Raw genomic sequence first — 144,179 nt, 5'->3', positions numbered from 1 at the left:
TAAAAAAATATAAAATATATAAATAAATCTACCTCATCTTATTAGCTTAAACTTTTGAGACAAATTATGATTTTAACATTGTATCACTTTTTAACCTCATTATTAAAAAATTTCACATGTTTGGCTAAAATATATAAATAAATCTATCTCATTCTATCAGCATAAGCTTTTGGGACAAGCGGTGATTTTAACACGTCCGTAGAATTAGACAGTATACTTTTTGTTTGATCTCCATCTTGTCTTAGGAAGAGAATCTCCACAGGAAAATTTCTACTGCGGCGACCCCCGGCCAAGCACTAGTGCAATCGTACACGTGGCCTCGACCTCTTCAAAGCGTTTCGGCTTGTGGAATTTGGCTCCCGCATCTGAGATGCTCCGCTGTACCTTATCCTGTCTAAATTAGACTGCCATCTCCAAGACTTCGACCAGCTCCAAAGCCGGTCAAATCGTTATTAGACCAGATGAAGATTGCCAGCTGTGCAAACTAGCCAAGTGAAAAAAAATCTTCAGCGGCAAACGAGAGAAGTAAAAAATCTTCAAAATCAACTTTAATTGCAATGTTCAAAATAAAAAGGAAGTTTGATGGAGCTAGTTTTGCTACTAAAAGCGATGAAGGTGCACCGGTGGTAGCTTGTGGTGTCGAACCATTTGATACTATAGTTCCAATAACAGAGTTTATATAAGAAGGGCTGGCATATGCTACAAAATAGTTGAGGGCATCTGGTATTATTCTTAAGAAGGATTCCTTGATAATGGTTAGGTGGCTATGAAATTCATAAGTACAGTCACTAGTTGTCATCTCCTGATACATAATTACTGGAGAATGACAAATTCTCTATATTCGTACAAGATAACACGTGTATAGAGAAACTAATAGTGCTGCAAAATGGATAGCAACATATATGGCAAATCATATAAGGATTATATTACAGATTGTTGTGACAAATATTCTTTTTGATTTTTTTGCATATTTTATTCTCTAATTTCCATGGATATACTTATACTAGATTGGTACAATATAAACCAAAATTTGTTAAAAAAATATCTTCAGTGGCTGCAGGCAAAAAGTTAGTCAACCTTCACCAAGAAACCAACTCTAATTAGAAGCTAGTATAGTACTAGATTTTGGATTTACTACAACAAAAATCATAATTGCCGACTCTATATTGCCGATGCTAGATAGAAGTGTCGGCAATTTTTTTTTTTTTTTTTTTTTGCGACAAAGAATGCCAACGCTTTTTAAAAGCGTCGAAAAAAAATAGTTTCCACCGACGCTTTACTTAGCGTCACCGTAAGCCACCCATTACCGACGTTTATAAGTGTCGGAAGGGTTAATGACCGACGCTTATAAGCATCGGTAGAAGCTAAAATCTGACGATGCTTACAAGCGTCGTCGGACACCATTCCTCCCCCCAAACAAAATCCGACCCCTCCATCAGCCCCAAATTCCTAACCCACGCCGACCGACCCCCTCCTCAGTCCCTTTCACCGATCTTAGCCCTTCTTCTCCACCAACCAACCCTAAATCGCTCTCCTCTACCACATCTCTTTCTCCTTCTCCCTCTCTCTATTGGCCTACTCTCCTTAGCCAACTTCCTCCTTCCATTCTCCTCGTCCTCCTCCTAAACTTCTTACTCTGCACTCACACGGTGTTTGAATTTTGAAGCTAGCAAGGACAAAGATAAGGCCAAGTTTGGAATCTTCTTTTCTTGCTTCGATCTTTAAATTCTGGATTTTTTGGGATTTTCTTTTGATTTTATAATCGGATTATTTAGGAATTTTGTTCTAATTCTTTTGTTTCACAATTTGATTGCATAATCAGATAAAAATTAACGATAAAAATGAATTTAAAGATCCGATTATTGTTTTAGTAATAGAAATATGAGTTTTATCGATGAAATCGTCGAGTATTGTTAATTGGTATTGTTTGTTGAGAAAGATCCATGCATTTCTCTCCTTCCAACAAGCCCAAATCATGGCCAAAAAAAGCATAGGAATAATAAGCTGGAAAGCTTTAGGAAAGTTTCTGAATCTCCAATCCATATATATGTATTCAAAGGATGTATAGGGGTGAAGCACTCCAAGGGAACAACAAATCCTTTTCCAAATAGTAGAGAAAAATGGGTAAGTAGAAAATAAATGATCTACTGATTCCTAAGCATGATGACATAAAACACAACCTCCAGCAGTCTTTTGAATCTTATTTTCAAGAATGTTCCTGGTGTTTAATTTCTTCTTCCAACATAATCAGAGAAGACATTTGATTTTTAGAAGTACATTTAGGCTCCAGATGGACGAAGCAAACTGACATGCATCTCATGAATTTATTTATTTATTTTTTGATCAAACAGGAGATCAAAGATCACCCAGGATTTATTAAAAAATGAAGATCTCATAGGTCTAAATAATCTTTTTTTTGAAGTAAAATCATTAGTACTACCGTGTGCTCACATTACCAGAACTCCTTTCTTCATGAACACCCCTAATCATAAATGCTGAGGACCTCGCATGGTCCACTGTGACAGGTCTATACCACATGTCCAATTTAAGGGGCATCAGTGCTGGTGTGTCTGAAGGAAATCTGGTGTGTTGGATTTCTTTTTCCCCATGTTAATCTAGTTTTTGTTAGGCTTTGAATGCAGTTTGGGTTGGAATTGCTTTAAGCTTGTCTACAGTTTGTAACTTTTTCATGTTATGCACATTTATGTTGTTATTTTTCTCTTTATTTAAACATTAGAGCCAGCATTTTCACTGTTGTTCAATTGGTCATGCTGGATTACCATTTTTGCCATTTTGATTGAAGTAACTAAAGTCGTAGAGTGTGTGTTGGCAGCCATTTTGTTTGCCAATGGTCAAGGCCATTTTCTCCCTTCTTTGAACAGATGCTAACTAATAAGTTTAATGTAATCTTCAAGTACATTTTTCTTATACATCATGTCTCCTTCTCATGAATATGTCTTCATATAATATGAACAGTTGTGGAACAAAATTAAAAAAAATGAACGTCATCTCCTGCATGATTTCTTGAGGATCAATATATATACTAGCCGCTTTCTAATAAATATTTATGAGCTGGATTATTATGAAAATTTTAAGGTAGTATTATTTCGATGTAATTGAGTGGATATAAACTCATCTATAAGTTTGAGGCAAGAGATAAATGGCTTCACACTTATAAATTTTTCAAGGTTGATATATATACTGGTGTGCTATTGAAAGATAACTCATTTATTTTTTTCATTTGAAGCTCGACAAACATTTTTTTTACAAGACTCAACAGATAAAGATTGGTCTGTTGTCATTAAAACTAAACCTAGGAACTTGTATGATATGAAAAAAGAATTGGAAAAGGAGAATAATGAGACTTATACCCTTACTTAGTTGACTGTAGTGGAAAGGTATACTCAAGATGCTAGACAGAGTAGTAGCACTGCAGAGCTTAATATTCTGAAGGCAGAGATACAGAAGATAAAGCAGAGATACAGAAGATAAAGCAGAGCCATCAGACAGAGATACAATCTTTGAGGGCTCAGCTTGACTATATTACATCTTTATTGCATAAGTTTGTCCGTTCTCAAGTAAATAACCGCATTTACTTAAAAATTTTATATAAGTATCATATTTTTTTTAATGAGCTTAATGATTTTCATATTCTTAACTTCTTAAAATTTTTTTTTATAGGTTCTTGATACTTCATCTGCTCATAGAAATGATGTGCCATTGACCCCCGATAGCTTTTATTTAGGAGTTTTATATGTATGTTTTCTATGTTTTTCGAAGTACATTGTAAATGTAAATTGACAATATGAATGTAATCATATTTGACAATATGAATATTTTGAAATATATGTTTAATTGTGACATGTGTATATGGATTTTGTTGTGTATGTGATTGGATTTGTATATAGAGTTTTAAATTTTTTTTATTTTTTTAACAAAATTATTTAAAAAAATTATTATAACGACGCTTAAAGCGTGTTTAAAATCAGGATTCGGTCCAATTAGCGAAGCTTTGAAGCATCGCTAAATCGTAATTAAGGACGCTTTAAAGCGTCGCTAATTCGCCTCTAATTAGAGGCGATTTAAAGCGTAGTTAATTACCGATGGTAATAAGCATCGCTAATTAGCGGCCCTTAAAAGCGTCTCTAATTACTGGCGCTTTTAAATAGCATTTGCAATTATATTTTCTATTCTTGCATAGGCGACGCTTTGGCAATATTTAGAAAGCATCGGGACGCTTTTTACCGGTGCTTATAAGCATCGGTAAAGAACTTAAAATGCGTCGCTAATGCCTCGTCTTCTTATAATAATTGTGTTCTGACAAAGAGTTTGGATTGCTTGGTTTGACATGATTGGCAGAGACCTTAACATCATATTTATAATCTAATAAATATTTTCCTAGTCAATACACTGGATGCAATTAGCACAATCATGCTTATCAAAATATGAATAGAATTTGAGCTGATTCAAGGATAAAGTGCTCCTCGATCATGTAAATAAACCAAAGACCTATATGGGTAGAGTATATGCTGATCCATGGATGAACAAACTATATATTATATCTTTATTAAAATTTAATGGGAACATGTTTACTATCATGACCAACACATGCCTGGTGAGCGAGCAATTTGGGCATAGCAACATGCACTACTGATACTCATGCTGCACCAGGAAATTTGTCGAGGAAACATATTTACTCAGACTCAGTTAGAAGAAATAAATGAATTTTCTTTCACTACTGGCAGCCAACTTCGCTGTAATATCGTGGATATTTCTATTCCTTCCCGTAGTGTCCAACGCCAGCTTTCTTATTCAAGTGTCCCATATCAGCGTCCCAAACCGAGAGAGCAGACTGGGGCGTTGGGTTGGGCTCGGTCAACCAAGCTTAAACCGGGCCAAGATTTGGAGACCGAGTCCAACGTCAAACGCTGACCACCGGCCAATTCCAACCCATAGCCATCACTAGCAGTGGTCCTTCCACGTATCTCATCCATCAGACAGCTAAGAAACTAAACCAAAACATCCAGCTTCAGACTAACTTGCTCCCAAAGTTAACCGACGTTCTCGGCCCCTAGATGGCAACATTTGACTCCAGCCACCTTTCCTTCATTCCTCGCAGCCATCTAACGTGGAATATATTCCTCTCCTCCACGCCTCTTTCCTTAGCACCCTGGCAACTTCTCGAAGCCGAGTAACTTCTTATTGGTACCAACTAGACCTTTCCACCTCGCTTTCTTATATAAGCCACAAACGTAGCTTGCACTTCCTCTGATATCACTCAAACAAAAGCTCGTTCATACTTGTCTTCGGGCGCTCACCAATCATGGCTGTTAAGAACTCTCGATTCCTTGGTCGCCTAAGAAGGATAATCCAGAAGGTGAAGTTCTTGTTGTCCTTGAACACTAACAGATGGTTCGTGTCTTCTCTCATGGGATTCTCTCCCGGGCGTCGCCAGCTAAGCTTTAAGGCCCAGCAAGGGCTTCTCGAGTGCACCACCGGGGCCGCTGAGGACTACCACCTAGTGGGCTCTCCGATTGGTCTCTCAAGGACAAGAAGCTCAGCCTCAGGGGTGTCCAGGACTACTAGCTTGGCGTCAGAGATCTCGAGGACTACCAGTGACGCATCGTCAGGCGACGATATCGATAGGAGGGCGGAGATTTTTATCGCCAGCTTCTATCGGCACATCCAGATGGAAAGGCAGGTCTCGCTCGAGCTTCGGTACTGTAAAGAGAGAACCTTGGAGAGGACCGGGTCAGATTGATGGAAGTTGGAGCACTGATTCAATGGAACTGGGACCGATATGCGAATGGTTATTTCATGTGACACAGAATTCTTTCCATTCCTTTTTTCTTTTTTTTTTTTGGTTTCTATGTGATTGCGTGCATGTTTCTTGTCTTGGCTTCTCTCACAAATACCAGGGTGGTGGTGGTGAGGGCATGCATGAAGTGTAATGCCTACCCCACATGCTTGTATCTTTTGAACAAAAAACTTCATTTTTTGTACATTTCTCAATATAATTTGATAATATGAACATACGGAGTATCTCATCTAAGCTACTTCTCCTATGATTTGATCTCTGTTTGATGTATATTGGGAGCATAGCTAGTTATGGACCAGGCTTGAGCACAAAACATATCAAATTTTATAAAGGCCCGTCTTAAAGCCCGATTAAAAATAAATAGAATTTAGGCTCAAGGCCTGACCCAAGAAAAGCAATAATTTGGCGAAAGAGGGACTGAGGTTAAGATTTGGGCAAGCTGGATAGATCAAGGTTATGACTGCCATCAGCTAGGCAGGCCCAAGATAGGCCCATGTTCATAAGTATCTAATGGGCCGTAAGCATCAACAAAACTTTCCTTCCATACAGATCATTGTGGCATGAACTAGATTCTGCATTTCCCCACCCCCACTGCTGCCTGAAATCCTGCTTGGATGGCCTTCCCTCAAGGTGACACGGAAGGCCTACATCGTTTTGTGCAACCCTCACCTCCGCCATGAGGCTGATCCACTGAATTCATCGCAACACCATGAACAATGGGGCATCTGCCTAACCACCAACTTTGATATGCTTTTCTAAGTTTACACGCACCATGGTCCGGATTCGAAACTATGCCAATAGTAGTTCAACATTAAGAATCTATGAGCCTTTTAACACCTGAGGTAGTGCAACGACATATTGTGGGGCTGGCTCCTTAATTATTTTAGCATAAGTTCTTGTGGCTCAAGCCAACTTTACGCCTTCACCTAAATGACATTCAATATCATATGCCCATGTTCCCATACGTATATCAGCTAATGGTATGCAATTTCCGACTAAACAATTTAGATTAATTATTCCGTACCTATAAGTAGGGGTGTGGCCAAGAAGCAGCCAGCTAACTATCTTCTTCAAATTGATCTATATTCGTTGTGCGAATAAGATCTTGAAACCGAAGATATGTAAGGGTATTCTAGGCTGGTCCCAAGAAGTTGCTTCTAGAAGGTTTGGACCAATCGCAATACATCACCATCTTACCCGCTTTGAGCCACTCCTAGTTGCCCAAGATTTTTTGCCCTGGATGGCGATGGAAGGCCAGGATTCAGGCCAGGATGGCAAATAATTCTGGACACCAAAAGGTTTAGTTGGAGCTAGACCTTCGTGACTCCCCGAAGGCAGTGAGAAGGCAGCATAGCAATGTCACAAATGGGGATTTTGTTGAGATCAGACCCATAGCTTAGCTACCATACAGACATAAGTGGGATCCCAGCCCGAACCAAATAGTTTGTACCATAGCTCATTTTCTACACATTGACATCATGAGAGGATAAAGGGGACCCGACACACAGCGATGGCATAGCTGCCCCGTATTCGGGACCGCCTACAATATATTCAAATATTCTAGTACATGAGCGGCAGGCCTTATCCACAATCTGGCATTGGAATTATTGTCCTCGTTCTCTCCTAGGTTCCAATCCAAAGCCAAAGTAGTACGATCTAACTTATAAATTATAAGTCCATTTTTGGGCCGAGCGTTAATTTTTAGTCCCTGTTGACTAGTTTTATAGCAACCGATCCAATGACAGTATTTATTTTTTTTTTTTATGAGACAAAAATACTTTTTATTTTTCTGCTTTTTTATCTTTCATGAATAATAATATTTAAATAATGATGAGAAAGGAAAGGGGTCGGATCGGCCCAAATTCAAATGCGGTGGTAGCAGGAGTTTTCAAATTTTTGATACTTCGATTTTGGTAGCAAAGCTGGGGGCAGCTTGGATGGGCCTGTTCTATTTAAAAACAGCTTACTTGGCATATGTTTTGTCTATACAAAGAGAAATGGCAGGCTCTATTTATAGGTCTAAGAAAAATAATTATTTCTTTTGTTTTACGAATAGAAAAACAATGATTTACCAATGTTTATGCATCACGTAACATCAAATATGTTAACCCGTTATTGTGTGATACATGAACGCTGGGAAAACCCAACCTGATGGCGTGTGATTGAGCGGATTAAATGGACTACGGTCACTGGTTTCCATGTTTTACGTGGTTCACCAAAAACTATGTCCATGGTCCAAATGCTAACACCTATATTATTTGATCCCTTGACTTCCTTGAAGGAATCTCAGTGTGAGCTGCCGGTGTAGCAAAAAAAAAAAAAATCTCTGATCTTTGATAACTACTGTAAGACCGACACAATAGAATAGCGAGCTCTACTACATTTACTAGGATTTCAAATGAGAATCACACGGATGAAAAAAAATAAGAACACAACTAAGTGCCATAGTGTGCTATGGGATTTTAACTATGTGCCATGGTGTGCCAAGGATTGATTAATTGGGTGTCAATTTATATTCAGTGTGTATTATGTATTATTAAGTGTTTTCAAATCTTTTATAAGCGGGTGCAAAGAAGGCTTACATGTGTTCCATGCTTAGTTAGCTGTGTGCAGAAAAGACTTAACTATGTTCCGGATAAATTAAGTGTGTTTCAAATTTTTTTAATTTTATACCATAGTAGATTAAGTGTTCACACGTAGATTAACCATGTGCCAAGCTATATTAAGTGTGTACCACGTTTTATTACCCGCTTTCAAATTTTTTGCAACATTGAACCATCTTAACTTAACTGTGTGCAGATAACATTTAACTATGTGCTAGAGAAGACTAATTAACTATGTACATAGAAGATTTAACTATGTGCATAGAAGACTTAAGTGTATTTTGGCCTAAATTAAGTATGTTTCAAGATTTCTTAACTTTGTGCCATGCTAGATTAAGTATTCACACATAAATTAACCATATGCCAAGCTATATAAAGTGCATACCACGTTTTATTAACTGACTTCAAACCTTTTGCAACATTGAGTCATCTTAATTTAACTGTGTATAGAAAAAATTTAACTGTATACAGGAAAGACTTAACTATATACAGAGAAGACTTAACTATGTGTAGAAAAGATTTTAAATATGTTTTGAGCTAAATTAATTATGTTCAAAGATTTTTTAACTTTGTGCCATGCTAGATTAAGTGTTCACACATAGATTAACCTTGTGCCAAGCTATATTAAGTGCGTACGACATTTTATTAACTGATTTCAAACCTTTTGTAATATTGAGCCATCTTAACTTAACTCTATGCAAAAAAAAATTATTTATGTACAGAGAAGACCTAACTGTATACAGAGAAGGCTTAACTGTATGTAGCGAAGATTTAAGTGTGTTCCGAGCTAAATTAAATATGTTCCAAAATTTTTAACTTTGTGATATGCTAAATTAAATGTTCACATATAGATTAACTATGTGCCAAGCTATATTAAGTGTGTACCATATTTTATTAACTAATTTCAAACCTTTTGGATATTGTGCCATCTTAACTTAACTATATACAGAAAAAATTTATCTGTGTGCAAAAAGGACTTAACTCTATGCAAAGAAGACTTAACTATGTTCCGAGATGATTTAACTGCGTGTCAGGCTAGATTAAGTGTGTTCCAAGCTTACATAATTGTGTGCCAAGAAGACTTAACTGTGTGCCAGGCTAGATTAATTGTTTAAACATTGACTAACTATGTACCAAACTTACTTAAATTTATGCCATGCTATATTGCCTTTATACCAGCTTACTAATCTTATTGCAATGGTGAGTTAACTAATTGCAATGGTGACTTAACTGTGCCTAAAATCGGATCCCTTTTCAATGTCACCTGCATGAAATAATTGGCCAAGCTTGGTTTTCTCGTGCATATATAAGTGTATTATGCTGCCAAATGTTTTCCGTCCACAAATAATATATCTCTCGTACATATCATAGCCTGCCATCATTTGAAAGAAGCTCATAAGTTTCGCTGGAAGAAAGAGAGCTAGATATAAATTGTCCACAAATCAATTTCATAAGTTAACTTTAATATTAATTGTGATTTTTGAGATCTGGACCAGATCCGAATACTTCACGGATCAACCAAACCTCGAGATATAAACCTCTACCCTCCAAACCAATCCTACCTCTCCAAGGAGAGGGGCGTCCGGGTGGGAGTAGGGATCTGACCCCCAGGTCACCATGTTCTAATATCTATTCAATATCTATCCTTTTGCTACATTATATTGTTCTACCCCATTACAAAAGTCTCCCATCAAACTTGCCCACAGTTACACTTAATAAAAACACTAGCTCACGGAGTGCCTCTATCAGCTCCCCCTCTCCTGACCAGAAGGTGTACCTTGAGTGGTGGGCCATATAGGCAGCCACCTAGTCGGCCGCTCCTTTGGCTTCTCTGAATACATGCTTGGTCTAGAAAGCCACTCCATCCCTATGTCCTAGATCAGGGGTGGTCCGTGCTCTCACCCCTCGGCCCCTCCCGAATCCACTCAATAACCATGGGCAAATCGTCCTCCAGAATGATCGAACTGGCCTGCAGCACCTGCCGCACATGTCGAAGACCAGCCCAGGCAGCTCGCAACTCTGCCCCAGGAATCGACGTATCAAACAACTGGAAGCCATCCGTTGCCACCACCTTGGAGTGTGGGCCCCGTATAATAAAGCCTGCATTGCCCCGCATACCTCCATCTAGCACTGATCTGTCGAAATTGACCTTGAGGAAGCTCAGGGGTGGGGGCTCCCATGTGAAAAACATCGTCTGAGGAGCTACCTAAGCAGAGTAGGAACCCCAAATGTCTCGAGCTGTCAAAGGTCTATCTGAAGAGAGGGTGGGTCTAATCTTTGTCGCCTGTACTCGAGCGAACTCCGCAACAAATCTCGGTGACACCCTGCGCTCGTCGAAAGTACGAGCGTTCCTGGACTTGGTTTCCTTCCCTAGCATGAACCACATCGTTGCCTTCCAACCATCCTCTACTAAAAAGGGCATCTCTATCCTTTCATCATTGGATTTCTCCTAGCCATCCAATTCAACGCGGACGGCATTGATTTTAACCGGGGACGTGTGTAGCTGGTGCGGTAAATAAGTCGAAATATGTGGGTGATTTGAAATCAAAACAGATGGCAGGTTAAGTAAATAATTTAAAGGTCAGGTTTTTTTTTTAAGAAAAACGGTCTTAGGGACCTTACCGTGGGGTCGGGCGGCATCTTCGGCATTTTTTTAAAAAAAAATGCTCTTAGGGACTAGGAATTAAAATTAGTGAAGTTGTTGGATCGAAGATTTCAGTTATGGTCAACAGGGATTCTCTGTTATACCGGAGTCCTTAGGAAGGTGGAGAATTAATTTCCCCTTATTAATTTTGGCAGTTAAGGCTTGGCACCAAGCTTCATGCTGACCCAAAGATTGATTTTGATGATCACAAAATTTTGAAGTATAATTACTAATGTTTGTGTTGCAAGAAGAAAGATAATTTATTTTGCAAGGAACATAGCAAGTTGGAAAAATACAAGAAGGCCTCAAAAGCTCTCAAGAAAAATTGGAAGAAAGCCACACTTCATTGGCCCAAGATTCAAGTTCAAAGGATTCAAGTTGGAAGAGCAAACTCCAAGAAAAAATCAAAAAAACAGTCCTCGAGTCGACTCCTGAAAGTTTCGAGTCGACTCTGGCACTCTAGAGTTTCAAGGAACAGTGCTCGAGTCGACTCCTACTGTTCACAAGCCGACTCCCGCAGAAAAAGATAGAGAGTTGATTTTCAACGCTACAGTGCTCGAGCCGACTCCTACTATTCACGAGTCGACTCTAGCTACAGTGCCGAGTCGACTCCTACTTCATTCGAGTCATCTCTCTCAGTCAGGACAGAAAGTAATTTTCAGCGCTATAATTCTCGAGTCGACTCCAGCTACAGTTGAGTCGACTTCCAGCTGCAATGCCGGGCAGACTCCTATTCACGAGTCGACTCCTGCTTCAGCCGAGTCGACTCGAGCACGCTGGAAGACATAACGGCTAGTTTTTTCTCAACTCCAACGGCTCTATTTTTGTCTCTAACGGCTAGATCTTTGTTCCCACGCCACCAAAGCTATAAAATCAAGGGGAGAGCTAGGGGAGAAGTTAAGGAAGTGAGAGAGAACACATATGGAAGAGATTTCAAAGAGATTTCAAGAGAAATCTCCCAAAAGCACAAAAGGGCCATTCAAAGCAAAAGAGAGAGAAGAAGCGCATCCGAGTGAAGAGGATCAAGTAAAGAAGAAGCCTCATTGATCCTCTACCTCGTGCGAAATCAGAAGAGGATCAAGTAAAGAAGAAGCCGAGTTCCTTCATCTACAAAACTTGTTCGAGGGCTTCTTCTCTTTACTCTATTTGTTTATATTTGTTATATCTACTTGTTTGAGAAGCTTGTATTTGTTTTAAACTCCTATTCTGACATCTTGTAACTTGATTCAATCAAGGAATTGAATCAAGGGGTTAAGGGTTGTTGGTGAGCCAGTAAAAACCAACGTTGTAGGTTGTAGTTGGTAATCCGGAAAAAAACCAATTGGGTTGGATTGTGAGCCCGTGAAAACAGTCGGATTGGTTCTAGTCGGTGAGCCTGTAAAAATCGACCGAGTTCGTTGTGATCTCGTGAAAACAACAAGTTAGGTTATAAGATTGTAAAACAACTGGCTGTAATCTTAGGAATTATAGTAAAATTCCCAAGAGGTCTTGGAGAGTGGATGTAGGTGCTAGGGTGCACCAAACCACTATACATCTTTGTGTTTGTGATGCCTTATCTCTTGTGTTTCATGCCTTACATTTATACTTGACTGTGTAATATCTCTAGTTTTGTTTCTATTGATTTATAAGTGATTGTTTAGAACTTGCTTAGCTTCCACTCCATTCTTATCATTCACATAGATTAAAATTGATCATACAACTATAAGTTAATTTTAGATCAATTACACCCTAAAGCCATAGTATAATTGCTCTAGCTTAATTTTCCACTGCTTGACTTATAATTGCCTAGAGTTTAAGTAAATAACATCTTATCATTCCGCTGCATTCAATTCAAAGTTAATTAGAAAACATAATTTTTAGAAAACCTAATTCACCCCCCCTCTTGGGTTGTCACCTTGGGCAACAAGTGGTATCAGAGCAGGTGCTCTAAGGTTAATTGTTGATCTCACGATCAAGAGCCAAAGATCATGATAACTCAAATAGATAGTTTTTTAAGAGAGGGACTGTAATAACCCCAAAAAAAAAAATTATATAAAAAGGAATAGAATAGTCCTTTAAAATTGATATAAGGGGTAAAATTGGAAAGAATTAAAAGATAATGGCATAGTTGTAGATGCGTTGAAGTGGTAAGAGTAAAATTGGAAAGGAATCAAAAGTTAATGGCATAACAGTAGATATGTTGAAGTGTTAGGGGCAAAATGGAAAATTAATAATATTAAAAAAAGGATGAATAGTATTTTGATGTGACTTAATTGGGAGGGTTGTGCTGTCGGTGGAATGAAACCGAGAGAGAGAGTCACAGAGGGGGGAGTCTCAGGCGTGAAACAGAGAGGAAAGAAAGAAAGAAAAAGAGAAGAAGAAGAAGAAGAAAGAAGAAGAGGAAGGGGATTCGAGGTGCAAGAAAGCTCCGGTTGCACTACGAGCTGAAGGGAAAAGTGTAGATCTCCTTCTTCTCTACGCAAGGATCTCGATTTCCAAAACAAAAAGGTAAATATCCGTCCCTATCTAGTCTTTTGATGAAATTAGGCTATACAAAGGGTGGATGTAGTCTAGAGGGGTCGGATAAGGGTTGTAGAGGTGGTTAAAAGAGAAAGAATCGGATTTCGACAAATTTTTCCGGTATTACGAAAAAAATATGTCGAAGTTCCAACTTCGGTGAATTGTTTAGAGGGTCAAACGGCCTCCGATGATGATGCATGTTATCTCTTTGAAATCCTCTATGAGTGTAGAATGTTAGGTAAAAATTTCATCAAATTTGGAGTCCTGAAAGTGGATCAAAACTGGGATGAAGTAACCCACTGTCAGTCCAGGTTACTGTTCATCCGGGTGGAAAATAAGGGATTTCATGCCATAATAGGGTATTAAGCCCAGATTAAGCTAAGGGGACCTTGTACTCATGCAAGGGAGTCCCTAATACACATAAATGGTGAGTTAATTAATAAAAAAAGAAAAAAAAGAAAGAAAAGAAAAGATTTAGGAAACGGGGGAGTTGAATCAATTAAAGTCCCCTATATTATAATTGGCACGTAGATTATAGCCCTTGATACAAGACTAAATGTATTGTAAATGCATGTCACAGTTGGGCAAGAAGCTAGAAAACAAGAGGAAGAAGTTCCCCACTGCCTGCTGTAGATTTTTGGAGGCGTATCAGGGCTGTGCCGGATTGACAGGTGAGTGGGAGTTTGTACTTTGCACCATGAGCACATTCCTTATTTATTTTCTTGAATGTTGCCAAGTGTGACTTGATTCCGCCTAAGCTTATTGATTAATTGTTGTAGTAGATTCCTCTATAATTTTGATTCTCCATGCTTGATTATTCTGTACATGCATTTGAGGGAATATTGAGAGGAATTACGAGGGATTGATGAGTAATCAAATTGATTCTGAATTGTGAAATGATTTCTTTTGTAAATTGATTTCATTTCCTCTATTTCAAAGATTTGTAGAGCCTTTTTAGTGGTATATTGAGTTGTATTGCACTTCCTTGACCCTCACTCCCAACCCTGATGTTAGTTTATGATTGGGTCGGAGTCGAGTGAGTGGTAGTCTTGATCATACTCCTTTTTAGTAGAGTATTGGGAGGGTGCATTATGGCATTTATGCATGGCTTGGCAGTATCTGCAGGACACCTATAGTCGATGGGGGTTGAACATCGGCCTTTGTGCATATAGTAGCCTTCTGGGTGGGCGGAGCCCAGTCCCTTCCTAGGGGGGACACGGCCCTAGGCATAGGATCGGCCGGTCCTACGACTTATATTCTGCTTGCCGTCGGGCATAGTAAGACCCCACGAGGTGCAGTATGGCTTTCCGCGGATGTAGAATTCCCGCGAGGTGCCGTTTAGTATGTAAATGTGAGATGGATTTCTGTTCTGGATACTGGCCAGCATTTACATGATCAGTGTGGTGTCTTATCCTGCATATGCATGTGACAGTAGGGAGTTGTTGCTGATTCGCCTGGGGCATAAAACCCACCTTCCGACAGCTGTTTAGCATTTACATTATCGATATGGTGACTTATCCTGCATATGCATGTGACAGTAGGGAGTTGTTGCTGGTTCGCCTGGGGCGTAAAACCCACCTCCCGACAGCTGTCTAGCATTTACATTATCGATATAGTGTCTTATCCTGTATATGCACGTGACAGTAGGAAGTTGTTGCTGGTTCGCTTGGGGCGTAAAACCCACCTCCCGATAGCTGTCTAGTGATGATTTCAGCATATTGACACCTGATTTGTATGTTCCAGCATTATGATCTGTTGAGCATATTCATGAGTAGCATATATATTTACTTGATTATTCCATATATGCTTCAGATGAGTTGATATTGATTGTGGTGATATTGATGATTTACTCCATATTCTCTATGTTGAGATCATGTTCATCTTGTTATTGATCTTGAGATTTCACCTCGAGCCATGATTATATCTTGTCTCATGTGCATAGTACTCTCTACTCCACTCACTGAGTATTCATATACTCACTCCCCAGTTTGATATTTTTGATTGCAGGGCAGATATTGTATAGAGAGGAGCAGGATTAGTGGTTGCCTGCTAGCTGTGCCGCTCCATAGTATAGTATAATATAGATAGAGGTTTATCCCCTTTTGGTGTATTATAAACCTTCTGTTGTATTTAGTGTATAGTTACAGTCATAGATCCTGTTGTGGATATGGGTCTGACCATGGATGGATTGGAAAGCAGGTATATATATATGTGTGCAGATCAGTGGTGTGCCTGTGATAATGTATTACTATATATTGTCCATGTTCGTTATGTGACAAGTTATGTAATTGCTGCTCTGACAGGTAGCATTGTTGTATGTAATGAGATAATCCTGACAGGTCACCATAGGAAAGGTGATCATTTTGTGCATGCATCATGCCAAAATTTTCAGAATTTATTGATGATTGATAGGTAGTAGGGTTCTACGTGGTGGCTGGTGGCCTTATGCCTACCCGCACCCTAGGACCGTCGCGGCGGCCCGCCGGAAACGGGGCGGGGGTCGTGACAGGGACAATTAATTGATAAACCTTCACTATTTAATGGCATTAACTACACACATTGGAAAGCACGCATGCGCATTTTCATTCAAGCACATGATTATGATTTATGGAGTATCATAGTCAATGGTCCACACACAAAAGTGTAATATCTCTAGCTTTGTTTCCTATTGATTCATAAGTGATTGTTTAGAACTTGCTTAGCTTCCACTCCATTCTTACCATTCACATAGATTAAAATTGATCATACAACTATAAGTTAATTTTAGATCAATTACACCCTAAAGCCATAGTATAATTGCTCTACTTGTAATTGCCTAGAGCTTAAGTAAATAACATCTTATCATTCCGCTGCATTCAATTCAAAGTTAATTAGGAAATATAATTTTTAGAAAACCCAATTCACCTCCCCTCTTGGGTTGTCACCTTGGGCAACACTTCACTTCAATCAGGCAGCCATTTGTTAATGAGATATGATCTTGCCAGAATCCAGCATGCCCTAAAAGTATCTTTCGATGAAAATCGGGAAGAAGAGACAGACTCCCATCAGAAGTCCTCTTTTTCTATCTCATGTGCAATTCACGTGAGCTCTTTTGTTTTGTTTTTTTTTTTTGAGTTTGGGCCATCTCAAACTCAGGCCGATCAATGGACCAGATAGTTGTTGCAAGTGTGTGCCAAATTTTTGACATCTCTATTCATGGGGCAGAGCCGAGGACTGCTTGGGCCCGGCATATTCTGCAGGCCAACGTAGTTCTGCTCAAGGATGACTAAGCTACAGTGATTGGCTGGATCCAGAAGTGCACCAACATGGTGGTTGTGACCATTGCTCCAGGATATTCGGGCCATGGTAGGTGAAGATATTGCCTTTCAGGCCAAGCACATCTATAGAGAGGCCAATAGAGCTGCAGATTAGATGGCCTTGTATGTGGTTGACCACTTTAGAGGAGCTTTCTTGGTTGGTGAGAGAGAGCTACCTAGAGCGCATCAAAACTTATTATCTTTTGACTTTTTTTGATGTATTCATACGAAAAGTGTCTAAGTCATCCATTGTGGCAAAAAAAAGGACCAGATCTAGCTTGGGTATCAGGCCGGTTGAAGGGTTGGGTCTCATATTCTCTCCCCTTTACAATAATTTTATTCTTGAAATTAACTTATTTGAAGCTAAACCTTTAAAAGCACTCAATCTCTTGTATGTTCTATAAGGCCAAATCTTTTATATGTGTTACAATCAATAGGATAGCAGTCATGGTGGGCTAATTTGTGGATTAACTCCAGGCTAGGCCCATCTTAGGTTGAACTTGCTCAATGGTAACAGATGAGGACGCTAAAATCTAAGTTGAGATTCAACACATCGAAGATGACATGATTGACAATCCATATTGAATAAAAGAATCTTATTGGTCCAAAGTCTCCTTGTGACAAATTAATGGGACTCCTAGGGGTGCCAAATGGACTTGGTTGCATCAATGTTTTTTTTCTTTAATCTGTTCCTACTTCAGCATATCTTTTCTATGTTTCAAACATGGAAACCCTACCTAGGTGCATGCACCTTAGAGGGTGCCAACTTAGCCCTTTTTTTGAAAGTGAATCCTAGGTTCTTCAGTGTTAAGCATGCTGAATTTTTTTTTTTTAAAACCATGGCTGAACCTGATCGGGTTGCCTACGTACCCCTTCATAAGGAGGATCAAGCCATACGTAGTTCTTTTTAAGTTTCAAAAACACAGCAGAAAAATTGAATCAAACAATTTAATTCATGCATGCTTACAAGATCAAATCTAGAAATCAGCACCTTAAGAATACATAGGATTATGCCGGAATCGTTTGAACAATTATGCTAAAACTTTCATGCATGATTAACTATCAGATCTGAAAAGAAAACACTCTATTCCGATTAATCTCCGAATATCCATCGAATAGATTCTGGAGATAACTCCATGAGGAGCCCCAAAGGAGGGTAAAACCTCGGGGAATCGGACCTAGACCCTGACTCCAAAATAAAATATTGATGTGGGATTAACACCTTTTATAATGGAAGAAACTTGTGGATCTGATCCTTGACTTCGCAGCCACGCACACAAATGGCCTCTATGAGAAGTACACGCGAAGCCCTAGGTAGATCGTCTTCCGCGGGAGTGCTAGCTCGCGCAAGAACGCTGCAATGGCTGAAGCTTTCTCCTTCTAAACACTCAACCTTTGATTGTTCTTCAAGGAGATGGAGGATGGACATGAGGAAGAAGGAGAAGAAGGGATGGAGGCCCTCAGAGAAATTTTTCAGAATTTTTTGAAACCTCTAAATATGGTATATTTTGAACCCAAGGCATGGGGATCTTTTATAGCCAAAAGACCACCCCACACCTCACACCTAATTTAGCCAACTAATTTGGCTGATAAAATTAACAAAAAATTCTGATGGTTTGGCAGCTAAGAGGAGATAAACATATCCAAATTTCGTGCATTTTGGATCCCTAAAAGATAGGAATTCATGCATCCAAAGTTCAGCCGCAGACCACCCTATTTCATGCGCCATGCAATCTCTACAAATTAGGAAATTTATATAAATCTTTGTAGAAAAATTTAAGGCTCCATTTTTATAGAAAATATAGCCCCATGCCTTCTCTCTTCTCACGCCAATTTTTGGCCAAAAATAATGAGGATAGGCATAGAAAATATTGGGGATAAATTAAGGTGTCATTCTTCTCCAAGAAGATAAGGATGGGTTCCTAAAATTTAGGGATTCTTCTCCTTATCCAATTCTAATTATTTGGACTCATAATCCTCATCAAATAAGGTCTTCTAATTGATTTGGATCAAGCCCAATCCAATTGGGTCAAGTCCCATCAATTGGGTCAAGCTCAATCTACTTGGGTTGAACCCAATCCAATTAGGTCAAACCCTGATGCAGCCCAAATTAAATCCTATTCAATTAAGCCCAATTACTCAATCAAATTGAGTTCATTAGAAATCTAATTGCTAATTAATCCTCCAATAATTCTATAATTATTTTAATGCAACTTTTGCTTAGGATAATTTGTCAATCGAATCGACCAAATTATCCCTGAATGATCTTAATCATCAATCAGCCATTTGATCAACCTAGAAACTTCTATACGTGTGACCTCATAGGTTCGAACCTAAGCCAGTAGTATAGGAACGTCTTCCTATACTAATCGATGTGACCATCTAGCAATGGTACCCAACGTCCGGATAGGCCGAATATATACGAAGCAAATATTCTGGAACCCTGGACTATGGTTACTGTATAATTCAATCCCTTTGACTCCTAATGCCACGATGACTTAGAGCTCACTGTCAACCCTATAATTAGTACATCTATTATGTGATTAACTTTAGATATCCCGTGACTCCTCACTGGGATTACCCTGGCCAAGGTTTTGCTAAATTAATCACAAGACATTATCTCCTGTTTCCAGAAGGGGTCAATTCCATCTCGACTCACAACTGACTACGCAAGTACTTGACTACACCCAGTGACCTTCCGTCACTAAATTAGAAATTCAGGTAGTCTGGTATCAAAGCACAGTGAGTTGCTTACTAGTCACAAGTTGTGATCTCAGGTCAGAGGGCCAAACTTATACCCATATCCACTCGGAACATCTCTTGACAGTAGAGCGTTCCGGAATTGGTCACGTTCAGTGAAATGTACTCCTACTCTTCACCTGTGTGGCATACCAGTGTCTCCACACTCCTTGGTTAAGAGGACAACCAACGTATATGTCACACAACGACCTAATCTCGATAATGCTGTCGTCTCAGTAACAATATATCATTCGGTCGTGAACCAGTTTAAGGACTCAAAGATAAATCCTCCTTTATCATAACATAAGTCCTAAGGACTTCATCATATAGGAGTTCATTTGAAGATGAAATGATGAATAATGCCAAATAACACTTTATTAATTTGTCAATTCATTTACAAAATTCAATCATCAATATGCTGACGATTGACATTTAGGATGCAAATCCCAACAACTCCCACTTAGCCTAATGGCAATCGGCACAGTATCTAATACCCATCTTCGACTTGTGTTCGTCGAACTCTTTGATGCCGAGGACTTTGGTAAATGGGTTAGCCATATTTTCTTTTGTATCAATTTTCTGTAGAATCCGCCACTGTGTGCTGCTTGGAACTCTTCCAGCAGATAGCACCACCCTTAAGAGTAAAGATATAACCCGACACGCTCTTGCTATCATCTCGATCTGACTGGAAATTGGAATCAGTATAACCCTCAAGTTTCAAATCAGAATCACCATAGACAAGCCACTGGTCCTTAGTATTTCTCAAATACTTAAGGATGGTTTTTACAATCTTCCAGTGGTTGCTACCTGGATCAGACTGGTATCTGCTCACTACTCCTAGCGAGTATGCCACGTCTGGTCTAGTACTTATCATGGCATATATTATAGATCCCACTGCCGAAGCATATAAAATTCTATCCATACTCTCTCTTTCTTGAGGGGTTGTCGGACAATCCCTCCATGGCCCATTGGAAGATAGCCATTCTTGGAATTAATCATACTGAACCTCTTCAGTATAGTATCAATGTTTGTGGATTGGGATAATCCAAGCAATCTTTTAGATCTATCTCTATAGATCTTCATCCCTAGGATGTAAGATGCTTCTCCCAAATCCTTCATGGCAAATTAAGATGATAGCCATACCTTTATTCCTTGTAATGCAGGAATATCATTTCCGATTAAAAGAATGTCATCCACATACAAAATAAGAAATATAATAACTGAACCATTTGCCCATTTATAAATGCAAGGTTCCTCTTCATTCTTAATGAAGCCATATGTTTTGATTACCTTATCAAAACGTATATTCCAACTCCATGAAGCTTGCTTTAATCCATAAATGGACCTTTGTAGCTTGCACATCTTAGACTCATCTGTAGATGTAAAACCTTCAGGTTGTATCATATATACCTCCTCTTCTAAATCTCCATTTAGAAATGCGGTCTTTACATCCATTTGCCAGATTTCATAGTCTAAATGTGCTGCTATCGCAAGCACAATCCGAATGCACTCGAGCATTGCCATGGAAGAAAATATCTCATCATAGTCAATACCATAATGTTGACGATATCCTTTGGCAACCATATGGGCTTTATAGGTCTCTACCTTTTCGTCTGCACCCCATTTTCTTTTGAATATCCACTTACATCCTATAGGTTTAATCCCTTCGGGTGGGTCAACTAATGTCCATACATCATTGACCTTCATGGATTCCATTTCGGATTGCATGGCTCCAAGCCATGCATCAGAGTCATACCTCTGCATCGCATCCATGTAGGTGATCAGATCCACATCGTTTTCATCAAGTTCGACAGGATCCCCGTCTCGGACCAAGAAACCGTAGTATCTATCCGGCTGACATGGTACTCTACCTGATCGCCTTAATGGTGCATCTAAGATGGGTTCTGGATCTGATCTAATCAAATCCAACTCAACTGGTTCAGTGGATGGTATCGGATCTTCTACATGTTGAACTTTCCTAAGCTCAACATTAGAGCTTTTAGAATCCTTCACTAAGGAATTCTTTCTCTAGGAAAACAGCTCTATTGCTTACGAACAACTTTTGTTCTTCAGCAAAGTAAAAGTAATATCCTTTAGTTTCTTTAGAATAACCAACAAAGAAATATTTGTCAGACTTGGGTTCAAGTTTGTCTGTCTTCAAACGTTTGACGTACGCTGGACACCCCCAAACCCTAAGGTGAGAGAGCATCGGCTTACGTCCAGTCCACATCTTATGTGGTGTTTTATTTACAGACTTACTTGGAACCTTATTTAGAATGTAGCAGGCTGACTCAAGAGCATATCCCCAAAAGGATATGGGCAGATCAGCAAACCCCATCATGGATCGAACCATGTCTAACAAAGTTCGATTTCTCCTTTCTGATACACCGTTATACTGTGGTGTACCAGGAGGAGTCCATTGAGAAAGAATCCCATTTTCTCCTAGATATGTCAAAAACTCACTGGTGAGGTATTCACCTTCTCGATCTGATCGAAGAGTTTTAATACTCTTTCCAGTTTGTTTTTCTACTTCGTTACGATATAATTTGAACATTTCAAATGATTCAGATTTATGTCTCATTAAATAGACATAACCATACCTAGAAAGGTTGTCTGTAAACATAATAAAATATGAATACCCACCTCTAGCATTTATGCTCATTGGCCCACATACATCAGAATATACAAGGGTCAATAAGTCACTGGCTCGTTCACCTTTTCCGATAAAAGGTGATTTGGTCATTTTACCAAAAAGGCATAATTCACAGGTTGTCAATGATTCACAATCATTAACATCGAGGATTCCCTATTTACTTAACCTGTTCAACCTGTTCTTGTTAATATGACCTAGCCTATGATGCCAAAGGTAGACATCCGTGACATTATCTATTCCAGGGTGCTTACTTGACGTGTACATTACATTAACAGGTTGTGATAACAAGTAGATGCCATTGCTCAATCGTCCATTCATTACAGTAACACCATTCATAATGATATCACAAGAATATTTCTTTATTGAAATTTTATAACCATTCATGGCCAAAAGGCCTACGAAAATTACATTCAATAAGAACGTAGGACAATAGTGACAATCACTCAAGACAACTACATGAGAATTGAAAACAAGTTTGAGATTTCCTAAAGCTAGAGCTGAAACAGATCTTCCATCTCCAACATTCAGGAATCTCTCACTGTTTTCAAATCTCTCATTGACCTGAAGTCCTTGCAATGAATTGCATATATTAAACGGACTTCCAGTATCTAATACCCAGGTCGAATTATCACATATAGAGAAATTACAAGATGTTATCATATAAATACCTTAATCAGCAATTGATTGCCTTTTTCTCTTGCTTGGCCTGTTCGGGTCAAGTGAGGCAAGGTACTGAGGATAATTCCTCTTCTAATGCCCCTGCTTCTTAAAATAGAAGCATACTGCCAGATTGTGGTCAGCCTTAATCTTTTTGGTCTGACTTGGCTTAGCACGTTGCACCCTTTTCTTTTGATTCTTATTTTTCTTCTTTCCTTTCTTAAAGGTACCATGACCCCTAGACGAACCTCCCACTAAATTCACCGACCCTTTTAGGAGTTGGTGATCCTTTTCAAAAGTTTGTAGTAAACCCAACAATTGGTGATAATTTACTATCAGTTTCGTCATATGAAAGTTGGTGAGAAATGGGCAGTACGAACCAGGAAGAGAATTCAGTATAGCATCCTTCCCCAATTGATCATGTAGGGGAGATCCGAAAGTGCCTAGGCGCTCGATTAACTCAATCATGTACAATACATGATCGGTCACCGAAGCCCCATCCTTCATACGTGCGCTGAAAATAGCACAACTAGTCTTGTGCTTTTCAACATCATCAGGAATACCGAAAGATTCATTCAACACTTGAATGATGTCTTCCGGCTGCGCATTCTCAAAATGCCTACTAAACTCATCATTCATTGCAACGAGCATAATGCAACGGATAGTGATATGATCACTGAGCCACTTCTGATAAGTGTCTCTGACTGTACCCCGTGCATTAGCAGCGGGCTGCTCAGGTGCTGGATCTGTTATCACATAAAGGATCCATTCATGCTCTAGCACAATTTTCAGTTTTCTATACCAATTATTGAATTTGGGACCAGTCAACTTGTCATTATCCAATAATGAGCGAAGTGACAAATTAGTGGCCATTTCTGTATAAAAGAAAATTTGGCTATTAGTATATGAATTGACTAAACTCAATATACTTGGACTTTAGTCTAAAGGTACTCCCACTATTTTATACAAATTGGTAGCCTCTACCTTCAATTCGAAAAATTACTCTTAATTCTTTAGTGGGCACTAGAACCCAATAGATCGCATATAGGCCCGAGTGTGGCTCGGCCAACCCATATGCACCTATTGGTAGGTTCTAAACCAGTTGCTTCACCAAGCAACTTCTAGTAATAATTTTGCCCTAGGTTCTTCGGCAGGCGTGTGGCACCTCCACCGAATACCCTAGTCAGGTCCAACCATTAAATGATAGGGTTAAGTCTAATCAACTAATAGACGACCAAGCCCGAGTATGGCTCGGCTCACCTGACCGCCTATTGAAGGTATACTTAACTCATCATATATTGAATGACAATTTCAATGCTTGATAAGTACCAAGCGTATGGCGCCTCCAATAATTATCAAAACATTGGACCCATTATCACCCAACTTAATGGGAGGCTATGACCTAGTTATCCCCATAACCATTTCATTTTAAAGACCTAATAATTTTAGAGAATTTCTTAATTAGGATAGATAAAAAGATCCGGTTAGTCTAATTTCTCCCACTGACTTCACCAAATCAGATTAGACTCAAATCAGTTAAGGAGGCGCCTAAATCAGTCAAACTGATTTTTCTTATAGGCATGGGCTAACTCGAATCATTAAGTGATCCAATCAAAATATGATTGACCATATCGGCCAGGTAAGTGAGATCGGTGGAAGGGATATGCCATTAACTCGACAAAGACGAATCAGTGCGAGTAGCTCCCAATTAAAAATCACCGGTCAAAACTGCCAAACTTACCTTAGACACCGACTGGTTAATCAATTGGATTTGATTACTCAAATGACTCGGACTACACCTGTGAGCCTAAATCCAGTTCCACCTTGGTATAATCAAAGACATGGACTTGATCCATCTACAACTATTGTAAATTCACCTAGAATTTTCTTGACCTAATCTAGTTACTACTTAATTAGATTTGATCAATTAATTTTATTTGTCCATATATGATTCTAACCTTAGGTCTAACCCAATCTTAGGAACTTGATTCAAGCTAACCCATATGCCCAAAGAATTATGCAATGTCAATTAATTGAGTTACAATTCTATTTCATAACACTTAATTCTCAATTAAGTTTAGACTTATGAAAGTTTTGATCATTGCATATTTCTTTTTAATTACATATTAATTACAATCTTTCAGTTCTTAAAATATATTTTTAGATCTGAGTTTTTGTAATTAATCACATGTAATCAGATTTAATTCATGTTTAAGTCATTATATTTAATGTCCATGCATCACATATACATAACAATATGAATTAATACAAACAACATACATCTTATGTATTTGTTTTTTCACTTTTATTTTCAGATCTGATTTTGAGGATGATAGTGTTATTTTGATGATTAACAAGCAATTATCTAGAGTATGTTATAAGTTAAATTGATACTTCATTTATAAGACTATTATCCTCAGGATATTTGTATAAAGTGATATAGATACATTTCATTGTTTATTTGAATGAATCTAACCTTGAGATGCAGCAAAGTGTGGATTGAGTCGACCCAAAGGATGATTGGGTCGACCCCGGCACATCAAGAAATCATTTGGCACACTTCTGCAAAAATGGCACAGATGAACAGTGAGTTGGATCGACCCAAGGAAAGCATGAGTCGACCCAAACATCAAGATCCTCAAAACAAGACAGAACAATGGTTCTCTGGATTCACTGAGAGGGTCGACCCAAGAAGTAGTTGAGTCGACCCAAGCTTGAGTCGACCCAAACCCTGAGAGGGTCGACCCAAAGGCAAGACAGAAAAGAAGACAGAAAATAGTTCTCTGGAATTACTGAGAGGGTCGACCCAAGAAGAAGTTGAGTCGACCCAAGTGAACTTTGAGTCGACCCAAAGAATGGTTGGGTCGACCCAAGGGAAGGAAGGCTGAATTTCAAGTTTCTGTGTTTTCTGAGAGAGTCGACCCAAGGAATGTTTGAGTCGACCCAAGTGAAAGTTGGGTCGACCCAAGGACAGGTTGAGCCGACCCAAACACGGGCTGAAGCATAACGGCTAGTTCTGCAGATGTACTTTTTGTCCTTCTCAAAGTCAGTAACGGCTAGTTTTTGAATTCTAACCATTGGGGCTTGTCCAATGGATGTAGGAGACTATTTAAAGTGGCACTATTCATCAGATAGAACAACTTTTGAAAGGAATATCAAAGAGTACACAAGAAAACAAAAGTGCCCTAATCTTCTTCATCCAAGTGCTTCATTCAAGAATCAAAGAAAGGGGTTGAGCAGATTCAAAGAGTCATCAAGAGCTCCATCCTCCCTTATAGAGTGAAGCATCCTTGACAAAGAAGAGAGACGCCACTTCAAAGCGATAAATATTTTCTATACTCTTCTTTGTAGTTTATATTGTTTCATTTGCTCATTTAGGGGTTTAAATCTTCTTTCTTTATTTGTTAAACAACTTGTAAAGGTTGGTTGGTGAGCCCGGAAAACCAACGGAGTAGGTTGATTGGTGAACCCGGAAAACCAATTGTAAAGGTTCGTTGGTGAGCCCGTAAAACCAACAAAGGTTTTTGGTGAACCCGGAAAACCAAAGTATAAAGGTTCGTTGGTGAGCCCGTAAAACCAACAAAGGTTTTTGGATTGTGAGCCCGGAAAACAATCCAACTGTAATCCGCGAGATTATAGTGAATTTCCAAGGGGTCGCTTGAGGAGTGGACGTAGGTGCTAAGGAGAGCACCGACCCACTATACTTTGTGTTGTTTGTGTTGTGATTTGCTTTAGCTTACTAACCATCCATTTGACTTGAGTAAGATAGTTTAAATTTAAAAGAAACCAATTCACCCCCCCTCTTGGCTTGTCACCTTGGGCAACAAGTGGTATCAGAGCAAGGTGCTCTAATAGTACTCATTGATCTCACAATCAAGAGTTAAAGATCATGACAACCCAAGTGGAATGTTCTATGAGTGAGGGGCAATCCACAAATAGACCACCTCTATTTAATGGCACAAACTACACATATTGGAAAGCTAGAATGAGGATATTCATTCAAGCTTCAGACTATGAACTATGGCAAATCATTACTAGAGGACCTCACACACCCACACTCAACATAGAGGGCACTATCATACCCAAACCAGAAATGGATTGGAATGAAAGTGATAGAAGATTAGCACAGTTAAATGCAAAAGCTATAAATGTACTTTACTGCTCATTAGATGTAAATGAATTTAATAGAATATCTACTTGCACTACTGCCAAAGAAATTTGGGACAGACTTGAGGTCACACATGAAGGGACCAATCAAGTTAAGGAGTCAAAGATAAACATATTAGTACATAAGTATGAATTGTTTAAAATGGAATCTACTGAGTCCATAACCGATATGTTTTTACTCGTTTTACTGACATTATAAATGGGCTTAAGAGTTTAGGAAAGTCTTACTCTAACTCTGATTTGGTGCGAAAAATTCTCAGGTCTCTACCAAGAAATTGGGAGGCCAAGGTAACCGCTATTCAAGAAGCAAAGGACCTCAACACACTGCAGTTAGAGGAGCTTCTAGGATCACTCATGACCCATGAGTTGATAATGAGGCAAAATTCAGAAGATGAGGTCAAGAGAAGAAAGCCCATTGCCCTAAAGACTACCACCCCTAAACAACTAACTGAATCAGAAGATTCAGATGATGATAAAGAAATCGATGAAGAAGGGATGGCTGTGCTTGGGAGAAAATTCAGAAAATTTATGAGAGGTAAGAATAGGTTCCATAAAAAGAAACCCTTCCTTAAAGGTAACTCAAGCAAAGAAAAGGGTAAGGACAAAGAAAAGGAAAAAGAAACTCCCATTTGCTATGAGTGTAACAAACCCGGGCATTATAAGATAGATGCCCAGATTTGAAGTGGATGGCAAGAAAATTGAAAAAGAAGAATTTCATGGCTGAATGGAGTGAAAGTGAGGAATCAAGTTCGGAGGAGGAAGATCATCAAGAGACGGCCCAAATGTGTCATATGGCCAATGACGATGAGGTGTGTCTTACAGCTGATAAAGTGGAAAAACGATGGTATCTAGATAGCGGCTGTTCAAGACACATGACCGGTGACGTAGATCAATTTGTCACCTTGGAATCAAAGAAAGGTGGAGTAGTAACCTATGGAGACAATGGTAAAGGGCATATCATTGGAAAGGGTAAAATTTTCATTGCTCCATCTATTTTTATAGAAAATGTCTTATTAGTTAAGGGTTTGAAACATAACCTTCTTAGTATAAGTCAATTTTGTGATAAAGGGTTTAAAGTTACATTTGAAGCATCTGTATGCATAATCACTAATCCTAAAGATAATAGCATTGTACTTGTAGGACAAAGACAAAGAAATATTTACTTAGTAGATCTTCATGAGTTAGGCAGGAAAAATGGTTTATGCTTAATTACTAATGAAGAAAAGAAAAATAAAACTAGTTGGCTTTGGCATCGAAGATTAGGACATGCTAGTATGGAATTAATATCAAAACTAGTTAAGAAGGAATTAATAAAAGATGTGCCAAAATTGATCTTTGAAAAGGACAAAATATGTGGACCATGTTCATTGGGAAAACAAACTAAATCATCTTTCAAATCGAAGAATGTAGTATCAACAACTAGACCATTTGAACTCATACACATGGATTTATTTAGACCTACTAGAACTACAAGTCTAGAAGGGAAGAAATATGGACTAGTTATTGTTGATGATTTTTCAAGGTATACATAAGTTTCATTTTTAGCACATAAGAATGAAGCATTTTCAGAATTTTTGAAACTATATAATAATATCATAAATGAAAAGAAACTCACCTTAGTAGCAATTCGAAGTGATCATGGTACGAAATTTGAAAATCAACACTTTGAAGAATTTTGCACTAAAAATGGAATATCACATCAATTTTCAGCACCTAGAACGCCTCAACAAAATGGGGTTGTTGAAAGAAAAAATAGGACATTGGCAGAAATGGCACGTACAATGTTGTGTGAGTCAAATCTTCCAAAGTACTTTTGGGCTGAAGCTATAAACACTGCTTGCCATATTCTAAATCGAGTTTTAATACGACCTATAACCAAGAAAACTCCTTATGAACTCTGGAAGAATAAGAAACCAACTGCTAAATATCTTAAAGTTTTTGGATGTAGATGTTTCATCTTAAACAATGGCAAAGAGGATCTAAGTAAATTTGATGCCAAGTCAGATGAAGGTATCTTCTTAGGATACTCCACATCTAGCAGGGCATACAGAGTATTCAATAAAAGAACCTTAGTAGTGGAAGAGTCAGTCAATATTATATTTGATGAGTCTGATAGTGAGTCTGCTAGGAAAAAAAATATTGTTGATGATGATACAGGAATTATCGACTTTGAAAAGTTGAATATTGATGACGTGCCAAATTAAGATAAGGGAGATGATAGCGTGCCACCACAATCCCAAAACTTGCCAAAGGAATGGAGGTATGCATATGGACATCCTAAAGACTTAATCATTAGTGATCCATCTCAAGGGGTAAGAACTCGATCATCTCTTAGGAATTTAAATGATTATCTTGCTTTCATTTCACAATTAGAACCTAAGACTTATGTAGAAGCTGAAAAAGATACTAACTGGATAAATGCCATGCAAGAAGAACTAAATCAATTCAAAAGAAGTAATGTATGGACATTAACTGAAAGACCAAAGTATAAATCAGTAATTGGAATAAAATGGATATTTAGAAATAAATTAGATGAAAATGGATTAGTTATAAGAAATAAGGCTAGACTTATAGCTAAGGGATACAATCAAGAAGAAGGAATAGATTTTGATGAGACATTTGCTCCTGTAGCTAGATTAGAGGCTATTAGATTACTTCTAGCATTTGCATGTTTTATGGATTTCAAATTATATCAAATGGATGTGAAGAGTGCATTCTTAAATGGTTTTATTGAGGAGGAAGTATATGTAGAACAACCTCCAGGTTTTGAGAATCATGAATTGCCAAATCATGTCTTTAAACTACATAAGGCATTATATGGATTAAAGCAAGCACCTAGGGCTTGGTATGATCGATTAAGCAAATTTCTGCTTAATAATGACTTTAGTAGAGGAAATGTAGATAAAACTCTATTTCTCAAAAGAAAGGACAAAAATCTATTAGTGGTACAAATATATGTAGATGACATAATCTTTGGTGCCACAAATGATACTCTTTGCAAAGAATTTGCTGATTTAATGTATGTAGAATTTGAAATGAGTTTGATGGGAGAACTAAGCTTCTTTCTAGGATTACAAATCAAACAAACTAAAGAAGGCATTTTCATTCATCAAACTAAGTATACAAAGGAAATACTAAAGAAGTTTGGGAATGAAAATCATAAGGGAGTAGGCACTCCAATGAATCCTACTAGCAAGCTAGACAAGGATGAAAAAGGGAAGAGTATTGATATCAAGCTCTATAGAGAACTAATTGGATCCTTGCTCTATCTTACTGCTAGTAGACCCGACATCGTATTTAGTGTAGGAATATGTGCTAGATACCAATCGGATCCTAAGGAGTCACATTTAAGTGCTGTTAAGAGAATCCTTAGATATTTAAGAGGAACTACCAATATAGGGCTATGGTACTCAAGGGACTCCTGTCTAAATTTGCTTGCGTATTCAGATGCTGATTTTGCCGGATGCAAATTAGATAGGAAGAGCACAAGTGGCACATGTCAATTCTTAGGAAATAACTTAGTATCATGGTTTAGCAAAAAGCAGAATTCAGTGGCACTGTCCACAGCTGAAGCTGAATATATAGCTGTTGGTAGTTGTTGTGCTCAAGTATTATGGCTTAAGCAACAACTAGAGGACTATGGAGTTAAACTAGATAATATTCCTATTAAGTGTGATAATACTAGTGCCATCAATCTTACTAAAAATCCAGTTCAGCACTCTAAAGCCAAACACATAGAAATAAGGTACCATTTTATTAGGGATCATGTGCAAAATGGAAATATATGTATTGAGCATATATGCACTGAAAAACAATTAGCCGACATATTTACGAAACCATTGAGTGAAGATAGATTCTGCATGCTAAGGAGGAAATTAGGCATATGTGATCCTTTTTATTGAAGAAATATAAAAGGGAGCTAGTAGTCTCATGATACATTCTTCCAATTTCTAAAATCCCATGAAACATGAGTCAAATTTGTTATCTAGAGATTCCTTACTCATGTATCATTGTCCCATAAAGAGTTTACAAGGATTGAAAGCAAGGAAAATTCTTAGAAGCAAAAAGGAAGAGAAAAAAAAAAAAATTCTGCACGTGGGTCGACCCAACCCAGAATAGGGTCGACCCAACGTTGAGTCGACCCAAGAAAAATCTTGAGTCGACCCAACGTCGGGACCCCACTGTTAAAAGGGGACCCGAGAGCATTGTTAGGGCACTGTTTGCCCTTGTCCTCTTCTGAATACTCTAATCCCCACTCTCCAAACTCCTCCAAACTCCTCCAAACAGTAGATTACCTTGAGATCTTAGAGAAATGGGACCCAAAAGAGCCGTAGCCAAGAGATCCGGAAGAGTCACACGGATCCAACGGGAGGAAAGGCAACCTACGGAGCCATCTACCGTGTCTCCACGACGTGAGGCACGTGTGGAGGCCCCTCCTCCTCCTTCCCCCTCAGTGATACTTGCAAGATTTGCGGGGAGACCGGTTACAACGGAGAGAAGGATCCATTCCGAGTTCTTTGATCAAGAAGGGTTTCGGTTGAGGGAATGGATCCAAAGGCAAGGTTGGGAGTATCTTTGCTCCCTAGACGTGATGATCTACCCCGGATTGGTTCAGGAGTTCTATGCCTTCCTCAAAACTGGTATGGGAGGGCTTGTTTCGCAAGTTCGAGGGGTTCGAGTTCGAGTTTCCGATGAGAGCTTGAGTGAGCTACTTCATCTACCCTGCGTAGGAGCCACTCCGGAAAAGCCTGAAAACAAAATGAGAGCTCTACAGTTGATCATGGAAAATGAGAACTTCGACTTTTCCGCGAAGGTAATAGCTAGTTCTCTTACTGCTGAAATGAGATTACTGCTCAGTATAATAAATAGAATCTTATTTCCAAAGACCGGGAGATTCGATCTCATCACAAAGCGAGATCTAGCAGTGATGGAGTGTATGATTCAGGGGATTCCCCTAAATCTTCCGGCCATGATACTGAGACAGATGAGGAAGGTGATGTGCAACTCCAGGGTATCACTACCTTATGGTATGATACTCACCTTGATTTTTCGACAGCACGGTTTAGCTCTCGAGGAGGAGGCATCCAAGAGTCTGCATCATACTGACACATACACTGCACGGACACTTATACGCATGGGATATGAGAAAGTGAACGGGCAGTGGATTCACACTGGAACAGGCATTCAGGGTGAGGCACCAGAGGGAGATGCACCAGAGGATGAGGATGAGGAGCATATGGATCATCCTACTGCACCTTCAGAGGCTGGACCATCATCATCCGTTCCTCCGAGAGATACGGATGAGTTCTGGAGCAGGATGACTGAGCTCATGTCAGCTCAGGCGAGGACTATCACTGACGGGCTGACGAGCCAATTGGACGCCCGATTGGACGTCATGTCTGCTGAGATCAGTAATCTGAGGGAGCAGATAGGAGCACTCCGGAGAGAGAGAGACCCATGGACCATCTGTGCCACAGGCTGCTGAGTCAGAGATTTCGGCACAGAGTCATCCAGCTCGTCGTGCTCCACGCCAGACACAGTCTCACCAGGCTCGACCTCCCCTCGCCACGTACACTAGGAGGATGAGGACTAGATCCCAGCCGTTAGAGTCTCCCTAGGCTGATCTTAGCATCTATGTTTAGAGCCTAGGCTAGATATCTAGTTCTCATATGTATTTTGCTTTTATCATGTATCTTTAAACTTTGATTCAGGAACATTGTATCTGTTTTTGTTTTTGGCATGAATGTATGAAAATGTTCCCATTTTGATCAATGAAGTTTGAAGTTTGGTATTTATTGCATCTTTCCCATGTATCTTTTTGATAATAACAAAAAGGGGGAGAAGTAAAGAAAGAGTATTTATTTTAGGAGAAGTAAAGATCTTAGGGGAGAACTAAAGATATCTTTAGACTAAGTAAAGAAAGAATAATAAGAGCAAAAGTAAAGAAAGTTAAAGAAAGGAGAAGTAAAGAAAAAGAAATAAGAAGTTATGTAAAGAAAGAGAAATAAGAACTTATGCAAGAAAAGAAAAATAATTGGGCAAACAAATTGAAAATCATATAAGAAAGCTTATATATCTAAGGGGGAGTAATTTGTAACAATGAAAATCATCAAATCAAAAATTTCTATCAAATTTCAGAATTTGGCACATATAATTTCAGAATTTGGCACGCACCTCTCGCACCCCGATACATAACCTGAAACTCATATTTTATCTCAATTTTTTGAAGTTTCATCGTTAATGAATTATAAATGAAAGGGGGAGCAATTCAAAAAGTCAAATTGGCAACATTTAAATGAAATAGGGGGAGATTTCATTCTTATATATGAAAAGCTGAAATTCAGCAAGTTAAGCCCTTTCAAAAACTGATCTTAAAGACAAGTATCAATAGGCTCATACTCTTTATTTTGTAATCATCAAAAAGGGGGAGATTGAGGATGATAGTGTTATTTTGATGATTAACAAGCAATTATCTAGAGTATGTTATAAGTTAAATTGATACTTCATTTATAAGACTATTATTCTCAGGATATTTGTATAAAGTGATATAGATACATTTCATTGTTTATTTGAATGAATCTAACCTTGAGATGCAGCAAAGTGTGGATTGAGTTGACCCAAAGGATGATTGGGTCGACCCCGGCACATCAAGAAATCATTTGGCACACTTCTGCAAAAATGGCACAGATGAACAGTGAGTTGGGTCGACCCAAGGAAAGTATGAGTCGACCCAAACATCAAGATCCTCAAAACAAGATAGAACAATGGTTCTCTGGATTCACTGAGAGGGTCGACCCAAGAAGTAGTTGAGTCGACCCAAGCTTGAGTCGACCCAAACCCTGAGAGGGTCGACCCAAAGGCAAGACAGAAAAGAAGACAGAAAATGGTTCTCTGGAATTACTGAGAGGGTCAACCCAAGAAGAAGTTGAGTCGACCCAAGTGAACTTTGAGTCGACCCAAAGAATGGTTGGGTCGACCCAAGGGAAGGAAGGCTGAATTTCAAGTTTCTGTGTTTTCTGAGAGAGTCGACCCAAGGAATGTTTGAGTCGACCCAAGTGAAAGTTGGGTCGACCCAAGGACAGGTTGAGCCGACCCAAACACGGGCTGAAGCATAACGGCTAGTTCTGCAGATATACTTTTTGTCCTTCCCAAAGTCAGTAACGGCTAGTTTTTGAATTCTAACCATTGGGGCTTGTCCAATGGATGTAGGAGACTATTTAAAGTGGCACTATTCATCAGATAGAACAACTTTTGAAAGGAATATCAAAGAGTACACAAGAAAACAAAAGTGCCCTAATCTTCTTCATCCAAGTGCTTCATTCAAGAATCAAAGAAAGGGGTTGAGCAGATTCAAAGAGTCATCAAGAGCTCCATCCTCCCTTGTAGAGTGAAGCATCCTTGACAAAGAAGAGAGAAGCCACTTCAAAGCGATAAATATTTTCTATACTCTTCTTTGTAGTTTATATTGTTTCATTTGCTCATTTAGGGGTTTAAATCTTCTTTCTTTATTTGTTAAACAACTTGTAAAGGTTGGTTGGTGAGCCCGGAAAACCAACGGAGTAGGTTGATTGGTGAACCCGGAAAACCAATTGTAAAGGTTCGTTGGTGAGCCCGTAAAACCAACAAAGGTTTTTGGTGAACCCGGAAAACCAAAGTGTAAAGGTTCGTTGGTGAGCCCGTAAAACCAACAAAGGTTTTTGGATTGTGAGCCCGGAAAACAATCCAACTGTAATCCGCGAGATTATAGTGAATTCCCAAGGGGTTGCTTGGGGAGTGGACGTAGGTGCTAAGGAGAGCACCGAACCACTATACTTTGTGTTGTTTGTGTTGTGATTTGCTTTAGCTTACTAACCATCCATTTGACTTGAGTAAGATAGTTTAAATTTAAAAGAAACCAATTCACCCCCCCCCCCCTCTTGGCTTGTCACCTTGGGCAACAGATTTGTTCATTAAAATTAGAGATCATATGAATCATAAATTTCATTTAGATCTAATCTAAACAATATTATGATTTCAGATTTATTTATGTTACAAATTTTAACACAAACATGCATCATATGCATCCAAAATTTCAGATCTAGTTAATCATGCATAATCAGCAATTAAATCAATTATAAAAATACTTTAGATCTAATCCAAACATGTTCATGATTTCAGATTTAATTACAAAAATTAAAACATAAAAGTTTAAACATGAACCTGGCTCTGATACCACTGAAAGTGAATCCTAGGTTCTTCGATGTTAAACATGCTGATTTTTTTTTTCAAAAACTATGGCTGAACCTGATCGGGTTACCTACGTACCCCTTCATAAGGGGGATCAAGCCATACGTAGTTCTTTTTAAGTTTCAAAAATACAGCAGAAAAATCGAATCAAATAATTTAATTCATGCATGCTTACAAGATCAAATCTAAAAATCAGCACCTTAAGAATACATAGGATTATGCCGGAATCGTTTGAACAATTATGCTTAAACTTTCATGCATGATTAACTATCAGATCTGAAAGGTAAACACTCTATTCTGATTAATCTCCGAATATCCATCGAATAGATTCTGGAGATAACTCCATGAGGAGCCCCAAAGGAGGATAAAACTTTGGAGAATCGGACCTAGACCCTGACTCCAAAATAAAATATTGATGTAGGATTAATATCTTTTATGATGGAAGAAACTTGTGGATCTGATCCTTGAATTCGCAGCCACGCACACGAATGGCCTCTACGAGAAGTACACGCGAAGCCCTAGGTAGATCGTCTTCCGCGGGAGTGTTAGCTCGCGCAAGAACGCTACAATGGCTGAAGCTTTCTCCTTCTAAATACTCAACCTTTAATTGTTCTTCAAGGAGATGGAGGATGGACGTGAGGAAGAAGGAGAAGAAGGGATGGAGGCCCTCAGAGAATTTTTTTAGAATTTTTTGAAACCTCTAAATATGGTATATTTTGAACCCAAGGCATGGGGATCTTTTATAGCCAAAAGACCACCCCACGCCTCACACCTAATTTAGCCAACTAATTTGGCTGATAAAATTAACAAAAAAATCTGATGGTTTGGCAGCTAAGAGGAGATAAATATCCAAATTTTGTACATTTTGGATCCCTAAAAGATATAAATTCATGCATCCAAAGTTCAGCCGCAGACCACCCTATTTCATGCGCCATGCAATCTCTACAAATTAGGAAATTCATCTAAATTTTTCTAGAAAGATTTAAGGTGCCATTTTTATAGAAAATATAGCCCCATGCCTCCTCTCTTCTCATGCCAATTTTTGGCCAAAAATAAAGAGGATAGGCGTAGAAAATATTAGGGATAAATTAAGGTGTCATTCTTCTCTAAGAAGATAAGGATGGGTTCCTAAAATTTAGAAATTCTTCTCCTTATCCAATTCTGATTATTTCGACTCATAATCCTCATCAAATAAGGTCTTATAATTGATTTGGATCAAGCCCAATCCAATTGGATCAAGTTCCATCAATTGGGTCAAGCTCAATCTACTTGGATTGAACCCAATCCAATTAGGTCAAACCCTGATGCAGCCCAAATTGAATCCTATTCAATTTGGCTCAACCTAAGCCCAATTACTCAATCAAATTGAGTTCATTAGCAATCTAATTGCTAATTAATCCTCCAATAATGCAATAATTATTTTAATGCAACTTTTGCTTAGGATAATTTGTCAATCGAATTGACCAAATTACCCCAGAATGATTCTTAATCATCAATCAGCCATTTGATCAACCTAGAAACTTCTATACGTGTGACCTCATAGGTTCGAACCTAAGCCAGTAGTATAGGAACGTCTTCCTATACTAATCGATGTGACCATCTAGCAATGGTACCCGACGTCCGGATAGGCCGAATATATGCGAAGCAAATATTCTACAATCCTGAACTATGGTTACTGTATAATTCAATTCCTTTGACTCCTAATGCCAGGATGACTTAGAGCTCACTGTCAACCCTATAATTAGTACATTCATTATGTGATTAACTTTAGATATCCTGTGACTCCTTACTGGGATTACCCTGGCCAAGGTTTTGCTAAATTAATCACAAGACATTATCTCCTGTTTTCAGGAGGGATCAATTCCATCTTGACTCACAACTGACTACGCAAGTACTTGACTGCACCCAGTGACCTTCCATCACTGAATTAGAAATTCAGGTAGTCCGATACCAAAGTACAGTGAGTTGCTTGCTAGTCACAGGTTGCGATCTCAGGTCAGAGGGCCAAACTTATACCCATATCCACTCGGAACATCTCTTGACAGTAGAGCGTTCCGGAATTGGTCACGTTCAGTGAAATGTACTCCTACACTTCACCTGTGTGGCATACCAGTGTCTCCACACTCCTTGATTAAGAGGACAACCAATGTATATGTCACACAACGACCTAATCTTGATAATGCTGTCATCCCAGTAACAACATATCATTCGGTCGCGAACCAGTTTAAGAACTCAAAGATAAATCCTCCTTTATTATAACATAAGTCCTAAGGACTTCATCATATAAGAGTTCATTTGAAGATGAAATGATGAATAATGCCAAATAACACTTTATTAATTTGTCAATTCATTTACACGAATCTCGCATGAGCACACCCAGCTGAATCAATAGTAAGAAGACTACATGGTGGTGGAGGAACAGAAGCATACTGAGTCTAGAGGATCTCTCCAGAATATTGGATAGTAAATGAGGCGACCCAATCAGCAGCTCTGTTTGCCTCACAAAATACGTGCAGGGCCTGAAAGGCACAACACTCCCTCAGCAGCCGTTGGATGTCTCTTAGTAGCGGGTGCTCTCCCTCCCGCCCTACCTTCAGGATGCGCTCAATCACCTTGGCTAAGTCCCCCTCAAGGATGATGCACCCCGACTCTTGCATAGGAGAGTCCCTCCCACGCTGCCCTAAGCTCCGCCCCAAAAGCTGACATCTCGAAGGTTCGACCTCCCTTGCAGCAATCAACCTGAAATTTTGGTCCCTAATCACAAACGTCGTTCCAGCTCTATCTCCACTAGTGGACACATTGCCATCAAAATTCACCTTAAGGGGATGGGGGCTCCCAAGAAATAAGGACATACCTAGGCACTATACTAGCAAAGTGGGGGTCCCAAATGTCCCTAGCCATCCTAGATGAAATAGCCACAGTAGCCTCAGCAACCTCCGCAGCTTAACGAAGAGCCCTTTCCATGATGGTCCTTAGGGGTGCCCTTCTATCCTCGAAGACTCTGTCAATTCTGTCCAGCTAAATATGATAAGCCAAATAGATGGTAGCAATGCCCCACTTAGCGGTGCCCTGAGACCATGTGGTAGACCTCACGAGCCGAATAAGATCTCTAGCTAACACGGCAAGACCCGACAGGGAAAACAAGGCCCTTCTCCAAATATGTGCAGCCTGTGGGCATTAAAGCAGAGCATGGCTAACAAACTACACTGAATTCGGGCAGTCCATGCACATTGGAAAAACCCTGACCCCTTCCTAGCTAGTATACTTCTAGTCGACAGATAATTCTGGGCCACTTTCCAAGTGAACAAGGCTACTCAGGGATGGATCCGCATCCTCCAGATCCATCCACCATCAAATCGTCTGTCACCAAATCTGCCTGTCTGTCGAAGCAGCCTGAGGTAGCGGGATAGATAGGATCCTCTCAACAAGTGCGCCTCGAAAACCACCCTCATCAACACCTCATTCCACTGGCCCTCCCTGGGGATGAGCAGATCACTAACTCTGAGCCCGGCCAACCTTGCCGAGTCGACCATCGTCGGCACTCAATCTAGTGGACCAGTGGTTGCTCTGCCACCCACCTATCCTCTAGGACATCAATGGACTGTCCATCTCCGATCGCCCATCTAATCGTCGATAGCACTAACGGGGCGTGAGAGCGGTTCTCCCTCTAGATGAAAGAGTAGTGACATCCGACCTGAAAATCCACCCCCGCCATGAGCGCACCATATTTGGCCCCCACTAAGACGCTTCACAGGTTGTTCGGCTCTAAGACAAATCTAGCGGCGTGTCTTGTAGCTAGCACCTCCCACCTCACCAATAGTTAATAAATCCCCAAGTCACCCTGTCTGAGTGGCTGACAGACCACCTCCCACGCCACCAGATGAATGTCTCCCTTGCCATCCCCCCTGCCCCAAATGAAGTCCCTGAATATCTGCTCTAGAGACCTCAATAGTGATAGTGGAACAGGAGTGTTCGCCAACATATATACTAAAAGCGAGCTCAACACCATCTGCACCAGGGTGACTCTGCCCATCATGGAAAGAATATCCATCTGTCATCCCTCCAATCCATGTCTGATACTCAACTCGACATTGAAACAATCGCTACACCAAAGATGCAAGCAGTGATAGGAACCCCTAGATACCTCATTGTGCCCTCCTACTCGCCCACCCCCAGGATCTCTTTGATAGAGGCCTTTATTTATGGCTTGGTCCTTGGGCTAAAGCATATGGCGGACTTGGCCCTATTCATCCGTTGATCAGAGGCAGAATAGTTACCCTCCAGAATATTTCGTATCACCCTCACCGCCCGCCTAGTCGCTCGAACCAGCAGTAGGCAGTCGTCGACAAAGAGGAGGTGCGAGATTTGAATCGACTCTACCCCCAATCTGTAAACCTCCAAGACCTGAGTCTCTGCCGCATTCCGTAGGACCCTGGATAAGGTGCCCGAACATAGAATGAAGAACAGGAAAGACAGCGGTAGCCCTAAAGGAGGCCAACCACGGACTTGAAGAACTGTGTGGGAGAGCCATTCATCATAATGGCGAAGGATGAAGTGTTCACACAACCTAGAACCCAGCTAATCCACTGCTCACAGAGGCCAAAACTCCCCAACAAACTCTAAAGGAACTCTTAGCTCATCTTGTCATAAGCCCTCTCCATGTTTAGCTTGATGCTCATCAAACTCCTGTTAGCATCCCACATATGCCATGAAAATTTCGAAATAATTTTCAGATTGCAGCGGAAAAACATATGCGGGATCCGTTCATCGCATGAACGTGTTTTAAAATCTTTCATTTGTAGATAGATTAGAATTAAATTATTTTAAACCATTTTAAAATCATTAAGAAGATCAGATCTTCACCTTGTGCGGGTAGATGGTCTCCGCAAATCTGATTTACGTGGTATTTGATCAAGGCTCAGTGGAAGCCGCACACGCGTCCGACCTCTACAGGTATCCACACGAAGTACTGACTCGATCGAAGCCTTTGGATCTCACCGGGGTGCTAGCTCCCTTGCAGAGATGGCTATGGATGGCTGAAGTTCTCTCCTTTGAATCAACCTTTGATTGGCTTGAGAGGAAGAAGAAGAAGGATGGATTTAGGAAGAAGAAAACAAGACCCGCAACCTTTCTCTTTTTCTTCCTTTTTGGAACCAAGATGAAGAAGGAAGAGGGCGTCCCAAGCTTTTCTTTTTCTTCTCTTGATTGTGGCTCAAAGGAGGAAGATGGAGGAGGGTGCTCACGGCTGGAATGAGGAGAAAAACATTCATTTTGGTCGAAATTCCATGCTTCCTTTTTAATTGCAAAGGGATAAAGATGAGCTCCTATTTTTTAGGAGCTCATCCTTATCTCTATTTCATGCCACCTAGGAGGGGCATGCGCCCCTCCTTTTTCTCCCACGCATGGCTCAAAGGGAGGGGCATATTCCCCTCCCTCTTATCCATTTAAATCTGCCACTTAATCAAATTAATGGGTGATTTAATTTGGGTCAAGTGCATGAGTCCAATCCTAGTCAAAATAGGACTTGTATGGACCTATTTCAATTTCCTCCCAATCCTAATCTAATTAGGACTTAATTGAACCATGACTCTATTGAACTCTTCAATCCTAATCCAATTAAGAGTCATAAAATTAATTAGATTAAATTTAAAATTAATTATGACTTAAGAAAATCCTAATCTAATCAGGACTTGTTCAAATTTCAGCCCTAAGACAATTAGGACATTAGAAATCCTATTCCAAGTAGGACTCTAATTTAATTTGAAATCCTAATCCAATTAGGACTCCATGATTCCCACTCCAAGTAGGACTCATGATCAAGTCCAATTAATTAAATCCAATTAATTAAATTAAATTACAATCCGATTGCAATTATTCCTTCTTCTAGCCACTAACTCTTAGCGGGTTTTCATTTATCAATCTAATTGATTATTTGTGATTCCTAATCACATTCAACCATTGGATCGGTCAATACCTCTAATGTGTGTGACCCCATAGGTTCCATTCTGACTGGTAGTGAGATATATTATGATCTCTATCACAATATCATTGAAAACTCCTTTCAATGGGTTGAAACAATTCCAACTCAACTCACCAGGGATTATCGACCATCGAGATGATCCCTGTGAGTCTCACCATCCACCAGTGACACCTAGCAGTATGTAGTGGCCACCCAGCAGAATAGAATGATGAACCTCTAGGTGCAGCAATCATATGATACAGTCCTTCTATCGTGGATCCCTACAGATCGGAGGTCATGGAAAACTCGTCAAATCCCGTCGTCTGTCATATGTCTAGATTTATTTGACTTGAGTTCGATAGTGAAAAACTCTTTCTCCACTTTATATTTCTGCCCTGGCCAAGGTCTTTGAACTCAGTCTAACAAATCACATAGGATCACTCCTCTTCTATCAAGGTCGATAGATTCCATATAAGTGCATACCCTACTCCTACAGTGAACTTACTGCAGCCAATCTACACTACAAGGACCCATATGGCTAGAGACCATGTATACGTGTAGTCAAACTACAATAACCTCACTGTGAGTAGCCGAAGCACCGCAGGTCAAAGGATCAGTCATACTACTGCAACATCAAGCAAGTCACTGACGAGTGGATAGACATCCAAGTGACTTCTTGTCTTGGTCACGCTCAGTACCCTTGTTCTCTAACAAGCACCTGCACTATCACTTCAGTGTCCCTACACTGTGGACTCGAGTCTCATCCATCCAGAAGGAAAGTGATCTGTGCACTGATCGGATTGATCACCGTCCTCGTGACGATCCATTGATCAGGAGCATTTAGAAATTAATCACCAATGATACATGGCTCAAATTCTCAACTCTTGAGAATATGTATCATCATCTTATTAATTCCTTGGACGATTCATAGACACATAAATAATATGAATGAAAAGATGCCTATTTATTATTCAATAATAATAAAGTCAAGTACAAATTTATGTCCCAGAATTAATAATGTGTCAGCCAGATTGGCTTCTAGGGCATACATCTAACAACTCCTCCGTCTCAGGGATCTTTGTAAGTCGAATATGAACTCATAGGCAATAAGGACATTATCTGTGATGCTCCGCCATTCCACAAAGGCCTCCTGCTCCGGACAGATCAGTCAAGGTAGGATGTCGCACAGCCTAGCGACAAGAACCTTCATCGTAGCTTTGTACAATGTAGTGCATAAGCTGATCGACTGGTAGTGACACGGCTCCATAGCGTCTTGTCTTTTCGGGATCAGGGTGACAAATGTCCTCTTCCAATAATTAGCAGGGTTAACAAGTTGAAGAACTTTGTATCGCCTCTACCACATTCTATTCGATGATTGGCCAATACCTCCTAAAGAAAATTGGAGAGATCCCATCCAAACCCAGGGCCCTATCCTTCTCCAATGACCACAGAGCCTTCTGAATCTTCTCAGTAGAAATAAGTCTAATCAGAGTTGCATTCTCCTCCTTCGTGACACTAGCAGAAGGTGGTGGCATGAAAGGTGAACTCTCCGTACCCGTCTCATTTGTTCACCTGGACCTGAAAAACTACTCCAACACCCGTCTAATAGCATCTGGATTCTCTGTCAACTAACCATCTGTATCCCTAATTCTTCTGATTCTGTTTCTCTGCCTTCGAATGATAGTTGACTAAGAAGAATTTAGTGTTTCGGTCCTCCTCCCTGATCCACTGAATTCTGGACTTCTATCTCCAAAATATCTTCTACTGATGAAGAAGTGAGTCATTTGTAAACAAGTGGGATCTGAGCTCCTCTAGATCCACCTCCGACAAGCCCCCTTGTACCTCCTGGGAGTACAGTTTAGAGATCGCCTTCTCGGCCTCCTCTACCATCCTGAAGATGTTGCCTACCTCCTTCCTATTTCCCCTACGCAAACGTCATTTAGTTATCTCCAGCTTGCGAGAAATTCTGTACATGGCATTACCCTGAACCGGCACCCGCTAAGCCTCACAAACCACCTCTCAGGAACGAAGATATAACAGCCATAGCTTCTCAAATATGAATGGACGATGATAAGGAATGGTGGATGAGGTACTCACCAGAATCGAATAGTGGTCCGAGGTGATCCGGGGCAGATGGCTCACTCGGTAGTCTGGATAACTCTGCACCCATCCAGCCATGGTGAAGACTCTATCAATCCACTCTCAGACCCTGGCATGCCTCGGTTGTTGCACCAAGTGAACCTCGGACCATCAAAGCCAAGATCAATCAGGTCGTTACTTGTGATAAAATCTTGGAACTCTCTAACCTCCCTCCTTCCCCCCATCTTCTCTTATGGGCCATCAATACAATTAAAATCTCCAACCACCGGCAATGGATGTCCTTGCTAAGACAGTTTGGGTACCTCTTCCCACAAGATCCTTCTCTCCCTGAAATCCGTGCTAGCACATACAGTAGCTAGGACCCACAGCCTCTCATTGCGTTTAGAGATCACCGTCACCACCTATTGCTCACAAACATTAAAAACGTCTAGATCACCAAACCCCAGCCTCCAGGCAGCAATTATCCCACCCGACGAACTATAGGACTTCACAACATAGAAACCCCACGATCTAGGAAAGGCCCACCTAGCCTGCTGTAAACTTCTTCCTGACAGGCAGGTCTCGAAGAGAACACAAACATCAGAATTATGGAGTTGCACCAACCTATGGAATGCCGGGGCAAAAGAGTGCTTCTTTGCCCCCGACAATTCCACAGTAAAATTTTCATCAAACATCCTCGAAAATAGCGTGGACCCCCTCCTCAAGTCCAAAGTTTCCTTTGCTCACCGGCTCCCCACATTCCCCCGCAACCAAGCTCTGCTCTCCCTGCAAAGCCCGCTTCAAGAGACGGAAAAGTCTCTCATGTGGGTGCTCCCTCCCACCACCCTGTGGGTCATGGCTCGAGTTGGCACGATCTGGGCTAGGCCAGCATGCAGGACCTGGCACCGGCACGCTGCCATCCCCCCTACTAGCTTGGCATGCCCCTCCTCAACCCCTAAGTCGGACCTCCCCACAACCTTCCTCCTATCACCTCAGAAGCCGAAGTACCTCCTGCGAAAGAGGAAGAAGATGTCCCCACCGGAGAAGAAAGAGTTGCCCCCCTCCCCATTTGACGTGGCCTCACCATTCGATGGGCCATAAACATCCTTCATCACAGCGTCGGCCTCGTTGTCTGCGAGTGCGTGAGAGCAGCGATCAACCTTCGATCCCAGTGGTGGCGGCGAGACGGGGCTCCTGTGTTGGCGACGCCCTGCACCGGAACCCACTCACACCGGTACAACCACCAACGTCGGATAAGCACTCTCTCGCTCCCTCGACACCGGACTCAAGGATCACCGCTTCGCTTCCGCTACGAAGGGCAAAAGATTACCCCGTGGTATCAATAGGGTAAAACACTTGAGCACCGCAGCGGATTATCAAACCAAAGGAAGAAGAAATAGGAAGAAAATAGCAAAGCAAACACAAAGATGTAACGAGGTTCGGCGACAAGTAGCCTACGTTCTCCACCGCTCCAAATCTCAATTAGGATGAACAGATTACAGAGATAGCACACACCCGAACGATCACACGCGATCGCTCTACAAGAGATTCACACAGAATTTCCTTTGCACAAGAAGTAGGATCCCAATCCTCTTCTTCTCTAGAACCCTAGCCGCACAAAACAAGAGTCTCTCTCAAAATATCCTTGAATATCTCTCCTCCTAGGGCTCTCATGAGTCCTATATATAGTCTCAAGACCTTCAGATGATCATAGCCGTCGAAACGCTACCAAAAAACACCAAAAGAAAATCGTCCGTACGATTTTCCGCGAGCCCGAGTCGACTCGGCTGTGGTTCGAGTCGACTCTGGCACGTCTGGACAAAACTGGCACGATCTAGGGTCGACTCGACTGTGGCTCGAGTCGACTCGACGATGCTTCGAGTCGACTCGACTGTAGCTCGAGTCGACTCTGACAGTCCAGACAGAAACATGGTTTTCTCGGTCTTCTGGTCTTTCTCCTCTCGGGTCGACTCGACTGTTTCCGAGTCGACTCGACTGTTCCTGAGTCGACTCGACTGTAGCTCGAGTCGACTCCGACAGTCCGCCAGACAGAATTATGCAGAATTGATTCTCCTTCAATTCTCTTCATCACCAATGGTCTCCACATACCCCAACAATCTCCCACTTGGAGACCTTGGGTATATCCTCTTGTTACTTGGCTCTCCTCTGTGCTCCCACTGAAACTGAATCATCCTAGTGAGATAGGTATGATGCCTCCTCAACGTCTTCAAGCATGAAGACCAGCAGAAGCTGAACAACTTCTCAGCTTCTCCACCGTGACGACCTTCGTCAACATATCTGCAGGATTCTGACTTGTATGAATCTTCTCCAACTTGACGAGTCCCTGCTCGAGCAATGACCTCACGAAGTGGTACTGTATGTCAATATGCTTCGTCCTTGAATGGAAAGCTGAATTCTTTGCCAGATGAATTGCACTTTGACTATCTGAATATAACATGCAATCCTTCTGCTCCTTCCCAAGCTCCTTCATCAAGCCCTGAAGCCATATTAGTTCCTTGCACGCCTCTGTGGCTGCCACATACTCCGCCTCCGTAGTCGACAATGCAACAACTGGTTGCAACCTGGAAATCCAACTGACGGCTCCACTGCCCAAGGTGAACAAGTACCCTGTCGTGCTCCTCCAGCCGTCCAAGTCCCCTGCCATGTCTGAGTCCACAAAGCCCTGTAACCGGATCTCAGAACCTCCATAGCACAATGACATGTGCTCCGTGCCTCTCAGATACCTCAGTATCCATTTGACCGCACGCCAATGCTCCAAGCTTGGGCAGCTCATAAAGCGACTCACAACTCCCACTGCTTGAGCAATGTCAGGTCTCGTACAGACCATAGCGTACATCAAGCTCCCCACCGCCGATGCATACGGAATTTTTGACATATTGAGCTCCTCCACCCGCGTCTTTGGACTTTGTCCTTTTGAAAGCTTTAAGTGGGCACCTAGTGGTGTGCCAACAGGTTTGGCACCCTCCATGCAGAATCTCTTGAGTACTCGGCTGATGTACTCCGCCTGAGATAGTCTGAGGATATGTTTAGATCTATCTCTGCTGATCCGCATCCCAAGGATCTGTTTCGCTGCTCCTAGATCCTTCATTGCAAATTTTCTTGACAGCTTCAGCTTCAATTTTGCAATCTCATGCATGCTAGCTCCTGCAACTAACATGTCATCAACATATAATAGCAAGATAATGTAAGATGTACCGAAGTCCCGGAAGTAGGAACAGTGATCCTCCTGACATCTCCTGTATCCTATCTCAAGCATGTAACTATCGAACTTGAGATACCATTGCCTGGGCGCCTGTTTCAAACCATAGAGGCTTTTCTTCAATTTGCAAACCAAGTCACCCGTGCCAGCTACAATGTATCCCTCCGGCTACTGCATATATATCTCCTCATCGAGATCTCCGTGAAGAAAAGCTGTCTTCACATCAAGCTGCTCTAAGTGAAGATTCTCTACTGCCACCATGCTCAGCACCGCCCGAATAGAACTCATCTTGACTACAGGAGAAAAGATCTCCGTGAAGTCGATACCTGCTCTCTGCTGAAATCCTTTTACAACCAGCCTGGCCTTGTACCGTTTCTTCCCATTCTGCTCTTCCTTCAGCCTGTAAACCCATTTGTTTGATAGTGCTTTCTTCCCCTTGGGCAGATCCACCAAATCCCACGTTTGATTCTGCTCCAATAACTCCATCTCATCATCCATGGCCAACTCCCACTCCTTCCTAGTATCAACCTCCAATGCCTCCGTGAAGCATTCAGGTTCGCCATTATCTGTGAGCAGCAAATAACTAAGAGTCCCATCATATCTTTGAGGAGGCTTCCCATGAGTACTACGAGTGGACCTTCTTAGTTGTGGAAAGGGTGCCAATACTTCAGGTTCTTGCTCTGACTGAGTCTTCTGACCAGAATTTGTAGACTCCTCTTCAGGATCCACAAAACACGGCTCAACAGGTTTTGTTTCTGATTCAGTGCTCTACTGCATTTTCTCATTAAATACCACATCATTACTACGAATGATCTTCCTGTGTTCGGGATCCCAAAACCGATACCCAAACTATTGACCTCCGTATCCAACGAAAATGCACTTCTTTGATTTGGCGTCTAGTTTGCTTCTTTGACTGGAATCAACATGGACATAACTGGTACAACCGAATACTCGTAAGTACGCCAAATCAATCTTCTTCGCTGTCCATGCTTCCTCAGGAATCCCAAATTCAAGTTTCTTTGATGGCCCTCTGTTGATCAAGTAGGCAGCAGTGTTAACTGCTTCTGCCCAAAACTGCTGTGGCAATCCAGCATGTATCCTCATACTCCTGGCACGCTCATTAATTATTCTGTTCATCCTTTCAGCAACTCCATTTTGTTGTGGTGTCCCTGGAATTGTCCTCTGCCTGACGATCCCAGCCTCTGCACAGTAGTCCTCAAACTCCCTGCTACAATACTCACCACCGTTGTCTGATCTCAGGCATTTTAACCTCCTTCCTGTCTCGAGTTCTACCATTGCCTGCCATCTCCTGAAGACCCCAAATACCTCTGACTTGTGCTTCAAGAAGAACACCCAAAGCTTCCTGGTAGCATCATCAATAAAAGTAACATAGTACTGAGATCCACCAATGGAAGAAACCGGTGCAGGCCCCCACATGTCCGTGTGCACGAGATCTAGCTTTTCTTGCTTCCGAGGTTTACCTTCTTTGTTGAATGAAACACGCTTCTGCTTTCCGAGAATACAATCCTCACAGAAGTCCATCTCAACACTCCTGAGACCCTGCAGCTTTTCCAACTGGTGCATCACCTCCAGTCCCTGATAACTCATGTGCCCAAGTCTGCAAGGCCATAACTTGGCGTCCACATCTACTGCAGCAACTCCAATAGAGTTCTCCGTGCCATTGGCGATATAAAGTGTCCCAACCTTCTTGCCACTAGCCACCATCAACGAACCCCTGGATATCTTCCACTGATCAGCTGTGAAAATAGTCTTGTACCCCTGGCTCGCCAACTGTCCAACAGAAATCAAATTTCTCTGCAGTTGAAGCACGTGCCGTACGTCCTCAAGCTCAAGTGAAGATCCAGAAATCAACTTCACTTCCGCGCTTCCCCTTCCTTGTATGGTGCAAGGCTCTCCATCCCCTAAGTAGACTTTGCCGAAGTCTCCCTTCTCATATCCTCCAAGAAGCTTCCGTTGGGATGTAGCATGGAAAGATGCGCCCGAGTCTATCACCCAAGACTCGTCACCGGTAGATAAAGATAGAACGAGGGCATCCATGTCACCGTTTTCAGCAAGATTTGCCAGATCCTTGCTGACTCCTTCGGTGTGGTCGCCTTGCTTCCCTTTAGGAGATTTGCAGTCCCTCCTAAAGTGCCCCATCTTTCCGCAGTTCCAGCACTTCGCTCCCTTGTTCTGAGGTGCTCGAGACCTGCTGGATCTCGACTTCGAGTCGCTTCGAAATCGACCGTCCTTCTTTTGTCTTCCCCGGTTAGAGATGTTTAGTGCACTTCCAGACGACTCCGTAGCTCCAGAAGATTTTCTTCTTGCTTCTTCACTCAGAAGCACTCCCACAACGTCATCAAAGATCAACTTCTCCGTCGCCGAAGAGTTGCTCACCGCCATCACCAGGCCCTCCCAGCTATCAGGCAATCCGGAGAGGATTAGCAATGCCCGAATCTCATCGTCAAAACTAATCTCCACTGACTCCAACTGGGCCGTGAGTCCATTGAACTCGTTGAGGTATTCTGCTACGCTGCCGCCATTTTTCATACGAAGATTAAACAACCTCTTCATGAGAAATACCTTGTTTGATGCTGAGGGTTTCTCGTACATCCGCGACAATGTTGCCATCAACTCCATCGTCGTCTTCTCGTTTTTGATGTTGAATGCCACTTGGGATGCAAGTGACAATCTTATGGTGCCGAGCGTCTTCCGATCGAGGACCTCCCAGTCTTCATCGGACATCTTCTCTGGTTTCTTCGCTCTACCTCCAAGAGGTAAATAGAGATCCTTCTGGTAAAGATAATCCTCTATTTGCATCTTCCAAAATCCGAAGTTCGTGCCATTGAACTTCTCAATTCGCAACTTCCCTTCATCCGCCATTGCAGAATACCAATAGCTCTGATACCACTTGTTGGCGACGCCCTGCACCGGAACCCACTCACACCGGTACAACCACCAACATCGGACAAGCAAAGAGAGAAGCAAACGGATAAGCACTCTCTCGCTTCCTCGATACCGGACTCAAGGATCACCGCTTCGCTTCCGCTACGAAGGGCAAAAGATTACCCCGTGGTATCAATAGGGTAAAACACTTGAGCACCGCAGCGGATTATCAAACCAAAGGAAGAAGAAATAGGAAGAAAATAGCAAAGCAAACACAAAGATGTAACGAGGTTCGGCTACAAGTAGCCTACGTCCTCCACCGCTCCAAATCTCAATTAGGATGAACAGATTACAGAGATAGCACACACCCGAACGATCACACGCGATCGCTCTACAAGAGATTCACACAGAATTCTCTTTGCACAAGAAGTAGGATCCCAATCCTCTTCTTCTCTAGAACCCTAGCCGCACAAAACAAGAGTCTCTCTCAAAATATCCTTGAATATCTCTCCTCCTAGGGCTCTTATGAGTCCTATATATAGTCTCAAGACCTTCAGATGATCATAGCCGTCGAAACGCTACCAAAAAATACCAAAAGAAAATCGTCCGTACGATTTTCCGCGAGCCCGAGTCGACTCGGCTGTGGTTCGAGTCGACTCTGGCACGTCTGGACAAAACTGGCACGATCTAGGGTCGACTCGACTATGGCTCGAGTCGACTCAACGATGCTTCGAGTCGACTCGACTGTAGCTCGAGTCGACTCTGACAGTCCAGACAGAAACATGGTTTTCTCGGTCTTCTGGTCTTTCTCCTCCTGGGTCGACTCGACTGTTCCCGAGTCGACTCGACTGTTCCCGAGTCGACTCGACTGTTCCCGAGTCGACTCGACTGTTCCCGAGTCGACTCGACTGTAGCTCGAGTCGACTCCGACAGTCTGCCAGACAGAATTATGCAGAATTGATTCTCCTTCAATTCTCTTCATCACCAATGGTCTCCACATACCCCAACATCCTGGCTCTTCCAATGGCCCAAGCCCTCCCCGTCCTCCCGAGTGGGCTGCTGACCCAGCCCTGGTTGCTCGGGCTTGGCCCGAGATCAACCAATGATGAGCTTGCCCCCTCACGGACCAGGACCACCCGAAGGCCTCGGTCCGCTCCATCGCCTGGCCCATCGCTCGAAATTGGGCTCCTCCCATGCTGGCCCAACCGCGGTGGGCCGGCTCTGCCCACCGAGGCCAACCTGTGCCTCAGGACGCCCAACCCAACCACCGCTATTGACCAGGCTGTGTGCCTGTTTCTGCACTCCCCAGGCCCAGCCCAGTCTCTAGAGTGACATCTTCCACCCGGCCCATGGCCGCCCAGGCAGGTCCTAACTCGGTGGCGCCCAAGTCCACTCGTTGTCTCCTCCAACATCTCTGACTCGCTTGCAGAGACCTCCAACACCGGCGACCGCTTTCGGGCGACCTTGGACGACATTTGCCACCCGTCCCCAACTGAGCCCTTTTGACTATAAGCGATGATCTATGAAAATGACATTAATAATAAGCAATCTCATTATAATGAGAGAGAAAAAATTATACCTTGCCATGCACACCATTAATCATCGAGACGTATTTCCGTGTGCCAAACATCGAGATGAATATATGATAAATGAAACCTATAGTAATACATCTCGGTGGTTGATGGCATGCACGGTCATATGGTGCACGTGATGTAGGATTTACCCCGAACCGGCACCCGCTAAGCCTCACAAACCACCTCTCAGGAACGAAGATATGACAGCCATAGCTTCTCAAATATGAATGGACGATGATAAGGAATGGTGGATGAGGTACTCACCAGAATCGGATAGTGGTCCGAGGCGATCCGAGGCAGATGGCTCACTCGGTAGTCTGGATAACTCTGCACCCATCCAGCCATGGTGAAGACTCTATCAATCCACTCTCAGACCCTGGCATGCCTTGGTTGTTGCACCAAGTGAACCTCGGACCATCAAAGCCAAGATCAATCAGGTCGTTACTTGTGATGAAATCTTGGAACTCTCTAACCTCCCTCCTTCCCCCCATCTTCTCTTATGGGCCATCAATACAATTAAAATCTCCAACCACCGGCAATGGATGTCCTTGCTAAGATAGTTTGGGTACCTCTTCCCACAAGATCCTTCTCTTCCTGAAATCCGTGCTAGCACATACAGTAGCTAGGACCCACGACCTCTCATTGCGTTTAGAGATCACCGTCACCACCTATTGCTCACAAACATTAAAAACGTCTAGATCACCAAACCCCAGCCTCCAGGCAGCAATTATCCCACCCGACAAACTATAGGACTCCACAACATAGAAACCCCACGATCTAGGAAAGGCCTACCTAGCCTGCTGTAAACTTCTTCCTGGGCAACCTATGGGTCTCGAAGAGAACACAAACATCAGGATTATGGAGTTGCACCAACCTATGGAATGCCAGGGCAAAAGAGTGCTTCTTTGCCCCCCGACAATTCCACAGTAAAATTTTCATCAAACATCCTCGAAAATAGCGTGGACCCCCTCCTCAAGTCCAAAGTTTCCTTTGCTCACCGGCTCCCCACATTCCCCCGCAACCAAGCTCTGCTCTCCCTGCAAAGCCCGCTTCAAGAGACGGAAAAGTCTCTCATGTGGGTGCTCCCTCCCACCACCCTGTGGGTCATGGCTCGAGTTGGCACGATCTGGGCTAGGCCAGCATGCAGGACCCGGCACCGGCACGCTGCCATCCCCCCTACTAGCTTGGCACGCCCCTCCTCAACCCCTAAGTTGGACCTCCCCCACAACCTTCCTCCTATCACCTCAGAAGCCGAAGTACCTCCTGCGAAAGAGGAAGAAGATGTCCCCACCGGAGAAGAAAGAGATGCCCCCCTCCCCATTTGACGTGGCCTCACCATTCGACGGGCCATAAACATCCTTCATCACAGCGTCGGCCTCGTTGTCTGCGAGTGCGTGAGAGCAGCGATCAACCTTCGATCCCAGTGGTGGCGGCGAGACAGGGCTCCTGGCTCTTCCAATGGCCCAAGCCCTCCTCGTCCCCCCGAGTGGGCTGCTGACCCAGCCCTGGTTGCTCGGGCTTGACCCGAGATCAGCCAATGACGAGCTTGCCCCCTCACGGACCAAGACCACCCAAAGGCCTCGGTCCGCTCCATCGCCTGGCCCATCGCTCGAAATTGGGCTCCTCCCGTGCTGGCCCAACCGCAGTGGGCCGGCTCTGCCCACCGAGGCCAACCTGTGCCTCAGGACGCCCGACCCAACCACCGCTATTGACCAGGCTGTGTGCCTGTTTCTGCACTCCCCGGGCCCAACCCAGTCTCTAGAGTGACATCTTCCACCCGGCCCATCTCTGACTCGCTCCAGCATCTCTGACTCGCTCGCGGAGACCTCCAACACCGGCGACCGCCTTCGGGCGACCTTGGACGACATTTGCCACCCGTCCCCAACTGAGCCCTTTTGACTATAAGCGATGATCTATGAAATTGACATTAATAATAAGCAATCTCATTATAATGAGAGAGAAAAAATTATACCTTGCCATGCACACCATTAATCATCGAGACGTATTTCCGTGTGCCAAACGTCGAGATGAATATATGATAAATAAAACTTATAGTAATACATCTCGGTGGTTGATGGCATGCACGGTCATATGCTGCAAGTGATGTAGGATATTATTTTTTATGTGTGAGAGAGAGAGAGAGAGAGAGAGAGAGAGAGAGAGAGAGAGAGAGAGAGAGGAAGTGTAACAAAAAAGATTTGAATAATGACTGTGTACCATTATCTGATTATCTCTTCATTATTTTCACTTAAAACCTAATGCATAACGATTCAATTTAGTATCTGGGGTGTTCTGCAGATTTTGGGGTGGCCAAGCTTAACAAACTCCAAGAGGAAATGAGTTTTGCGCAAACAAAACCCCAAACCCGCCCAGACCGCGCTGCAGAGATTCTCAGCCTCGCATGCAAGTTGAATGGGTGATTCTTGGGGTGGAAAGTTGGGTGCAACCGGAGGTGTGCTCGTGGCATGATGTTCTTATGATTTAGGGAGGCATATTTAACCTCGCCGAAGGGCCAACCAACTTTGGATCCTTTCAGGGCAATCCATGCACATCTTGAAAAGTGTGATAAATGAGAATCTAGTGGGAATGATGAGAAGGGCTCATGAACACGCGATACGGCCAAAAGGGCCAAAAGATTTGAACGATCAGTATTCCAATGTTTTGGTTGCTTTCAGCCGGAGAGATGGGGCCACTTCTCCCTTAACCAAGCTGGATGTGGGCCGGAATGGTCGATCCCCATTCAAAGCTTCACCTAAACCTTTGAATCATAATTCAGGTCACCAGGAGTGTACAGCATGGGTTTCAATTAGATCACCTTGTCCTCTTACCTGTAGTGGGTGATTATGTTGCTCAGAGCAGCAGTGAAACTATTGCTCAGATAAATAATTTGGCTGCTGAAAGTTCCACTACTTTGCGAGCATTATTTAGCTGTGAGGGGGAAGAGGATTGCTTCCATCATTATCATCTCTCTCTCTCTCTCTCTGGGACAGAAGAATCTCCTCTAGCTCTGACAGAGAGTGGCAAGGACTTTTTTGTCCTACTTTGGCAGCGATTCTGGCACTCTATCGCGCAGAGATATCCATCATCCATCAATCCTGTATTCATCTACCATATCGCAGCTGTATATCACCTTTGCTAGGTGTTGGATGGCAGCTTTCCATCTCCCAGCGTCTTGTTTCTTTCTCTCCTTTAATCAACCTTCCATCCTCCATTAGACGAATGATTAGGTTGGGACCATCGCACCACAAAGGATACTGTCAAGTTCCAATCATGGCGGCCATATGCAAGCCCATGTGATAAAATAGTAGGCTGCTGGATGTTTTCAGTAGCTCCGCTGAGCGTTCCTTCGCGCCGTGGCCTGCATATGTGATTCCAAGGACTCATTTGTTTGGCTGGAGAAAAAAAAAAATTTCTCATATGACTGAATATATAATGCCTGAGAAATTATTTTTTATATTTAGTTGATTATAAAAAAAAATGGCATATTCAAAAGTATCTTATGCTTAGTTGAGTATTTATTTTTCTATTAAAATTATGTAAAATATTTATTATATACATAATAAAGTAAAAGACTAGTCTACCCCATTTTATCTACAAGTTTAAGGGCATTTTTGAAAAAAAAATATCCTAATTTCTAGTTAGTGGGAATTAGACTTTCTCCTATCTCATATAGATTTTTTTTTAAAATAAAATATAACAATCTTATTCACATGCAAAAGCTACCTTCTTATGTTTCTCTTTTGAAAACTCTAAATTTGAGGCATTTCTCCTTTTTTTTTTCATTTAACTATATTTTTTTCTCTCCTTTTTCGACGAACCAATCAAGTTTAATGACTCATTTGATTCGTGGAAAGAATTTTCTCTCATCAAATATTTTTCTGCGAAGCTAATTCCAAAAAATATAATGCCTGGATAAATGTTTTTGGCATGTCGTGTAAAATATTTATTAAGAAAATGATCTTATTTATGAATTTTGACGATTTAAGGATAGTTTTGAAAAAAAATTCTAATTTCTAACCGATAGAAAAGTAGCTTTCGCCTATTCTTTATTGATTCTTTTTCATAAAATATGAGAATTTTATTTTTATAAAATATTATTTATTTATTTTTTAAAAAAAAGTAATCAATTAAGAGGCTTTTTTTGACTTTTTATTTATTTATTTTTTCTCGAATCCTATGCGGCAAAGTTAGCTTAATGCCCCTTCGCTATTAGTTGCATTGGTGCTGGAAACGGTGCTCAAATGAGGCAAATCCGGGAATCTTTAGAACCATTGCCTAATAGGACGCCTAGATTTACTGGTTTTGTCATGTACTCGATAATCTTTCATTGGTTCTGCTGCCACTCCATTAACTCATGCAATTGATATTTCAAAGTCGTGGATTCTTTTCGTTTGAAGAAAGTTCACCACAACATCCATTACATTAAACAACATTGTGCACAATGTGAAACTATATGTTGCAGATGCTGCCTAAAGTTTGCACACCTTCCATGATATCGAAAGCTCTCTTGAATTCAACATAGTATCATGTACGTGAACAGAAATATCTTGCACGGAAGTAAATAAGTTCTTTCAAGGAATGGATTCCTTCATTAAAGGATATCCTTCTAAATATGAAAGAATTACAATTATGTGAAGGATTCCGAAATGGAATATTTATAAATGGAGACGAATCTAAGATATGAGTTGACTACATTCAACAAATTAATTGGTCGCGTTTATGCAAAATTAAAGTTGATTTGCATTCATGTATGTTCGCATTTCTTTTCGGGCTCGCATCTCCCACTGATGACTTGGGATATGTTGATTACTGGTGAATCCCAAGATTGGCCAAAACAAGTAAGAAACCATTTCCTCCAAATTCACTTCCTTCATCAATTTGAAAAATTTTAAGTTTTATTTAATTGGAATTTAATAAATTTGCATAAATGGATAGTAGATCAGATTTTTTTTTTTTTTTGGTAAACCGGCCGCTCACACTAATCTCGCATGGGCATTGCCAACAAAGTCACAAGCCAGATTTTTTTTCCCTCAATGGATAAAATGAAGCAAACTTTCACTACAAGAAAATACACTTTCAGCGACCACTTTTGGCGATTAAATGAATAGTGGTCGCTGCGAATAAGGCTATTTGCGACCAACATCCTTGTTAGTTACTGAATGATTGTCCTACACCCTCTAAATGCATATTTGGTCGCGGAAACTCAAAACCAAGTTGGCGGGGTGGAGGTAAAACGTTTGGCGACTAAAGTTTGGTCGCTGAAACTAAGGCTATCTGCGACCAATATCCTTGTTAGTTACTGAATAATTGTTCTACATCGACTAAATGTATATTTGGTCGCGGAAAATCAAAACCAAGTTGGCGGGGTGGAGGTAAAACGTTTGGCAACTAAAGTTTGGTCGCTGAAAATAAGGCTATCTGCAACCAACATTCTTGTTAGTTACTGAATAATTATCCTACACCGACTAAATACATATTTGGTCACGGAAAAGCAATACCAAGTTGGCACGAGTCCAATATTTCGCGTTGGCTAGAGGTAAAACTTTTGGCGACTACATTTTGGTCCTTAAAGGTTCACCTCCAATGACTAAAAAAAATTTAGTCTAGAAAATTTTTACGAATGGCGCCTTTTTTCGATGAAAAAATTGGGCATAAAATTTGAGTTTTTTAGTGACCAAAATTTTGGTAGTGGAAGGTTCCCATAAAACCGAACGATGTTGTACTAGCCCCTGTAAGATGCTAATTTCTAAGTTAAAAAAAAAAATGCTTATTTTCAAATGGTGCCATTTGACACCTTAATTCACTTAGGCATGCATATTCTCGTCTCTTCGGCTAAATCTCAATCCCACAACTTTTCTTCATACTTAAATTCTTTTTTATTTTTATTATTATAATATAAATTTAAAAGCTTGAGCTCGGTGCTTGACTCCTTGTCAAATAAATATACGGATCGATAGGATACGCGGCATGCGGACGTGAGAATGAGAACCGAAAAAGCAAAGAAATTAATGCTCATCTCAATTGATCGGTCTTCCATCAGAACCACCTATCTTTCCTCTGCAAAATAGTTCATTTAGAGCATTTTAGATCAATATATTCTTCCATGAGTCGTGTACAACAGCAGCAATATTACGCCGATTCTTCCAATGCATCAACAGGAATTCGATCCTCGATCCAAGTCCATGCTGGCTTCTTCACCACATGGTTCTATGCAACCCTGCAGCATTGTCCCAACAACCATCAGCTGGCAAGGTCTCTATTATTGTAGCTAATGGAACTCTTGGATAAATTATTCTAGTCTAACAAGGAACTTCAAAGGAAGATTTATCGTTTGAAAGAAGGAGCTTCAAGGGGGGAGAGAGAGAGAGTTGGGCTGGTCTCTATTTTTTTCTTTCCAACCTGCATTGTTGGAAGAGCATAAGAAACTAAGGAGCTCTCTCACCCACCTAGTTCCTGAAGGGTCCCAATAAGAGCATTAATCTCCTTCCTCCTGTAAATACTCTCCTGTTTTCACTCCTTAATAAAATTAGGGGAAATCCCTTCATTTTTTTTACCAAAAAAAAGGAAAGAAGGATAAATGGGAATCCTAATTGTTGCACCCTTTTTTCTAGTGACTGAAAAATTTGAGTTCGAGTCTTGAGTGGTGCATTCAAGTATTTGAATCAGGGTAATTATAAACATATGGATCTCCTAATCCTCACCCTCTCTTCGTCTCTCTCTCCCGACACCATGGCCTTCTGCGCTCAGAAGCTACCCTTGGGCGCCCAAATACCCCTCTCCGGTAACGCCCGCCATCGCCGCTCCGCTTCCACTTCCGCCGCCGCCGCCGCCGCCGCCGCGGCCCCGATGTCCCCGGCCCATCACCCCGAATGCGTCCTCTCATCCGCCAAAACCCCATCGCCCAAATCCCCCACCAACTCGACCTGCAAGAAAACCCTAGCGGCGGCGGCGGTTGGGGCTGGGGAGGCTTCCGCGGGGGCGATGGCGGAGGCTTCTGGTCTCAGATATTCTCTCCCCTCACGGCGATCGCGAGGGAGGAGGAGCCCGCGGCGGCGGTGGCCCGGAATGGGACTCACACGGCCTGCCGGCCAACATTGTTGTCCAATTGAGCAAGCTAAGCGGGTTCAAGCGTTACAAGATCTCGGAGATCCTCTTCTTCGATCGTCGCCGGGCCACCACCGTCGCCGGCACCGAGGACTCCTTCGAGATGGTCTCCCTCCGCCCCGGCGGCATCTACACCAAGGCCCAGCTCCAGAAGGAGCTCGAAACCCTAGCCTCCTGCGGCATGTTCGAGAAGGTCGATCTCGAGAGCAAGACCAAGCCGGACGGCACCCTCGCCCTCACCGTGTCCTTCGTTGAGAGCACCTGGCAGTCGGCCGATGCCTTCCGGTGTATCAACGTCGGGCTGATGCCCCAGACGAAGCAGATGGAGATGGATCCCGACATGACCGATAGGGAGAAGCTGGAGTACTTTCGGAGCCAGGAGAGGGACTACCGGAGGAGTCGAACGATCCAAGCCGTGCCTGCTGCCCTTCCCGGTGCAGCGGGAGGTGCTACAGATGCTTCGGGAGCAGGGGAAGGTCAGCGCGAGGCTGCTGCAGAGGATCCGGGACCGAGTCCAGAAGTGGTACCACGATGAGGGGTATGCTTGCGCCTAGGTCGTCAATTTCGGCAATCTGAACACGAGGGAGGTGGTGTGCGAGGTCGTCGAGGGGGATATCACACAGCTGGTTGTCCAGTTTCAGGATAAGCTCGGGAATGTCTGCGAAGGGAATACCCAGCTTGCTGTTGTTCGTCCGGAGCTGCCCAAACAGGTGAATTTACTTTTACCTTAATAGTGCTGGAGCTTTTGGTTTTTCATAGTTGATAAATGCTTGATTTTTTTGCTAATTTTTTGATGTCTATTCATATTCCATAAGATGAAAACTAGGATAGATGGGAGATGAAAACCTTGAACGCTTTCATCATTGTCTACAAGCAGAATCCAGTTTTTGGTATAAGAATATTTTTGTCTACGTGATAGTTGTTTGGATGAATAGCAAGATCAGATATTTTGAAATTTTTAATTTATATTTTGATGTGTTTGGTGATGATTATCACCTTAAAATATGGTATGGATGAAACATTTTGATGTATGGTTAATATATAGGTATGCTTGACTTTAGACTTTTAGATGATGATATTTATAATGAATGATTATGGATTCTCCAACATTGTGTATATTTCTATTTGGATGAGCAAATATATTGTGCAATATGGATATTGGATAGGCTGTGTTGGTTGTACAGGATTTGGAACGAGCCCAAAAATAAATATTAAGCTTATAATTTGAATTGTTAATTAAATACAGGTTAATACTTTCTGCAACCAAAAAATGTTTGTTGCCAATGCATTCCAATACATTCTGCGACCAAACTATTGGTGGAGGAAGATAGACATTCAGTGACCATTATTTTGGTAGCGGAAGACAAACCTTCCACGACCAACTATTTGGTCGGCGTTGGAATTAGCGACAACAGATTTGATCGCTGATAATTTTCTTCGGCAACCAAACGTTGGTCGTTGTTGGTGTACCTTAGATGACCACACAATATTGGTCGCCAAAACCTTTCAATGACTAGGGTTCGGCGACGAAGGGTATACTAGTCGCGATAAGGTTTCGACGACCAAATATGGTTATTCGGCGATTAGAATCTTAGTCGCTGAATATGTATTTTCTTGTAGTGTTTTTGCAGTCATCAATAAGAATTTTTTTTTTTCAATGGTCTTGACTAGCATGGGGCCCCATATATAGCAACTGCTTGAAAATGATTCATCGCAACTATCATCAATTTTCAAGAATGGAAGTCTGCATGTTCTTCCCTTTTGATAGCTTTCACAGATACTAGACATCTTTTTTACGTGAAATATAAAAATTCTAAGTTGTGGGTGACCCAATTGTTGAAGCCAACCTTCTTTATTAATTTGTTCTCCTAACCCAGCTTCAAAAGAGAGCTGCATGTCCTCCGGCAAGTGCATGCATCCGTCCCCAATCACAAATCCATCTTTATCAAATTCAACAACATATGGTTTAATGGGAATGAGAAGTTACCATAATTGAGCTATCTATTTCCAGCCATCATTATATCATTGTCACAACATGGTCTAAGATTTGTCAACTAACCCAAGTTTCCAATCATGTGGACTATAGCTCCAATATGGGGAAATTAATCCAATAGCGACGGTCCCCTAAGATATTAAGGGCAGTCGAAGCTTGTCGAATTTCAATGCATTTAGAGGCATGGTTACAATAATTGAAGCATTTGAGTGCAACATATATCCTTTGGCCACAGATCTAAATAAAAGGCATTCTTATCTTTGTTCTAGTTCTTCACAAAATCTAGGGGATCATTCTCCATATATATAAGTTCCTTAATTGATTGATGGGGCATTGTTGATTTGCTTGCTAATTTTCTGTATCAAAGCGAGCACCGGTACCCAAGGTTTGCAATTATATGAAGGATTCCTCATTAGTGGGTGATCTTGGGAAGCAAATAAAAGAAATAAATAGAATATTTACGAGGTACGAGTTTGCTCCATTCAAAAAATTAGTCTCCTGGATTCGAAAATGAAGCTGATTTGTGATCATGTGGACTCCCATTTCCTCTGAAAGAGAAATTTTGGATGTTCTCCGCCATGCGACCGCTGCTTGATTATTACATACGGCCTAATTAATACTTTTTTTTTAATGCTTGATGCGACGAGAAACTCGGTCATTGTCGAGCATATGTGCAAGCCATTGAAAAAAGCCATTCGTATCGACGCGAAATTCTTTCTCGAGCATGAAAACATGTCTACTTTTCCTGATAGCTAAGTTAGAGCAAACGAAGGCATCATTCTTCTTTCAATAAAAGAAGAGTGCATGAAATGGGAGCCTCAGAGTTGCAAAATTCCACCTTGACCGGTTGAATTATTAGCCCGAGCCGTAGAAAGGAATATCCTAACCATGAGCAGCCTTGCTTCTTTTGGCGAGGATGCGAAGGACGCTTTCGCCAACTTGAGCCAAGATGGGATTCCCCAAGAATTAGGCGGTGAAGCAATGGACGACTCTCGACGGCCGGCCTGGTCATTTTCCACGGGAAAGCGATAAAAGAAGCGGTGGTTTGCTCTTGCTTTCATCCCACGGAACCTGTCCGCTTAAAAGAAAATCTTGGTGCCGTGGAAAGCTGGTCCCCTTCGAAAGAAAGGGCCATCGAGCATGGAGTGCGTTCATGGACGCATACTCGAAACCAGCTCTCGGATTCTGGTCCATGTGGACACATTTGCACGTCCCATTCATGAATCAAAAAGTAGATATGCTTACAAGAATGCCAACTCAATTTGATGCAGACCACCTTAATTCAAAGTTAACATATTCGCTAATTTTCTTGTCTTCTTCTGTACATGATGCTAAATATTGGGTTGAAGCTACTTCAAAATATGACATGCCCAACGGTGAAAGTAAAAGCTGCCGCTGTAAAAGACATCAGCTATATAGCGGTTAACATTTGAATACAAAAGAAATCTGATAAAATTATTTTCTTGCATGGAGAATACAAATAAATAACGTGCATATGTGTGTATGTAAAAATGCCAGGATGTATACGTATTCGTACTTGTACTTAAGATACTTACATGGACTACATATATGCTTGTGGCTGTCGTAGTTTTGTGAATGCAAAAAAAGAAGCGTCCGAGTATTAAAATGATATCCGCCATGTATTTTGCATGGTGGGAAAGGTGGATGTGGCAGAATGATCAAAACTCACGAGAATTTTGGGCTGCTGAAATTACGAAAAATCTGAGCCCTATCGTGATCCGGGGAGCACCCACAGGCACCACCTTTTCCCAATCTCTTTCCCTTTTTTTTTTTCCTCTTTCTAAGTCGAGCAAGTTTCCCCCGGCGGGTCAGAGGCAGCTCCACAGACAGGATGGCAGGGCATCCGAGGAGCTCAATAATAAATAATATCCTGACAAACTACTAGGGGGGAATTAGCATCCAACCTCATTTATTGGTAGGCAGAGGTCTTTAATTTTAGGCACCACCAAATGGACTGCACTTTGTATAGGTCTTGGATGCCAATGACCACGTAACACAAGGAGACATCATGGATGGTGGACTTAGACTTGTCCAAATAGAAATTTCAACACGGGTCCCGCATTAAAATTTTGTCCCATAAGCAACCACATGAGAGATTTGCATCTACATACACTGTCACACACCTTTCTTTTATACATGAGCAGAAAAAATAGTGTCAATGTATGGAAAAATTTAAAAAGATTTAGATTTTCTGATGTGCTGGGGCCAAGATATTGTACTGGTCGGTGCCTGGAGATGTCAAGATACAACGTTTGTCATCAAGTGCCTCAGGAAGATTTATCGGCATGTTACTTGATATACACGCATTCTATATGAGGATATGCGTAGAAATGGTCCCAAGGATGCGTCATATCAAAGCTTCTTAGGGATAGCTAATAACAATATTTCTCTCCTCGTAGAAATTTCTCAGCAACCTGCATTAGTGCACCCCGATCTCTTTGTATCTTTGTTGGATACAGCTCTCCGATTCAATTTTTCTTTTTTTTTTCGTATGAAAATGGGAAACCAATCTCTGTTCATCAAGAGCATGAAGCCAATCGAGAGGCTACGAGTCAACAAAAATCGTGAGGGGGAGAAATAGAATAAAGTAGGAGGGATCTAAGTAGATACGAATTCTTATAGAAAGCTCAACACACTAGCCACCCCTATCACTCATAGTGGATCTCATTCTATTTGCGAGGCTATCTAACAATTCCAATCTTAAAAAATCTTTACAAATAAGTTTCTCTATACTAAATAGTTCCTAGTTCAGGAGGAAACAGAGTTGAAGGAAAAGACTGAGGCACTCAAGCCAGCCAAGCTCTTTTTTTATTTTTTTTGTACAATGAGAAGAGAGAGCCCTGTCCTACTCCTTCCACACGTCTCGGGGGCAACCTTAATATAAAGATAGCCCATCGTGTATGCAAAATGATAGTGTCATTATCTCCCGGATCAACAAATATCGTAGCACTCTGTAAACGAAAAAGTTCATGCCATGGCCATGGGCTGTCTGAAAAGGGCGTGCAGCATTTAATTCCCTTTAAATCATGCAGATAGCTAACAGATTGCTCAGAGGATTAAAAGAAAGAACGCAAAGAAAACAACAAGGACCCACATGCCAAATAAAAGATTATATATTTCTTCAGTCTCTAAGAGGGGAGAAAGAGGACAGAGGAAACTAGCAAGAAGAGAGAAGGTTCTGTCTTCACATTCCCAGAAGCCCACCAAACAAGGATTTGAAAACTCCTGCCCAACTTTTGAAGAGGCTGCAGCCTTTTTACCCTTCCCGCATCAGCTAGTTTTTTTTTTTTTTTTTGGTTAAAAAGAAAAAGGAAAACAAAAAAACCCTTCAAATGATCTCAAATTCTCAATTCTCATCCCCTTTCTCTCCCCCCTCTTTACCGTTGCACATATCCATGGCTTCGCCTCCATCCTTCGGGCTCTCCAATGCCCTCTTTTCTTGCTCCTCCTCCTCCTCCTCCTCCTCCTCCTCCAACTCCTCGTTCAAACGCTTCTTCCTCGCCGCTGCGGAACGGCTTCCCGGTTTCTTCTTCTCCACGCGGCGGCTCTTCAGCACTTCCAAGAGCTCTTTTATGGCCTCGCGCTTCTCCCTTCGCCGGTTCTTTATCAGAAGCTCGCTAACATCCGCCGGAGTGATCTCCGCCTCATCGATCACCTCCTCCAACTGCTTCAGCAACCCATCCTCTTCACCATCCAATTCGCCGTCGTCGAATCCCAAGTAATTCTTCATCAGAATCTTCAATGCCGGGAAGGAGCAGTAGCTCATGAAGATGTGCATGTCCATCCTCCCCGACCTCAGGAGCGCCGGGTCGAGCTTCTCGATGCGGTTCGTCGTGAACACGAAAATTCTCTCGCTCCCGCAGCACGACCACAATCCATCAGTAAAATTCAACAAGCCGGACAAGGTGATCGAGTTGGCCGTCGCGTCGTCCGGCCCGGTCCTGGCCCCGGGCCCGGCCCTGAACTCGGATGGAGGCTCATTCGGCGGCTTCTTCGAGCTACGGTTGGTCAGATTGATCGAGCAGTCGATGTCTTCGATGACTATGATCGACTTGGAGGTGGTCTTCATAAGGAGCTTCCTGAGCTCGGAGTTGGTGTGCACCTCAGTGAGCTCGAGGTCGTAGATATCGTAGCCGAGGAAATTGGCCATGGCGGCGATCATGCTCGACTTGCCGGTACCGGGCGGGCCGTAGAGCAAGTAGCCTCTCTTCCAGGCCCGCCCTGTTTTCTGATAGAATGCATTCCCCTCGGCGAAGTCCCTGAGGTCGGCCATGATCTCTTCCTTCTTGGAAGGATCCATGGCGAGGGTGTCGAAGGTGCTGGGGTGCTTGAAGGGCACCGACTCCCAAGGGTGGCCGCGGGAGTCCATGGCGCCGCCCCGCGAATTGGTGTAGAGGAGGCGGTCCTGGTTCCGGCGGCGGATGTCGTTGGCGGTGTCCATAATGTGGTCGAGGTAGGCTTGGAGGATGAGGGGCTTGTCCTTCTTCTCGATGCGGAGCGTGAAGCCCCGCTTCTCATCGGGGAGGGGCCGCCAGGAGAAGGTCTGGGCCTGGCGCTGGGTGACGACGTGCTCCCAGGTGGCGGTGGCGCCGCGGAAGGTGTCGACGAGGCGGTCGTTGTTGGAGAGACCGAAGGTGAAAGCAGAGGAGTTGAGGGCGCGGGTCAGGGAGAGGCGGCTTCCGGCGACCGACGCCGAGGAGCTGAGATAGACCTGGACGGCGTTGTAGAGCTCGTTGGTGTTGACGCCGTCGATCTCGGTGATGTCGAAGTAGCAGTAGGAAGAGAAGCAGTTGAACAGGCGGTTGAAGAGCTTCGCCGTCGCGAAGCGGAGCTCCGGAGGGAAGACGGCGTGGAGGAGGCTCTGGCAGAAGGCGAACACCCCCATCAGCGAGGCCAGAGATGTCCAGAACTCCTTCATCTCCTCTCTGGTTTCTGCTTTTTCTTCTCAAAAAAAATTAAAAAAAAAAAGCTTTTCTTATTGGATAAGAAAGGAAGGGCTTATACTATGCCATAGGAAAAAGCTATAAATCCATCGTTGGCTGAAATGGAGGGATTCCCTTCTAGTTCTGACCTTTCCTTCTTTTCCTTAAAATATTGCTCTTTCTGAGGAGAGAAGAGAAAGGGAAGGCAAATGGTGGACGTAGGCCAGAGGATAGCAGAGGAAGAGAACAAATAATACAACAGAGAAAGATAATAGTGTGTTGGAGAGGAGAACCTCAGGGCCTTCAGAAGTTGGGGAGTGGAACAGATGGTGTCTTCCTTCGCAGGGGAGAGGAATTTATAGGGAGCCTCTCCTTTTCAAGAGATTTTGAATGATTTCAGGATCTGGAGGAAAAAAAGACGGTGAATGGCCGGGAGATTTAGTAGGCCATACCTGGTAACATGTAGCAATATTCAGAAAAATTAAAAGATCTCTTTCATAGAAAAAGTGGGCGCTAAGTTGTAGAACTTGATAGAGATGGATGCATGTGGGCTTGCAGAGAAAAGGTAAAAGAAATATTACTGACGGTGGAAGGCAGGGAATACAAGCATGCACCGTACTCTGCGGCCAAGGTCTCTCTCTAGCTCTGTGGCCTTTGCAATCTTCTTCTCCCTTCCCCTTCACCTGTTCAAGCTTCTTTGTCCGCCACCTATCTCCCTATTTATCTATCCATCCATCTCTCTCTCTCTCTCTCTCTCTCTCTCTCTCTCTCTGTGTTTGTCTTCCCCTACCCCACCCCCGGGTCTTACTTCCTGTTTTTGGCGCCAGAGAAAATGGCGAGTGTTAATGAAACGCGTGATATGTAGAGATTAGCTAAGGATGTAATGAAACCTTTCCGTCCCTGTTTTTTTTTTAGTACTCCTTAAATGAAATACAAGAAAACGACCTTATGCGCTCATCAAGCCCGTCTTTCCCTCTCGTTTCCTGCTACCCGGCGCTATTAATGCAGAAAACTTGGGCATTTAGGGGCTATCTGTTCCTTTTGCAGGTGCCAGGCGAGATTGTTCTGGTTGGTGGCCACTGCATGCAACAGCATTCTCGTATCGGTTTCGAGGAGGTGTAAGGGAGGTAACAACGTCCGTGTCCCTGTTTTGTCCGTCCCCGGTAACATGCCCCTGTTTTATATTTTAATTGCCTCCATTAGGCCACCTTTCGAGGTTTCTCTTTAACCTTGAAGGATGGCCCTGCCAAGGATTAGTCAATAATCACCATCGCGAGGGGAAAATTTTCTTATGCCTTCATAGCCTAGACCTATTGCTTTATGTGATTGATTCAGACAAATGAACCGTTTCAACCGCGTCGCCTGCCTGACCAAAAGGCCTATTGGTTATGTGATTGATTCAGACAAATGAATCGTTTCGACCATGTCGCCTGACCAAAAGGCCTATTGGTTTATGTGATTGATTCAGACAAATGAATCGTTTCGACCATGTCGCCTGACCCAATAGGAAAAGCAGCTAGGACTTGGACTGTTTATAGTACGCAACCAAGTTAAAATAGGTCTTTTTGGATTCCAACTTCTAATCGCTTAGTTTGACTCCTAATTATTTAATAGATTTAAGGGGAATTCTTAAGGTTAGATATGCGTCTTAGCTGTTACCAATACGGCCTTTCACATCAACCAGAGATGATGATATCATCATCATCCGCTCTTCTTCCTCCCCTGCATTCTCTCTCAAGAGCTCTCTAACCAATGCCCCCTTCCTCTCTATCACCAGTATCTTTTGGGGGTTCTTTCCCAGGCTTCTCTCATCATTGTCCCCATGCAAGTAAAACCCCCATGCAAGTGTATGGGCTAGCAAGCCTTGGACCACAAGGAACCGCTCCTTTCTCCCCATACAGGGGGGGTTCTTTGAGGGAGTAGGTGAAAATTTTGACAAGTCCATTAAATAAGTCCTATGGTTAGCCCCAGAATTTTTCTTTGTGGTAAATAGGCTCGGGCATTGAGGAAGCAAGAGATTGTATGCTTCGCAAGCATAAGATCAGTGGCATAAAGAAGAAAAGCTGAAAGCGTTGAAAAAACTCCACGACCATTAATTTCAGCTCAGAACCTGCCTTGACCCGGTTCCCAATATCCTTGAGGCTTACAGATAGGAAAGAAACAACAGAAGGAATAGGAAAGGACTGATAACCCTGTGATCTAGCCCTGTTGATGATAGTTGATATAAAATCCCTATCCCCTTCCCTTTAATGTTTATTGCCTTGGGATCCATTGGATCATATAATTAATTGCTCACCAACGCGTTATAATATCCCAAATGGGCATTAGGTTTGCTTGAACGATGTCCTTTTCTCTAGAAAGTTGCCCATAAAAATTACCCGCTCATAATGAAAGACGAAAGAACATCTCTCCGGACAAAGCCCGCTCTCCTTATATTTTACGTCGCACTTCCTCACGGCGGGCACGTATTCCGAGCCGATACCTTATTGTTTCTTTTTGAAGAGAATCGAATCTACTGAGGAAGAGTGAAAAGGGCCGTAAGCCGAAGGCAGTAGAATGCGAAGGTTGAAAGGCTCCGAAACCTCACGTGTTGGCCTCAAGTTCCTGAAATGAAAGGCACATATCCTACCTTCCACTCCTTCATTATTAGTTGCGATTCCTTTTCCACCCTGTAATGTTGCACAAGGACAAAAAAGCCACCTGGATCCATCGGCGCCGGTCCAAACGCACATATAGGTTTTTTAGGATTCAATTCTTCGATCTAACTTATTATTTAAGGGCCACACATATGCTTCTCACTTTTCCATGCAAGTACCCAAATAGCTCACCGGAAGTAAATCAGAGAATAATCCAGCTATGCACGAATCACAATATATCAGCCAGCGCTCCTCTAATCAAGGTTCAGATGCACGCATTAAAGTATTCACTGACTGAGGACCAAGTAAAACATACAGCAATACTTGTGTAGCTTTTATCCCAAAACCTCCCTATAACAACACTCTATTTCGATACACAATCCCTAGACTGACTTCTCGTAATCATTACGAACGGCACACCAGTCTATCAAGCATTAACTCCGTAGCTGTTATAGACAGCAAAAGGGATACTAGTTTGGAGTTAGTGCGTAACATCGGCAATGCATAGACAATCTTAGCTAAGCTTTACTTGTTTGGCAGCAACAACAAACAAGAAAAAACTAAAAAGCAAACTAGAAATGTAAGATTACAACCTCATGTCGTGCAAGAAATTTTGCAAAATGCTAGTTTTACAAACCTTCAAATGGCTTTTCTTTGCTGCTTCATTGTAATAACTAATATGTGGAAGCTTCCTGGACCGTACAAAAAATGGATTTGCAAAGTCACAAACAGATACCAAATACTTCACAATTTTAAGCCAAAGAGAGCATATTTTTTTCCTCTAATCTGTTAAAATAAATAAATATGATCAAAAAAAAAAAAAGAAGCAATTGACATGGTTGTTACCATGTACGTGACTCTAAATTTTGATCGAAGTTAGGACACCAAGGAGCACAAAGTGTGTGCAGCCCAGCTCCTTGGCACTGCAGCGGTCAGCTCCTTGTTGCCCCAATCAATGGCACTGATCAGAAAGCCGACAGAGAGATACAAAATAAAAACTGATCATGAAAGGTTATGCAGCCCAGGAACTCCATGACCACATTACCAACACCACCAACATCTTGATGATGACATTGATTCCCAGCAAACAGATTAGAGCTCCAACGTCCAGAGGAAACAGGCAATATCGCAGAAGACTGATACTCTAAAGAAGATGATGCGCCCAACCTGTAATAAAACACTAGTGAGGTAATTAGATGTCTGCAGATAAACAGAATTTAATAATAAAAGAGATGCTTACCAGCAGCAAAACATTCAATATCAGAATTATGGAGCCAGCTGCAAGCACTGCAAATGCGACACCAAACACCTCGGACTGGCAGCTACTCTTAGGAAAAATAAATACTGCAAATAAAAAATAATTACTGAGAATTCTCTTAAAATCCACTCCCCTAGATCAATAGCATAAAATGTTGTAGGGTGTTAAGCCCTACCTGCAGACAGCTAAAGGCATGCCCTGCCCCTACCACCTGCTTCACTTCCAGCACCATCATCACTACCCTATCTGCAACCTTGTTACCTGCTCCAACACAGCCCTTAATACTCCAAACTACCAACCTCATCGCATTCAAGTATTTGGCCAGAATTTCCTTCTTGAAGGGAAACAGATAGAAAATGGATATCAAGAGAATGATCAAAGGTGGCAAACAAAAAAAGAATCAGATCCAAGACCAAAGGGAATACCGGTGTAGGCATGCAGACAGAAGGGAAAGGAAAGAAATAGAATTTGGAAAGGAGGTGCAAAGATGATATATGAGCATGAGGATGATCACGAGACTAGAATGAAGGGACTAATGCAGCTAACATCAACATGCAGAATAAACAAATGGAAAGTTGGTATGTTCTTGCAAATGCTTTTGCCCCAATAGCAGACCAGTACTTTTGCCCCATTTCTTGCAAATGCTTTTGCCCCAATGGCAGACCAGTACCTGCTGCTCTTCATCTGACCTTTTTAAAAACTGTAAGTAATTATGCAATTCATATGCAGAAGCCAGGAAACATGTTTCCCAGACCGTAGTTTTTCCCATCATGTCACATACGGATGACTGGTTGAGATCACTTGGGAAATGTATTGGGATCGAATTGAACAGCGTTTTATAGTTATCACAAGACATGTAATCAGATGAGATCATGTGGGAAACTCGGGGCAAACAAACCTTGTTCATGAATGTAGCCAGTCCAATTTTGCAGTCCTCTCTTCCTCTCAAAAAAGAAAATTCATGCTCTTCTCCGTTTCTACTTCTAGAAATACCAAGATGGAAATTTTCTAATTAAATAGGGGATGAAGGTAGGCAAACAAGGGATTCCTAACATACAAGGCAAAAAATAAAGCTTCTTTATAAAAAGTTGGACGAGATCCTCTCCAAACTCGACTTGGATGGAAGAGGCCGTGTCTTCCGACTAAGCCATCCGTGATTGGCACGACGGCCGTGATTGGATGGAGTCCATAGCAGAACATGAGGTAGCATGCTTATGGACCCCACTCAATCACAGTCATCACGCCAATGATGGATGGCCACGATTGGAAGACAAGCCCTTTCCATGCCAAGTCGGGACCGGAACGAATCTAGATCCTAAAAAGTTACCTACTTGATACACAATTTCAGCAATGCTCCTTGGCACTAAATCTTCTTTGGCTCCATCAAGAAATTACATATTAATTGTGTATTTTCTTCCATTATTACTAATTTCTCTAGTCTCTCTCTTTGACATATTTGTTATATACACACATCAAGATATATATGTATGTATAACTACTTGTTTCCCGCACTGCAATTTTTTAAGCATTTTTTCCTGCTTCCCATCTCAATATCATTTCCCAAGGTTCTATGTTCCGGTGGGACAGGGAGCGTCCCAGCCGTTCCGTCCAATTCTTGTAAGAAAATGGGATTGGAATGGAGTCAGAACTGCAAAACTGACCCACATGGGGAAAAGAAGAAGAAAAAAATGAATGAAAGAAAGGAAACAAGAAGAAAAGAAAAGGTGAAAGGAAAGAAGAAGAAAAAGGAAAGAAAGAGAGGAAGGGAGAAGAAAATGAATGAAATGAAGGAGAGAAGGAAGAAAGGAAAGAGAAAGAAAGAAGGAAGCAAAGGAAAGGATAAGGATAAGGAAAAGAAAGAAGAAGAAAAAGGAAAGAGAGGAAGGTAAGGAAAAAAGAGGAAAGAAGGAAGAAAGTAAAGAAAGAAGAAAAAGAAAGAAAGAAAGAAAAGGAAAGAAAAGGAAAGAAGGGGAGAGGGGCAGAGAGTGCCCATGGGACTTGATTGAGACTGCCATCAAGACGAGGCGGGATAGTGGGGCATCCCATTCTGTGGAGAAACTGGGACACCCCCATCCCACGTGACTTAAAACCATGTTGTTTCCTGCATCCATTTCCCCTCGTAGCAATTATGACTTGTATACAACATTTTTCTATTATTTTTCTAACCAGAAACACATGTTCACCATCAACATAAGTTGCATATCAAAAGAATTCCATAAAAAAAAATTGAACTTTAAAGCTGATATAGATATCACTTCATGAATTGCATACGAAGAGAAATTGATAAAAATTAGACGAAAAGTGCAACTAGACACCTGAACAATATTCTTCTGAATCACTAGAAGAAACAATGGGAATGGGTAGTGTTGCTGGTGGTCCAAACCGAGAACGATTGACACAGCGGTGTGAACGGGGTTCCGTCTGAGTTGTCTTGGTTGGTGTTGGTTACGCTCCACCTTCCACCGGGAAACCTGCGAGCAAGCCTCGCACCACCACTGGGGTAGTGGGGGCCCTCCGACGATCAAGTCAGAGGAGATTGGAGGAGAAGGAGAGATAATAATCGCAAGCAAGAGAGTGCTCTGGAAGATATTGCTTACCCCCCTTCTCTCCCCAGCCGCATATATACCTGGCTGGGGGGTCTCTCAGGGGGGTTTCTCATCGTGGGGCGCGATGGAGTGGCCACTGACATGGCCGTTACAGGGCGTTGTGGAGCAGCGCTGGGTACGGCCATGACAGGGCGTAGTGGAGTTCCGCTTTGTACGGCTGATACAGGAGATCGTGGAACAGCATCGGATACAGCCGTTGCAGGGAGTAGTGGAGCAGGAGGCCTCGGCGTGCCTCTGGGAAGCAGCCTGTCGTTATCAAGAGATCTCCGACTCGGGGTCGGAGTGCTGGATCAGGGGGCAGCCGACTCGGGGTCGGGCTGCGGTGCTGAGGATATCCGACTTGGGGTCGGATTGCTAGATTAAGGGGCAGCCGACTCGGGGTCGGGCTGCGAAGCCGAAGATGTCCGACTCGGGGCCGGACTGCTGGATCGAAGGGCAGCCGACTCGAGGTCGGGCTGTGGAGCCGAAGATGTCCGACTCGGGGTCGGATTGCTGGATCAAAGGACAGCCGTAGTCTTCATGGGCGCGCGTGCCGGTCACGTGGAGCATGGCGGCTTAGTTCCCCCGTAACAGGTAGAATAAAAAGAACTGTTAGGTGAAGGCATGCTGTGTGGCTATAAAGAAAGGATGCACGTCATACAAGATTACAGTCAAAGTACTATGTAAAATTAAAAATATGAACTATTGTTGGTGAATAAGAAAGCTATTTGGTTAATACTGATTGTACCAATTAAAAATTTAACCAGGATATGCTTAAAGATAATTGCCACAGAGCATGTTTGAGTGCACCATATTGTTGACTTGTCTTTTGATATTGAAATACTAAGAGGATTATACAATATATCCCCTTTAATTAAAAGCATACCCTTTATGACCGGTAGAACAATGTTTATGAAGAGAAGCAAAGACAGCATATCCTGCAGGAGTGTCTCCATAAGCTTCTACTGATATTCATTAGAGAATAGTGGACAAATATGCTTGTATGACCGTAGACAAACATCAGCATCAGTGTTAAAAAGTAGAGAACTGCATTGTTGCCTTCCAAAGATACTAATATTTGTGATACTTTCAGGTTACTAGATGCATTAGACACAATCAAGTAATTAACACTCACCAACCAATTGTCTCAATAGATTTTCATATGGGTACGCATAGACCAACAAACAAATATCCAATATAATATAGGAACCACAATGGCAAACCTCGTTATGACATAAACAAGTCATGTTCCACAACAATCATCTACATGATAGATTGCCAATGACAAGCAACCACCATATTTATGAACCACTCTAACAGCATTACATATGCCTGAATTGATGTCACCTTACTTCATGCTCAATTCATCATGCTGCAGATTGTGAATAAAAAGCAGAACTCTTGGAGAGATTAATTAGAGGAGACAATGTGACAGTTGAGAAGATAATTGGTCATTGGTGACAAGGTGCCTGAGGGTGTGAATTAAAGTGACAGCAGTAGTATCCTGATACTGGTCAGGAATTCAAAAATCATTCAGATGCATGCATAATAAATTTCTAAAAGAAAAAAAAAATGAATTGGGAACATCTTGGAACCAACCTCCCATGACCTGGTCAGAAATTCAAACATCATTCAGATGCATGCATAATAAAATTCTAAAAGAAAAAAAAAATGAATTGGGAACATCTTGGAACCAACCTCCCATGACTTTTAATTCCCTATTGGCCTGATATGCTTGATCTAAGCCCATGCAGCCAACTCAGTTCTATTCACTGACCTGTCTAGGCCCATGAAAAAACCCACTCAGTTACAAAATGGTTCAGACTCCAAGATAGTTGGGCTCACAAAATGAAGACAAATTCTAGTGGTTAACATCAAGGTTTGCCGAACCGGTATTGGGACCTATACCAGTAGGCAACCAGAATGATACGGTATGGGGATGAACTGTATTTTTTTTAAAAAAAATTGTATTGAAGTCCGCAAATAGTTTGCAGACTTCATTGAAGCAAGTCGGCAAACCATTTGCTGCTTTCAGTTGAAAAATGGAAAAAAAATAGGATCCCCTGTTTCAAGTTTCGAAATGAAATGCGGAGGAGGGGGGCTTCCAAGCCCTCTCTCCCTCTTTCTGAGCAGTGGAAGGGTCTCTATCGGCCTCTCTCTCCCCCCTCTCTCCTTCCCTCTCTCTCCTTCTCTCTCCCTCCCTCACCTGATTGCTCAAACCAAGGGATGAAACCACGCTGGTTCACCCTTGGTATGATTCAGTACGCTTAGAACCAAATGGCTCGGGGCGGTACGATGAACACTGATCAACATAGTTTAAATGGTCACACTCTTCAACATATAAAGAATAAAAAGAAGATTCCACTAGTGCAAAGTTGACTGATGACGGACACTACAGGAGAAGAGAAGGAGGAAGAACAAGGGAGAGAAGGAAAAAGAGATTATAGAGACGCAGGAAGAAGAAGAAAAGAGGAGGAGGAAGAAAAAGAACAAGAGGGAGGTTAGGATTTTTTCATTCAATCATCTATTGCCTCATACATGAGAGGGGTGGTTTTTATATAGACCTTACATCTTGACTAAGTTAGTAATCAATTGACCAAATCAATCAATTGACACTGACTAAATTTAAATTGACCCAATTACATAAATCCAATTGACTAGTCTAATAACAAAACAACTGACCAAATTGACTTGACTAAGACAAAAGCAAATAATGCAATAAAAGAAAATAACTCGGACTCAAATGGACCCAATCCGAATCTGACTCAATCTAGGGGCTCTAGATCATCTGAATGAAAGGCTTTGATATCCCCATCATTGACAAAAGCAAAAGGCATCCTCAAAACAATAAGACCCTCATATTGCCCGAGACACTAGACGCCATAAAGGCATTTGCCTAAAGAGAGCAACATGCTAATCCATAAAAAGTTTAACCATTGCACTATAAGATTACTTATTCAAGTTTCAACATCATAAATCGTGATAATTTTGAACATTTTATATCATGTTTCATATCTTTCAACACGGCATCGAAGCACCACTTGCCACAATGTATTTTAAACAAAAGTCAGCAAAACTAAACCACTAGAGCTCTTGAAATAGCTTTAAAGTTCAAACATAACAGCAAAATACCACTTCCCAAAATATCTTTCATGGTTCGAAGAAACACATACCACAAATCACTAACCCATTGAACATCCTAGAATAGTCCTTTATTTACAAGGGCTCAAATAGACCAAACTTAGTATCATAATCGAGCTAAAAAGCTTTTGACAGAATGGGTGAAGCAAGACAGGAAGAACAGGGTTAGACATTGGAGAGGCACTTGCCCAAATGCCTCTTGCTCTGTCCCAAGCACCTGCCTTGGCGTCGTGTTAGTAAACCTGCCTTAGCTGGGGTTTCATTGAGGCATTCAGGGATTTTCTCACCTTGTCCGAGTGCACAGCAAAGTGCCTAGAGCACCACTGACAACACTGGTACCATTGCCTTATCTCTGATGATTAACAACTTACTGAAACTTTACATAGAGTTCAATAATTCAAGCCAAAAAAAATGTAGAAAAATAGAACACTCCAAGGTGCATACAATACTCCAAGGCAAAACTCAAAATTATTCTATGAAATTTTTCACCCTTCCAATTAACTTACACACTATCAAGAAAATAACCTACACCAGCAAAGGGCCCAACTCTTTTTCCTTAAGGTCAAGCCCTATGATGCGGCTACCTCTCAAGTTCATCTTCACAAAGCTCCAAATCAAACCCAAGGGTTCAGATTTCACAAAACTAGTAAAGGAAACCTGCTAGTAGAAAAAAATTTCCTGCTAACATGTGTTCAAGTTCTGAAAGTGAGTCCTCAAGATATACAACCTAATAATTAAGGAAAAGTATAACAAGAAAATCAAAGAAAATAAGATATTCTGCAAGAAAATAAACTTACAATCCAGACCCTAAAAGCGGAACTAATTCGAAAAGACTTCTTAAAGCAAAGCATTAATCTCGCACCAAAAACGGCATCATTCATCTTCTTTAAACCCTTCCTCAAGGTTTGAAAAGCACCTAAGCAAACTATGACATGTTAGATGGTCAACTCATTTCAAAGAAGGCATTAAACTATCAACTTGTGATTCTTGCTCCCCTTGTCATCGACTGTCAGTGTATAAAAGAACTAAGAGCGCACCCAAAGGGAAACATGCATCTTCTTTTGATCCTTGGGCTGTTGCTCAAGATTATCAATCACTTAAGCAACTGATGCTATTGAAATGGCCTACACATTATAACAAGGAGCACCTCAGTGAGGAAGCAAGTTAACTTGTCCAAGACAAATCTTTTAAGAACTAAACCTAGGAAAGGGTACCAAAAGGTCTGGCTACTTAAATGAAAGTCGCCAAAAACCAGATTTAGCTTTCTAAGAGCGTATATGAAAACCAAACTCTTCTCATGTAAAGTTCAAAAGATCAGGAATCAAACATGATGCTAATAACAATGGGGAATTAACATCATACTAAATAAATAAAAACTGAAGCAATCAAGGAGAAAGAGCAAGATGCCTGAAATTTCCTTAACAAGGTAGAATGGAAAAGAAAGATATAAATTACAGAGCAAAAGAGAGAAAAACAAGAATAGCTAATGTCCATATGAGTCAAACCTAAAAAGAGGGGATTTAATATCATATAAAAAATTAAGCAATCAAGGAAAAAGTGCAAGAAGCTGCAATTTCCTTAGCCAGGTATAATGGAAAAGCAAGATATAAACTACGGAGTAAGAGAAAGAGAACACGGGAACAGCTAATGTCCATATAATTCAGACCTAAGGAGAATGACATCCTCATTGCTTTGATGTACAGCAAACCACATAATGCATCTTCAAACATCCTGGAAATATCAACACTTGGTTTTCTGAAACATCCATTTTTTATAGGGTTATTTGCATAAATACCCTTCTAAAAATTCAAATTTGCATGAATACCCTCTTAAAATTTATATTTATATCTATACCCTCATCAAACACTGCTTTTGCACAAATGCCGTAATATAACGGTTCTTCTAACACCATTAATGAAAACAATATTATTTTAATTAAAAATAAAATAGGATTTTGAAATTACTTTTCTGTTCCCGCTGGGAATCACGATCCTGCTCACGATCGCGATCGCCTTCTTCCCCCGCAATGCCCTGTTTTCATGATCCCCCAAAACAAACGGTAAAAAAAAAAATCCACGCTACTTCCAAATCTCTCCTCTTCCGAATTCGAACGTGGACTCGATCCATCTTCTGAATCTCTCCTCTCTATTCATGCAAAAAACCCTTTTTTATATTATTTGTTGAGCAAGAAGGCGAAATGCTAAACCTTTTTAACTTCTTTAACCCTCTCACCACCTGTTCCACACTAACAAGTAACAATCAATCCTTCACCTTGCCAAAAGAACAATTAAGAAACTTCAAAACTAGTCGGGTATGGGTCAGGTTAGACAATGGTCAACTCAAATCTGATCTATTTATTAAGCAGGCAAATCCAAATTCAAGCCAACCTGCATAACCTGTTTAACAAACATATCCAAGTTAAATGGGTTTTTAAAGGGTTGAACAAGTTTTAAATGGCGGGTCATAACCATATCCACCTGACCTAATTATTAAATGAGTCAAAACAAGTCATACGGGTTAGGACACTAAACCTAAACCTAACCCATTTAATAAATGGGTTAAGTTGGGTTCACCTATTTACAAAATTATGCCATACCTGAACAAACTTCACCCCTATTCAAACGTAACATGAAACCTTCCTTGCAAAGTCACAAAGATGTTACCTGAAAATGTTTTGTCCTCCTAAAGCTAAATTACACAACGCTAAGTTTGATCTCTTCTTAATACAAGTTTTTCCCATTGTGGGATGCCTTCTGAAGGTTGTTCCAAACATATGCAGGCAAGCTCATGTAATTAATCAGGCAAAACCAAAGTTGGGCTAAGAATGATCTTCGTGTTTCTAAGCATCAAGTAAAAAGGCAAAATTTTATGGTCCGAAATTTTGGGTTTGGTGGGCAATCCTTGGTGTCTTTGTAATGAAGATCAGACTAACAAAACTTTAATTCTTACATGATGGACACCATTACCTATTTTCTCTTCATCTAGCACTTCTCAAGCTCCTGTTTGACTATCAATTACAATAATGTGCAACCCCTCTATCAAAACATTCAAGACACTCAACCACCTATAGTAATTTATTATCTTCTATAACATTGCTTTCTCCTATCTTATATAAAATTAATTCTTCTCCTCTCATTTGCCGTTTTGTAAAATAAGTTTGGCAAATTGATCCCTGCCCCTCAACCAAACCATTATTATATAAAATCTCCAAACCAATTCTTCACCCTTTCTTCTCATACTTATAACACACTTCAAATTTCCTTAATTGCTATCAGATTCCCATCTCCTCTCTCCATCAGAGGCACATATTTGTTCTTACATTTGATTTGCTTAAATTTTAATCAAGCTCTCAAATGCCTCTTTTCTTCAAATTTTCAGACTTCCTTTCCACAATCTAAAAAACGCTCTAAAATGATATTTTGGTAGATTCCATCTCCTTTGTGTAAGTACACCCTTAATCCAACTCTCTAACTCAGGATGCACAACCACATGCATCCAAGCTAGAAAAGTTGACGGCCTCGATTCTGTACCAAGAAATTAAAAAGAAGAAAAAAATGATCAGATATAGGCATATCAAGTCTCATCAAATGATCAAAGTTAACCATCAAAGAAACCATTTCATTATCACTCTTCCTTAGTTTCTTTACCTCCTATAATAGAAAATAGAACTTTCAACCAACCATGTCGGAGAACATCCGTTCCATGAAAAAGCCAACCCTATCAGAACTAAATTCACATCCAAGAATCGCCAGTTTTGCACATAAACCTTCATTTGACAGTTTCGGTATCCTAATATAATTCTTCCTTTACCAACCTTGTCGCTTAATCATTGTTCAAGACATACTATTCCATCAAGACTCTAGCTTGGAAACTTTATTTTTATGAGTGGTAATATCATATGAAAGCAGCGCTTTATTCATCCAAGATCTAGGAGACATATGCGATGACTGGAACGAACTAAGAGCCCAATTTGCAAACATTGATTAATACTCCATTTCTCTTTTAACATATGGCTACATTCGACGAGGGTCCTTGTGTTCTTCCAAGATCCTAATAACAAATATGTAATAGATGCAAACAATCAGGAAAGAAAACATATAATAATCTGCGCTTCTTGGTACCTTTCTCACCGAGGCCGACCAAGATAGAATGAGCCCAAGAAATACGATGAAGAAGAAGGGCCCCCACAGGTCCCAATCCCTAAAAGCCTTCCCCGGATCCTCCCGGTTAGGGTTCGGGAGCACCACCGGCTTCAGATTGGTCACGATCCGGGTCAGATCCCTCTTGACGGTGTCCCAGACGGGCCCCGCCAGCGTGCTGGGTGGCGGTCCGAATCCATCGGCGGCGATGCCCTAGCGAGAGAATCCGGAAGAGAAGGACAGGCCCCGGAAGGCGGCGGGGGAGCTGGCAGCGGCTTTTTGTTGGAGAAGGGCAGCGGTGGGAGACCGGAGGGGACGAAGGGGAAGGAGAAGACGGGGATGGAGGCGCAGGGAGGGCTGGGGGACCGAGCAGGGAGGACGGTGGCTGGGCTGGACTGGACGCTGGCGTTGATGAGGTTCGCGATATCGTCGAAGTCCGGCTGGGAGGAGTGGTGGAGGGCGGCGGCGTCTCCGTGGGACATCTCGGCGTCGGCGGACGAGCTAGATCGCGGAAGGGGAGGGAATGTTGGAGGAATTTGAGGGGAGAAAGGACGCCAAGAACCCTCGAAGAAGAGATGGAAGGAGTAGAAGCGCCTCAGAGAGACCGCCATGGGCGCACTAGTCCTCCTTCTCGGGGCCGAACGGACGAAGGGTTATAAAGAGAAAGGATTTGATAAATAACCCGTCCCATTTTACAAAGTATACATCCCTTTGGGCCACTCTATTTATTTGTTTATTTATTTATTTTGGTACAATAGTTGCTCATCCTACTCTAGTATCAATGCAGCTAACCGAATCAAGAACAAGAACCTGGCACAACGGTGCAGAAGAAGCCCCTGATGAGTTCAGAGAACCTCTTTAGAATGCTGAGCCGCATAAATAGCAACCCAATCAGTGGTTTGGTTCACCTTTCGGTAGATATGTACTATCTGAAAGGCGCTACATTCTCCCATTATTTGCCGAATATCGTGAAGTAGAGGGCTCGCATCCCTCCTCCACCTCTTTTCTCGTATCCAATTTATCATCATAGTCGAGCCTTCCACGGTGATGTGCTCCACTCTCAGTCTCCTGCTCGCAAAAAAAATACTTTTTCACGCTGCCCAAGCTCTGCTGCTGCAGCTGACAGTTCGACGGTCCTGCAGGCTGTAACCCGGAATTCTCGAGCTTATTAGTTCGCTACTTTTCATTCTATTAAAAGTTTAGCTCCTAATTAGTTTTCTTACCTTATCCAGTATCCCATAAACGATCTCTCCAGTAGAAATTACACAATCTTTTAGCAATTAGATATTCCTAACTCTTTCCTTCAATTGATCAAGTTTTTTTTATGTAAAACTTAAGTGCATCGAGTTACTCTAGACACCGTAAAAAAAGTTGGTATATGTAGAAATTGTATCCGATAATCTCGAGTCGTGCAGGTTGCTTCTGCTTTTTTTTTTATATATTCGTGAGGTATTATTTTTTATATAAATGATTAGTTATCATGTTTGATTGCTGCAAGAGCGATTTATGATTAGAAAATATATTTAAATAATATGATACTTAAAAAATGCATGGGTTGCTAATTAATTATGCACAGACGAAAAGCTCCTCACACCTACAAATGCTGACTTTGCAATCGGCCTGCCATATATAGCAACAAAGGTATGAGTTGCACCAATCTCCTTGTGCCATGTGATGAAAGAACTATTTGTGCGCACATAATGGGAGCCTTGTAGCATTACTTGACTCCCATAATTATTTTCAAGTTATTAAATAACTAATCACAATGTGCTTGCTCAAATGGTGACATCCCTTGCTACTTGGGCAAGAGGAGGGAGGTTTGATTTTAGAAGAATTAACCCTCAAAGGTTGGGGTAGCATAAAATTAAAAAGTAGGGATTGTGATGGCTGGGTCCACTGAACCAACCATTTTTGAGACTGGCTCAAAACCCCTAGGCAATTTTTTTTTAAAAAAAACTCCCCATGGTGGAAATCTTTTACCTCAACAACTTCCATAGTGGAAAGATGGCAAAGGCTAGAAAGAACCCTAGCCTCTGTTAGAGTATCACAAGACCCAGTCAGGGAGTAATGCAAAAATTATGCAGAAAAATCTCAATCAGTTTTGTCATCTCAATCAGTTTGACAGATTCGAACTCTTCCTAACGTCTGTAACAAATGTAGCTATTGTGAATCCTAACTATACTCCTTTAGATACTGAATTCTGTTACTTGTAATATCTATATATTGAACTGAGATACAAGCAAATAGTAATCAAGCCAAACAATTCAAAACTATCTCTTCCTTTTATGCTCGTTTCTTTCTTGGTATCAGAGCCCTCAAAGGCAAACGCCTAATCCTAGTCAATACGCTTCCGCACCAAAACATCAAAACACAAGTCCAATGGCCTCACTCGAATCTACCAACCTACCAAATCCATCCATTCAGACAAATTCTCAACCTGAGTCTCACAAATTGGTCGGCTCCAATTATCTGCCATGGAGCATCCAATTCCTTGTCTTTCTGAGGAGCCACGATCTTGTTGGCAGCATGGATGGAGCTGATCCTGCTCCAGCAAAAACTCTTCCAGATGGAACATCAAACCCAGCTTACGCAGTGTGGTTCAAGAAAGACACCTGTGTCTAAAGTTGGTTACTAGCTTCAATTACAGAAAAGCTAGTATCTTCTGTCTATGGTATGAAGACATCCAAACAGGTTTGGGACTCCCTTCAAACCAGATTTTCCTCTACATCTAGGTCTCGAATTGCTCTCCTCAAGAGACAATTACAGACCATTACTCAGGGAAATCGATCTTGTGCTGATTTTCTTGAAGAGGCAAAAGGACTTGCTGATCAACTTACAGCCGCTGGAAAACCTGTTGATGATTAGGATCTGATCAGTTTCCTCCTTGATGGATTGAAATCCAATTTCACTCCATTTATAACTTCATTCAATTTTGCGTGCCGTGAAAAGGAATTTAGCATTGATGATTTTCAGGCTGAGTTATTGAGCTTCGAGACCCTCCTTGATGCTCAAAACCTTCAAGCTCCGGATAATCATTTTGCTTTTGCAGCTACAAAGACTAGAGGATAGCAGTTCATGAAGAAACCAAAGCCTCATAACAACCTTCCCAAGTTTCAGCAGCAGCCTGCACCTAATCAAAACCATGGTTCTAACAACGCTACCAGTGCTACTCGTCCAATCCAGGCCAACAATGACAGACCAGTTTGCCAAATCTGTGGCAAGCGTGGACACACTGCACTAGATTGTTATCACCGTTTTGATTTTTCTTTTCAGGGAAGGTTACCACCAGTTGATCTTGCAGCCATGGCAGCAGAGGCCACCAACACTTATGATCAACAAGTTTGGTATGCTGATAGTGGGGCAAACACTCATATCACCGCCAATGCTGCAAATTTGACAAACCAGCAGCCCTACGAAGGTCAAGACACTGTCACGGTGGGCAATGGCTCAGGTTTAGTGATTCAAAACACTGGATCAACCTCCATAAACATTGGCAAATCATCCTTTAATCTTAACAACATCCTTCACTGCCCAAATGCTTCCACCAATCTTTTATCCATTAATAAATTTTGTCTTGATAATGATTGTTACTTTATACTGACTGGGGTTGATTTTTGTGTAAAGGAGAACAAGACAGGGCGACTATTGCTCCACGGGCTGGTTGAGAATGGCCTTTATCCGTTTGTTGGACACAAGAGTGCTTCAAATAAACTTCGATGTCTCATTGCAAAGCTGGGAATAAAGACTACATTGGATCACTGGCATGATAGGTTAGGACACCCTTCAAAATCAACTTTAGACCATTTACTTGGTTATCTGCCGGTTAAGGAATCTGCCAATAAGTTAAGTTTTTGTAAGTCCTGTCAACTAGGAAAAGCTAAACGCCTACCCTTTAGTGATTCCACATGGCAATCTACAAGACCTTTAGCTCTCATCCATTCTGATGTTTGGATATCCCCAGTAACCTCGATTGGTGGTTGCCGCTATTATGTTTTATTTGTCGATGATTTTAGCAGATTCACATGGATGTATCCCATGCGTTATAAATCTGATGTATTTTCTATCTTTCAAAAATATAAAACTCTTGTCGAAAATTTATTTACTTGTAAGATTCAGCAATTACAATCAGATAACGATGGAGAATATTTGTCAAACGAATTTAAAGAATTTTTATCAACGCACGGGATACTTCATCGTTTAACTTGTCCACATACCTCTCAGCAAAATGGCATTGCTGAGAGAAAACATCGACATATTCAAGAAATAGGTTTATCTCTTTTAGCAAAAGCACACCTACCGAATAATTACTGGGTTGATGCTTTCATAACATCAGTATTTTTAATAAACCGTTTACCTACGAGGATTCTGAATAATTTATCACCATATTTTGTTCTTCACAAAAAGATGCCGAATTATTCTGATCTTAGAATCTTTGGGTGTTCCTGTTATCCATTTTTAAGACCCTATGAAAACCACAAATTATCTTTTCGAAGCAAGCAATGTGTGTTTCTAGGATATACCAGCCAACAGAAAGGATATAGATGCTTAGACTTGGACACAGGAAGAGTGTATGTGTCGAGACATGTAGTAGTTAATGAAGACTCTTTTCCTGCAATGGATAAATGCTCAATCTCATCAGTCAAAATGAGTGATATGTCACCAGGTATGTCTCTTATACCAATTTCAGTTCCTTTATTGTCGAATGTGCAAAGTAATTCTCATGAAGATATCTTTGTGCACCAGAATTCTGATAACCAATCAGAGACCATTCCACATATGCCTCTTCCTATTTTACAGGAATCTACACCGTATAATTTTGGAGATAACAATATATCTCCATCACATGCAGGAATACCAGTTCTTGAGTCCAACTCAACTCCAACCTCACAGTCACTTACCCTGCCTGAGTTGAACCCACCTGTTCTGATTCCATTCACTCAGCCAACGACAGAAACCACAACAACTTCCACTACCCATCGAGAAATCATAACTCGGTCCAAAACTGGAAATTCCAAACCAAAACAGTATCCTGATTATAAGACCTTTTATGCTACTCGATATCCTCTCAAAGTCCTGTCCAGTATTGTTCCTGAAATTGTGCCATCTTGCTACACACAGGGAGTGTCAAAACCAGAGTGGCGTACTGCTATGGGGTGTGAATTTGATGCATTGATGGAGAATGGAACATGGTCCCTCTGTCCAAAACCATCAAATAAACATGTTGTGAGGAACAAATGGGTGTATAAAATCAAGCGGAATCCAGATGGTAGCATTGAACGCTACAAAGCGAGGTTGGTAGCGAAAGGATTTGATCAACGTTCTGGTATAGATTACTATGAAACGTTCTCTCTAGTTGTGAAACCTACCACAATTCGGTTGGTGTTAGCACTTGCAGTAACTTTCAATTGGAATATAAGGCAGTTAGATGTTTCCAATGCCTTCTTGCATGGTGTCCTAGATGAAGAAGTCTACATGGAACAGCCCCGTGGTTTCATAGATGAAAATAATCCAGATTTTGTCTGTCGCCTCCACAAATCACTCTACGGGCTCAAACAAGCCCCTAGAGCTTGGTTTCGCAGGCTCTCCCAGCAATTTCTTGATTTTGGATTTTCTGAATCCAAAATTGACTATTCCTTATTCACCTACTGTACTGACAAATTAAAAATGTTTGTGTTGGTATATGTAGATGACATCATGATAATAGGTTCAGACAAAGAGGCAATTCTCAGATTTATTGAACAGTTGAAGTTGAGTTTTCACATCAAGGACCTAGGAGAGTTGAGCTATTTTCTTGGTGTTCAGGCATCCAGAGACACCTTGGGTCTGCACCTAAGGCAAGCACAATACATTACTAATTTGCTGGAAAGTACCAAAATGATTGGCGCCAAACCATTGGCGTGTCCTATCATATCTGGTACGAAATTATCGTCTCAACAAGGTGAATTGCTTCTTGATCCGACTGAGTACAGACGTGTTGTTGGAGCTCTTCAATATTGCACAATTTCTAGACCAGATATATCCTATGCCGTAAACCAACTGTGTCAGTTTATGCATAGTCCAAGGGAACCTCACTGGGTTGCTGTCAAGAGAGTGCTCCACTATTTAAAAGGGACAGTTGATTTTGGTCTTCATTATTCACCATCTACTATTACTTTGAATGCATTTTGTGATTCTGACTTTGCTGGAAATCCAGATGACAGGAAAAGTACAAGTGGATATGGTATTTTTCTTGGCAGGAACCTTATCTCCTGGAGTGCAAAAAAACAAGGGATTGTGTCCAGATCAAGTACAGAAGCTGAATACAGAAGCATGGCCTTGGCAACTGCAGAGATGTATTGGATTCGCATGTTACTAAAAGAATTACATGTTATTTTGGCCTCTTCACCAATCTTATGGTGTGATAATATTGGAGCCATTGCATTGGCCTCAAATCCAGTATTTCATGCAAGAATAAAACATATAGAAGTCGATTACCATTTCATTAGGAAGAAGGTGGTTAATTGTGACATTCAGGTGAAGCATATATCCACACATGATCAGGTTGCTGACATATTCACAAAAGGTCATCCAACAGCTCGGTTTCAGTTTTTGCGTCACAAACTAATGGTGTATGCCCTCCCCATCAGTTTGCAGGGGGGTGTTAGAGTATCACAAGACCTAGTCAGAGAGCAGTGCAAAAATTATGCAGAAAAATCTCAATCAGTTTTGCCATCTCAATCAGTTTGACAGATTCGAACTCTTCCTAATGTCTGTAACAAATGTAGCTGTTGTGAATCCTAACTGTACTCCTTTAGATACTGAATTCTGTTACTTGTAAATATCTATATATTGAACTGAGATACAAGCAAATAGTAATCAAGCCAAACAATTCAAAACTATCTCTTCCTTTTATGCTCGTTTCTTTCTGCCTCCACATCTATTTAAGAGATCCCACCTCCCTCTCACTCTCACGGCCGATCACTGCTAGTTCTCTGCGGATTTCATCGTCAAATTTCCATAGATTTTGCCGTCAAAATCTCTCACTGTGTTGGCCATGAAAACTTGCTGGAGGTGAGGTATGAAGCCCTCAATATCTCCTTAATTTCTTTCTCTATTTTTTTCCCTTTGTTGTCGAGTCATTGTCAGCTGGAAATTTTCTCGAAAGATCATTATATTTTGTTGAAAACCCCTCCCCTATTTTGACCCCCTTTTTCACTTTTCTTTTTTCTCCAGCCATCTCCGCTGCTGGCGTTCGTTACTGAGGCCTTCGCCTCTTTTTCTATGTTGGCCCCTATCAGATACTGGAGTTCCAGCCACCAGCAAGCCTACTGGAGCCTGGATTTGATCGGATCAATGACCCCTCACTCAGTCCCTTTTTTCTCTTTTGCACCGGTCACCATCATCGGTAACTCGCCGCTGCCCACCTCTGCCACATGCTGTCACCCTGGCAGACCTCTGGCCGCACTTTGCCGAACCACTAATCCCTTCCTTTCTCCTCTTCCTCTTCTCCTTCCCCTACTCTGTTACAAAAAACAAAAAAGGAGAAAGAGAGGACCCTCCCTTTCTTTATGCCTCATCTTCTTCTCTCTCTTTCTTGTCTTTCTTCTCCCTCTTTCTCTCTCTATAGAGACTCATAGATCCAAGTACCAAGTCCTATTTTTCTATCCTATCTACTCGAGTTGACTCCTGCAAAGTGACTCTGAACCTTCTCAGTGCTTGGGCAGCCTACTGGACTGATCGCCTCAGCTCTGTTAAGTACCTCTAACGACCTTGGCCCTGATCGAGTTCGTATCGCTTTGATTCATTGGTCGAATCGCTTAAACCTAACCCACCTGGAACCACTATATGTCCGATCAAGTCTTCTCTATTTATTTTTAATTTTATTAAAATCACTGATAAAAATTAATTTTTTAATATTTTAAATAGGTTTAGTAGATTCACCTAGCAAAATTTCACGGTCTCAGGCAGAGAAGTAAATAGATCTTACACACCTTATTATTTTTTAAATTATCATATTTTTCTGCATAAAATTATGGATTAGCATATGTTTTATGAAAATTATGCTTTATTATGAAAAATAGTTTTATGAATATTTTAATGAACATAGGTTTGTTATAAAATATGAATCTAATCATATCATTTAGTATTTTTTATCTAATTATATATATTTTAAGAAAAATATATACATATTTGAAAGTATCTCGGATAACTATATATAAACCTAGAATTGGAAAGATCGACACCCGAAGCTAGCATCCATACAAACATAGGCTCTACCAATGGGTATAAAGTTGGCATACGAAAGAAAAATCTATGTTGATTACGAACACATGCTCTATCATGGGTATAAGTTGACTGTAGCACAAATATCTGTGAGTAATATTTTGAACAATAATGTAACTAAATGGCAGGAGAATGATTTATGAATTTATTTACAAAATAAACTTGAAACCATATTTATGAAATATGGATGATTTGGCAATAACTATTATTTTTATTAAACGATGCATTGACATAAAAAAGATTTATGCTCAATCCAATATAGTAGTGTAAGTTTTACTTATTGAACTGTGTCACTCACATATCTCTATTTTTTATTTTTCTCTCTAGACAAATAGGGACAGTAGGGAAGCATGGTGGTCCAAGCTTGGATGTTCGCACTGGCAAGCTTGGCGACTTATAGCGGAATTTTTAGATCCTTACTTGATTATGAGTTTGTAGCTTAGTAATTTCTAAATATTAAGGATTATGGGGTTTAGTATTTATGTTTAAATGTAGATGCTTTGAACCGATGTTAACTTTGTTATTTGAATAAGATAATGAATATGGATTTCTATTTTTTGTTTGATATGGATATAGAGAAGCTAGACAAAATGGTTGGTTTCATGATATCATGGGTTGTACCCCTCGGTAGCATAGCCATATTATGTCCTAAATTTGGGGCGTGACAAGGATTAGCCCTTTTTAATCTTGAAAATGTTGAATCAATGTTTCCATTTTAGAAACATAAATTTCTATTTTGTGGACATTGAAAAGTAGTACCTAATAAAAAGTTTGAGTTAACCAATCACCATGATTGATTAATGATACTAGACTCAAACATATTTCCAACTTTTCCTTATTTATGGATATTTATTATAGTTATTAATATTTGCAACAAATAAATAAACTCAACCAATTGACCGCGCCATGCTTGCATTATCAAAGATATTCTTCCGGAGATCAAGTTTTTTCTAGATCAAGGCATGTCAAATTCAATCACCCAAGACTGGTTTCAAACTGCATCTCTCCATATGATGTGGAAGTATAAGATATCTATCCAAATATTATGCCACCAAATCCATCATATTGAATATTCTAGAACATTTGTTCTATGAGTTGGTATAGCAGTTGCAGCTGCTGCTGCTGCTGCTTCTTTGCAGTGCATACTCTAACCTAAAAACTATCTACAAGGAAAATAAGTTTGAAATCGAAATAAAAACCTATCCAAATACTTCTTAGGCCTATCAAGAACCAAAAGGCATGCAACATTATTTGGAAGAAGGGACCGAAAGCATGTTTGCGAGTTGTAGATTTGTGAAAGATTTCCTGCTAATTGGATTGGACAGACTGATACGGAATTAGTATCAAAGTGGATGGATTTTAAAAGTACACACTAATGCATCGTAATTTAGAACTAGATTGTGATAAATTAATAATACATGCTCCAATTTTGCTTTAAAAAAAGGGGAAAAAGAGTTGCACTCCCATCGAATCAAACCTGACCCAGATTTCAGCCTCCTCATCATCTTTCTCCTCATTTGAGCCTCCAAAACTCAAGATTGGGACCGGCACGTGCAAACGCATGCGCGTCAACACACAAACACCAGAGAAGAAAGAAAAAGTGTTTGTACTTTTTAGGTTGCATCGACTACTCATGAGTATGGCGTGAATGAAATGGATTGCTTTGATTTGATCGATGGCAAGTCCGTTGCGAAGTGAGGTTCATACTAACATTGGATTAGAAAAGCTTGATCCGGTCCACTCGCACCGTGGTTATTGATTATTCTGAGTTCGTTTGTGATCTAATTGCCAAATAGATACCGGGGGGGCATCCACGAACTTTATATTTTGTCTTTTTCATTTTCCTCCCTGATGCAGGTGGAAGAAGTTGTCAACAACTCTAAGAGTATGTTTAGTTCGCAATCAAAATCGGAATCAAAATAGATTAGAATGAAAATTGGAATGGCCATATTTTTCGATGCAGTTCGTGACTAGAATCAAAATCCGAATCGAAATGGTTGATTGAGGTATTTTTGGAAAATCAATTAAAAAAGTTGTATTTTTGGAAAATTAATTTTTTAAGTAAACTTCGCACAAAAAGATTTGAATACTAGAGGGAGAGCTGAGATTAGGTTTTGGAGGATTGGAGGGCATTCATATTCTCTCCAGGACTAAAAATGGGAACAAGGGACTCCTGCTCCAGCTCTTTGGAGAGAGTTCTATTTTTATTCCATTTCATTCTCGAGCTCAACTCTTCTTAACCAAAAATAACCTAAAAAAAATGGAAATAAGATGATCTCTCCCAAAGCTAAAGATCACTCAGTGAATCATTAGGGAACTCTGCAATCCAAGCAAGAACAGGAAGGTGGAAATCAGCACCATTAAAATCTAATAGCAAGCACCATGATCAATCCGTGGTCAACTTCAATGAGCCCGTGCTGCAATGTCCTCTAGTCTACATGGACTATGGGCCGAGTCCACTCCGATACCATTTCATGTATCACAATATTTAGTGATCTTAGACTTATGCTCTAATACCACTTTAGCAACCCAGAACCGCACCCCAAAAAATAGCCAGAAAATATTTCTTGGGTTTAGTATAAGTATCCAAGATCTTTTTGTCGAATAATCGATATAGGACTTAATATATGCCCGCATGAGTTCTCACATTAATTATGGGGGAAAATGAACAAGAGTTATATGTTATGCCCTTTTGGATATCCAGAGAGATGGATGAGATGCAATCGGGTGACGGAGTTGAAGGGACAGACTCGCAAAGCCCTCACGGGAGAGAAGAACCGACAGCACCAGTTGTCCCTGTTCCCATCCATCACATGGAAATGGACATGTCAATGGCTCAGGTCGAACCTAAATCTTTATTTGTTTGTCTGAATCTAGCTAATAGAAATCACAGATTTCATTCATTGGGAACCTCGTCGGCTGGTTGATTCAACACGCTATCTTTTTATTGTAAGTGGAAAGTGATACCAAAGTCTGGCCCATCTTTGCCAAACTCCTGGCCAAACTCCACTATTGGAGGTTCGCTAGGTCAGACTCCATCAAAATTAGAGGAAGCCTAAGCTGTGTCTATTTTATTAATCTACAACTTTAAGAGAAAACTGTAGTCCACACTTGACTAAGCCATTAAAATTTTAATCAAATTACAAACGAAAAAAATTCGTGAATATAAACCATGGAACGCTATCTTTTCAACTGGTTCGCCGGATTTTTGTCTCTCCACCATGTTAACATATCAATAAGGGGGAAAAAAATCAAGAAATAGATATTACAAGGAGTGGCGAGAACATCGATCTAATCAATATGGTAGAACTTAGAAGGCTTCAACCCATCGGTGACATTAAAGTACTTGAGGGTTCTCGCCCACTTCAAGTGATCCTTCAGCCGGTGCACTGCGATGGTATCCGGCACAAACGCATGCGAGCAAGTGTCGATGGGCACCGGTATCGGATAATCGTACATGGCCGGCTTTGTGTTGAATCTATTCTTCCCTCGTTTTCCATCCGTCAGCCACTTCCCCGTCAGAAAGTCCTCAACGCCGGACGACTCGTTCCTCACCATCTCGGACGTTGAGATCCACTCAACCAAGTCCCACGACAGTATGTACCCCATCCCCGACATGTAGTCGTGGAATGGATCCATGCTGCCACAAGGGATCACAAATCCATAGTAGAGATCCTCTCTCGGCATCTTCTTCAATGACTCGATTAAACTTGGGAGTCTAAAGTAGATATCGTCGTCGGCCTTGAGGACGTAGTCGTAGGGCCGGCCATCGCCATTGGTCCCGTTGAATAGCTCCGGGAGGCTAGAGAGGTAGGTGTAGGTCTTGCCACTGTTCATGTTCTCGGTGCAGTTGAGGATGATGATGTCGTCGTAGCGCATGATCTCGAGGGGGATGAGGACTCGCTGGTCCTCCTTGGTGAGGTTGCAGAAGACGAAGCGGATGTCGATGTGGGCGGTGAGATTGGTCTGGAGGGAGTAGACGAGGCGGAGGAGGTGGCGGCGCTCGTAGAGGTCGGCGCGAGTGAGGATGCCCATGAGGAGGCGGAAGTCGGGCTTCACGGTGACAGGCCCGGTGAAATTGGCCAAGGTGGAGCGACCGCAGGTGGTCACAAGGGATTGGAGCTCGAACTCTCGAGGATAGAGGAAGAGGTAGATGGAAGCTAGCAGGGCCAGAGGGATGAGGATGAGGGTGGTGGCGGAACGAGATGGTCTGAAGGAGGGAGGCTTCATGGCTTCGCGGTGGGTGTAGGCTTCAAGGAATTAACAAGTGGGCCTTCAAGAAGGGTCAAATAGAGATGGCCTGGCCGACTGCTTCTTCGGAACAAAGTTAGGTGCGACCGCACCGCGAGATAGGGCGGCGAATCAGTAGTGATTCGGTGCAAAGCAACAACTCACCTTTCCACGCCGATACATTAAATATTTCCCGTGTTACATGCATAACTGGTTGGATGTTATATACCTTATCGGCCAAATATATTATGATAGGTGAAAGACACCGGGTTTTAATATTCAACGGGACGGGCCGGACTTAAGATGACTCGGGGCGGATGATGGAAAGGTTGGTTCCTTAGAGCCCAGTGGGTATAAAAATGGTTAAGGGTTTCTCATGATCCGAAAAGGATTGCTTGCTATAATGCTAGACTAGTGAAAGCAGGAGGACGGTGAATCTTCGACTCGTCAATAGTGTATGCTGAGATTAGAGCTGCTTGGGAGGATATCTCTTATGCGAGGTGGATAATGGGTGCAGATCGCATTCTTTTTGAAAAAAATTCGACCACGGTGATTGAGTGAATTCAAGATCGGAGATGCTCAATCGAAAATCGGCCGCTACTCCACGACATTCGTAGAGCACCGGAAAAGTGCGACTCCTATCAGGCCATGCATATATATCGGAAAATGAATGATGCTATAAATCGGGTTGTTTTCTGCGCGGCTCATCATTTTAAAAATTTTATTTAAATAAATAATAAAATTGTGTTACTATTTTTATGTAATATTTTATTTTTTAATTTTTTTTGATCGCATTCACATCTTTCAGGTGTGATCTGCCGATGTACTTTAAAAAAAAATCGACAAGCTGTCCTGTCTCTTGGAAATCCCAAGTCATCCGTGGGAGTTGACGCGGCATGTGAGGCGGGGCGGTGTGCATGGCGACGTTTGTGCAAGGAAAGGGGAGTTATTACACGACATGTAAGGCCAGATCTGAGCGACGTCCTTTGGACCAGCGTTAAGATTGGACATCCTCGTGGAGCCAACTGGGCCTATTAAATATAGAGTACTTTAAATACGCTGACTTGACTCCCGGGTTTGTTGCTGCTAAGTGCTAACCAGTGGGCAGCTAGTTATATAGTCCAAGCGGCTATAAATTGTGTATCAATCAGTGAGATCTTCGTTAGACTCGACTTGGATACTTATATTATTTGACGTAAGTATACATAAAAGTGACGCATGAGCTCCAGTCTGCCCCTGGTTTACCGGTTTCTACCCGTTGGCATCGCCGAACGTGCCAAATCTTGCGCCAAATCGGTAGGGTGACGCGGTGCCCTCGGCAACGACTCGTCTGGGAGGTTGATTTGGTGACAATTGATGGTCCGCCCCACCTGACACCATTGACGCCCGTGCACTCCTCCTTAAAAAAAAAAAAAAAATACAAATGGTGTATGTTAGTGTAGAGATTAGTGAAGCGGATGCTTCAGCTCACCAAGTCAACTATTGTATTTCCGGAAACAGTAGTTACAACGCATAGCAAGTTACATTTTTAGATTTCTAAGCAACGTTATATTTGGTCATCTGATGTGGTCTGAACTTGTAGCGTATGATTGTCACCGACCAACTGGACCAACCGATCAATAATGGTCTTCAATATATATTTGAATCAAAGCGTATTAAAGAAAATTAAAATTTATTAAGAAGGGTGGCTATAGCCCCGAGCACTTATGAAGCATATCGCATGATAGTTACTGCACGTCCGACAGTCTTTTCGAGCAATAGCTCCATACCCTCACTTCTATGTGAACAGGACTCGAGGGTTCTCCAAATATGCTTACTTCTCTTTCTACTCGAACTCTCAAATCTTCATTGTTCTACCAAAGCTTCACCTGACTTAGATATTATAGGATCTTTTACCAGATCAAGACAGGCAATATTCAGTATTTCTTCTTTGTGTTCGTACCCAGGTCAGATTTTTTACTCCGAATCAACTTTCTACTCCGAACAAACTATAAGCCGATCAACCACTATTCATCATTTTAATCAATTTATCCATTTCTGTTGGGTCGAATTTCAACACCTTGTTAAATTGGATTTTGGCGGCAACAACATTTAAATACAAAATCTAAATAAGATTATTTTTTTCTTTTATGCCTTTGAATTTTGAAGACCACTTTTTATGTTCTGCAAAGGAAAATGGCAGGCATAGTTAATAAAATATGCGTTTGGTTTACCTACTATTTCTTCGTCTGCTTCGTGAGCGGACTAGGGCGAAGACAAAACGACTAACGAATTCAATTGACAACCGGGGATCAAATTGATTGTCTGACAAAAATTAGTGCACATCTTTCTTTGACAACAATGAATGCGCTTGGGCCTAATTTATTTTTCCTCCACGCCACTCCGTGGTCAAAGTTAACTTCAACCGTTGGACAGGAATGCTAATGGGTTGGGCTGGCCTATTCAGCGTAGAATAGGCGCCCTTTTTTGACTGGCCTTGGGTTCAGTCAGGGTCCATAACACCTGATCTGGGCTTTGTTTGATCTCTCAGCCGTTTACTGCACTGGCCTCCCAAAAGGAAAAACAGAGAAAGCATGGCTCATTTTTGAGAATAATCAACGGAACGTGGCCGACTCCATGAATATATTTTGAGCGACCTTTAACTTGTTCATCAATAATACTTCACTGGCTTAAAGCTGCGATGATCTTTAACTTTGTTTAGTCTTTTGAAATTGTGATCCAAGTTGATTTGAGTTTAAAATTGATCCCCCAGGTAATTATGTCTATACATTGCATGCACTATTTGTTTACATCGTTTATTTTCATCAAATTTGACGACCTGTGTGAACAAGAAAATTTGAGTGAAGAGAAAAAAAAAAGTGTTGCAAGAAAGAATCATCCATGACCCAGAATAATCAGAAGAATAAAAGTTCTCAAGGAATATGGTAGAGCTTGGAAGGCTTCAGATGATCGGTGACATTGAAGTACTTGAGTGTCGTCGCCCACTTCTTCTGGTCCTTCAGCTTGTGCACTGCAATGGTGTCCGGCACGAATGCGTGCCGGAAACAGTTGACCCGATTCTGATCCAAGATGTCGTACATTGCCGGGTTCATGTCGAACCGATTCTTCCCTCGGTTTCCATCCCTCAGCCACGCCCCTGTGACGGAGTCCTCTGGTCCGGCCGTCCGATTCCGGGCTATCTCCGACGTCGCAATCCACTCCACCAAGTCCCAGGACAGTACGTACCCCATACCCGACATGTAGCGGCGAGGAAGACTCGGATTATTACAGGGGTTCAGGAACCCGTAATACAAATCCTCCCTCGGCTTGCTCCTTAAGGACTCAGCCAAGTTATGAAGCCGGAAATAGGTGTCGTCGTCCGTCTTCATGACGTAGTCATATGGCGGATCACCTCCTCCATTGGTGCCGTTAAGTATTTGCGGGAGGCTGGAGAAGTAAGCATAGGTCTTGCCACCGTCCATATTCTCCGGGCAGTTGAGGATGATGATGTCGTCGTATTGCATGATCTCGAGGGCGACGAGCACTTGGTGCTCCTCGGCGGTGATGTTACAGAAGACGAAGCGGACATCGACATGGGCGGTGAGGTTGGTCTGAAGAGAGTAGGCGAGGCGGACGAGGTTGCGGCGCTCGTAGCGGTCAGGGAGGGTGAGGATTCCGATAAGGAGCCGGAAGTCGGGCTTCCGGGTGACCGGATCGACGAAGTTGGCGACGGTAGAGGTGCGGCAAGAGGCGGTCGTGAGAGAATGCTGGAGCTCGAACTCATTGGGGTAGAGGAAAAGGAAGATGAAAGCGAGAAGGGCAAGAGGGAGGAGGAGGAGAGCTATGGCGGAAGGAGTTGGTTTGGGGAAGGAAGGCTTCATGGCTGCTGGTGGCAGGAGCATGGAGGGTTCACAAAGTCTGGGTCCTACTTCTAATGGAGGTTGGCGATTGATTGCAACTCTTTATGGCACCCACTTGATTGGTTTAAAGTACTCAAACACTCGGTGTAACATTACCAAAAAAAAAAGTAGCGGCTGTACGTCCACTTGGTCTAAAACCACAGCTCATGCTTGTTCCATATATAATTTAGTTAGGAAGGGAGAAGAAAGTAACGGTTGCTTTATGGATTGAATCAGGAAGGGGCGTGTGGAGACTGCACATCGTATCTAGTCGTGAAGTTGAACCGTGATTTCTAATGATTTCCTATCGCGTAAATATTGAAGCACCATGTACCGAACATGCGAGATGAAGGAACGCGGAAGAGGGCAGAATCTGGGGCAGAAACAGGGCGAGAGACGTAAAATGTTAGGCTGGACCTAGGGTATGAGATGTTGACATTTCTGCGTCTAAGTTTGCTTTGGCGTGGAGGATGGTAGGTCACCTTGTTGTTCTGGTTTTCTACACGTTGCTCTTGAGATTTCCTAGGCGCATGATCTGTTTGAGTTGTAGTTCAATCGCCGACCACCGAAACCCAGTTTGGAGAGGTTCATTGCTGCGCTTAGTCCTTCCACACCAATCAACTTTCATTGAAAAAAACAAAAAAATCTATAATTGTACTTACTGCCGCCTGAAACTAGCCCGACCAAAATGCTGAGTGGACGGATCGATGGAAATCTCAGCTTGTTTGCCATGCAAAGCAAAAAGGTTGGATGGAGGTCGCTACCTCCACGGTGATGATCCGGTGGCTATTGCACTTGATCGATAATGGCTCCAACGCTAATTAAGTACTTCCGAGTGGATGGTGGAGGTGCTGCTCAGACCCGTGCTCCGACACTAGATCCGACTTGGAGCAGCAAAAAGAAGGAAATTCGCCCACTGGAGCATGTGCGGCGAGGGATTATCCGATACTTAAGTCAAATATGGCTCTCAGAGAATAGGAGGCGAAAGAGCAGTAGAAAAGCAGCGTAAAAGAATAAAAAGGATAGTTACCTCACTACAAGAAAATACACTTTCAACGACCACTTTCGGCGACTAAATGAATAATGGTCGCTGCAAATAAGGCTATCTGCGACCAACATCCTTGTTAATTACTGAATAATTATCCTACACCGACTAAATACATATTTGGTCACGGAAAATCAATACCAAGTTGGCGGGGTGGAGGTAAAACGTTTGGGAATGCAATATATAGCCAAAGGCTCGAGCTCGCACTAAGTAGTTTGGGCTCGCACGTTGGCCGTTATGGTAACTACTCGTGTATCTCACTCGTTTAATCATATATGTCTGGCTAAATCATGCTGATTGCTCAACGATTGCATTTGTTTGGAAACAATTTGTGATCACGACCGAGCTGCCAGCTGGAGGGAGAGCTTGAAACCCAAAAGCCTTTCTGCATGCCTTGTGGGTCGGTCATGACAAGCTTTGAATGGTCAACTGCAGTTAGGTGACAAGTTTTTGTTGATCGATTTGCCTCATCAGCTAATGTTGGTTTCAAGATTGGTCAATACCCAAAAAAACACTTTAATTGTCTATTTGTTGTCAACAGCAAATGAACTAAATGGCACAGCGATGGGCACACGGGAAAAGTTCCTTCTTCAAGTATTACCTAGAATTGTGTAGAACTTGCCCCAAAATAATTTTAACTAAGAAAGATAGTGGAGCTGAGGGATGGATCAGATCGCTCTCTTGAGATGATAATTGATACATGCCATCTGCGCAATTTTTTGATGCAGCAGATCAACAACTTTTCGCAGATCCTCCCCAAGATACAACAAGCTCAACCATCCAACTTTATACCTTACAAGTTCACACTACTTATAAGGTGAGAAGCTCTTCAAATAGCACCTTTCTTTTCCCTAGAAAATATAACATGCTTCACTATTGATAAAATAAAATAGTAAAAGGTATAGATATAATATGAGGGAGAATAGTGAACAAGAAGAATTAAAGTTGGAATTTTTTTCAGAGCCCTTATTGATTTGGTCTTGCTCTATATGTAGGCCAATGGGAAGCTTCTCAATTAAACAAGTTTTAATTGGTAACTATTTTTTTGCATGTATACCCTGCTAAATATAAGAAATTGCATGAATATTCTCGTCAAATTACTTTATGAACGGTATACATTCAAAAAATCTATTAAAAAAAAATCAAAACTCGGCCAAAACTTGCTACATCTTTTATGATTCAGTTCGATCGACAAATCAAAAAAAGATTGAGCCACATTGTCAAATTTTTTTTTTTTAAGATCAAGACTCGGTGAAGTACTTGGAATATTAGATGATCATTTTGGTAATACTATTCTCTATTTAATTTTGATATAGTTATCATTATTGAATCTATGACATCTATATATTCTTCATTATTTTTAAAAAATTAAAGCATATTAAATTTAAATTAATTATAGATGTTTAGAATAATAAAATATTTTTTAGGGATTAGTAAATATTGAGTTGTTGTTTGTTTTTTAAGCGAGAATTTTATAAAAGCAACATGATTTTTTTTATAAGAGTTGTTATTAACATAAAATCATGTAATATGATAATATTAATTTTTTGTCACTTTTTTTATTAAGAACAAATAAATTATCTTTATTGAATTTTGATTATTTTTATTAAATTTTTTTTAAGTGTATACCCTCCTAAATATACATAATTGTATGAATATTCTTACAAAATTATTATTTGCATGTGTATCTTTATAAAGTTTTCTTTTTGTGCATCAACCTATAAGGACACTTCAATCATTTTAAATTTAAATTATTTATTTTTTAACAGCATTATATGGTATGGGTACATTTCTTTAAAAAAAAGTGTATACATTAAAAATAAGTATTTTATAAGGGTACATATGTAAATAGAAATTTTTGAGAGTGTTCACACAATTTTATATATTTTAGAAAGTATACATGCAAAACATCCTTTTTTTTTTAATTTGTAACCAAGTAATGAATGAGATTTTAAAAATATAAAATTGAAATCTTTATGAAAATATTTTCAAATTTATAATAGGTCAATGAAGCACATAAGGCAACTCGATAGCCTTTATCTTTATATACTAGAATATCATTCTTTTTCATTGTGCATCTACAATTAGTTTATTTAATCCATTTTTAGCATTCCATTAGAACAAGGAGAATAAATAGAATCATAAAATATCTTTCTATATAAATAGAATCATAAAGCATCATTCTATATTTTGTCCCACGAAATTTTCTCTCCATCACCATCACTAGTCCAACTTTTTCTCTTTTTTTTTCATAAATAAGAGTTCCAACTCTTTATTTAATCCTTTTTTAGCATTCCATTATAACAAGAAGGTGAATAAATAGAATGATAAAACATCTTTCTATACAAATAGAATGATAAAACATCTTTCTATGTAAATAGAATCATAAAACATCATTCTATATAATTAAATAGAATCATAAAAGACCTTTTTATATTTTGTCCCACGAAATTGTCTCCCCATCACCATCACTATTCCAACTATTTCTTTTCTTTTTGATAAATAGCAGTTTCAATAGTGTCTTATTCCTCTTCTGTTGTCATCATACCATTGCTTTAGATTTGCTTTACTGTTAATTTTCTTTTTTTTATAAATAGTAGCTGGGTGGGTCTTTTCGGGTATTCGACCAATCTCGAATTTAATAGGACCCATTTCGCAAAATCCTATAAGGTTTGATAAGGGTCTGGGATATAAAATTGAGACTCACTAAGATTTGGAACAGGTTTGAAATTTGACTCTCTTTTGGTACCCGCTATCCGAATATATATATATATATATATATATGTATATATATACATATGTATATACATATGTATGTATATATACATATATATATACATATGTATATATATACATATGTGTATACATATATATATATGTATATACATATGTATGTATATATATGTATGTATATACATATGTATGTATATACATATGTATGTATATATATATATTTTATATATATATATATATATATATATATATATATATATATATATAGAGAGAGAGAGAGAGAGAGAGAGAGAGAGAGAGACTAGGCTCCTTTCACAAGAATTTGGAGCCAAATCTAGTCGACTCTCTTACCGTCCGATCAATACGAATCATAGGGCAATAAAAAGCCCACTTAACATTAACATTAACCATTTGGGAAGGACAAACAAAAAATAATAATATTTAATGAGATGGGACATGCTTCCATCCATCAGTCTCTCTCTCTCTCTCTCTTGCTGAACTGGCAAAACGTTCAGGCATGATCTTCAAGTCGCACAATCTTCAAGATGCATGATTTGTTACCAAAAACAACCATTCCATGCGTCCGATTTTCTCAACGGCGGGTGCCCACCCTCGCCTATATAAACAACTGCCAGAGATGTCCAAGTAAGGGCTCTTAAGTCCTAGAAGTGCTCTTTTATTCTCTTATACTATCACTCTAACTCTCTCACAACATCTTCGTTGTTCTCCGAGAGCTAATCTGACTTAGGCATCGGAAGATCTCTCGCCGAACACTCTCTACCAAGAGGACTTTCCTGATTTTGCTGTTTCAGGTTAGATCCTATCTCAAAGCAAAGGTCAAAGCAAGATCTCCACCATTCAGCACTACCTCAAAGATGATTGGCTTAGGAGCCATCACCGTCAAAGTGCAACAGTCGTCGAACCATCGTTGTGGAGACGAGCAATGAGCTTTAACTGATCTTTCTGATTTAAAAAGCTGACAGTCCAAGTACTTCAACAGCCCAGTCGGCTTGGCGTCTTGGTCGGGCTGATTTTCAGCCCCAACAATGCTCAAAAGATATTTCTGCATGCCCCTTTAATTAAAGGTCTTCCATACCTGGGGTTTGGAACTCATTACTAATCCCAAGTATCGTCAGCATTTTTAAAATCTGATTATATGCTAGCTGTGGATTACAAGAAAACTAAGTAGGTGATTGGAGCTAATACATGCATCATGTATGCCCAGTTAGCTACAATTCAATAGGGGTATCAGCTTTAGCTGACACCATGTAGGCTGCCTATAAATCGTTCTCTCTCCAAGAAAGTACAAGATACATTGTGGGACTCGTGCGGGTGTGTTTAGTTCTATATTGGTTATTCGCTTGGTAGATTTTGGGTACTTATACAGAATCAAAGAACCTAAATAATACTTTCTGACTAGCCATTTTAGATGAGGCGCTGCATTGTTACAAATAGTATCAGAATAGATACTCAAAATGGCTAGCCAGAAAGTATTATTTGAGTTTCTTGATCATATCACTACAAGAAAACTCATCTTTCCCGACGCTTTTTATAATCTTTACCGACACTTATAAGCGTCGGCTAAAGTTTCCGCAACGCAAACAGAAGCGTCGCAAAAGCGTTGGCGATACCGGAGTGGCAAAAGTTTTTGCTGACGCTAAGAGAAAGCATTGGCAAAAACTGGGCTTTCCCGACGCTAATGAAAGCGTTGGCAAAAACGACATTCGCCGACGCTTTAAAGCGTCAGGAAAGCCCAAAGGACAGTTCTGGGTTTTCGCCAACGCTTTAAAGCGCCGGTAAATATATTTTTGCCGACGCTTTTATAGCGTCGGCATAAGCGTTTAGTTTACCTTTTTTTGTGCCACAACTTTTATTTACCAACACTTTAAAGCGTCGGAATTGCTATTTTTTTAAAAAAAATAAAAATACGAATGTAAATTATAAAAACACATTATAACAATATAAACCTATATTACATTTGCATTGACACAAATATTCAAATCATTCGAAATATTTAAATTGTCATATAATCAAACTACTTTGTCACTACTATTGAACAATTCCCACACCAATCCTTCCCTCTTTTTTTGGTTAAAAAAAAGGAGGGGAGGGGGAGGGACCAGCCCACCCGCGTAGCAGCCCCATTACTGAGCCCCCCTTCCACTAGGGAATGAATCCTTCCCTCTCACTATAATCATATAATGTACAGTAATGTTGCACAAGTTATAATTACAATTGTTGTTGTCTGGTAACCCTGCTGCCATTGCTCTTTTTGGTTTCTAAAATCGAGCCTTCGTGGCCCTCCCATACAGTCATCGTCATCATCTTCTCCATCCTCATCATCTTCACCTTTATCCCATGGGGCTTTTCCACCTCTCAAACTTTTTGGAGTAGGTCGTTTCCTTTTGACATTAGCTGTGCACGTAGCATAATCCATAGCATCTTCCCTAAACAACCTCTTGAACTCCTGCATTACAATATCATATTATGAATTAGTGCAATATGGAAATTTTATATTGTCAGGGGCACGAGAAAATGCTAAACACTAATAGGATGATAGATTTTAACCTCTAAAACAGTCAATAATAGGGCTATGGTTGGGAAGTAAAGGGAAATACAATATGAAATGTTTTCAGCCAAGTGTTGCTCTATAGTTATATGACTAATTAGCCAATAAAATGGAAGCATATTTACTTTGATGTGAAGTTGAAGGCTAACCAAATTGCTGATAGATGTATGTCCGACAAAACAGGTTTTCAACATAAGATAGGAGAAACGACAATCAAATGTCCAGAAGATCCAAACACTTCATGGTGAAAAATGTGAGATTATATTAGCAGTGCAGAAATACGGTGTAAATTAAGAAATCTAAAGTTTCAGTGGCAAACCTGGTATTTTTGAACCATATCTTCATAGGAAGTAGGCAAAATGATAGGATCACCATGGATGTTGAAGGGAATATTTTGCTTAGATAGCATCTCTCCAGGCTTTGGATTCCTTTAGGCAAAATGCCTAATTTGGAAAGAAATGTAGATTTCATTAACTGGCTTGAGATAATTAAATGTAGATGCACTGCAGCAAAGAACAGGCAAGAAATGACTACTAAGTTAAGAAAGAACAGACGTGGCACTAGGCATCATTTAAACCATACACAATGTTTAAATATCTTTTAAGCTTTAGAAGGAGTTGCAGAGCTAAAACGCTCAGGGCAATCAGCCTGAAAAGCAAACAAAATGTCAAAAACCACTAGAAAACCATATATGTAAATTAATTTATTTACTTGTTTCTCTTCTAGAGAACTCTCTGATGGAATGGCTGATGCCCTTTTATGAACTCCAGCACCTTGCTCCGAGCTGCTTGAGTGTGAGTATTTTGGATTTGAATATACTGAACCATGACTTTTAATTGGTGGAGGGAGACAGTCATTTCTGGTGTTCCTCTTCGTTTACTGGGGAACAAAAAGGAAATATAGTCTCACTACTAGGGGAGGAAATATAGTCCAGTCAACTAAAGCTATACCGGCTTGGGGGCACTCTAAAATATAGAACTTCATATTTCGAATCAATAAATCCTTGCAGTCAAAAAACAGATCCCCAATTTTCTAACTTTTTTCATAACAGCAAAAGCGTGCGATCACACTGACCATGTGAATTTAGCATGAACAAATGACCCCCTCCCATATTCAAGCATAGAGACAATACATTAACGCGGTCCTGCAATAATACAATACGTACCTATGTGTGTCTATATATATATAATATATATACTTCTAACAGTGGGTTGGCCAAGTAAATTAGCAAAAAATGAAGTTTGTACGGACTGTAAATGTTTTGAGACTAGAGTTGATCATGGCCAGATTTGGACACAAAAAATACTAAAATTAAATTTGATCTAAAATCTGACTAAAAGTATTTGAGACCTGGCCTTAAAATGCATGCGACCCTTGAACTCAGCCATAGATGCAAAATGCATTTAAAGACAGGTTGAACTAAAATTGTAATCCACTAGCCTCGCATGCCAGCCATAGCCATTAACCTACACGGTAAGCTAATAATTCAACAGGCCATGCATTTCACCAGGCAAGGGAGTGCTCAAAAGGAAAAAAGTACAACATCTTCATACCAGATTAATATTTGTTTGAAGCCCCTCCTTTGCTCATGTCCTCAGCTAGTTGCTCCAAATAATTATACGACGACCCATCTTTCCCTATGGCATTCTTGATTGCCAGTCTGATCTCTTCAGCCTTCGCCCTCACTTTCTTCCCGTCCTCAGAGTCCCCCATCAAACACCTAACTCCCCTTTCCAACTCCTTGGCCCCAACATATCCCCCTCCCCTTCTGTCCACCTTGAGCTGCACAGCCACCCCAAGCATCCTCTCCATCTCAAAAGCATTCAGGTGCTGCTCCGCATACAGCGGCCATCCAAGCATCGGCACCCCGAACCACAAGCTCTCCAGGGTCGAGTTCCACCCGCAATGCATCACGAATCCCCCGACCGCCTCGTGAGCTAATATCTCCTTCTGCGGCACCCAACTTGGCCACACCAATCCCCTTTCTCCGGTCCTCTCCAAGAAACCCTCCGGCAATACTTCCCCCAAATTTGCATCGACTGGGTGCCAGAATTTCCCCGTCGAAGGTGTCCGGAGACACCACAAGAACCGGTACCCAAATCCCAGACAAAAACTATCGAAATAATTACTAGGTGACGATGAGAAAGAGGGAACCCAAACCCTAATTCGAGATCACAAAGGATAAGAAAAAAGAAAGTAAATCTTGAGCAAAGATGATGATGGAATCGAAATCACTGGAACAAGAACCGGATTTCTTACCTTTCTGGCTCTGTCATTTCTGCTACTCTCCTGCTTCTTGTGACCTTGTTTCTCCTTCTGTGAGCCTGTCCTACGGTTTCTTCTTCTTGGATCTTCTAGGGCTCCGCTCCGGTCTTTTTCGATTCCTTATCGGCTGAGATATTTCCTCCTTTTCTCTTTATCCGTTCTTCAGAAGGCGGTTTGAGTTCCCACCGACCATAGAATGCTTATGACCGAGAGGGTGCCCCTCTTTGCTTGCAGGGGCGAACGACGGGCGCACCAAACACAGAGGGTGACGTGGGCTGCGTCATGGCATTTCGTCGCCGGAGAGGAGGAACGAGGAGACGAGCTAAGGCTTGAGATCGGGATGCAGAATGAGAAGGAGGAACGGCCCGCTTGTTTTTTGTTGTGAATTTGAGTTCTGACGACACGCATACGCGTCGTCTTAGGCCATAATCTACCACGATGCTAATTAGCGTCATCTATGGCCGACGCTTTTAGAAAGCGTCGGCATATGTTGGGGCTGGATGGAAAATCGCCGTTACAAGCGTCGGCAGAAAAGGGTCGGCAAAACTCCATTTTTTTTAGTGTATATAAGTACTTAAGATCTATCTAGCGAATAACCAATGTGGAATTAAATACACATATGTACGGATCCTCACATACACCTTATAAATTTTTCAACCGCATGAAACTTTTACCATTCTTCAGCTAATCCATGTTCGTCTTGTTCTTGTTAACAGATCAGATGATATACCTAATTGCCAAGCGCGCAGGAGCACTTGCTACACGCTTCCATTAGCCAAGCTGTCAAAGGGAAGCAATTAATGTGCTCTAGTTTACAAGTGCATTGAGGTCAGGCGACCTCTTTACAATATTCTGTCGAAAGAATACGCAAACGGTGGGCAATACAATTAATACGAGAAATTAACTACTCTCCATTAAAATTCAACGAGGCAAAACTCTTTTCAAGAGATGTGATAGAGCTTAGAAGGCTTCAAGCCATCAGTAACTTTGAAGTACTTCAACGTCCTCGCCCACTTCAAGTTGTCCTTGAGCTGGTGCACCGCAATGGTGTCCGGAACGAGGGCGTGGGCGCACGGATCCCCGCTCGGGTAGTTGTACATGGCCGGCTTAGTGTCAAACTTGTCGTCGGACCGGTTTCCATCCCTGAGCCACGTCCATGTGGTGAAGTCCTCCGGCCCGACCGTGTGGCTCCTGGCTATCTCGGAAGTTGCGATCCATTCCACCAAGTCCCAGGACAAGACATACCCCATACCCGACATGTAATGCCTGTAAGGGTCCACACGGTCGCAGGGCACCGCGCATCCGTAGTACAAATCCTGTCTCGGCATCTTCTTCAGTGATTGGGCCAATCTAGCGAGCCTGAAGTAGATGTCGTCGTCCGCCTTCATGACATAGTCGTAAGGCCGGTCGGCGTCGCCGGTGGTGTCGAACAGTTTTGGGAGGGTAGAGAAGTAAGTGTAGGTCTTGCCGCCGTTCATGTTCTCGGTGCAGTTGAGGATGAGGATGTCATCGTAGCGCAGGATCTCGAGGGCGACGAGGACTCGCTGGTCCTCCTTGGTGAGGTTGCAGAAGACGAAGCGGATGTCGACGTGGGCGGTGGCGAGCTTGGGCTGGAGGGAGTAGACGAGTCGGAGGAGGTGGCGGCGCTCATAGTGGTCGGGGTGGGTGAGAATTCCCATGAATAGCCGGAAGTCGGGCTTTGGGGCAATTGGTTCGGTCAGGTTGGCGAAGGTAGATCGGCAACTGGTGGTCGTGAGGGACTGGAGCTTCAACTCTTTAGCATAGGGGAAGAGGAAGAGGAAAAGGAAAGCCAACAGGGCTAGAGGGAGGAGGATGAAGGTTGTGGCGGAGGGAAGTGGTTTGAAGATGGAAGGCTTCTTCATGGTGGTGGTCGGAGCTAGCTCAAATGAGCCTGGACTTCAGAAAATTAGCCTTGGAGGAGCTGGTCGTATAAATTAAGAGCCTGAGTGGGTTGAATGGATTGCCGAGGGGGAAGGTTGATGGGAAATCATGGGATCTTAGCCTTCAAGTTACTTGAAATAAAGGCTTCCACTTAGGTCTACGGTACAACAACATGCCTTGGGGTTGGAGTAAAGGGCATGAGAGGGAAGTTGAGAAGAGTTGACTTGGGATTATGTCCAACCGGGATGATGATATACGCCTGTTCTTTTTTGTAGAGACACGTTGGGCACAAGCTAAATATAGCAGTTGGATCCGGACACAATGCTCGTTTTGCGCTAGAGAGACCCTTGCCAATTATCCACGTCTGCCGCATCATCACGTAACCTCAAGGATACGTTTGGTCCGTGGAATATTTTTTTTTAGTAAATTATTTTTTTAAAAAAATTGATATCTCAATATATAATTTTTAAAAAATTAATTTTTGCATGTTTGGTTGATCATATGAAACTGACAAATTTCAAAATAGCTTATATTTAGGCGAGCATCTATTTTTATAGAAAAATTATATGAAATATATGTCATGCTCTTAATAAAGAAAAAGATCTTACCTCATTCAATGTTGAAGCTTAAGAATATTTTTTTAAAAAAAAAATACAGTAATTCTCAACGAGTGGAAAAGTAATATTTCTATGCCCGGCGTAGAATTTCTTCCTCATAAAATGTGAAAATCTTATTTTTATAAAAAAAATTACTTTTCAATCTTTTTTAAAAAACTCCAACCAAATATAAGATATTTCTTTATGTTTTTATTAACCACACTTTTCTCACTTCTCTTTCTGAAAACCAAAAGAGTTCTAAATATATCAGTGTTGTGGGAAAAAACAGGGAAAGGGACTGCGTTCCCACAGAAGGTATTGTTTTCTTTAGAGCAGGTAGAAGCCTTCCTCACGGTTTTGCCCTATAAAAGGCGCCTTCTGAGGGAAGGATAATCGAGCCCTCCATTTAAGGCACGGACCTTTCCGCTATTCAATCGATGTAGGACTAAGTCCGAGATCCTTTATTCCCACAACAACAGCCCCCCAGCGGAAAGGTCTGAGCCGAGGTCAAAGGTCCCTATCTGGCGCGCCAATTGTTAAGGTCCGGGTTCCTCCGACCTCAGACCTTAGCACCCACCGAACTGGAACAGGGAAAGGAGACTGCGTTTTCACAGAAGGCATTGTCCGCTTTGGAATAGATAGAAGCCTTGCTCATGGTTTTACCATTTAAAAGACGCCTCCTGAGGAAAAGGTAATCGAGCCCTCCATTAAAAGGCACATACATTTTCGCTATTCAGTCGATGTGGGACTAAGTTCGAGACCCTTTATTCCTACAACATCAATCAGAAACTCGACTAATCAGGTATCATTTTCTAATTCAAGACAGTGACGTAGTGACCAAAAAGATGATGGACATGGAACGGTAGTCTATCTCCTTGTGGATCCATGCACAATGGCCGGAGAGCATACAAACAAATACATGGAAAAGAATCCAAATCTATAGTAGTTTACAAGAAATGCTATTTGTTGCTGGTGGTCCAAACCGAGAACGATTGACACAGCGGTGTGAACGGGGTTCCGTCTGAGTTGTCTTGGTTGGTGTTGGTTACGCTCCACCTTGCACCGGAAAACCTGCGAGCAAGCCTCGCACCACCACTGGGGTAGTGGGGGCCCTCCGACGATCAAGTCAGAGGAGATTGGAGGAGAAGGAGAGATAATAATAGCAAGCAAGAGAGTGCTCTGGAAGATATTGCTTACCCCCCCCTTCTCCCCCCAGCCGCATATATACCTGGCTGGGGGGTCTCTCAGGGGGGTTTGTCATCGTGGGGCGCGATGGAGTGGCCACTGACATGGCCGTTACAGGGCGTCGTGGAGCAGCGCTGGGTACGGCCATGACAGGGCGTAGTGGAGTTCCGCTTTGTACGGCTGATACAGGAGATCGTGGAACAGCATCGGATACAGCCGTTGCAGGGAGTAGTGGAGCAGGAGGCCTCGGCGTGCCTCTGGGAAGCAGCCTGTCGTTATCAAGAGATCTCCGACTCGGGGTCGGAGTGCTGGATCAGGGGGCAGCCGACTCGGGGTCGGGCTGCGGTGCTGAGGATATCCGACTTGGGGTCGGATTGCTAGATTAAGGGGCAGCCGACTCGGGGTCGGGCTGCGAAGCCGAAGATGTCCGACTCGGGGCCGGACTGCTGGATCGAAGGGCAGCCGACTCGAGGTCGGGTTGCGGTGCTGAGGATATCCGACTTGGGGTCGGATTGCTAGATTAAGGGGCAACCGACTCGGGGTCGGGCTGCGGAGCCGAAGATGTCCGACTCGGGGTCGGATTGCTGGATCAAAGGGCAGTCGTAGTCTTCATGGGCGCGCGTGCCGGTCACGTGGAGCATGGCGACTTAGTTCCCCCGTAACAGTAGCCCCCCACTTCCGAGCCTGGAACCAGAAGGGGAACGGGTGAAGGGAGTGATGCTTCGAGATTGCCGCCATCCCTCGGAGAGGCGCGCGCGCTTCGAGCTCCCCGCCTTCTTTATGGCGTATGGCGGTTGTTGCTGACCTGGCAGTCTGAGGATTTCGGCGGACATCCTTCCTTAATGGTGTCGATTCGCCTTTGGGGCGCGAGCGACCCTTCGGCGGCCAGGCGTCCTCTGGCGTCATCGAGGCATCACCCGCCTTTCCGCCTATTTAACCGGGGGCCCTCCCCCGTCCGTCTTCCTCTTTACAGACATTTTCGAGTTTCCCCTTTGCGCTGCCGTTGTTGCCGTCGGACTGTTCGCTTGCTTCTCTTTTTTTTTGTATGTCGGCGTTTTGCCAAATTATATGGGCCTTGGCCCTGAAACAATGAAAATTAATACAAGTCGAATGTTTCTTCATCTCGCTTTCGTCCTCCTCTTTTTTTCTTTTTAACTCTTGGCAACGTCTTGCCGACTCCTGACTCTCGAAGTTCTTCCGGCCCTAAGCCAGGCATCCGAGGGTTAGGCCTCAGGAAATTCTTCCGGCGCTAAGCCAGGCATCCGAGGGTTAGGCCTCAGGAAATTCTTCCGGCACTAAGCCAGGCATCCGAGGGTTAGGCCTCAGGAAATTCTTCCGGCGCTAAGCCAGGCATCCGAGGGTTAGGCCTCAGGAAATTCTTCCGGCACTAAGCCAGGCATCCGAGGGTTAGGCCTCAGGAAATTCTTCCGGCACTAAGCCAGGCATCCGAGGGTTAGGCCTCAGGAAATTCTTCCGGCACTAAGCCAGGCATCTCTTCCGGCACTAAGCTAGGCATCCGAGGGTTAGGCCTCAGGAAATTCTTCCGGCACTAAGCCAGGCATCCGAGGGTTAGGCCTCAGGAAATTCTTCCGGCACTAAACCAGGCATCCGAGGGTTAGGCATCAGGAAATTCTTCCGGCACTAAGCCAGGCATCCGAGGGTTAGGCCTCAGGAAATTTCGCTCGTTGGTCGGCCAAGGCTGGCGCAAGCCGAGGCGACCGGTCGGGGCTTCAGGCTAGTCTGGTCCCGGGATGGTCATCGGGTTAGCCTGGCATCCGAGGGCCGAGCCTCGGGAGATTCCGCTCGTTGGTCGGCCAAGGCTGGCGCAAGCCGAGGCGACCGGTCGGGGCTTCAGGCTAGTCTGGTCCCGGGATGGTCATCGGGTTAGCCTGGCATCCGAGGGCCGAGCCTCGGGAGATTCCGCTCGTTGGTCGGCCAAGGCTGGCGCAAGCCAAGGCGACCGGTCGGGGCTTCAGGCTAGTCTGCTCCCGGGATGATCATCGGGTTAGCCTGGCATCCGAGGGCCGGGCCTCGGGAGATTCCGCTCGTTGGTCGGCCAAGGCTGGCGCAAGCCAAGGCGACCGGTCGGGGCTTCAGGCTAGTCTGCTCCCGGGATGATCATCGGATTAGCCTGGCATCCGAGGGCCGGGCCTCGGGAGATTCCGCTCGTTGGTCGGCCAAGGCTGGCGCAAGCCAAGGCGACCGGTCGGGGCTTCAGGCTAGTCTGCTCCCGGGATGATCATCGGGTTAGCCTGGCATCCGAGGACCGAGCCTCGGGAGATTCCGCTCGTTGGTCGGCCAAGGCTGGCGCAAGCCAAGGCGACCGGTCGGGGCTTCAGGCTAGTCTGCTCCCGGGATGATCATCGGGTTAGCCTGGCATCCGAGGGCCGGGCCTCGGGAGATTCCGCTCGTTGGCCATGCGCCTGTCGCTTGCAGCCCGACGGGGTTTCTCCGTGGCCAGCTGCGATCGTGTTTCTCCTCTTCTCCAAGCGTTGCCTGGGGAACACCAGAAGGGCATTAAACGCTAATTGATGCGTTACCTGGGAAATCGGATCGCCAGTTGCTGCTTGCGAGGAGTGTCAGTTAAGCGGCCGCGATGCGCGCGTTCTTCGAGGCGGATGCGGCCTGGGCGCGAGCGGAGATATGTGGACCTAGGGGTACGTGCCACCCGGAGTGTCCTGCACAAAGAATGCGATTAAGGAGAATGACGCTTAGGAAATCGCGGGAAGATACGCCTCGAGAGCCAGAACGGCTCCGGATTCAATGCGTCCGCATTTATGGGAGCCACCCGCATCGGAACGACCGGGGGGCTGCAGTTTGGCTATAAATACAGGTGCAGGTGCGATGGAGTTTGCCAAGCCGGAACTGTTCAAGTTGCCATGGATCGTGGACCTTCTCTCTGGCGCATGGCTGAGAGACTCCTGCCGAAGGAACGGGAGGCACGCCCCTCGCGACTTCAGCCAACTAGCTGTTTCATCTGGGATCAGCAAGGAGGGTTTCCCCGGCGGAACTCCGCTCTAGGCGTTTCATCCGGGATCACATCTCCCCTCCTTGAAGTTCAGCCTCCCGATTGAGCTCTGCACCAGACGCCTGATCCGGGACCGCGCCTCCATATGCTCTTCCCCCTTGTATTCCTTCTCTCCCCTAACACTGGGGAGGACCGGAATATCCCTTGGAGGTGGCGTTCCGCTGGAGGCAGCGGGAGCTTCGTCGGCGGCGGCTCCTCATCCTCTTCGTGGGGCGTGGATGGCGCCTCCGGTTGGAGGCAGTGTGGACTTCTCCTTCGTCCACTTCTTCTTCATCCGCGCCGGCTCTTCGTCTCTTTCGTGAGACGTCGATGGCGCCTCCGGTTGGAAGCACCCACTTCCGACGGGATTGCAACCGCTTCAGATGGAGGTTTCGGGATCCCAGATCTTCAGCTCCTCGGAGTCTCCACCTCTTCTTTACTTTCTTTACACCCTAATTCCCCCCTGGGAATTCCTTGTAATCACACGAGCACGCCGTTGTAACCAGAAATTATTGAAATGCAAAGTGTTATACATTTTTGAACTGTCTTTCTGGCATCGTCGTTCTACTGGTAATACATCCGCAGGTTAGCGGAATTCCAGCTCCTTAGAATTTCTCGACCATCTAGGACCTCCAGCTAGTAGGAGCCAGGTCGGTTTACCCAGCGAACCTTATATGGGCCTTCCCAATTTGGCGCTAGCTTCCCACCTTCCGCAGGTCGAGATGCTTTAGCTCGCCTTAGCACCAGATCTCCGATTCTGAAAAGCTTCGGTCGGACCTTGGAGTTGTAATATCGGGCCACCCTCCGCTGATACATCGCCATCCGAACCTGCGCCATTTCCCTCGCTTCTTCCAAGAGATCCAGGTTCCCTCGGAGTTGTTCCAAATTGGCCTCGGGTCGGTGCGCGGCCACCCGAGGTGAGGGGAGTCCGAGCTCCACGGGGACAACGGCTTCCGTGCCATAGGTTAGGCTGAAAGGCGTCTCCCCGGTAGGGGTCCGATGCGTGGTCCGATACGCCCAAAGGACATTCTCGAGTTCTTCGACCCAAGCTTGCCCCGTCCGACCGATTCGCGCTTTGATTCCTTGGAGGATTGTCCGATTTGTGACCTCGGCCTCGCCGTTGGTTTGGGGATGCGACACAGATGTGAACCGATGCTCGATCCCGAACTCCTCGCAGAAGTCACGGAAATGCTTGTTGTCGAACTGTCGCCCATTATCCGAGATGAGGACCCGAGGTACCCCAAATCGGACAATGATGTTCTTCTTCACGAACTTCCGGACTTGCACCTCCGTGATAGTGGCCAGCGGCTCTGCCTCCACCCACTTGGTGAAGTAGTCGATTGCAACAATCAAAAATTTCCGCTGAGCTGAAGCGACGGGGAATGGTCCGAGGATATCCATTCCCCACTGGGCGAAGGGCCAGGGTGCAGTGATTGGTGCCAAGGGGACAGAAGGGACTCTCTGGACATTGGCGTGGCGCTGGCAGGCGTCGCATTTCCGCACATGATCCTTTGAGTCCTCCAACAAGGTAGGCCAATAATAGCCTTGCCTCATGATCTTATGCGCCAAGGACCTAGCCCCCAGGTGCGATCCGCAGATGCCTTCGTGGACTTCACTGAGGGCGTAGGCCGCTTCCGAAGGGCGGAGGCACCTTAAGAGGGGGGCGGTGAACGAGGTCCGATACAGCCTCCCTTCATAGAGTACGTAGTGGGCGGACTTCATGACGAGTCGCCGAGCTTGATCTTCGTCCTCTGGAAGGATCCCTTCGGCGAGGTAGGCGACGAGCGGGTCCATCCAAGATGGCTCCGGATCAATCGCCATCACCGCTCCGGCCTCGCCGATGCTCGGGGCATCCAGGGTCTCCAGGTAGATCGCCCTCGACAAGTTGTGCGCGTCTGCGCCCACCAAGCGGGACAGCCTGTCGGCCCTGGCATTTTCGCTTCTTGGGACCTGCTGAATGTCAACACTGCCGAGGTCGGGAATGAGTGCTTGCACCTTCCAGACATAGCTCTGCATGGTCGGGCTCCGAGCCTCGAACTCCCCTCGGACCTGCCCGACCACCAGCTGGGAGTCGGTGAAGACCTTCAAACGCCGGATGCCGAGCTCCTTGGTGAGTTTGAGTCCTGTGACTAGGGCCTCGTATTCCGCCTCGTTGTTGGTCACTGGAAATCCGAACCTCAAGGCATACTCGGCTATCACTCCATCGGGACTGGTAAGGACCAGCCCGGCCCCTCCACCTTCGGGGTTCGACGACCCATCAATGTGAAGCGTCCAGATTGGGAGGTCGAGGCTGGGTGTTTCCGGCGGCCTAGGTTCCGCCTCCTGCACAGTGCACTCAGCGAGAAAGTCCGCGAGCACCTGGGCCTTGATGGCGGGTCGGGGCTGGTAGCGGATGTCGAACTCACCAAGTTCTACTGCCCACTTCACCAGCCGTCCCGCATTCTCAGGATTGCTGAGGATCTGCCGCAGTGGTTGATCGGTCAAGAGGGTGACAGGATGAGCCTGGAAATAGGGGCGAAGCCTCCTGGCCGCGGTGAGCAGCGCGAAGGCGATCTTTTCCGCCTTCGTATACCGCGTCTCGGCATTCCGTAGGACCCGGCTGATGTAGTACACAGGCTTCTGGAGCTTTGCCTCTTCCCGAACCAGTACTGCGCTGACTGCGGTTGGAGAGACCGCCAGATAGAGGTAGAGCATCTCCCCCTCTTGCGGCTTGGACAGCAGGGGAGGAGACGCCAAGTACTCCTTGAGTTGGTCGAATGCCACTTGACATTCGGCCGTCCAAAGGAAGTCTTTCGGGCGCTTCAACACCTTGAAGAATGGTTGGCAGCGTTCGGCCGATTTTGCCACAAATCGTCCGAGCGCGGCGACCCTTCCAGCGAGCTCCTGAACCTCCTTCACTTTGGTCGGAGGGGACATATCTTGGATGGCCTTGATTTTGTCCGGGTTGGCCTCGATCCCCCGCTGGTTGACAATGAAACCGAGGAACCTCCCGGCCGAAGCGCCAAAGGCGCACTTCGCTGGGTTCAGCTTCATGCGAAACTTCCGCAGGGTGGCAAAAGTCTCCTCCAGATCCGCGATGTGTTGGTCTGCATGGCGGCTCTTCACCAGCATATCGTCCACGTACACCTCCATGTTCCGGCCGATTTGCCCTTTGAAGATTTTGTTGACGAGGCGCTGGTAAGTGGCGCCAGCATTCTTCAGACCGAAGGGCATTACCTTGTAACAGTACAGCCCCCGGTCTGTTATAAAGGCAGTTTTCTCCTCGTCCTGTGGAGCCATCATTATCTGGTTGTAGCCGGAGAAGGCGTCCATGAAAGACAGCAGCTGATATCCGGAAGTCGCGTCGACCAGTTGGTCTATCCGCGGAAGCGGAAAGCTATCCTTGGGGCATGCCTTGTTCAGGTCGGTGTAGTCGATGCACATCCTCCACTTTCCGCTCGCCTTCCGGACAAGTACGACATTTGCCAGCCATTCGGGGTAGCTGACCTCCCTTATGAATCCTGCCTCCAAGAGCTTGTCTACCTCCTGGTCGACCACCCGGATCCGATCCGGGGCACAGTGTCTCTTCTTCTGCTTTACTGGTCGGTGGGTCGGGTCGACGTTGAGGGCGTGAGAAATGACCTCCGGGTCGATCCCAGGTACATCGGCCGCCGACCAGGCAAATACATCAGCATTGGCTCGGAGGAATTCCACTAACCTGAGCCGAGCTTCTGAGTCGAGGTTGGCACCGACCCGGACCGTACGGTCCGGGCGACCCTCTTCAAGGGGAACTTCGATCACACCCTCGGCCGGCTCCCCGTGCCGCAAAGCCACCTCGTCTCTGGCGTCAAGGGACTCGACGCTTAGGGCCTCCGCGGGCTTCTTCCCTTTGAGAGTTGCTAGGAAACATTGCCATGCGGTCGGTTGGTCACCTCGGACCTCTCCAATCCCGGCCGCCGTGGGGAACCGCATTAGCAAATGGTATGTAGAGACTACCGCGCGAAGGGCGTTCAGTCCGGGTCGTCCGAGGATAGCGTTGTAGGCCGAGGGAACACGGACGACCAAGAACCCAAGCCGCACCGTGGCTTCTGCGGGTGCAACGCCCGCAGTCACAGGCAGCTCAATGACACCTTCGGCCGAGATAGCGTCTCCAGTGAATCCTATGAGGGGGGTGGATGTTTTGTGCAACACTTGTCGGGACAAGCTCATCTTTTGGAAGGCCTCGTAAAACAAAATATCAGCTGAGCTTCCACTATCCACAAGAACACGCCTTACATCATAGTTCGCCATAGTGAGGGAGATCACCATGGCATCATCATGGGGGTCTGAACCCCCTTTACATCCTCATCACAAAAAGTGATTACATTTCCGACCCGCTGCCTCTTCGCGACGGCCACCCCTGATGCTTCCACCGAGCCCCCTGCGTTCCTCACGGGCCGAGAGCAGCCCCCAGTGATGGTGTGGATCACGCCCGCGACGGGTCGATTCTGCTCCCGAGGCTCCTGAGGGGCCGGGTCGGCCGGACGCGGGTCTGCGGGGGGACGTCGGTCGTTTACATATCGACCGAGACGCCCTCGGCGGATGAGAGCCTCGATCTCGTCCCGAAGCTGGAAGCAGTCTTCGGTGTCGTGGCCGTGGTCTCGGTGGTACTCACAGTACGCCCGAGAGGGCCTCCTCCCAGGGATTTTCTTCATCTGCCTCGGGACCGGGAGGTTCTCCCGCCCCTTGACCTCCATAAGGATCTGGGCCCGGGGGGCCAGGAGTGGGGTGTACCGGTTGAAGCGTCGGTGCGGAGAACGAGGGCGTGGGGCGCCGTGGTTCCTCGCCGGTGACGGGCTTCTGCGCCGATGTTGAGGCGTCGGGCTCCTCCTCTGGGGTGCCTCTTTTCGCCTTTTCTTCCCGAGCTTTAGAGGGGCCTCGGCGGCCTCCTTGTTCCGGTGGGCGGCTGCCTCCTCGGCGTCTGCATACTGGTTCGCCCGAGACAACAGCTCCGGGAAGCTCCGCGGCAGGCGTTTGTCCAGGGAGAAAGTGAGTCTGCCCTTCCGGAAGCCACGCTTCAGGGCTGAGAGAGCCACCTCCTGGCTCAGGTTCCGGACCTCCAATGTAGCCTTGTTGAAGCGGGTAAGGTAATCCCGCAGGCTTTCTCCCTCGTTTTGCCGGACATCAAAGAGGGAGTCGGAAACCAATCGCCGCCGGCTACTGACGGCGAAATGGCTGATGAAGAGGCGAGTGAACTGGTCAAAGGACTGGATAGAGTCAGCCTCCAGGCCGGCGAACCACGCCCTGGCTGGGCCACGGAGGGTCGCCGGGAAGGCCTTGCAGAGGAGAGGATCTGATGCTCCATGGAGGAGCATAAGAGTCCTGAAACTCTCCACGTGATCCCGCGGGTCCGCCGCCCCGTCATAGGGCTCGATCGCCGGCATTTTGAATCCCGGCGGATTTGGGGTCCGCAGGATCCTCGAGGCAAGCGCCGGTTGGGAGGAGATCTCCAAGTCGGCGAAGGGATCTTTAGAGTGGCCCTTCAGGACCTGGAGTTGTCGGTGGAGATCGTCCACCCGCCGGTCCAGGGAGCGCGACCGATGGGTGGGAGACAAGGAGCACCGAGAGGGGGACCGACTGGAGCGCGGGTTCCTTGAGGACTGGGGGGTCTGGGAACGCGCCCGGGCCCGCCTCTTGTACCCCGCGCAGCTTCGATGGGACGGTTCCGGCAGAATGGACCGTGCTTGAGAATCTTCCTCGCGCCGGCGCTCCTCCCCATGGGAGAGGAAGGAGCGCGGGTTAAGGAGGACAGGTGAGCGCTCAGGGAGCAGCGGCTCCTGGGCCCGCTGCGGCGCCCGAGACATCACACCCTGCAGGTTCTGCACCGCCTCCGCGAGGGTGCGGACCTGCTGGGCTAACTGGTCGAACTGAGCGGCTTCGACCATCTGAATCGGGGGTGGAACGGTGGAGTGTTGCTGAGAATGTGTTGGAGACGCAGCGGCCTCCCGGCGGGAGGCGCGAGAGGCCCCGCGACCGGAGGCATTGGAAGCTCCACGACCACCTCGCCGTGCCATTACGATCGCTCTGAGATCAGGCCCTCCTTCTAGCGCCAACTGTTGCTGGTGGTCCAAACCGAGAACGATTGACACAGCGGTGTGAACGGGGTTCCGTCTGAGTTGTCTTGGTTGGTGTTGGTTACGCTCCACCTTGCACCGGAAAACCTGCGAGCAAGCCTCGCACCACCACTGGGGTAGTGGGGGCCCTCCGACGATCAAGTCAGAGGAGATTGGAGGAGAAGGAGAGATAATAATAGCAAGCAAGAGAGTGCTCTGGAAGATATTGCTTACCCCCCCTTCTCCCCCCAGCCGCATATATACCTGGCTGGGGGGTCTCTCAGGGGGGTTTGTCATCGTGGGGCGCGATGGAGTGGCCACTGACATGGCCGTTACAGGACGTCGTGGAGCAGCGCTGGGTACGGCCATGACAGGGCGTAGTGGAGTTCCGCTTTGTACGGCTGATACAGGAGATCGTGGAACAGCATCGGATACAGCCGTTGCAGGGAGTAGTGGAGCAGGAGGCCTCGGCGTGCCTCTGGGAAGCAGCCTGTCGTTATCAAGAGATCTCCGACTCGGGGTCGGAGTGCTGGATCAGGGGGCAGCCAACTCGGGGTCGGGCTGCGGTGCTGAGGATATCCGACTTGGGGTCGGATTGCTAGATTAAGGGGCAGCCGACTCGGGGTCGGGCTGCGGTGCTGAGGATATCCGACTTGGGGTCGGATTGCTAGATTAAGGGGCAGCCGACTCGGGGTCGGGCTGCGAAGCCGAAGATGTCCGACTCGGGGCCGGACTGTTGGATCGAAGGGCAGCCGACTCGAGGTCGGGCTGCGGTGCTGAGGATATCCGACTTGGGGTCGGATTGCTAGATTAAGGGGCAACCGACTCGGGGTCGGGCTGCGGAGCCGAAGATGTCGGGGTCGGATTGCTGGATCAAAGGGCAGTCGTAGTCTTCATGGGCGCGCGTGCCGGTCACGTGGAGCATGGCGGCTTAGTTCCCCCGTAACACTATTGATATACGAAACTTTATACTGGCATGCAAAAAAGTTACTTCTATGTCCTAAATTCGTAATCTTGATATCATAATAGAACAATTTTATTACCATGTGAAGGCTCACCTTCTGCGCATCATAAAAGCCGGAAATCTAGTAAATTGATTTAGGGGTATAATTGAAATATTTTGAGGTTTTCCTCTTTCCACCTGCCATCTCCTGCCTCTCCTCGGTTCAAAACTAAGATCAACATCTACCTTCCAACCCTTTAATGTTCTGATCCCGTCGCAGATCCCATTAATAATTCTTTAAATTATTGAAAAAACCTTATCTAAAAGAAAAGGATTCCACATGGTTTATTATTGCGGAGTTTGACCGGAAATAGAAAAATAAAACAGAGCGGAACTTAGGTAGGAAAGATAGCAGAAAGGGAAATCCACCAACATTAGCCATTGCCGGCAACACTGTAAAACATCGATCCTCCCAATTTTTATAGTAAAAAAGGAGAGATTTAAACCACTATCATTACCGTTCTAATCTCATATACCGAAAAAAAAAAAAGGAAACAGAAAATTTCAAGAGGAGGACCGAATCAGGAAATAAAAAGTCAAAGTTGATTTTTTGAGAATTGAGGGATTTTTATTTCAACAGGTTTCGATTTTAACTATGAACCAAAAAAAAAAAAAGGAGTGCTTTGCTCTTTCAGTGGATGTGCCGGCAATGGGGAGATTGGGCTAGCTGCACAATCTGACGTTAGAAGCATATTTGGTTAAAAAAAGAATGAAAATAAAAATAAATAACTTTCATTCTAATTATTTGATCTAAAAATAAAAATATTTCAATTCTGGAAAAATTATTCTCGGCTCTTTCTAACATTCAAAACTCATTGCAAATTTTAATCTATTTTAATTTTAATTTAATTTCGGTCAAGAACCAACCGCATCCTAGATGAATGCCAATTAGAGATGTGTTCGCAAAGAAGATAATTTATTTCTGTTAATAGCTTTACAAATATTTTAATTCTTACGTTGACTAATCTACATCTACATCCAGTTCATATACATCTTTTGTTCCGCTCAACATTGCTCATCACGTGCATCTGACTTGGACACGGTTCGGACTTAGACTCGCGAACGCACGATGCACAATTAACGGCCCCTATTAATTATGCCAGTCGGGAGGAATTATTGTTCTCGAGAGACCGTTGAAACTCTGCGATGCGCAATTTGCTGGGCACGGGGTGGGGAGGAAACTTGCAAACCAGATCAAATCAGTCAAAAACGTCACACTTGACGCTTAAATAAGGACTGGTCATCGATTAAATGTACAAACTAAAAATGAAAAAAATTCCCCCACAAACCCCCTGCACCTAACCATGCCTTTTGTTTAGCATCCTACTTTTCGCTTGTGCAGGCACAACCGCATAAGCAAAGATGGGTGTATCGCATCAAACCCCCTGAAAGGTTGTCGACAGCTCGAAATATATAGAGTTTCCATTCTGCTTCGGTAGTATCCTATATAGTATTTTTCATCTTAAAGCCCGCATTTCCAAATTTTTTCAAGATCAATTTCGATGAGTCTGTCTTAGACGAAGGTACGAAGGACGGCGCGAATTTTGTTATTCGAGACCCGTCTGCTAGGATCGTAGCTGCAGGGAGCAGTCAACTCTTCGACATATCGATTCCGAGTGCGGAGCTAAGAGCCGCTTGGGTGGGCCTTCATTACTCCCGATGTATTTTACGGACCAGTTTTATCATTCTAAAGGAAGACTCAGCCACATCAGTTGGATCGGAGAGGCCCAAGAGGTAATGATTGCGTCCACTTTTATGTGAAGCTAATGAAACTGCGAATTGGATGACTACTTATATAACCAGTCATTCTGGTGGCGATGAGAAGTTGCCCTTGGCAGTCCGAGGTATTTTATTTTTTGATTTTATTGCGCGCATTCGTACTCGTTAGATATGATACACCCGTCTTAGCAAAAAAAAAAAAAGAAAAAAAGAGAAGAGAAGAAGAAGGAGGAGGAGGAGGAGGAGGTTGTATCACATCCCGGCGAGGTCCATATATCGTTCAAATCCAAGTAGTAAGCTGGTCTACGACAATAGAATACCGCCTTCTCTTAAAAATTACAAAAAAATATTGCCACCGATGGCTAGCCATTAGTCCTAAGTAGTAAGGTACAGTGGAGAGTGATGCTTTTGAAATAGACAGCCCGGCTATCTTTGCGGGCGTAGAACTGACCACGAGCCAGTCTTCAGACTTGAACTATATTCATTTGTAGTTTAATTTTAAGCTGATTGTATATAAAATTTAATATCCTCTGTGCTCAAACCTGACCCATGATCGGCTCTAATGCACCGAGCAGGAAGTAGAGGCAGTGAATATAGGATTGTGCATCTTAGGACTTTCCCTGTGAAAAATTGAAGGGGGACAGAAAGGGTGAAAAGCATAGATTACGGGACGGCAGCTGACTTGCTGGGACTTGATATACTCAGCCGGTAACTGAGGACTTGATCAGCAAAATATTTTAAATATGAAAACATATATACCGTTTCTTTTACTTTTCTAGGTTTCTTTTGGTTCGGCTTAATTTATCATGTATGTTTCGTATATCGATCAATAACCTGGTAGGGGTCGAGTCTAGCCTAGCCCATGGCCCTTGAAACTCAGCCTGGACTCCTTTTTTCTTTTTTTCTCTTTTTTTTTAGAGTCAGGTCTTCACTGACTTAGGATTCACCATGGAGAGCGCCGTAAAGCCCATGTCGTAGAGCGGCATCTCATCAAGGCGCATCATGTTGTTTTTTTTTTTTAGGATGGATATATCATACAGTGCATGTATGAATACATTTAAAAAAATTAAAAATAATAAATTTCGAAGCATACCAGATAACTCCTCTCTTCCACTCAAAGAGTATTCTTAGAATGGTTGGCCACATAAGATACTACGACGCATCGTGTTTGGCAGCCAACACGATGTACCATCTTTAACAGCTATCCATCTTACAATGATGTGGCAGCTATTTAAGGATGTACAGCTTTCTGCAGTGCAAAACATGCGCGGCTGAGGTTTCAAACTTTTTGGGCCAGCCTGGCCCATTAACAGCCCTAAATTCATGCATGAAGGTGATGAAGAAGTGTCTTATTTTTAGGCCACCAGGAAGTCCAGTCAGCTTCATGTGCACTCTTACATGCTGTTTGAATTGAAGAAAATAGAGAGAAGAGAATAGAGATAAATGAAGTTTCCCACATTTGATTAGGAAAATAAGGAAAAAGGTGGGGAGAAAAGAAGAGAAGTGAAGAGAAACTATTTCTTTCCTAACTACCAATTTTTTTCTCCGCGAAGAGATGAGAGAAAAAAAGTTTTAACACTCAAAATAAGTATTTTTCTTCCTCCTTTGCCTCAAGACCAGATGGATCAAATAGTTTTATGTTTTCTTTTCTTTTGTTGTGCATGCAAACAAGAGAGGTGAAAAATGTCTCTCTTTCTCTTCACTTCTCACCTCCTTTTACTCTTCTTTTCTCCTCTCCATGATATCCAAACAAAGCATTCGAAGTAGCCATCTCCAACAAGAAATGGGAAGCAAGACAATAGTTAATTTTGAGGCCTGCGTGATATGAAACAGTAATCATTTATCCTCTTCCACCTCTAAATCTGAAACTTTTTAGTTAGTACTTGAAAAATAAAATCCAAAATCACATTTGCTATTGATTTTTATCCGGTATAAGTTGCTTTAATTCGTGAATTACCTTTCCACTTCTTCCTTTCCTTTCTTGTTGTAATCATGTTTTTTTATTCAAACTTTCATTTGTGGACCTTTTCTTAGGAATTAATTAAGCAAGTGGCATTCTTTGTTTTTCCCAGGGACCGAGACTAAGAGAATACAGCCTTGTCATTAAGGCTGTGCTCAATTCAGCGGAAAAAAAAGTAGAATAGAGATAGTAAGCTATTCATCTATGAATAATTATTCTTTAAGTTTCTTTTTTAGCTAAACTTTCTTTAGTAATTGTAGATTGAGGGTGTTTTCATACATTACAGAAAAGGTGGGGCAGAAAAATAAGCAGGACCTTAGAACTGAGCAGCTTTAGGATATCAGTGTACAGTCCCTCTCAAGTAGAGTTATACCACGTTCAGCTTCATTTTGAGTTCGTGTCTGGGCCAGTGGTGAGTGTGTAGGTGCGAGGATTCTCTTTTCTACCCATCATGCATCATGAAGGTACATAGCATTCTTTTTGCATTATACACATCAATAATTTTTCTTAAAGCAATTACGCTGATACATATCAATATTATCCAGCACACTTGATACAGAGTTTCCAATGAAAACAAGATGCAATTAGGAAACTCTGTTGATTGAAATCCATAAAACTCTTTTCCACTCAACATGGAGTCAGTTGTGAACTAAGAGAACATCAAAACTGTTGTTGAACTTCAAAACTATCAACTAATGTTAACTTATCATAAGTCACTGATGTATAAAAACTAACCGATTTGAAAATTATTATTTCATTGATTAGTGTTTGTGCAATTTTTAGACGAATAAGACCTTTAGTGAAAAGCGAAAAGCGCAAATTACTTCTATTTCATTTCATTCTGTAAAGATAACAAAACTTTTAAGGATTTTTTTTAAAAAAAATAGAAACACTAAAGTAGACTTATTCTTTGGAGTATCTCGAGATATGTGTTTGTTCAGAATAACAAATGTACTTTCTTCCATGTTGTGCTGTAGATTACAGTATTTGTTTGCTGCCCACACATATTGCAACATGAGTTGTCTATTTAAAGTATCTTGTGCTAATTCATACTTTAAATCATCATAATGCTATTATAGTCCACTGCACAAAGTTTTACTTGACATTATCTGGCACCTCTAACATTTTCTTATGTTTATCATCATAATTTTGCATTTTCCAAATAATTTAGAATGTAGAATATGCAGCTTAATTGTTTAAAGTATATTTTTAATGAGCTAGGCCATATAGTTTACATAGAACTTTTTCTCTTTGTCCATTATAACCTGTTTATCTTTAGGGTTGCATGTTTTTGTATAGTAAAGAAAGGAAAAAAAAGGAATGGCCTAGTGCACAAGACTCCCACCATTATAGGATCTAGAAAAAGTCAGATATATGCAAATCTTATTTCTATGTGTGGAGAGATAGTTTCCATGTTTCAATCCATAGCCTCTAGATCATAATTGAGCAACCTTACCATCGTGCCAAGGTTCACCCTCTTGACCTGACATTGTACAATCAATTTAAGAAGAATAGTCAATGGCCCTTTGATATTTTTTAACCTTGCCTAAGGTAAATTCGGTTATGCAAGTTATGCGTATCAACATTAGTACTGGTTCTAATACATGCCTAACTACAACTTGTAGGAGGCAATCAATGAGGATGCAATTTAATGCAAATCATTGAATGATTTCACTCTCTACATGAATTTTCTCCATCTATTCCCAGCAAGATTGGTTGCAAACCCCCATCTTCTGGAGCTATAACCTGGCATGGCTCCTCGGAAGCTGCCAAATTTGTTGCTACGAGAGAAATAGTTCGTCATCTGCAGAGAGCTTAAATTTGTGTTTGCTAACTCTCTTCTACCATAGAATACTTTAGGCAAAGTCTTGGTAACGGTTTAGCCTCAAAACTGCGATCACTTACGATTTAGAACCACAAAACATGCAATATGGTTCTATGTGCCAATTGATATCCTAAACAAACAGAAGTATTAGAGTATTATCTATGGTGTTTGACCTATATCACTGAACGATTTTGTTTGCAGCCTGACCATGGACCTTACTCTTTGCATGTAATTGATGCTCATCCTGTGGTTGATCAACTGGCTACCTACTGCTAGAAAAACAGTTGTTACGGTTCCCTTGTTGCTCCATAGATGCTTGTCTGGCAAACTTTATGGCATTATCTTAATTAACGAGTCAGATCGAGCTATTATGAGATGAACACAACTTCTTTTGGGCCTAGGAAAGAAAGCTTGATTTATTATACATCATAATGCTATAGATTACTGACAAGTCATCCATTATACCATTGCATTTGAAATATTTCACATCTTTCATTTACTTTATGATTCCTTTCACAATACCTTTTCTCCCAGGAGCATGCTCCTGATTTATCTTACATGTCAAGTCTTAGATTTTTTTTCTTCCAGATAAATTTATCTCAGAAGCCAAATTCTGTTCCTAGTTATCCAGATCATGCCGATACAGGCAGTACTTAACAGAATTAGATATGTCTTAACCAGTTATTCTGTTCAGGAAACTTTCACTCTTCATTAATTTCAATCATTCTGTGTTTCTTCGGTTGCTATATTGCCCTATCAAATTCATCATAAATGCGTCACTGGTGAATTACTCTTGCCCTATCTAAAGTCCCAATCGTGTTACACAAGATGATTTCTGCTCTGTACCCAAAAGAAGATGATTTCTGCTAAATTCCTTGGAAATTCCACTAGCTGAAAACTCTTCAGATGCATTTGCAAGCATTGCTTTAACAAAGTCGCTTTTCTGGTCATTGCATAACAGAGTATGCCTTGTGATATTATCTATCATCTTCTTAAGTTCCATCATTTAGTTTTCTTTGTGAAGGATATGATGATTGATATGAGATCTTGGAATTAAGAGCAGCCAAACTATCTCTTATAGTGGTTAGAGATTCACATTTTGCTCATACAGTGTCATGTTTGACAATGACCTTCTAATTTGTGGTTTTTTTTATAAAAAAAAAAAATGAAAGTCTGATGATCAATTTTTTTCTGTTTGTTTCTATAAATAAGTTATTTGAAGTTTTTCATCAGTCAAGAGCAAATTTGATTCAAATTATTACCCAAATTATATGCTTCGTCAAGGGTACATTTAGCAGACACATAAGTTTACCATACTATTTAGCGATCATTCAACATTAAGGAGATGTCTTAGTTCTTCTATTCCACTGGTGGAAGTAGGAGTATCATTGAATCCCATGTCCTAACAACACCATTCTGTGAGTTACTAAGCACGATATTTGGTCACTATATTAGCTATGAATTTGTTTGATAAGCCAACAGACAAGTTGAAAGATGGTGGTATTCCTTGTTATGTTTCCTCAGAACCACCAAATATATTTATCCATATGATCATCATGGAATGTATAACCTTTGATACTTCCAAAAATCTCAGAATAACTTCAATTCCCTTTTCTTATAAAAGAATTAGAAGGTGCTTGGAGCAAAGAACTGGCGTGAATGATTTGGCATTTAGCTAAATCTTGTGTTTCAAATAGATCTAGTGTGGTGTTTTTATGTTTCAGTCAAGTGAATCAGGTTAAGCCATTTTAAAACATCTACAGCAGTAGTGTGATCAAAACATTCATATATCACAAAGTAACACAGTGAATTGTAATTCAATCATTGGTAACCCTTTACCTAACATCAAACATTAGGTTTTCCTAGTATTTCAATACTTTAAAATCAAATAGAACAGTCAAAAACTACTAATTGTAGATCAAGATTCACGAATGCAAGGATGCACCAATATATTAAGATGAAGTGTTCAGTGAAACATTTCTTCAAGCTCGTGCTGTGTTAAGCATAGGACACAAAGTAAACGAGTATGAAACAATTAATTGTAGCGGAACCATCTAATATAAACAAAAGAACAACAACATTGCGTTTATGCCCTACAGGCTACAACCAACCAAGAAGGCTTTCAAAAAGTGCTTTCAAAAAGTCCATTCCTTTTTTAAAATTATAAGGAAAACAGACGAGTGCAAAAAAGATCGGCAAAAGTTCTCACCTTTGAGTCTCGACTCCAAAGACCCCTTCTCTCACGATCACGAACTCGCACGAAGCCTCCGGCAAATGAGGGGCGAACACCACCTCCATCTTCCTCCTCGTCCTCACCACGGTTCGGTCGTCCCGATCGTCCGATTCCCCAAACTCCAAAGCCCTTTCACTCCTCACAATCTCGTCGCTCCTCGACAAGAAGATCCTCGTGTTGACGCAATTCGCCCACGAGAGCCCCAGCGCAGGGCAAACCCGCCTCCCCGACGACCACAAGGACCCGTAGTTCCCCACTCGGATGGCACTGCTACTCGACCCATCCGACTCCGAGACCCCCACCACGTCGACCACTTGGTTGGTGACCACCACAACCGCCCCGAACCGCCTCGCCTGTTCCTTGAGCTTGGCGGCGATCTTGAAGAAGAGCGAGGACCGGCGCTTGAGGTCGGCCGGGGTGTTGTCGAACTCAGAGCGGAAGAGGGCGGCGATGGAGTCGACGACGAGGAGGCGGACGGGGAGGGCGGAAGGGGGCCGGGCGATGAGGGCGTCGGCGGCGGCGAGGAGGGAGAAGAGGTCGTCGGGGGAGTGGGCGGGGCGGACGAAGACGTGGTCGAGGGGGTTGAGGGCGGCAGCGGAGGAGGGGGCGGAGGAGGGGAGGAGGCAGAGGAGGCGGCGGAGTGGGAAGGGGAACTCGGAGTGGATGTAGAGGGAGGCGGCGGAGAGGCCGCCTAGGGCCGGGGGGCGGAGGGCGGCGAGAAGGAGCTGGAGGCAGAGCTGGGTCTTGCCGGCGCCGCTCTCGCCGGCGAGCTCGGTGACGGAGCCGACGGGGAGGCCGCCACGGACGAGGCGGTCGAGGACGGGACAGCCTAGGGTGAGCTTCTGGGTGGGAAGATTGAACAGTTTCTCCGGTTTTACGGGAATCATCGAGTCCTTTCTTTCTCTAGTCGTCGCTGGGGATAACAGATGCAGGCGAAGAAGAGGGAGAGGAGTCCTGGATCATGCCCTGGTTCGGCCCAAACTTGGTCACTTGGGCGGGGATTTAAAAACTTGCAAGAAAAAAAATGAAAATAAAATAATAAACAAGAAAAAGTTGAATAATATGAGTTAAGCCACTCGACTAGTTCGTTGTATTTTGCCGCCTTTGAGTTGGGCCGCATAAAAGTGTGATTGGCGAAGAGAGTCGAGCGACCTCCTTGCTTTATTTTTTACAATAGAATTGCTCAAATTAAAAAATAGTGTTATCCATGTATGTTTGATTGCGGTTTGGGCCAAAACAATCACGTATTGAGGACACGACTATTATAACTACTACTTCCGCATTAATTGGCTACGGATGAGTGTTATTTGTTTAAGATGAGAGTGATACTCAAGCGACTTGAAAAATCATTACGTCTTGGATTCTATTTTTTGAATTTTTCTCTTTTAAAATAAATTATATGTCTAAAACCGGATCGAATACCCAATATAGATCGAATATCGGTACACTCATATCCATATTTATTTTACTTGACAAATACATATATAAACATGGATATTGGTCAACTGCAAATTATCATATCCATATTTATTTTAAATAAACACTGATACAAATTGGCTACTGAAAGTGTAGATATAAATGTAAATATTAGTTGGATAATTAAACTTTATAACCACATATCAAAGAAAATACTGAGTGAAAGATAAATCAAGTTAATAGCATATTAATATGATTATTTATTTCTTTTAGAAGTTTTTGATTACAATATAAAATTAAATAGAATAACATATAGAATCGGATATTCGGATGTAGATCGAATATTGTTTATCCATATCCATATCCATTTTTCTTTTACAGATATAGATACAAATATGCATATTAGTCCGGATGCTCAAAATTATATGTATATTCAGATAGATTTGGATATGAAAATGGTTCTAAAGTCTAGACGGATATTATCTAGTCCACTTTCATCCTTGAAATTAAACATTTGTATTACTAGAGAGAACAATTACCGATATAGCCAAAAATCAACTTATCTATCATGGGTCAACACGTGGCATGCAGAAAGACCAATTTTAAATAGATTTGAATTTTGGGGGTTACAACTTTGTAGTGAAGGAAATCCAAAAAAGGAATGATGGTTATAGTTTATCCCTTGTTTTTTGTCTCTAGTCGTAACATAACCTTGCCCCCTCCTATATATAGACAGAGCTAAGGGATCTTAAAAAAACATGATCTCATAGCTCGTCTAACTCATTATCATTTTGCTCTTATTTCTTGTAAGTCAATGAGATAACCTATAGCAAGTCGATGAGCCAACCAGCAAAAGCCGACCATAGAAGGCCAACTAACAAAAACCGACCCAAAGGCTGATCGAAAGGCTGGCCAAAAACTAGATCGACTAGAGCGGGATTGACCTAACCAGGCCAAGCTATTCAAGCCGAGATGTCTAGGCTAACCTATAGCGAGAGGAGGAGCTGACCTAATGAGCTAATTTGGCGACTCCTCTATAAAAATGAGCTTAGAGCACCAAGCATACAAATTTCTCTTTTCTACTGTTATTCTAAAGCCCTTTCTAACTTAGGCATCAAAGAATCTGGCAAGATTTGTTGTTCTTCTTTCTTCATGTGTGCATGTTCATCAATGTTCTCCGAGCCTCCACCTTCCTCATATGGGAATTTGGCATCAATAGTTACTTCTATTTACATAGCTTGTTAGCGTGAGCAATCTAAAAAAACAATCTAGGCAAAAACCAGGCTTGGAATAGATCTTTCAGCTCGAATTCTCACTTAGCCTTGTTAATGATCTAGGGCAAAATTTTGGTAGAAATAAGAGCTGACCTGGTTTGAGCTAAGTCCAACCCCTAAAAAATATCCTAATTTGGCTTAGACTTTGGCAGGGCTGTCAACGGGCCGAGCTGCTCGGGCTCGGCTCGGGCCCGGCTCGGTAAAACCCCGGCTCGGTCTCGGCTTGTTAGTCAAACGAGCCCGAGCTCGAGCCCAAAATGAGGCCCGTTTAAATCCGAGCCCGAGCCCGAGCTCGAGCCCGAGCAGCTCACGAGCCCAAATGAGGGCTCAGTTCAATTAACAATTTAATTGGGTCCCAATTAAACTTGGACTCAACCCTATTAAATTTTATTTGGCTTAATCAATTTAAATCCTAATCTGATTGAACTCAGTTGGATTTAGATCAGACCCAACCCAAGCTAACCCAAATCTATTTAATTTTTTTAAATCGAATTAGATTGGTTCGGATTCGGACCCGACCCGTTAACCCGAACCCGAACCAATAACCCATTTCCTCCACCTCCTCTCTCTTTTTATTTTTTTTCTTCTCCTTCCTTCTGGGTTTTTCCAGAAGCTTCCTGCACCCGGTGTGGCGGTGTCCCTCCCCTCTCGCCTTCCTCCTCCGCCTACCGCCGCCGATGCCTTGCTGCCTCCTTCCGCCACCTGGGAAAGAAGCACCCGAGGCCCCTCCCCCTGTTTCTTCTCCGTTTCTCCCCCTCCCTTTTCCTCTCTTTGCCGACTCCTCCACCGGCGAGACTGCGACAGAGGAGGGGATGAGAAGCCCTCCTCCACCGGCGAATCAGGGGAGGAGCCGAGGAGTCCCTCACACGGGAGGGTCGGCCCACAGCCGGCGGCGCCCGCGGCCAAGCCCGCGGCTTCCTCGGCCGTGCCTGCGGCCAACGCCCGTGCCGACGATGCTCGCGGCCGAAGCCGGCGTCCGCCGCACGCGACGAGGTGAGTCCATTCTTCTCTCTTTTTTTTCTTTTTTTATTTCTTTCTTTCCTTCTTTCTTTTCTTCTTCTTCTTTTCTTTCTCTCTCTCCTTCGTTCTTCTCTCCGACGACGAACCGTCGGGACTCGGAACCGAGCTCGGCTGCTCGTTGTTCACTCTGACGGAGATGGGGATGGGGATGGGGCGGGCTCGGGCAAACGAGCTTTACGAGCCCGAGCCCGAGCCCGAGCCGGGCTGTGCCACCCGAGCCCGAGCCCAATACAGGGCTCGGTACCGAGCCCGAGACCGAGCCCGAGCCAGGAAATTGGTGAAACGAGCCGAGCCGAGCCTACGGAGGCTCGGGCTCGGCTCGGCTCGTTAACAGCCCTAGACTTTGGTTTGGTCCAAGACTGTCTAAGGTTTGAGTTTTGAAATTCAAGCTTATTTCAAGCTTAGAATTGACATTGATGATCAACACCCTCAATGTCCCGATTGCACATGTATTTGAGTGGAAGTTAATTAGCCACATTATCCGTGAACCAGGTATGGTTAATGTTACTAATAATTTGGTTCACAACGTGTAACACCCTGAACCAGGGTTAGGGTAGCTTAAGTAATTTTTACCAGTTATGAAGCATCTTCATGATTTTAACCTAGTTTATTATGAGCATCTGAATGCACATGAAAGGTGAGGGAATATCAAAATTTTATGATGTAAATTGGATGGAAACTTTCCAGGAAGTTTGATTCAAAATCATTTCAAAAATGTCGGGATTTCGGCTGTTACAGAAAATTTTACGGTTCCACAGATTGAGAGTGCAATAACTCTGGATATAGTCCATGAATCTAAGTAAAATTTTAAACACATAATATACATTGAGTAGGGGATTTACTGTTGAAATTTCAGCTTAAATGGATTAGCCTACAGCCTGGAACAAAGCAAGTTAGGTGAGTCCCTCGGAAGCCTGTCATTACAGAAAACTGCAGACCTAGATTTGTCCAAAATTTCTATAAAAAGTAGGAAGCATGACGTGGCCTAAAACCTAGTTTTTAAAACCCCTGGGAACCACTCTTTTGACAAGTTAGGTGTCTGGGAAGCTAACGTGTCAAAAGGGGGGGTGTCTAGCATGTTTCAGCAGGCAGCAACTTGTGCTGCTGCTGTTCAACCGTTAGGAGTTCAGTGGTTGGTTGTAGGTGCCAGCCCAAATCAGGCCAGGAAAAGCTCCAGGGAGGGAGAGAGGAAGCTAGGGAAGAGAGAGAGCTACTTGGGGAATCCAAATAATTTGTGGAAGAAGGTTTAAAGTAAAGAGGAAGAGCAACTTGCTGTTGGGCTGCAGAACAGAAATACAGAAATTTTTGGTGCACCCAGGCTTCCTAGCAAATTTTAGGTGAATTTTCCAAACTTTTAGTGATTCTAATTGTAGTCCCACGTAGGAGGGTGATAAAAGAAGATTTTAGTTATTCTAGATGAATTTTTAGGTATGAAAAAGGAATTGAACTATGCTTCCGAAGTTGTTGAAAGCAGTCTGAAATTCTGCAGAAAGAAGCGATGGGATTTCTTTGTGTTTTAGGTGATTAAATTGTTATTTAAAGCTGAAAGTTTGTAGGTTGTGTTAGGGATTTCCTAGTCCTAACACAGAGCCTAATAGGTGGAATTGATTGTTAAGAACCTCCGGGAGTTAAGAGGTTTAATTGGCTCGAAAACAGAACAAACAAGCTGAAAACAGGGGAATTGAATTCTGATTTATTTTTGGTGTTAAGTAGTTGTTTGGCAGCTGAAAATTTATAGATGATATAGAAGGTTTTCTAGTCCTAACCCAGGGTATCAAAGAGGGAGATAAAAGCTTGGAAACCTTTGAGAATTGAGAGGTTTTATTTATCCTAAAATAAGACAAGCAAGGTAAAAAAATCAGAAAGTTAAGATGAGGGTGTTGGATTTCTTTTTGGAACATGCATAATCATGTTGCATCATATAGGTTATAATTTTGATTGACTCTTTTAATTATTTAGGAGGAGAAGAGAGTCCCGGAAGTGTGCCGGGAGTATCAAGCACTAGGGTGGTGCGTTAGCCATCACAAGGTGAGTGGTTTTCTTCTTAACCATGGTAGTTTATTTTGTAATTCCAGAGAAATGAATGATGTCTCCAAATTCAGAATGAATATGCTAAAGAATGAAAATAAGAAGTATTAATTCTCATGATTAAATTGCTTTCTATCAGTGGATAAATGATCTGATTTGGAAAATATATGCTATGCTTGAAAATACTTTAAATTCATGTTTGTTGATTCATAAGTTTATGAACTTATTTGGGAATTGATTAACCCAAAGTGACTGAACCACTTAAAACCCCTTATCACGGCCAAGAGAGTCATTTTAGTTTGACACCAAGCTATTCTTGAGTTGACCCCTATACTCTAGAGTCGACTCCAACCTGGTTACAGTAACTAATATTTGCACTTTTACCTTGGATACATCACATCAGAGTTTATGATATGTGCCCAATAGGGCAGAGATGGGACGCCGGGAGGGCGTAGCTATGATATGTGCTCAGTAGGGCAGAAATGGGACGCCGGGAGGGCGTAGTATGATATGTGCCAGTGGGGCAGAATTGGGACGCCGGGAGGGCGTAGTAGTAGCACCATGCATAGGACTGTCGAGCTACTCATGAGAATGGTGCCTCATGCGAGTGGCCGGCAGTAGGGCTCGCGGGAGCCATGATTTTCAATATTTAAGCTATGTATACATATGACTGACAACAAATGTATTATTTTTAAGCATAATGATTTCAGAACCTATGTGAATGTTCTATGTATCAAATTCTTCAAGGAAGGAAAGTGGACTCTACGGTCCAGAAAAAAAAAAAAGGACTTGAGCAAGGCGATTTTATTAATGCTTTATTTTAAAGCAACAGCTTTATTTCCTGCTAGTTGTAGTACTATTGGCAAATAGCAGATTTCTTATGTGGTTGAAACTAAGTGCTTTAAGATCAAATGCAAATGTTTCATATGTGGCATAAACACGTTACATTTGATGTATGTAAGTATCACAGCTGAAACCTCATATCTCCTCATGATTAACAGATTGTCCACTCACTGGGACTTAGGTCTCATCCCTCTCTTTTTCTGTAAATTCTTGCAGATCGGCAGAGTCATAACATTATAAAAGTACCGCATCAGTATCATCCTAGAAGTTTGTCATAGAAGGTTGGCCATGCCCCTCTGAGTGAAAGGAAAAACCTTTGTATTATGCATATAGTTGGGGTGTGAATGTAAACTAACTTGAGACAGATGTAAAGTTTGTTATATTTTGAGCTATGTATAGTAGACTTTAAGTTATCAATGAAAGCTTGGGTTGCTTTTAGTTATGATTAAAGTGAGTTAAATAAATTAAACTGACAGGTTTAGGATGTATTGATTTTATTGGTTGGTTGGATATAGTAATTGACAGGTTTTTAATAGTAACTTGTGAACCGCGGCACAAGATGCTAATAGAAACTCTGCTCGGTACTGTACCCGACTAACCTACTGTGGGAGGGGATCCCACAGCGGTTGGTATCAGAGCAAAGGGATTAGATTGCATGGGCATATGCATAATAAAGTTATTTTCAATCGGTCTGATCATTTCCATTTTTGTGATGTAGGGAGATGGTACAGACAAGATTAGGTTCTGGTGGAGAACGACCACCAGTCAGAAGTAGAGGTCGGGGTAGACCAAGAAAAGTTGATAGGGATGGCCAATCTGATAGGACTTCACCCAGTGTTTCATCTTCTGCCCCAAGAGTGGAGGCAGAGGTATCACCAGCTCATGAGCATGTGCATGATTCTCCACCTAATGTACCAACACAGGCACATATTCCTGGGTTATCAGATTTGATAGGAGTACTTACTCAAGCTATCACAGTTGCTGTAGCATCTACTCCTAATTTTCAGCCTAGTGGTGCTGAGGTAGAAAAGAGTTATGAGAGGGCTATAAAGTTAGGGGCAACAGAATTTCAGGGTACTACTGACCCAATACAAGCAGAAAATTGGTTTCAAAAGTTGGAAAGGGTGTTCACATTAATGAAAAGTACTGATGAACAGAAGTTGAGTGTTGCCACCTTTCTGTTAGAGGGCCGGGCCCGAAATTGGTGGAGGTCATATGTTGAAAGGCAGTCGCAGAAATCTGTAATTTCTTGGACTGATTTCAGAAGAGAATTTTATCAGCAGTATTACTCCACTGTGTACCGAGACCAGAAGAGAAGGGAATTTCTGAATTTGACCCTAGAGAATATGACTGTAGCTGATTATGAAGCAAGGTTTAGTGAATTGTCTCAGTTTGCTTCCGCTTTTGTAGCGGAAGAAAAAGAAAAGTGTAGATTTTTCCAAGATGGATTGAGGCTTGATATCAGGGCCAAAACAAGAATGCATGATTATAATAATTTCTCAGAATTGATAGGAAGGGCTATCAGAGCAGAAGAGATTGAAAGGGAGTTTTATGGGCGGAGGCAGGAGAGGTTCAAGAGGAGTGCACAAAGTCTATCCTTGGGTGGAGGGAGTCATCAGCCACCAAGGAAGACTTTTGTGGTTGGGCAGCCTAATCAAAATTTTAGGATGCCAGGAGAGTCAAGTAGAGATTCATTTGCTTTTACTAGTCCTGTACCAAGGAGACCAGAACAAAGAGTTGTACCACAGCCAGCAGAAAGTAGAGTTAATGGAAGAAGGGAGAATCAGGGTAGCTCTAATAGGGGAGTTAGCCCAGTAACTACCTCAGTCAGTCAGATTCCTCAGTGTAGGACTTGTGGGAAGTTACACCGTGGAAGGTGTAGAGAGGGGTTCAGGGATGTTTCCGGTGTGGCCAAATGGGCCATCGGAAAAGAGATTGCCCTAGGAATGTTCAAGATAGTGGTCCTCCACCAAGGTCTTTTGTCTCACGGGGACTTCCAGTGAAGGGCAGTAATTATAATGCTAGTACACCATCAAATAGAGTGGAGACTAGCATGAGTAGGCAGGACACTGTGCCAGGCCAATCAAGAGCTGAGGCCAGAGTGTTTGCCATGACAAGACAAGAGGCTCAGGCTACTCCTGATGTGGTGACAGGTACATTATCTATATTTGATCATGATGCATATGTATTGATTGACCCTGGGTCTACACATTCATATCTGTCACCAGCGTTTGCTATGCATACTGATAAAAATTTGAGTCTATTAGATTGTAGTCTGATGGTGTCTATACCAGTGGGGAAGCCATTTAAAGTAGAGCATGTGTACCAAAATTGTTCGGTAAGGGTAGGTGAACATGAGTTGGTAGCAGACTTGATACCTTTAGATATACATGATTTTGATGCTATTTTGGGTATGGATTGGTTAGCCGCACATCGAGCCAAAGTAGATTGCTTTAGGAAGGAAGTAAACTTTCACATGTTAGATGGCAGGGAGATATATTTTTCAGGTGAACGCCGAGTGCTTCCCTCATGTATTATTTCAGCTTTAGTGGCAAACAAATCCCTTAGAAAAGGGTATGGTGCATATCTAGCCTATGTGGTGAATACAGAGGCTGGTAAGCCGAACTTAGCAGATATTCCAGTGGTTTGTGAGTACCCAGACATTTTTCCAGAAGAACTTTCGGGGTTGCCACCAGATAGGGCAGTAGAGTTTGGTATTGATCTGATTCCAGATACCAGACCTATATCCAGGGCACCTTATAGAATGGCTCCAGTTGAATTAAGGGAGCTTAAGACTCAGTTGCAAGAATTGCTTGATAAAGGTTTTATTAAACCAAGTATTTCACCTTGGGGAGCTCCGGTATTGTTTGTTAAAAAGAAAGATGGTACTATGAGGTTGTGTATTGATTATAGACAGATTAATAAGGTAACCATCCGAAATAATTATCCATTGCCTCGTATAGATGATTTGTTTGATCAGCTCCAAGGAGCTAGAGTATTTTCAAAGATAGATCTCAGATCAGGATATCATCAGCTTAAGATTAAAAATGAGGATGTATCAAAGACAGCTTTTAGGACCCGGTATGGTCACTATGAGTTTCTAGTGATGCCGTTTGGTCTAACAAATGCTCCAGCAGCTTTTATGAGTTTGATGAATCAAGTATTTCAGCAGTACTTGGATAAATTTGTGATTGTGTTTATTGATGATATATTAGTATACTCCCAAAATGAAGTAGAACACAGAGAACACTTGAGGACTGTGTTGCAGGTGCTTCGAGAGAAACAATTGTATGCTAAGTTGAGTAAAAGTGAGTTTTGGCTGGATAAAGTGGGGTTCCTTGGTCATGTGATTTCAGCAGAGGGTGTATTGGTGGATCCACAGAAAGTGGATGCCATTGTGAACTGGGAATCACCCACTAGTCAGACAGAGGTAAGAAGTTTTCTGGCCGGTTACTACCGAAGATTTATTAAGAACTTTTCAATCATTGCCTCCCCAATGACCAAACTGCTTAGGAAGAATATAAAATTTGAATGGACTGCTGAATGTCAGAAAAGCATGGATGAATTAAAGAGTAGGCTGACCACTGCTCCTGTGCTTACCGTGCCTTCTGGTGAAGGAGGTTATGTGGTTTACAGTGATGCTTCCCGCAAAGGGTTGGGGTGTGTGTTGATGCAACAAGGAAAGGTAATTGCATATATTTCCCGACAACTTAGACCCCATGAATTGAATTACCCTACACATGATTTGGAACTTGCTGCAGTGGTATTTGCTCTCAAAGTGTGGAGACACTATTTGTATGGGGAAAAATGTCAGATATTCACAGATCACAAAAGTTTAAAGTATGTGCTAACCCAAAAAGAGCTAAATTTGAGACAGCGAAGGTGGGTAGAGCTTATTAAAGACTATGATTGCACAATTGAGTATCATCCTGGAAAGGCTAATGTAGTGGCAGATGCATTAAGCCGGAAGTCTACAGCCACCTTATCTCATATTAAGACTGTGTATTTGCCATTATTGACAGAATTGAGGATGTTGGGTGCTGAGTTATCAGTGGGAGATTCTAAAACCTTATTGGCTAGTTTCCAGGTTAGACCTACACTGGTGAATGAAATACATACAGCTCAGACTCAGGATTCACAATTGGTAAAAATTTTTGATGCTGTTCGGAATGGATCTCGAACAGATTTTATAATCAAAGAAAATGGTATTTTGATGTATGGGAACCGTGTTTGTGTTCCAGGGATCGGTAATCTTAGAAAGCAAATAATGGAGGAAGCTCATAGCTCGGCTTATGCTATGCATCCAGGAAGTACTAAGATGTATCGAACCATTAAGCAAAGTTATTGGTTGAATGGTATGAAAAGAGAAATAGCTGAATATGTATCTAAATGCCTAGTATGCCAACAGATTAAAGCAGAACATCAAAGTCCAGCTGGAAAATTGCAGCCACTACCTATCCCAGAATGGAAGTGGGAACATATTACAATGGATTTTGTTTTGGGTTTTCCAAAAACAAGTAAAGGTAATGATGCAATTTGGGTGATAATTGATAGATTAACTAAATTAGCTCATTTCCTGCCTATCAAGATAACATTTGCACTGGATAGATTAGCAAAGCTGTATGTGGATGAAATCATTTGTAGACATGGCCGGGGTTCCTATTTCAATTGTGTCAGATAGAGATCCTAGATTTACTTCATGATTTTGGCCAAGTTTACAAAGAGCCTTGGGCACCAGGTTGAATTTTAGTACTGCATTTCATCCGCAGTCTGATGGACAGTCTGAAAGAACTATTCAAACTTTAGAAGATATGCTACGGGCTTGGTGATAGAATTTTCGGGTAGTTGGGATGAATACCTACCATTAATGGAGTTTGCATACAATAACAGTTATCATTCCAGTATAGGCATGGCACCTTATGAGGCCCTTTATGGTAGAAAGTGCAGAACTCCAGTATGTTGGGATGAAGAGGGAGAAAGGAAATTGTTGGGCCCAGAAATAGTACAGATCACCTCAGATCAGATAAAATTGATTAAAGAAAGATTGAAGGTAGCCCAAGATAGACAGAAAAGTTATGCAGATCCAAAACGTAAAGATGTACATTTCAGTGTAGGAGATAAAGTTTTTCTCAAAGTTTCCCCTTGGAAGGGTATACTGAGGTTTGGAAAAAAAGAAAAATTAAACCCAAGGTATATCGGGCCATATGAAATAATAGAATGCATTGGGCAAGTAGCGTATCGCTTGATACTACCACCAGAACTCTCCCAGATACATAATGTGTTTCACATTTCAATGTTGAGGAAATATATTTCAGATCCATCTCATATTTTGCGGACTGAACCAGTTGAATTAAAAAGAGATTTATCTTATCCAGAGAAGCCAGTGCAGATTCTGAGTAGGAAAGTGAAACAGTTGCGCAATAGAGTTATACCCCTAGTTAAAGTGCTTTGGCAGAATCAAAATGCAGAAGAGGCTACTTGGGAAAGAGAAGATCAAATGAGAAGAAAATATCCATATCTATTCCAGATTTCAGGTAACTAAATTTCGAGGACGAAATTTTTTTTTTTTGTGGGGAAGAAAAATGTAACACCCTGAACCAGGGTTAGGGTAGCTTAAGTAATTTTTACCAGTTATGAAGCATCTTCATGATTTTAACCTAGTTTATTATGAGCATCTGAATGCACATGAAAGGTGAGGGAATATCAAAATTTTATGATGTAAATTGGATGGAAACTTTCCAGGAAGTTTGATTCAAAATCATTTCAAAAATGTCGGGATTTCGGCTGTTACAGAAAATTTTACGGTTCCACAGATTGAGAGTGCAATAACTCTGGATATAGTCCATGAATCTAAGTAAAATTTTAAACACATAATATACATTGAGTAGGGGATTTACTGTTGAAATTTCAGCTTAAATGGATTAGCCTACAGCCTGGAACAAAGCAAGTTAGGTGAGTCCCTCGGAAGCCTGTCATTACAGAAAACTGCAGACCTAGATTTGTCCAAAATTTCTATAAAAAGTAGGAAGCATGACGTGGCCTAAAACCTAGTTTTTAAAACCCCTGGGAACCACTCTTTTGACAAGTTAGGTGTCTGGGAAGCTAACGTGTCAAAAGGGGGGGTGTCTAGCATGTTTCAGCAGGCAGCAACTTGTGCTGCTGCTGTTCAACCGTTAGGAGTTCAGTGGTTGGTTGTAGGTGCCAGCACAAATCAGGCCAGGAAAAGCTCCAGGGAGGGAGAGAGGAAGCTAGGGAAGAGAGAGAGCTACTTGGGGAATCCAAATAATTTGTGGAAGAAGGTTTAAAGTAAAGAGGAAGAGCAACTTGCTGTTGGGCTGCAGAACAGAAATACAGAAATTTTTGGTGCACCCAGGCTTCCTAGCAAATTTTAGGTGAATTTTCCAAACTTTTAGTGATTCTAATTGTAGTCCCACGTAGGAGGGTGATAAAAGAAGATTTTAGTTATTCTAGATGAATTTTTAGGTATGAAAAAGGAATTGAACTATGCTTCCGAAGTTGTTGAAAGCAGTCTGAAATTCTGCAGAAAGAAGCGATGGGATTTCTTTGTGTTTTAGGTGATTAAATTGTTATTTAAAGCTGAAAGTTTGTAGGTTGTGTTAGGGATTTCCTAGTCCTAACACAGAGCCTAATAGGTGGAATTGATTGTTAAGAACCTCCGGGAGTTAAGAGGTTTAATTGGCTCGAAAACAGAACAAACAAGCTGAAAACAGGGGAATTGAATTCTGATTTATTTTTGGTGTTAAGTAGTTGTTTGGCAGCTGAAAATTTATAGATGATATAGAAGGTTTTCTAGTCCTAACCCAGGGTATCAAAGAGGGAGATAAAAGCTTGGAAACCTTTGAGAATTGAGAGGTTTTATTTATCCTAAAATAAGACAAGCAAGGTAAAAAAATCAGAAAGTTAAGATGAGGGTGTTGGATTTCTTTTTGGAACATGCATAATCATGTTGCATCATATAGGTTATAATTTTGATTGACTCTTTTAATTATTTAGGAGGAGAAGAGAGTCCCGGAAGTGTGCCGGGAGTATCAAGCACTAGGGTGGTGCGTTAGCCATCACAAGGTGAGTGGTTTTCTTCTTAACCATGGTAGTTTATTTTGTAATTCCAGAGAAATGAATGATGTCTCCAAATTCAGAATGAATATGCTAAAGAATGAAAATAAGAAGTATTAATTCTCATGATTAAATTGCTTTCTATCAGTGGATAAATGATCTGATTTGGAAAATATATGCTATGCTTGAAAATACTTTAAATTCATGTTTGTTGATTCATAAGTTTATGAACTTGTTTGGGAATGGATTAACCCAAAGTGACTGAACCACTTAAAACCCCTTATCACGGCCAAGAGAGTCATTTTAGTTTGACACCAAGCTATTCTGGAGTTGACCCCTATACTCTAGAGTCGACTCCAACCTGGTTCAGTAACTAATATTTGCACTTTTACCTTGGATACATCACATCAGAGTTTATGATATGTGCCCAATAGGGCAGAGATGGGACGCCGGGAGGGCGTAGCTATAATATGTGCCCAGTAGGACAGAAATGGGACGCCGGGAGGGCGTAGTATGATATGTGCCAGTGGGGCAGAATTGGGACGCCGGGAGGGCGTAGTAGTAGCACCATGCATAGGACTGTCGAGCTACTCATGAGAATGGTGCCTCATGCGAGTGGCCGGCAGTAGGGCTCGCGGGAGCCATGATTTTCAATATTTAAGCTATGTATACATATGACTGAGCAACAAATGTATTATTTTTAAGCATAATGATTTCAGAACCTATGTGAATGTTCTATGTATCAAATTCTTCAAGGAAGGAAAGTGGACTCTACGGTCCAGGAAAAAAAAAAAGGACTTGAGCAAGGCGATTTTATTAATGCTTTATTTTAAAGCAACAGCTTTATTTCCTGCTAGTTGTAGTACTATTGGCAAATAGCAGATTTCTTATGTGGTTGAAACTAAGTGCTTTAAGATCAAATGCAAATGTTTCATATGTGGCATAAACACGTTACATTTGATGTATGTAAGTATCACAGCTGAAACCTCATATCTCCTCATGATTAACAGATTGTCCACTCACTGGGACTTAGGTCTCATCCCTCTCTTTTTCTGTAAATTCTTGCAGATCGGCAGAGTCATAACATTATAAAAGTACCGCATCAGCATCATCCTAGAAGTTTGTCATAGAAGGTTGGCCATGCCCCTCTGAGTGAAAGGAAAAACCTTTGTATTATGCATATAGTTGGGGTGTGAATGTAAACTAACTTGAGACAGATGTAAAGTTTGTTATATTTTGAGCTATGTATAGTAGACTTTAAGTTATCAATGAAAGCTTGGGTTGCTTTTAGTTATGATTAAAGTGAGTTAAATAAATTAAACTGACAGGTTTAGGATGTATTGATTTTATTGGTTGGTTGGATATAGTAATTGACATGTTTTTAATAGTAACTTGTGAACCGCGGCACAAGCTGCTAATAGAAACTCTGCTCGGTACTGTACTCGACTAACCTACTGTGGGAGGGGATCCCACACAACGCTTGTTATTATTTTTTCAAACTAGGCCTCTATGGATGCTAAAACAATTTTTGGATTTACTTGGAGCATGCACTCTAACACACTTAGGTATTGTTTGCAAAAAAAAAAAAAACTCGGGCATTATCAAAAACAAGTATAATATCGATATTAAAATCTAAAAACTGCCTAGTTGTTTAACAACGATAGAGAGGCATTGTTGTGCATAAATGTTGATATTTGACTCCATGTTAACAAAGATCAGCAAATTTCAGAACAAGAACTCATGACATTCAATTGATTGTGCATAAGGAAAGTAAATAAAAATAAGTTAAATATAGCAAAAATAGTAAAGTTAAGATGAATATATAGTAAAGCAAAAATAATAAAATAAAAAATAAATATATTAAAGAAGTTGCAGAAGTTCTATGGATTAAAAATGAAGCATCAATTGAAATAACATGCAAATTTTAAAAAGAAAAAGGCTTGCCAAAACTCCAGTAAGGGGAGATGCTTTGTTTCTAAAAGTGGTAATAAAAAAAAGAAACCATAATAGAACGAGGATGAAAGTAATGAAGACGGAAACAAAGCTTGGAATAATATTGCAGGTGGCCCTAAATAGAAAATATTGTTAATTTACAAACCTATTTTATCTTGAAGCACAGCTCTAATTAAGGATTCATTTTCGTTGATGCAAAATCTATGATCAAGTTGCTGCAACATTGTCTAAACAATAGCATTAATTCCTACATACACACATCCCTAGTATTAGGATTGTTTGGAATGCAAATGATTCAAATTCATATGGCTGCATATTTTTTTGCATGTCGCTCTCGCTGAGGCACATCTTTCGACAATGTATCATGAGGATTAGTTGGCTTTAAGTCATGCCTTGAGATAAAATTTGCTAAATGTCTGTTTGGATAATTGGACTAAAAATTTTATTTGATTTGTAGATTGGGTCAGTGCTGTTGGGGGAAAAATGAATTACCCAAAACACGTGGATATATCGTCGGCACGTGATGACGAGCACAACGACAGCAACCCTCAAGGAGCCCGATCTTAGGGCACCCGACCTCCAGACGTCCGACCTCAGAGCTCGCAACCTTGCAGCCTTAGTCTCAAATTAAGCTGAGGCCGATCGACCTCAAGCCCCAAAAGAGACCCAGTCAAAAGACAAGGCAGACCCCTCCACTTCGCCAGAAATCAAGTCCTTCTTCTCCTCATCCGGAATCCAATCCCGCGATCTCCGCCCCAACGACTGTTAACGATTAGATGCGCATGATCTCAACGGACCTCTAGCCACCCCAAAATCTCGAGCCATTCACGGCAACTCATTAATTCACACGATTACGTCCAATCATGACGGTAACTCATTAATTCGCACAGTCACGTCCAGTCACAGGTAACACTTGCACCCCTCTTATAAAAGGGGACTCTTCCTTCTGGGAGAGGAAGATTTTTTCTCTCACACATTCTCTCTTTTCTCCACAAAAAATCCCTCTGACTTAAGCATCGAAGGGCCGACGCTGGAACCCCCGACCACCGGCTTCTTGCAGGTCCCCCGGAGAGTGCAGCCCGCCGCCGCGTCCCCTGCCGGAGCTCCTCCTCCTTGGTCCGCGGTCACCTCCGGGTCGAGTTTCCAACAACAGTTGGCGCTAGAGGAAGGGCCCGAGTCATGACCATGAGGCTAAGGAGTAAAGGAGCCTCTAACGCCTCCCGGCATCACGCACCAAGTTCTGGACACTCAGTCCAGAACCAACCACCAAGGCCTCCGGCAGATCAAGTCCCCCAGGTCCAGCCAGAACAATTTAATACACTGGTGCAGCAAGTTCAAGCCCTGGCAGCAGCAGTCCAAGGCCTGCAACGTGTGGAAACCCCTCCTATGCCGCTTCCACAGGTTCAAGTCCAATAGGCGATCCTCCAGATAGACCGATGCCCCAAGGCCGGGATCCCCATGACTCCTCGAGGGTCAATAATGGAGAACGACGCTGTTACCAGGGTTCAACACGAGCGTCTTCTCGGAGAGAGCCGCTAGGAAAGAACCAGGACAAAAGGCCACAGCTTTCGGAGGCCGAATCGACCCCGGCTCAATCAATAACGGAACAGACCACCGTGGCAATCCCTCAAGGCGGGAAACTCGACAAGAAGGTCGAAAAACTTGAGCGGCAAATCGAGGCGCTCTACAACTAGAAGGCAAGGCGTGAGGGTGACTTTGAGTTCACTACCAAGTCACCTTTCTCTCGCCAGATCAAGGATGAACCGGTCCCACCGAGGTTCAAAATGCCCCAAGTAGAGCCCTACAACGGGACTACCGACCTCCTTGACCACTTGGAGAGATACCGAACCTTTATGGCACTGTAAGGGTCCTCGGAGGCCATGCTCTGCAAGGTCTTCCTTGCAACCCTCCGAGGAACGGCTCGACTTTGGTTCTCCGGTCTGAAGCCAAGCACTGTGTCCTCCTTCGAGCAGCTCGGCAGGCAGTTCGCTGCCAATTGACGCCAACGGCGAACGTCAGATTCTCTCCTCGACATCAAGCAAAAAGAAGGAGAGTCCCTTAAAGACTACATCGACCGTTTCACCGCTGCAACCTGAAAGGTCCGCGAGCTCGATCAGTCGATCGCCATGTCTACGTTGAAGACAGGTGCTCGGTCCTACAGGTTTCTCTTCTCCATCGAGAAGAATTTTTCCGTCGACTTCACCAAGATGCTGGCCCGAGCTCGGAAATATGCAAAGACGAGGAGGCTATCGCCTCCAGGCGAGGCGCGGCCGAGCAGGCCTTAAAAGGGTAGAAAAGGCGCCGTGAGGAGCACGACCATCCGAGAAGTCGGTCTCTCCGTCGAGAGAAGAATCTACCCCGTTTGAGGAGTCCACCTCGACAGTGGGCGCAGCCTCAACCGAGATCCTAGTATTTTGGATAAATTTGATATAAAGCATATTTTGGTTGATAATGGAAGCTCGGCAAATATTTTGTATTATGATGCCTTCCAAAGAATGGGAATGATAGAAGGCCAGCTCTGGAGAATGAATGCTCCGCTAGTCGGGTTCACCGGAGATTCAGTCCCGATTGAAGGTGTGATCAGCCTACTTATCACGGTCGGGCTTCCCCATCGGAAGAGCCCTGTGAGAACGGACTTCCTTGTGGTCCGCCTGCCCTCGGCCTACAATGCCATCCTTGGGCGACCAGGACTCAATGCTCTCCGAGCCATAGTCTCGACATACCATCTGCTCGTGCAGTTCCCTACCGAACAAGGAGTGGGCGAGGTTCGTGGGGACCAGGCGACAACCAAACAATGCTACATGGCAACCCTCAAAGCAAAGCAACCGGCCAACATACCGAGCCGAGCAGAATAATCAGTTGAGGCGTCAGCCCAAACTTCGGACCAGGCGCTGCCCATTGAAAACCTTGAAAGTACGGGACGAGCCTCGGAGGGAACGGGCAGAACCTGGTGAGCTCCTCATTCAAATTCCTTTGAGAGGTGACTGCACAGAGCTAACTGTACAGATTGGCTCCGTCCTGAGCCATCGCGAGCGGGATCGCCTGATTGAGTTCCTCCAGTCCAACATGGACATCTTCGCCTGGTCGCCCATGGATATGCTGAAAATAGATCCCGAGGTCATGGTCCACCGACTCCAGGTGCGACCAAGCTACAAGCCTGTAAGGTAGAAGAAACAAAGTTCCACACCGGAGCGACAGTGAGCAGCAGCCGAGGAGATCGACAAGCTCCTCGAGGCCGGCTTCATTCGAGAAGTCTCCTACCTGGATTG

The 144,179-nt window shown here is 42.7% G+C and overlaps 7 protein-coding genes, 3 long non-coding RNA genes and 1 other non-coding gene across 14 annotated transcripts; 4 read left to right on the top strand and 7 right to left on the bottom strand.

The window, feature by feature from the left end:
- Positions 1-63,233: 63,233 nt before the first annotated feature.
- On the bottom strand, positions 63,234-65,940 carry LOC103722497 (AAA-ATPase At4g25835). Of its 4 annotated transcripts, XM_039125670.1 has the most exons (3): positions 65,646-65,940; positions 65,354-65,463; positions 63,234-65,079 (listed from the first exon to the last, which is right to left on the bottom strand). In XM_039125670.1, exon 3 carries the CDS (start codon positions 65,054-65,056, stop codon positions 63,485-63,487), a length of 1,572 nt encoding a protein of 523 aa, XP_038981598.1. In that variant the 5' UTR covers positions 65,057-65,079; positions 65,354-65,463; positions 65,646-65,940; the 3' UTR covers positions 63,234-63,484. The 4 variants fall into 4 exon arrangements, with proteins under 4 accessions (XP_038981598.1, XP_017702008.1, XP_008811301.1 ...); XM_017846519.3 differs by lacking the exon at positions 65,646-65,940 and having other exon boundaries at positions 65,210-65,629; XM_008813079.4 differs by lacking the exon at positions 65,646-65,940 and having other exon boundaries at positions 63,234-65,070; positions 65,210-65,629.
- Positions 65,941-68,248: 2,308 nt separating this feature from the next.
- On the bottom strand, positions 68,249-79,473 carry LOC103722498. Its single transcript, XM_039125657.1, is given in 5 exon segments — positions 68,249-68,863; positions 68,937-69,040; positions 69,130-69,288; positions 78,802-79,043; positions 79,046-79,473. Coding segments are annotated over 4 exon segments (864 nt in total). The 5' UTR covers positions 79,431-79,473; the 3' UTR covers positions 68,249-68,863; positions 68,937-68,962.
- On the top strand, positions 70,834-73,567 carry LOC113463772. The gene is made up of 2 exons (XR_003388606.2): positions 70,834-71,314; positions 72,134-73,567. It is a non-coding gene; the product is annotated as an uncharacterized LOC113463772 (long non-coding RNA).
- A 2,196-nt stretch (positions 79,474-81,669) lies between the features above and the next one.
- LOC113463774 lies at positions 81,670-81,814 on the top strand. The gene has a single exon (XR_003388608.1). It is a non-coding gene; the product is annotated as a small nucleolar RNA Z247 (small nucleolar RNA).
- Positions 81,815-90,167: 8,353 nt separating this feature from the next.
- On the bottom strand, positions 90,168-91,364 carry LOC103722504 (beta-1,3-galactosyltransferase pvg3-like). The gene has a single exon (XM_008813089.4). It carries the CDS (start codon positions 91,309-91,311, stop codon positions 90,373-90,375), a length of 939 nt encoding a protein of 312 aa, XP_008811311.2. The 5' UTR covers positions 91,312-91,364; the 3' UTR covers positions 90,168-90,372.
- Positions 91,365-94,038: 2,674 nt separating this feature from the next.
- On the bottom strand, positions 94,039-95,267 carry LOC103722499 (beta-1,3-galactosyltransferase pvg3-like). The gene has a single exon (XM_008813085.3). It carries the CDS (start codon positions 95,190-95,192, stop codon positions 94,224-94,226), a length of 969 nt encoding a protein of 322 aa, XP_008811307.2. The 5' UTR covers positions 95,193-95,267; the 3' UTR covers positions 94,039-94,223.
- Positions 95,268-103,093: 7,826 nt separating this feature from the next.
- LOC120110275 (UDP-glycosyltransferase 43-like) lies at positions 103,094-103,884 on the bottom strand. The gene is made up of 2 exons (XM_039124922.1): positions 103,796-103,884; positions 103,094-103,697 (listed from the first exon to the last, which is right to left on the bottom strand). The coding sequence occupies exons 1-2, from the start codon at positions 103,810-103,812 to the stop codon at positions 103,094-103,096; spliced, it is 621 nt and encodes a 206-aa protein (XP_038980850.1). The 5' UTR covers positions 103,813-103,884.
- A 601-nt stretch (positions 103,885-104,485) lies between these two features.
- LOC103722505 (probable beta-1,3-galactosyltransferase 12) lies at positions 104,486-105,940 on the bottom strand. Its single transcript, XM_008813091.4, has one exon. The coding sequence runs from the start codon at positions 105,682-105,684 to the stop codon at positions 104,743-104,745; it is 942 nt and encodes a 313-aa protein (XP_008811313.1). The 5' UTR covers positions 105,685-105,940; the 3' UTR covers positions 104,486-104,742.
- Positions 105,941-120,788: 14,848 nt separating this feature from the next.
- Positions 120,789-126,348, bottom strand: LOC103722500 (DNA repair protein XRCC3 homolog). The gene is made up of 2 exons (XM_008813086.3): positions 125,279-126,348; positions 120,789-121,099 (listed from the first exon to the last, which is right to left on the bottom strand). Exons 1-2 carry the CDS (start codon positions 126,187-126,189, stop codon positions 121,087-121,089), a joined length of 924 nt encoding a protein of 307 aa, XP_008811308.1. The 5' UTR covers positions 126,190-126,348; the 3' UTR covers positions 120,789-121,086.
- Positions 126,349-130,362: 4,014 nt separating this feature from the next.
- LOC120110510 lies at positions 130,363-132,325 on the top strand. Its single transcript, XR_005511553.1, has 2 exons — positions 130,363-131,040; positions 132,100-132,325. It is a non-coding gene; the product is annotated as an uncharacterized LOC120110510 (long non-coding RNA).
- A 5,963-nt stretch (positions 132,326-138,288) lies between these two features.
- Positions 138,289-140,251, top strand: LOC120110508. The gene is made up of 2 exons (XR_005511548.1): positions 138,289-138,966; positions 140,026-140,251. It is a non-coding gene; the product is annotated as an uncharacterized LOC120110508 (long non-coding RNA).
- The last annotated feature ends 3,928 nt before the right edge of the window (positions 140,252-144,179 follow it).

This window comes from Phoenix dactylifera, chromosome 1, assembly GCF_009389715.1.
Source record: "Phoenix dactylifera cultivar Barhee BC4 chromosome 1, palm_55x_up_171113_PBpolish2nd_filt_p, whole genome shotgun sequence".
In the NCBI taxonomy this organism is placed as follows: domain Eukaryota; kingdom Viridiplantae; phylum Streptophyta; class Magnoliopsida; order Arecales; family Arecaceae; genus Phoenix; species Phoenix dactylifera.
The sequence above is the reverse complement of the archived record's forward strand: the minus strand, read 5'-3'. Positions and strand labels throughout refer to the sequence as shown.

What these genes read in the sequence shown, in the direction of transcription:
- LOC103722497 (XM_039125670.1), bottom strand. Translation starts at nt 65,056, where the DNA reads ATGAAGGAGTTCTGGACATCTCTGGCCTCGCTGATGGGGGTGTTCGCC.
- LOC103722504 (XM_008813089.4), bottom strand. Translation starts at nt 91,311, where the DNA reads ATGAAGCCTCCCTCCTTCAGACCATCTCGTTCCGCCACCACCCTCATC.
- LOC103722499 (XM_008813085.3), bottom strand. Translation starts at nt 95,192, where the DNA reads ATGCTCCTGCCACCAGCAGCCATGAAGCCTTCCTTCCCCAAACCAACT.
- LOC103722505 (XM_008813091.4), bottom strand. Translation starts at nt 105,684, where the DNA reads ATGAAGAAGCCTTCCATCTTCAAACCACTTCCCTCCGCCACAACCTTC.
- LOC103722500 (XM_008813086.3), bottom strand. Translation starts at nt 126,189, where the DNA reads ATGATTCCCGTAAAACCGGAGAAACTGTTCAATCTTCCCACCCAGAAG.